The sequence below is a fragment of the Coregonus lavaretus genome, assembly GCF_964263955.1.
Source record: "Coregonus lavaretus genome assembly, contig: HAP1_SCAFFOLD_679, whole genome shotgun sequence".
Taxonomy (NCBI): domain Eukaryota; kingdom Metazoa; phylum Chordata; class Actinopteri; order Salmoniformes; family Salmonidae; genus Coregonus; species Coregonus lavaretus.
Genome location: NW_028158491.1, coordinates 13,777 through 157,955, shown reverse-complemented (window position 1 = coordinate 157,955; position 144,179 = coordinate 13,777). Strand labels below are relative to the sequence as shown.

At 44.1% G+C, this 144,179-nt stretch overlaps 5 protein-coding genes across 7 annotated transcripts; 1 reads left to right on the top strand and 4 right to left on the bottom strand.

The window, feature by feature from the left end:
• Positions 1-51,957: 51,957 nt before the first annotated feature.
• On the bottom strand, positions 51,958-54,214 carry adra2a (adrenoceptor alpha 2A). The gene is made up of 2 exons (XM_084198127.1): positions 54,170-54,214; positions 51,958-54,026 (listed from the first exon to the last, which is right to left on the bottom strand). Exon 2 carries the CDS (start codon positions 53,825-53,827, stop codon positions 52,514-52,516), a length of 1,314 nt encoding a protein of 437 aa, XP_084054253.1. The 5' UTR covers positions 53,828-54,026; positions 54,170-54,214; the 3' UTR covers positions 51,958-52,513.
• Positions 54,215-62,435: 8,221 nt separating this feature from the next.
• shoc2 (SHOC2 leucine rich repeat scaffold protein) lies at positions 62,436-84,127 on the bottom strand. The gene is made up of 10 exons (XM_084198132.1): positions 84,059-84,127; positions 77,135-77,845; positions 72,032-72,467; positions 69,883-70,020; positions 69,382-69,512; positions 69,090-69,278; positions 68,443-68,565; positions 68,056-68,193; positions 64,490-64,607; positions 62,436-63,424 (listed from the first exon to the last, which is right to left on the bottom strand). Exons 2-10 carry the CDS (start codon positions 77,408-77,410, stop codon positions 63,216-63,218), a joined length of 1,758 nt encoding a protein of 585 aa, XP_084054258.1. The 5' UTR covers positions 77,411-77,845; positions 84,059-84,127; the 3' UTR covers positions 62,436-63,215.
• A 7,531-nt stretch (positions 84,128-91,658) lies between these two features.
• On the top strand, positions 91,659-97,617 carry bbip1 (BBSome interacting protein 1). 3 transcript variants are annotated; one of them, XM_084198131.1, is made up of 4 exons: positions 91,722-91,767; positions 92,022-92,086; positions 92,883-93,076; positions 97,531-97,617. In XM_084198131.1, exons 2-3 carry the CDS (start codon positions 92,041-92,043, stop codon positions 93,035-93,037), a joined length of 201 nt encoding a protein of 66 aa, XP_084054257.1. In that variant the 5' UTR covers positions 91,722-91,767; positions 92,022-92,040; the 3' UTR covers positions 93,038-93,076; positions 97,531-97,617. The 3 variants fall into 3 exon arrangements, with proteins under 3 accessions (XP_084054256.1, XP_084054257.1, XP_084054255.1); XM_084198130.1 differs by lacking the exon at positions 97,531-97,617 and having other exon boundaries at positions 91,659-91,767; positions 92,026-92,086; positions 92,883-93,990; XM_084198129.1 differs by lacking the exon at positions 97,531-97,617 and having other exon boundaries at positions 92,883-95,578.
• Positions 96,026-113,583, bottom strand: LOC311123914 (programmed cell death protein 4-like). Its single transcript, XM_084198128.1, has 12 exons — positions 113,473-113,583; positions 112,810-112,916; positions 112,084-112,395; positions 107,310-107,404; positions 107,023-107,136; positions 106,524-106,745; positions 101,145-101,242; positions 100,185-100,299; positions 97,861-97,968; positions 97,511-97,621; positions 96,962-97,101; positions 96,026-96,873 (listed from the first exon to the last, which is right to left on the bottom strand). The coding sequence occupies exons 2-12, from the start codon at positions 112,850-112,852 to the stop codon at positions 96,813-96,815; spliced, it is 1,419 nt and encodes a 472-aa protein (XP_084054254.1). The 5' UTR covers positions 112,853-112,916; positions 113,473-113,583; the 3' UTR covers positions 96,026-96,812.
• A 3,692-nt stretch (positions 113,584-117,275) lies between these two features.
• LOC311123910 (RNA-binding protein 20-like) lies at positions 117,276-141,460 on the bottom strand (the record flags this gene model as incomplete). Its single annotated transcript, XM_084198125.1, has 14 exons — positions 117,276-117,344; positions 118,960-119,081; positions 120,069-120,176; positions 120,331-120,661; positions 120,734-121,381; positions 121,479-122,205; positions 122,384-122,463; positions 122,633-122,764; positions 123,973-124,119; positions 135,875-135,966; positions 136,634-136,746; positions 138,047-138,108; positions 139,871-140,800; positions 141,232-141,460. Coding segments are annotated over 14 exons (3,790 nt in total), but the record flags the coding sequence as incomplete, so codon positions are not given.
• Positions 141,461-144,179: the final 2,719 nt, after the last annotated feature.

The window sequence follows — 144,179 nt, the reverse complement described above, 5'->3', positions numbered from 1 at the left end:
CAAATGGCACCGTATTCCCTATATTGTGCACTTCTTTTGACCAGAGCCCCATGGGCCTGTATAGTGAATAGGGTGCCAATTGGGAGTCAGCCTCTTGCCTCCTAGCTCTCCAGTGTTTACCCAATCTGTTTAATCAGGAAGTGTCCACCCACGGATTGGGACTGGGGATGGGGACAGGAGTACAGGGTCATATTCATTTGGCACACTGTAGCAAAACGTTTTGCAACCAGAAACTAAAACGAGAGATTGTTATTGGACAAGTTCAGGTAAAGACCTTCCATTTAAGGCCGTTTTTTTCATTTTATTTTTTTACATTTCATGCCTAATGAACCGGACCCAGAAGTACAGGAGTACAGAGTACCTTATATGTGGGGGGAGGGTGTGTGTGTGTGTGTACGACGTGTACTAGACGTACTAGAGCTGCCAAATGAGCCAGCAGAATCAGGCTAATCTATATGAGCTGTGTTAACAACGCTACCTGGGGGGGTAGCGTCTCTCTTGCTATATTTTCCCTGTATCGCCGCTCTCTCTCTCTCTCTCTCTCTCTCTCTCTCTCTTTCTCTACCCATCTCTCTCTTTCTCTACCCCAGTCTCTCTCTTATCCTCCTTCCCCATCCATCCATCTCTCTATTTTACCCCTTCTCTTCTTGTCTTTCAAATCTGCCGACAAGTGTCTCATGTCGCCCCCTTTACCATAGAACATTGCTGATTCCACCCCCCCTTTCAGGACAAGACAGGCCTACCTGTCTATCTGTCTGTTTGATGCAGCTAGGTGTAAAATCAGGCAACACAACTTGTAGAAAATGTCAGGAATTTACATTTACCGCCATTTCCCCACGAGTATTGACAATACCTCTCCCTTTATTCAAATATCGCTTTTATGTTGGGCTTTGTCCCAAATGGACACCTATTCACAATATTGTGCACTAGGGTCCATAGGATTCTGGTCAAAGGTAGTGCACTATATAGGGAATAGGATGCCATTTGTGATGCAGCCTCTGTAAATTGAGTGGGGCAAGGGAGGGAGGGAGGGAGGGAGGGAGGGAGGGAGGGAGGGAGGGAGGGAAAATTGTATAAAAAGTGAATGCTCAAACCACATGAATGATAATTATGTTTCTGTGGGTTGCTTGGTTACCGTTCACATGAAATTGGTGGTTGTGGAGGATTGTGATTCCGCTGTGGGTTTCGTTGTGCTGCTGTGCATGGGCGGACGCAAACACACTCCAGGAAATAGCACCATCACTTTGATATAATTTTTTTAAACAGTTTATGGGAGAAAGAGAGTTTGCAGAGAGACACAGAATAGGCTGCATGATCTGTCTGTGCAGACAGAGCAGATATTTTTCAACTGTTGTTTAGTCATTTCATGGAGAAAGCAGGCGTGCCAAAACTTGGATTATAGTTTCAGTAACATAAAAACACATGGATATTTATGCTAATATATTATGTTCTCTTTTATGTCAGTCCAGAGACAAACTAAAGCACTGAATGTACCATCCATACAATGCATGTTCTATTGACATTGACACACACACACACACACACACACACACACACACACACACACACACACACACCTTCTGTTAATGACTGGCATCCTTTAACTAAGTACGACTCGCATCCCACCTCATTTGCATATTCTAACCTTCACCCATAGAACCAATACATCTCCCACCTCAGTATTGGTGCCAGAAAGATCAATAATTTAGGAGAGGAGGTTGAGGATAGGAGAGCAGAGGCGAGGTGGGTGAGATAAAGGAGGAGAGGAGAGTGGAGGAGGAGAGCAGAGGAGAGGAGAGGGGAATGAGGAGAGGAGAGGAGAGGAGAGGAGAGGAGAGGAGAGGAGAGGAGAGGAGAGGAGAGGAGAGGAGAGGAGAGGAGAGGAGAGGAGAGGAGAGGAGAGGAGAGGAGAGGAGAGGAGAGGAGAGGAGAGGAGAGGAGAGGAGAGGAGAGGAGAGGAGAGGGGAATGAGGAGAGGAGAGGAGAGGAGAGGGGAATGAGGAGAGGAGAGGAGGTGAAAGGGGAAGAGAGGAGAGAAGAGGGGGGGATAAAGGGAGGAGAGAAGAGGGGAGGAGGAGAAGAGTAAAGGAAAGGAAATGTAACATTCTAAATGGTCTGTCTGGTACAATGATCTAATGACTAGTGGAATTTTCTAATTGGCACAATACAAATATTCCCCCCAAAAAATAATTTGCCTGTTTGAGGTCAAGTAGTCTATCTACCGAATGTCATGAAAATGTATGGTAATCATAATTAACTTAAGTTAATGAGAGAACTTCTTATTGACATACTCACATTCAGCATCCCTCATCTCTTTTGTCTAATTGTTTGCTGGTTTCTTATTCTTGAGGATGCATGTGTGTGTGTGAGTATATGCCTGCATGCCCGTGTTTGGGCATAAGACCAGTATTGCTGGATGATTGATTCCAATTGATGAGGCCAAGAGCCTTTGCAGCATAACATTACTGGGGATTCGGGGTGGTTTTGGTGGTGGGTAGATTCCAGTGGAGGCTGGTGGGTGGAGCTATAGGAGGACGGGCTCATTGTAATGGCTGGAATGGAATAAATGGAACGTTATCAAACAGATCAAACATATGGAAACCACATGTTTGACTCCATTCCATTTATTATATTCCAGCCATTACAATGAGCCTGTCTTCCTATAGCTCCTCCCACCAGCCTCCACTGGAATCTGGTGGTGCTGGTGGTGGTGGTAAGTAGATTCTGGACATAAGAATAGTAGTATTGGATGATGGATCCCAATTGATGAGGCAGCAAGAGCCTTTGTAGCACAGCTAGCATTACTTTGCCTCGGTTGTAATGGTGCTATGCAGATACTGGTCATAAGACTAGTATTGCTGGACCCCACTATATGGCTCTGGTCTTGGAGCATCACTTCTTCCTTTTGGACACCATCTTTCATGACTATCGGAGCTCTGGAACTCTGCTGCATGCATCATAATCAATTTCTTGAAAATATCTAAATGACAAAGTAGAGTTCTTGGAAATAGTGAGAAGATACGCTATGTGAATCTAAAAAACGATGTCCAAATGCAACCTGCCAGCCCATATGGAGAAGAGAATTTAACAAGATTCTTATATGTTCTACCTGGAACTTGGACATATGGCAGCAAATACACTTACAGGATTCATAGAATATTCTTGTACTATTTACTAATATGAGGGGTTAAAATGTAGGCATTACAGAAATGTTGCATGTATTATATAAAAACATACAAGAGATATGTAAGCTAAGCCTTCTAAGGTCTCACATACATTGGACATACACATTTCAAAGCACTTACATGCCACTGTCTGAAGTCATTGATGCACACAACGTCACACTTATTGAAGAAAGAAGCAAAATCTGCCGTAAGGAGAAGCAGGAGGAGGAGGAGAAGCAGGAGGAGGAGGAGGAGCAGGGGGAGGAGGAGCAGGAGGAGGAGGAGGAGGAGGAGGAGGAGGAGGAGGAGGAGGAGGAGGAGGAGGAGGAGCAGGGGGAGGAGGAGCAGGAGGAGGAAGGGGGAAAGTAGGAGGAGGAGAGGAGAGGAGGGGGAGGAAGAAGAGGAGGAATGACTTTGATAGCAGTGGTGAATCTATTTCTATTTAGTGGAGATCTCTCAACAATCATTCTCATTATAGCACATTGGTAGTAGTCAATGGCAATGACAAATATCAAAGCTAAGCAGGGCTGGGCTAGGTTAAAACCCTGGATGGGAGACCAAAGATAAGTAGATACATTAACTGTCAAGTAGGAGGTGCTGCACAGCCTTAACCATGGAAACTCATGCCTGAAAATGTACACTGAGTGTACAAAATATGCTCTTTCCATGACATAGACTGACCAGGTGAATCCAGGTGAAAGCTATGATCCCGTATTGATGTCACTTGTTAGATCCACTTCAGTCAGTATAGATGAAGGGGAGGAGACAGGTTAAAGAAGGATTGTTAAGCCTTGAGACAATTGAGACAGGGATTGTGTATGTGCCATTCAGAGGGTGAATGGGCAAGACAAAATATGTAAGTGCCTTTGAACGGGGTATGGTAGTAGGTGCCAGGCGCACTGGATTGAGTGTATCAAGAACTGCAACGCTGCTGGGTTTTTCACACTCAACTGTTCCAGTGTGTATCAAGAACGGTCCACCACCCAAAAGACATCCAGCCAACTTGACACAACTGTGGGAAGCATTGGAGTCAACATGGGCCAGCATCCCTGAGGAATGCTTTCGACACCTTGTAGAGTCCATGCCCCGATGAATTTAGGCTATTCTGAGGGCAAACTCAATGTGTTCCTAATGTTTAGTACAGTCAGTGTATATACAAATATTGCATTATTCTTATAGTTTTTTTATATGTTAACTTATCAAATCAAATCAAATTATCAGACTGCCCATCTTAATCTTTTCTTTTTATTGGCCAGTCTGAGATATGGCTTTTTCTTTGCAACTCTGCCTAGAAGGTCAACATCCTGGAGTCGCCTCTTCACTGTTGACATTGAGACTGGTGTTTTGCGGGTACTATTTAATGAAGCTGCCAGTTGAGGACCTGTGAGGCGTCTGTTTTTCAAACTAGACACTCTAATGTATTTGTCCTCTTGCTCCGTTGTGCACCGGGGCCTCCCACTCCTCTTTCTATTCTGGTTAGAGCCAGTTTGCGCTGTTCTGTGAAGGGAGTAGTACACAGCATTGTACGAGATCTTCAGTTTCTTGGCAATTTCTCGCATGGACTAGCCTTCATTTCTCAGAACAAGAATAGACAGACTGTTTCTGGCCATTTTGAGCCTGTAATTGAACCCACAATCGCTGATGCGCCAGATACTCAACTAGTCTCAAGAAGGCCAGTTTTATTGCTTCTTTAATCAGCACAACAGTTTTCAGCTGTGCTAACATAATTGCAAAAGGGTTTTTGAATGATCAATTAGCCTTTTAAAATGATAAACTTGGATTAGCAAACACAACGTGCCATTGGAACACAGGACTGATGGTTGCTGATAATGGGCCTCTGTACGCCTATGTACACATTCCATTAAAAATCAGGCGTTTCCAGCTACAATAACCATTTACAACATGAACAATGTCTACACTGTATTTCTGATCAATTCTATGTTATTTTAATGGACAACATATTTAATTTTTTTTCGAAAACAATGACATTTCTAAGTGACCCCAAACTTTTTGTCACGGTTTCGGCCGAGACTGCTCCTCCTCCTAGTTCGGGCAGGCTTCGGCGTTCGCCGTCCCCGGAGTACTAGCTGCCACCGCTCTATGTTTCGTCATTTGTTTGCTTTTGTCTGTCTGTTACACCTGTGTCCATTTGTGTGTTGATTACGTGTCTTATAAGTTCCTTGTTTTGCACTAGAATGATTGTGTGTTGTTATGACTGCCACAGTGTCGGAGCTACGTGTTTGCACCCTGTTTGTTTTGTGTTTAGTGTTTACGCGTGTGCGTAATTTTCCCTCGCCTCTTGGTGTATTTTGAGGTCGGGGTTTTTCTCGTTAACATTAGACTATTAAAGTCTGTTGGACTTAACCTCTGTGTCCTGCGCCTGACTCCTCCACCACATCCACATCGGTTTTAGTGACAGAACAACACACCAACATGGAGTCAGCAGGAACAGCGGCGGCACCCGAATCCCTGGAAGACCGGATCAACTACCAGGACACCATGATCCGGCAACTCGGGGCCGCCATGGACGAGGTGTCCAACACTCTGCGCCGATTGGTGAATCGAGAGGTGCCCACGCACTCTTACAACATCCCATCACCAACGGCCAGTCCTCCTCTCTCAGCACCGGAACCCAGTGGCATTCGGCTCTCGCTCCCGAGGGCATATGACGGTTCTGCAGCCGGGTGTCAGGGATTCCTCCTGCAGGTGGAACTTTACCTTGCCACCATACACCCGGCGCCCTCGGGATACGAGAGCGTCTCCGCCCTCATCTCCTGTCTATCCGGCAAGGCGTTGGAGTGGGCCAACGCCGAATGGAGGGGAATAGACGCCGCAACCATCACCTACGCGGAGTTCTCCCGCCGCTTCAGGGCTGTCTTCGATCATCCACCTGAGGGGAAAGCGGCGGGAGAGCGTCTATTCCACCTCCGACAGGGGAAGAGGAGCGCACAGGAGTTCGCACTGGAGTTCCGGACACTAGCGGCGGATGCGGGGTGGAATGAGAGGGCCCTCATCGACCACTACCGGTGTAGCCTACGAGAGGACGTTCGTCGTGAGCTGGCCTGCAGGGACACCAACCTGTCGTTCGACCAGTTGGTGGACATTTCCATCCGTCTAGACACCCTGCTGGCTACCCGCGGATGTCCCGAGTGGGGGTCGTCCATTCCACCCTCCAGCACCTCCGAGCCGATTCCCATGGAGCTCGGGGGTGCTGGCGCTAGAGAGAGGAGGAGAGGGAACCCGAGGGGGGCCATCCCCTGCACCACCTGTGGTCGTGGAGGACACACCGCGGCCAGGTGCTGGGGAGGGTCTCCTGGGAGAGGTGACAACAGGCCACGCACTGGGGAGTCATTTCAGGTGAGTAGGCGCACCACTTACCCAGAGCTTTCTGTTGGTCACATGAGTATTCCTGTGAGATTTCCACAGGTGGCACCTCATTCCCAGCATAAGGCGCTAGTAGATTCAGGCGCAGCTGGGAACTTTATTGATCGGGCATTTTGTTGTAGGTTAGGAATTCCCCTTCGGCCGGTAGAAGCTCCATTTCCTGTCCACGCATTAGACAGCCGGCCGTTGGGGTCGGGCCTGATCAGGGAGGTCACAGCACCACTGACGATGACGACGCAGGGGGGTCATGAGGAGATCATTCAGTTTTATCTGATTGACTCTCCTGCGTACCCCGTGGTGTTGGGCCTTCCCTGGTTAAGCACCCATGATCCTACCATAGCGTGGCAACAGAGGGCTCTTATGGAGTGGTCTGCCCAGTGTGTAGGGAGATGTCTAGGTGTTTCCGTAGGGGCGACCTCGGTAGAGAGTCCGAACCAAGTGCCCGCACTGCGCATTCCCCCTGAGTATGAGGATTTAGTACTCGTGTTTAGCAAATCGAGGGCAACACGGCTACCTCCTCATAGACAAGGGGACTGTGCGATAAATCTCCAGACAGGAGCGGCTCTTCCACGGAGTCGTGTGTATCCCCTGTCTCAAGAGGAAACAGCGGCTATGGAGACTTACATAGCCGAGTCCTTGGCACAGGGATACATACGGTCCTCCACTTCCCCGGTCTCCTCGAGTTTCTTCTTTGTGAAGAAGAAGGACGGGGGATTGCGCCCGTGTATTGATTACCGTAGTCTCAATCAGATCACAGTTAAATACAGTTACCCACTTCCACTGATTGCGACGATGACGGAATCATTACGCGGAGCGCGGTTCTTCACAAAGTTGGATCTCAGGAGCGCGTACAATCTGGTGCGCATTAGGGAGGGGGACGAATGGAAAACAGCATTTAGCACCACCTCGGGTCATTACGAGTATCTCGTCATGCCATACGGGTTAATGAATGCTCCTTCAGTCTTCCAATCCTTTGTTGACGAGATTTTCCGGGACATGCATGGGCAGGGTGTAGTAGTTTACATCGACGACATCCTAGTGTATTCTTCTACACGAGCCGAGCATGTAGCCCAGGTGCGCCGAGTGTTGAGAAGATTGTTGGAGCATGACTTGTATGTCAAGGCAGAGAAATGCCTGTTCTTCCAGGAGTCCGTCTCCTTTTTGGGTTATCGGTTGTCCGCGTCTGGTGTGGAGATAGAGGTAGACCGTGTGTCGGCCGTGCGTAATTGGCAAACTCCAACCACTGTAAAAGAGGTGCAGCAGTTCTTGGGTTTTGCTAATTACTACCGGAGGTTTATTCGGGGTTTTGGACAGGTTGCAGCTCCCATTACGTCCCTGCTAAAGGGGGGTCCGGTTCGTTTGCAGTGGTCGGCTGAGGCGGACAGGGCATTTGTCAAACTAAAGAACCTGTTCACCTCGGCTCCTGTGCTGGCGCATCCGGATCCCTCTTTACCATTCCAAGTAGAGGTAGACGCGTCCGAGACCGGTATTGGGGCAGTTCTGTCACAACGGTCCGGCACGCCACCTAAACTCCGCCCCTGTGCGTTCTACTCCAAGAAGCTCAGCTCGGCGGAGCGCAACTATGATGTTGGGGACAGGGAGCTGTTAGCCGTAGTCCAGGCCCTAAAGGTGTGGAGGCATTGGCTTGAGGGGGCTCAACACCCTTTCCTCATTCTGACTGATCACCGTAACCTGGAGTACATCCGGGCAGCTAGGAGATTGAACCCTCGTCAGGCTAGGTGGAACATGTTCCTAACCCGGTTTGTTTTTAAGATCACATACATCCCTGGGTCCCAGAATGGTAAGGCAGACGCCCTGTCCCAGCGGTATGACACAGAGGAGAGGTCCAACGAGCCTACTTCCATATTGCCAGAGTCTTGTTTGGTGGCTCCGGTGGTATGGGAGGTCGATGCGGAAATCGAGCGGGCACTGCGTACCGACCCTACTCCCCCCGAGTGTCCTGTGGGGCGGACGTACGTTCCGCTCGAGATTCGTGATCGACTTATTTATTGGGCTCATACATCACCCTCCTCTGGACATCCAGGTATTGGCCGGACAGTGCACTGTCTTAGCATGAAATACTGGTGGCCAACGTTAGCTAGGGATGTGAGGGTTTATGTCTCCTCCTGCTCGGTGTGTGCCCAGTGTAAGGCGCCTAGACATTTGCCCAGGGGTAAGCTACATCCCCTGCCCGTTCCACAACGACCATGGTCCCACCTATCGGTGGATTTCGTAACCGACCTACCCCCCTCCCAGGGGAATACCACCATTTTGGTCGTTGTGGATCGGTTTTCTAAGGCCTGTCGTCTCCTTCCCATGCCGGGTCTCCCTACTGCCCTACAAACCGCTGAGGCCCTATTTACCCATGTGTTCCGGCACTATGGGGTCCCCGAGGATATAGTGTCTGACCGAGGTCCCCAGTTCACCTCCAGAGTTTGGGGGGCGTTCATGGAACGGTTGGGGGTCTCGGTAAGCCTTACCTCGGGGTACCACCCAGAGAGCAATGGGCAGGTGGAACGTGTCAACCAGGATGTGGGTAGGTTTTTGAGGTCCTATTGCCGGGACCGGCCGGAGGAGTGGTCTAGGTTCATCCCCTGGGCAGAGATGGCCCAGAACTCTCTCCGCCACTCCTCCACCAATTTAACACCTTTCCAGTGTGTTTTAGGTTATCAGCCGGTCCTGGCACCATGGCACGAGAGCCAGATCGAGGCCCCTGCGGTGGACGAGTGGATTCGGCGCTCGGAGGAGACGTGGGACGCTGCCCATGTCCATCTGCAGCGTGCCATCCGTCAACAAAAGGCGAGCGCCGATCGCCACCGCAGTGAGGGACCGGTGTACGCACCGGGAGATCGAGTCTGGCTCTCGACTCGAAACCTGCCCCTCCGCCTGCCCTGCCGGAAGCTGGGTCGGCGGTTTGTGGGGCCCTTCAAAGTCCTGAGAAGATTGAACGAGGTGTGTTACAGGTTACAACTGCCTATAGAGTATAAAAATATTAACCCCTCGTTCCATGTGTCTCTTCTCAGGCCGGTGGTAGCTGGCCCACTCCAAGAAGATGAGATAGGAGAGACCCCTCCGCCCCCTTTGGACATCGAGGGGGCCCCGGCGTACAGGGTCCGGACCATCTTGGACTCGAGGCGCCGGATGAGTGGTCTCCAGTATCTCGTGGAGTGGGAGGGGTACGGTCCGGAGGAACGGTGCTGGGTGCCCAGGAGGGACATACTCGATCCATCCCTCCTGACTGAGTTTCACCATGGGCATCCCACGCGCCCGGGTCCGCGTCCTCCTGGCCGTCCCCGAGGCCGGGGTCGGCGCACGGCTGGAGCCGCGCGTCAAGGGGGGGGGTACTATCACGGTTTCGGCCGAGACTGCTCCTCCTCCTAGTTCGGGCAGGCTTCGGCGTTCGCCGTCCCCTGAGTACTAGCTGCCACTGCTCTATGTTTCGTCATTTGTTTGCTTTTGTCTGTCTGTTACACCTGTGTCTATTTGTGTGTTGATTACGTGTCTTATAAGTTCCTTGTTTTGCACTAGAATGATTGTGTGTTGTTATGACTGCCACAGTGTCGGAGCTACGTGTTTGCACCCTGTTTGTTTTGTGTTTAGTGTTTACGCGTGTGCGTAATTTTCCCTCGCCTCTTGGTGTATTTTGAGGTCGGGGTTTTTCTCGTTAACATTAGACTATTAAAGTCTGTTGGACTTAACCTCTGTGTCCTGCGCCTGACTCCTCCACCACATCCACATCGGTTTTAGTGACACTTTTGAACGGTAGTGTATATAAACTCAGCAAAAAAAGAAACGTCCTCTCACTGTCAACTGCATTTATTTTCAGCAAACTTAACATGTGTAAATATTTGTATGAACATAACAAGATTCAACAACTGAGACATAAACTGTACAAGTTCCACAGACATGTGACTAACAGAAATATAATAATGTGTCCCCGAACAAAGGGGGGGGGGGGGGGTAGTAACAGTCACTATCTGGTGTGGCCACCAGCTGCATTAAGTACTGCTGTGCATTTCCTCCTCATGGATTGCACCAGATTTTCCAGTTCTTGCTGTGAGATGTTACCCCACTCTTCCACCAAGGCACCTGCAAGTTCCCGGATATTTCTGGGGGGAATGGCCCTAGCCCTCACCAACAGGTCCCAGATGTGCTCAATGGGATTGAGATCCGGGCTCTTCGCTGGCCATGGCAGAACACTGACATTCCTGTCTTGCAGGAAATCACGCACAGAACGAGCAGTATGGCTGGTGGCATTGTCATGCTGGAGGGTCATGTCAGGATGAGCCTGCAGGAAGGGTACCACATGAGGGAGGAGGATGTTTTCCCTGTAACGCACAGTGTTGAGATTGCCTGCAATGACAACAAGCTCAGTCCGATGATGCTGTGACACACCGCCCCAGACCATGACGGACCCTCGACCTCCAAATCGATCCCGCTCCAGTGTACAGGCCTCGGTGTAACGCTCATTCCTTCGACGATAAATGCGAATCCGACCATTACCCCTGGTGAGACAAAACCGTGACTCGTCAGTGAAGAGCACTTTTTGCCAGTCCTGTCTGGTACAGCGACGGTGGGTTTGTGCCCATAGGCGACGTTGTTGCCGGTGATGTCTGGTGAGGACCTGCCTTACAACAGGCCTACAAGCCCTCAGTCCAGTCTCTCTCAGCCTATTGCGGACAGTCTGAGCACTGATGGAGGGATTGTGCGTTCCTGGTGTAACTCAGGCAGTTGTTGTTGCCATCCTGTACCTGTCCCGCAGGTGTGATGTTCGGATGTACCAATCCTGTGCAGGTGTTGTTACACGTGGTCTGCCACTGCGAGGACGATCAGCTGTCCGTCCTGTCTCCCTGTAGCGCTGTCTTAGGCGTCTCACAGTACGGACATTGCAATTTATTGCCCTGGCCACATCTGCAGTCCTCATGCCTCCTTGCAGCATGCCTAAGGCACGTTCACACGGATGAGCAGGGACCCTGGGCATCTTTCTTTTGGTGTTTTTCAGAGTCAGTATAAAGGCCTCTTTAGTGTCTTAAGTTTTCATAACTGTGACCTTAATTGCCTACCGTCTGTAAGCTGTTAGTGTCTTAACGACCGTTCCACAGGTGCATGTTCATTAATTGTTTATGGTTCATTGAACAAGCATGGGAAACAGTGTTTAAACCCTTTACAATGAAGATCTGTGAAGCCAACACTACCAGCTAGCAGTACTGTAGCAACTAAATACAATATCATTTTAGCCAGCTACATTCGTTCGCAGCGACGCCGTTTTTCAAACAAAGTCAACACCGCAGCCATTGCTAGCTAGCCAACACTACCAGCTAGCAGTACTGAATACAGCAGTACATCATTTTGTAACGTAAAGCTTCACTTTCTGAACATTCGAGATGTGTAGTCCACTTGTGTAGCTAGCATAACTGACTTTGTGCTAGCTAGCCAACGTTTAATTATTTCTGCGTTATGAAAGGAACTAGACACGGACACGAATGATCTGTTTAGTGTGTTAACACACTATTGGTAGTTTGTTGTAACCAACTATTGGTGCTAAACCGTGTGTTATTGGATGCTAGCATGCTAGTTAGCTATGGCGTCATAGGATATGGTGCCCTGGGTGGTTTTCACGGAAGAATACTGTACCAAGTTAGCTAGCTCAATAAACTAAGTTAGAGTCTGTTCCTAGAAAACATTGAACCGCTGTAGTTTACAACAATTATAATTTCTAAAGTGGAAGTTGGGAGAGTTATATTTGAGTGTTTCAGTGAAAGGTAAGTGAGGGAGGCCCCGCTCTCTCGCTTCCCCAGATGTTTAGTTAATTTTATTCCGATCTCTTTTGCATTATTGTAGCCTTTTCTGTAGCCTGTCAACTATGTGTCTGTCTATCCCTGTTCTCTCCTCTCTGCACAGGCCATACAAATGTTTCACACTGCGTGGCTGCTGCCACTCTAATCTGGTGGTCCCTGCGCACACGACCCACATGGAGTTCCAGGTCTCCGGCAGCCTCTGGAACTGCCGTTCTGCGGCCAACAAGGCAGAGTTCATCTCAGCCTATGCTACCCTCCAGTCCCTCGACTTCTTGGCGCTGACGGAAACATGGATTACCACAGAAAACACTGCTACTCCTACTGCTCTTTCCTCGTCTGATCATTTGTTCTCGCATACCCCGAGAGCATCTGGTCAGCGTGACGGTGGCACAGGAATCCTCATCTCTCCCAAGTGGACATTCTCTCTATCTCCTCATTTGAATTCCATGCTGTCACAGTCACTAGCCCACTCAAGCTTAACATCCTTATCATTTATCGCCCTCCAGGTTCCATTGGAGAGTTCATCAATGAGCTTGACGCCTTGATAAGTTCCTTTCCTGAGGATGGCTCACCCCTCACAGCTCTGGGTGACTTTAACCTCCCTACGTCTGCCTTTGACTCATTTCTCTCTGCCTCCCCTCCTGCTCTGTGGCTTGACGACTCATTGCGAGCTCACAGAACAGGGCTCCGGGCATCTTTTCACTCCATCCTCTCTACATTTTCTTCCTCTGTTTCTGCTGCTAAAGCCACTTTCTACCACTCTAAATGTCAAGCCTCTGCCTCTAACCCTAGGAAGCTATTTGCCACCTTCTCCTCCCTGCTAAATCCTCCTCATCCTCCCCCTCCCTCCTCCCTCTCTGTGGATGACTTTGTCAACCATTTTGAAAAGAAGGTTGACGACATCCGATCCTCATTTATTAAGTCAAATGACACCACTGGTCCTGCTCACACTACCCTACCCTATGCTATGACTTCTTTCTCCCCTCTTTCTCCAGATGAAATCTTGCGACTTGTGACGGCCGGCCGCCCAACAACCTGCCCGCTTTACCCTATCCCCTCCTCTCTTCTCCAGACCATTTCCGGAGACCTTCTCCCTTACCTCACCTCGCTCATCAACTCATCCTTGACCGCTGGCTATGTCCCTTCTGTCTTCAAGAGAGCGAGAGTTGCACCCCTCCTCAAAAAACCTACACTAGATCCCTCCGATGTCAAGAACTACAGACCAGTCTCCCTTCTTTCTTTTCTCTCCAAAACTCTTGAGCGTGCCGTCTCTAGCCAACTCTCCTGCTATCTCTCTCAGAATGACCTTCTTGATCCAAACCAGTCAGGTTTCAAGACTGGTCATTCAACTGAGACTGCTCTTCTCTGTGTCACGTAGGCTCTCCGCACTGCTAAAGCTAACACTCTCTCCTCTGCTTTATCCTTCTAGACCTATCTGCTGCCTTTGATACTGTGAACCATCAGATCCTCCTCTCCACCCTCTCCAGATTGGGCATCACCGGCGCTGCTCACTCTTGGATTGCGTCCTACCTGACAGGTCGCTCCTACCAGGTGGCGTGTCGAGAATCTGTCTCCGCACCACGTGCTCTCACCACTGGTGTCCCCAGTGCTCAGTTCTAGGCCCTCCCCTATTCTCTCTGTACACCAAGTCACTTGGCTCTGTCATATCCTCATATGGTCTCTCCTATAATTGCTACGCAGACGACACACAATTAATTTTCTTCTGATAACCAGGTGGCGAATCAAATCTCTGCATGTCTGGCGGACATATCAGTGTGGATGTCGGATCACCACCTCAAGCTGAACCTCGGCAAGACAGAGCTGCACTTCCTCCCGGGGATGGACTGCCCGCTCCATGATCTCGCCATCACGGTTGACAACTCCATTGTGTCCTCCTCCCAGAGTGCAAGGAACCTTGGCGTGACCCTGGAAAACACCCTGTCGTTCTCCGCCTACATCAAAGCGGTGACCCGATCCTGCAGGTTCATGCTCTACAACATTCGCAGAGTACGACCCTACCTTACACAGAAAGTGGCACAGGTCCTAATCCAGGCACTTGTCATCTCCCGTCTGGATTATTGCAACTCGCTGTTGGCTGGGCTCCCTGCCTGTGCCATTAAACCACTACAACTTATCCAGAACGCTGCAGCCATTCTGGTGTTCAACCTTCCCAAGTTATCTCATGTCACCCCGCTCCTCCGCACTCTCCACTGGCTTCCAGTTGAAGCTCGCATCTACTACAAAGCTGTGAGTGGAACGGCACCTCCTTACCTTCAGGGTCTGATTAGACCCTACACCCAAACGAGGGCACTACGTTCATCCACCTCTGGCCTGCTAGCCCCCCTACCTCTACGGAAGAACAGTTCCCGCTCAGCCCAGTCAAAGCTATTCGCTGCTCTGGCACCCCAATGGTGGAACAAGCTCCCTCACAACGCCAGGACAGCAGAGTCACTGACCACCTTCCGGAGACACTTGAAACCCTACCTCTTTAAGGAATACCTGGAATAGTATAACAGTAATCCTTCTACCCCAGTGGTGCGCGTCGTCAGCCCGGTCCGGCCCGTTCCTGCTCCCCGCACCAAGCCAGTGGTGCGCGTCGTCAGCCCGGTCCGGCCCGTTCCTGCTCCCCGCACCAAGCCAGTGGTGCGCGTTGTCAGCCCGGTCCGGCCCGTACCTGCTCCCCGCACCAAGTCAGTGGTGCGCGTCGTCAGCCCGGTCCGGCCCGTGCCTGCTCCCCGCACCAAGTCAATGGTGCGCGTCGTCAGCCCGGTCCAGCCCGTTCCTGCTCCCCGCACCAAGCCAGTGGTGCGCGTCGCCAGCCCGGTCCGGCCTGTTACTGCTCCCCGCACCAAGCCAGTGGTGTGCGTCGTCAGCCCGGTCCGGCCCGTTCCTGCTCCCCCCACCAAGCCAGTGGTGCGCTTCGTCAGCCCGGTCCGGCCCATTCCTGCTCCCCGCACCAAGCCAGTGGTGCGCGTAGTCAGCCCGGTCCGGCCCGTACCTGTTCCCCGCACCAAGTCAGTGGTGCGCGTCGTCAGCCCGGTCCGTTCCGTGCCTGCTCCCCGCACCAAGCCAGTGGTGCGCGTCGTCAGCCCGGTCCAGCCCGTTCCTGCTCCCCGCACCAAGCCAGTGGTGCGTGTGTCCAGTCCGGTACGGCCCGTGCCTGTTCCACCGGTGCCTTGTCCGGCACCGGTCAGCTGCTCCACTCCGGAGCCAGAGCAATCCGCTCCACCGGTGTCCAGTCCAGCTCCGGCCAGCAGGGCCAGACCAGATCAGGGGCGCAACGGGGGGGGGGGTGGAGAGAGAGTGGTGGTCACGCCCGGAGCCGGATCCGCCTCCGAGGCGGAATGCCCACCCGGCCCCTACCCTCTTGTGTTTGTGTGGCGCGGTCGCAGTCCGCGCCTTTGGAGGGGGGTACTGACACGCCCTGGCTCCAGGGTGTGGATTTTCTATGTTTAGTTTTCGATGTTTTTTGTTCTAGATCGTTTAGTTCTATGTTGGCCAGGGTGGTTCCCAATCAGAGGCAGCTGTAGCTCGTTGTCTCTGATTGGGGACCATACTTAGGCAGCCTATGTTGCATTAGTATTTGTGGGATCTTGTTCCGTAAGGTTTTGTGTATAACCTAGGACTTCACGTATCGTTTGTTTATTGTTTTGATCGGTTGTTAAGTACAATAAAGAATGTACGCTTATTAGTGGAGGAGGATGATAAAGGTGGATGAAGTCCAAAAGTCTAACAATGGTCCACTGCAAATCAGCCGCTGATGTCGGAATCATCTGTCACCTCTCCTTATAATGTACCTCACCCTTCCCTGTACTGAACATAATAGCTGGAAGGCTTAGCTGAACATAACACAACTACTACACACACACTGTCATCTCATATCTCAAGTATGGAACATACTGTACGAGAGAGAGAGAGAGAGAGAGAGAGAGAGTGAGATGGAGAGAGAGAGAGAGAGAGAGAGAGAGAGAGAGAGAGAGAGAGAGAGAGGTGTACATGCCCGCGTGTGTGTTCGCGCACGTGTTCTGTATGCGCGGTACTAGCGAACCTAATGGAGGTCGTGGCACCTGGGTGATTACACCCCTCCAAGTATCCCTCTCATGGGTAATTTGGAGCTGCGTGTTCTAGAACACGCTGACAGACAGGAAATGTAACCACGACAAATAAGGCATTTCTCCAAGTTGTAATGTGGGGATAATGGGCCAGCTACAGGTCCACTCCATTATGGCTGGTTGGTTGGTTCTCCCCCTCAGTGTTGTGTGTTGGTATGAATCATCATAATGGCTGTTGTTTTAGACTGATGAATTAGACTTGATGTTTAATGGATTATGTACAAGTTCAGTGAGTGTATGTGTGTTTGGTTGTCAGGCTGAATTTAAGATTAAAATGAGTATTTTGTGTCCTGTAGAGTGAAGGACTTGTATAAGTCATTGTAATAGCTGTTGTTTTCAACAAGATGTATGTGTTTGTCACGTAACTGAGACTGAAATTCCTATTATTTAATTTTATTGTATAGTTGTATGAAGCACTGTTATGAATGACTATTGTTTTGGATTCAACCAACATTCGACGAATTATGTTCACTAACTTTACAGTCATCACAAGTTGAGAATGAAATCCCTAGTACTGTATGTCTTTGTAGAGTTCAGTGACTGTATGTTTGTCACATACATTTTCCAAATTCCTGTCACATACACAAAGAACATAGTACGTCAAGCCTGTGTTAGAATCAAAGAGTTCCTTCATCTTGGAGCTATGGGGCATCTTACACATTTGAAATAATGATGCAACAATGTAACGTAGAGAGTATGCAAATATAATGTATCCACTGAGTAAAATGTGTCAAATTTATACTCCATTAGCACACTCATTACCATGTTGTCATGAAGTTCAGAGTAAGCTGGCATGTACCACTAATACGTATTAAGCCCTTTACTTTACACACACACACACACACACACACACACACACACACACACACACACACACACACACACACACACATGGGTCCGGGTTGTGGTGTGGGTCTGGCTTGCTATTGGTCTGGAGATGGCTGAATAGGCCAATCAGTGACCTGCAGATGTTGTCTCAGTGGGGGCAGGGATGGTTCATCCTGTAGACAGGGCTTATTGTTACAGGCACTGTCGGTCCTTTGCAGCGTGCTCTTTTCCCGTTAAACCCCCTAGAGTCTAAGGGCCCGGGGATGGGTTTCTAATAAGCTAACATGGAATTGTTTTAAGATGGTCATACCAAGGAATTGTTTGAATTTTAGGACCCCTGTAGGTATCCCAAATAAATATTTTGTAATAATTTGACGAAACATTACATTTGGCCTTACTGCTATTAGCCCATAGCAACACATTGAATAACAGATAGTCAAACAATTAATCAAAAGGAAGTACAGTACCAGTCAAAAGTTTGGACACCTACTCATTCAAGGGTTTTTCTTTATTTTACTATTTTCTACATTGTAGAATAATAGTGAAGACATCAAAACTATGAAATAACACATATGGAATCATGTACTAACCAAAAATATATTTTATATTTGAGATTCTTCAAATAGACACCCTTTGCCTTGATGACAGCTTTGCACACTCTTGGCATTCTCTCAACCAGCTTCATCTGGAATGCTTTTCCAACAGTCTTGAAGGAGTTCCCACATATGCTTAGCACTTGTTGGCTACTTTTCCTTCACTCTGCCATCCGACTCATCCCAAACCTTCTCAATTGGGTTGAGGTCGGGGGATTGTGGAGGTCAGGTCATCTGATGCATCTGATGCAGCACTCCATCACTCTCCTTCTAAAATAGCCCTTATACAGCCTGGAGGTGTGTTGGGTCAATGTCCTGTTGAAAAACAAATGATAGTCCCACTAAGCCCAAACCGTATCGCTGCAGAATGCTGTAGTAGCCATGCTGGTTAAGTGTGCCTTGAATTCTAAATAAATCACAGATGGTGTCACCAGCAAAGCACCCCCACACCATAACACCTCCTCCTCTATGCTTTAACGTGGGAAATACACATGCAGAGATCATCCGTTCACCCACACCGCGTCTCACAAAGCCACGGTGGTTGGAACCAAAAATCTCACATTTGGACTCCAGACCAAATAACACATTTCCACCGGTCTAATGTCTATTGCTCTTGTTTCTTGGCCCAAGCAGGTCTCTTCTCCTTATTGGTGTCCTTTAGTAGTGGTTGCTTTGCAGCAATTCAACCATGAAAGCCTGATTCACACAGTCCCCTCTCAACAGTTGATGTTGAGATGTGTCTGTGACTTGAACTCTGTGAAGCCTTTATTTGGGCTGCAATTTCTGAGGCTGGTAACTCTAATGAACTTATCCTCTGCAGTAGAGGTAACTCTGGGTTTTCCATTCCTGTGGTGGTCCTCATGAGAGCCAGTTTCATCATAGCGCTTGAAGGTTTTTGCGACTGCACTTGAAGAAACGTTCAAAGTTCTTGAAATTTTCCGGATTGACTGACCTTCATGTCTTAAAGTAATGATGGACTGTCATTTCTCTTTGCTTATTTGAGCTGTTCTTGCCATAATATGGACTTGGTCTTTTACCAAATAGGGCTATCTTCTGTATAGCCCCCCTACCACCTACAACACAACTGATTGGCTCAAACGCATTAAGAAGGAAAGAAATTCCACAAATTAACTTTTAAGAAGGCACACCTATTAATTGAAATTAATTCCAGGTGACTACCTCATGAAGCTGGTTGAGAGAATGCCAAGAGTGTGCAAAGCTGTCATCAAGGCAAAGGTGCCTATTTGAAGAATCTCAAATATAAAATATATTTTGATTCGTTTAACACTTTTTTGGTTACTACATGATTCCATATGTGTTATTTCATAGTTTTGATTTCTTCACTATTATCCTACAATGTAGAAAATAGTAAAAATTAAAGAAAAACCCTTGAATGAGTAGGCGTGTCCAAACTTTTGACTGGTAGTGTATGTTTTGAAGTGTCTGTCCTATATCTGAGAGATACAATGCATTCAGAAAGTTTTCAGACCCCTTGACTTTTTCCACATTTTGTTACATTACAGCCTTATTCTAAAATGGATTACATCGTTTTTTCCCTCATCAATCTACACACAATACCCCATAATGACAAAGCAAAAACATGTTTTAGAACTTTTTGCAAATGTATTTAAAACAAACAACAAAAAAATCACATTTACATAAGTATTCAGACCCTTTACTCAGTACTTTGCAGGGATTACAGCCTTGAGTCTTCTTTGGTTTGACACTACAAGCTTGTCAAACCTGTATTTGGGGAGTTTCTCCCATTCTTCTCTGCAGATCCTCTCAAGCTCTGTCAGGTTGGATGGGGAGCGTTGCTGCACAGCTATTTTCAGGTCTCTCCAGAGATGTTCAATCGGGTTCAATTCCGGGCTCTGGCTGGGCCACTCAAGGACATTCAGAGACTTGCCCCGAAGCCACTCCTCCGTTGTCTTGGCTATGTACTTAGGGTCGTTGTCCTGTTGGAAGGTGAACCTTCACCCCAGTCAGAAGTCCTGAGCGCTCTGGAGTAGGTTTTCATCAAGGATCTCTCTGTGGTTTGCTCCGTTAATCTTTCCCTCGATCCTAACTAGTCTCCCAGTCCCTGCCACTGAAAAACATCCCCACAGCATGACGCTGCCACCACCATGCTTCACCGTAGGGATGGTGCCAGGTTTCCTCCAGACGTGACACTTGGCATTCAGGCCAAAGAGTTCAATCTTGGTTTCATCAGACTAGAGAATCTTGTTTCTCATGGTCTGAGAGTCTTTAGGTGCCTTTTGGCAAACTCCAAGTGGTCTTTCATGTGCCTTTTACTGAGGAGTGGCTTCCATCTGGCCACTCTACCATAAAGGCCTGATTGGTGGAGTGCTGCAGAAATGGTTGTCCTTCTGGAAGGTTCTCCCATCTCCACAGAGGAACTCAGGAGTTCTGTCAGAGTGACCATCGGGTTCTTCAAATTGAGCAATCGGGCCCTTCTCCCCCGATTGCTCAATTTGGCCTTGGGGGTTCTTCTTCCATTTAAGAATGATGAAGGCCACTGTGTTCTTGGGGACCTTCAATGCGGCAGAGTTTTTTTTGGTACACTTCCCCAGATCTGTGCCTCGACACAATCCTTTCTCGGAGCTCTATGGACCATTCCTTCGACTTCAAGGCTTGGTTTTTGGTCTGACATGCACTGTCAAATGTGGGACCTTATATAGACAGGTGTGTGCCTTTCCAAATCATGTCCAATCAATTGAATTTACGATGGGTGGACACCAATCAAGTTGTAGAAACATCTCAAGGACGATCAATGGAAACAGGATGCACCTGAGCTCCATTTCGAGTCTCATAGCAAAGGGTCTTAATACTTATTTACATAATGTATTTCTAAAAAACTGTTTTCGCTTTGTCATTATGGGGTATTATGTGTAGATTAATGAGGGGGGAAAATACTTTTAGAGTAAGGCTGTAACATAATAAAATGTGGAAAAAGTAAAGGGGTCTGAATACTTTCCGAATGCACTGTATAAGAAAGCTCAGGAAATTATTATATATATTTTGTACCCATATTTAACTCTTTTTTGGAACAAAGTATCTCCATACTTCTATTCATTTTTTAAACAGATGAATCTTGTGAAGCTTGTGGGCGTCATAGAGCGAAAACTCGACATGTACATGTTCGTGAGAATCTCCTCTTTCTACAGTGGCGTCATATTATTTTGTAGCGCAAAAATGTTTGGTCGCTACAGATGTTTTCGTGAGAAGACTGATTTTCGGGATGTCTCCTTGTGTAGCTCTACCAGCTTCCACCGCAGATGCGGAAGTCCGACAATCTGTGGACAGTAGCCCATTTAAAAAATAGATATCTATATCTTAAACGGATGGATTTTGATTAGGATTGTTTTTATTATGCTAATTAGATTGATGCACAGGCATGTCAATCAACTCTAGGGGGTAGTTCTCTTCTTTCGGCCTCAAAGAGTTGAGTTCCATTAGTGATTGTAGTCCTCCATTCGTGATTTTGGTCCTCCACACGCACACCACACACACCACACACAAACACACACACACACACACACACAGCCCCCCCTGTCCTCATATGACACATACATAGTTGATAAGGATGGCGTGATTAAGCAATAAGGCACGAGGGGGTGTGTATATGGCCAATATACCACGGCTAAGGGCTGTTCTTAAGCACGACGCATCACGGAGTGCCTGGACACAGCCCTTAGCCGTGGTATATTGGCCATATACCACAAACCCCCGAGGTGCCTTATTGCTATTGTAAACTGGTTACCAATGTAATTAGAGCAGTAAAAATAAATGTTTTGTCATACCCGTGGTATACGGTCTGATATACCACGGCTGTCAGCCAATCAGCATTCAGGGCTCGAACCACGCAGTTTATAATAAACTCTAAACCTATCCGGATATAGAGCAGGATCTGTAGCACATTGTGATGGTTAAGTTGACTGAGCAAACGGTATAAATCAACACATACACAACTGTGTGAACACTGCCCATGGTTGGCTTATAGAGGTTTATGAAGCGTGACCATATAACACACGTATACACACACACGTAAACACACACACACACACACAGTGTTGGCAAATAGTGTGAAGTGTGGCTGTCTTACGTTAGAATAGGAGTAGGGAAGGGAAGGGAAACAGGACACTTGGTCAGTTGCACAACTGAATGCATTCAACCGAAATGTGTCTTCATTTACTTAACTGACTAATTCTGTAGTTTTTTCACTGTACTAAGAGGTCTTGCATGTGTCAACAGTGAATGCAATGTTAAATATTGAATATGTGTGTGTGTGTGTGCGTGTGTGTGTGTGTGTGAGTGTGTGTGCGTGTGTGTGTGTGTGTTATTGGGAAACAGCAAGCAGAACAATACAAAAAAATGAATACATACTTTTTTATTTAACTTTATTTGACCAGGTTAGTCTCATTGAGATTAAACATATATTTTCCAAGAGAGACCTGGCCAAAAAAGCAACACAAAGCACTGGAGTTTAAAACATCAGTTTACACATTGAATAGGCACATTTGTTTTGGGAGGAGGGGTTCAAATATTGACAGCCCGCTAAATAATTTTCCACAATAGATTTTACCCTAGCTGTAAAATACACTATATGACCAAAAGTATGTGGACACCTGCTTGTCAAACATCTCATTCCAAAATCATGGGCATTAATATGGAGTTGGTCCCCCCTTTGCTGCTATAACAGCCTCCACTCTTCTGGGAAGGCTTTCCACTAGATGTTGGAACATTGCTGTGGGGACTTGCTTCAATTCAGCCACAAGATCGTTAGTGAAGTTGAGCACTGATGTTGGGCAATTAGGCCTGGCTCGCAGTCGGCGTTCCAATTCATCCCAAAGGTGTTCGATGGGGCTGAAGTCAGGGCTCTGTGCAGGCCTGTCAAGTTCTTCCACACCGATCTCGACAAACCATTTCTGTATGGACCTCGCTTTGTGCACGGCGGCATTGTCATGCTGAAACAGGAAAAGGCCTTCCCCAAACTGTTGCCACAAAGTTGGAAGCACAGAATCGTCTAGAATGTAATTGTATGCTGTAGTGTTAAGATTTCCCTTCACTGAAACTAAGGGGCCTAGCCCGAACCATGAAAAACAGCCCCAGACCATTATTCCTCCTCCACCAAACTTTACAGTTGGCACTATGCATTGGGGCAGATAGCGTTCTCCTGGTATCCGCCAAACCCAGATTAATCCGTCGGACTGCCAGATGGTGAAGCGTGATTCATCACTCAAGAGAACGCATTTCCAATGCTCCAGAGTCCAATGGCGGCGAGCTTTACACCACTCCAGCCAACGTTTGTTATTGCGCATGGTGATCATGGTGTGCGGCTGCTCGGCCATGGAAACCCATTTCATGAAGCTCCCGACGAACAGTTCTTGTGCATGACGTTGCTTCCAGAGGCATTTTGGAACTCGGTAGTGAGTGTTGCAACCGAGGACAGACAATTTTTACAGTGAGGGAAAAAAGTATTTGATCCCCTGCTGATTTTGTACGTTTGCCCACTGACAAAGACATGATCAGTCTATAATTTTAATGGTAGGTTTATTTGAACAGTGAGAGACAGAAAAACAACCAAAAAATCCAGAAAAACGCATGTCAAAAATGTTGTAAATTGATTTGCATTTTAATGAGGGAAATAAGTATTTGACCCCTCTGCAAAACATGACTTAGTACTTGGTGGCAAAACCCTTGTTGGCAATCAGAGGTCAGACGTTTCTTGTAGTTGGCCACCAGCTTTGCACACATCTCAGGAGGGATTTTGTTCCATTCCTCTTTGCAGATCTTCTCCAAGTCATTAAGGTTTCGAGGCTGACGTTTGGCAACTCAAACCTTGAGCTCCCTCCACAGATCTTCTATGGGATTAAGGTCTGGAGACTGGCTAGGCCACTCCAGGACCTTAATGTGCTTCTTCTTGAGCCACTCCTTTGTTGCCTTGGCCGTGTGTTTTGGGTCATTGTCATGCTGGAATACCCATCCACGACCCATTTTCAATGCTCTGGCTGTGGGAAGGAGGTTCTCACCCAAGATTTGACGGTACATGGCCCCGTCCATCATCCCTTTGATGCGGTGAAGTTGTCCTGTCCCCTTAGCAGAAAAACACCCCCAAAGCATAACGTTTCCACCTCCATGTTTGACGGTGGGGATGGTGTTCTTGGGGTCATAGGCAGCATTCCTCCTCCTCCAAACACGGCTAGTTGAGTTGATGCCAAAGAGCTCCATTTTGGTCTTATCTGACCACAACACTTTCACCCAGTTCTCCTCTGAATCATTCAGATGTTCATTGGCAAACTTCAGACGGGCCTGTATATGTGCTTTCTTGAGCAGTGGGACCTTGCGGGCGCTGCAGGATTTCAGTCCTTCACGGCGTAGTGTGTTACCAATTGTTTTCTTGGTGACTATGGTCCCAGCTGTCTTGAGATCATTGACAAGATCCTCCCGTGTAGTTCTGGGCTGATTCCTCACCGTTCTCATGATCATTGCAACTCCACGAGGTGAGATCTTACATGGAGCCCCAGGCCGAGGGAGATTGATAGTTATTTTGTGATTCTTCCATTTGCGAATAATCGCACCAACTGTTGTCACCTTCTCACCAAGCTGCTTGGCGATGGTCTTGTAGCCCATTCCAGCCTTGTGTAGGTCTACAATCTTGTCCCTGACATCCTTGGAGAGCTCTTTGGTCTTGGCCCTGGTGGAGAGTTTGGAATCTGATTGATTGATTGCTTCTGTGGACAGGTGTCTTTTATACAGGTAACAAACTGAGATTAGGAGCACTCCCTTTAAGAGTGTGCTCCTAATCTCAGCTCGTTACCTGTATAAAAGACACCTGGGAGCCAGAAATCTTTCTGATTGAGAGGGGTCAAATACTTATTTCCCTCATTAAAATGCAAATCAATTTACAACATTTCTGACATGTGTTTTTCTGGATTTTTTTGTTGTTATTCTGTCTCTCACTGTTCAAATAAACCTACCATTAAAATTATAGACTGATAATTTCTTTGTCATTGGACAAACGTACAAAATCAGCAGGGGATCAAATACTTTTTTCCCTCACTGTACGTGCTACGCACTTCAACACTCGGTTGTCCCGTTCTGTGAGCTTGTATGGCCTACCACTTCACGGCTGAGCTGTTGTTGCTCCTAGACATTTCCTCTTCACAATAACAGAACTTACAGTTGACTGGGGCAGCTCTAGCAGGGCAGATAATTTGACGAACTGACTTGTTGGAAAGGTGGCATCCTATGACGGTGCCACACTGAAAGTCACTGAGCTCTTCAGTAAGGCCATTCTACTGCCAATGTTTGTCTATGGAGATTGCATGGCTTTGTGCTCGATTTTATACACCTGTCAGCAACAGGTGTGGCTGAAATAGCCAAATCCACAAATTTGAAGGGGTTTCCACATACTTTTTTATAGATAGTGTAATTTAAGGAGAGAAGCTCCTGTAGTTTCAAGTCCTTTTGTAGCTTGTTCCAATAAGAGGGGGCAGAGTAGACTACAGGAACGCTTTTTTACCAAGCTCTGTACGGGTCTTAGATACAGTCCTGTGAGAGTAGGAGATAATTGCCATTAGTCTGCTGGACAATGTAGGTCCACAGGTACATGGGAGCTGTCTCAGTTTGGCCTTATAAATATAAACCTACCAATGACTTAGTCTCTGTCTCTCTGAAGAGCTAAGGAAGGTTTTGGAGTTTGTAACAAACCTCAGTGCCCCATGATACACAGTGTCCAGCATACGTAATGACGCCATACATGTACAAGGTATCACCATAGTCGGTTACAAGCAAGAAGGTAGAGGAAACTAGTCTCTTTCTCGCTTCAAACGAAAAACATGACTTATTTCGAAAATAAAAACGTCTTATATTATTTTATTAGTACCAGCTAAATGTTCAAAGTGACCATCAGACTCTTAAAATTCACTATTTCTCATTAGCATTACAAATGGTTCCCCTTCCTTTCTGACAGCAGCACACACACACACACACACACACACACACACACAGTGTTGGCAAATAGTGGGAAGCTTGGCTGTCTTATGTGAGAATAGGAGTAGGGAAGGGAAGGGAAACAGGACACTTGGTCAATTGCACAACTGAATGTATTCAACCGAAATGTGTCTTCATTTACTTAACTGACTAATTCTGTTGTTTTTTCACTGTACTAAGAGTTTTGCATGTGTCAACAGTGAGTGCAATGTTAAATATTGATTGTGTGTGTGTGTGTGTGTGTGTGTGTGTGTGTGTGTGTGTGTGTGTGTGTGTGTGTGTGTGTGTGTGTGTGTGTGTGTGTGTGTGTGTGTGTGTGTGTGTGTGTGTGTGTTATTGGGAAAGAGCAAGCAGAACAATACAAAAAAATTATATATAAAATGTTTTATTTTACCTTTATTTTACCAGGTTAGTCTCATTGAGATTAAACATATATTTTCCAAGAGAGACCTGGCCAAAAAACAGCACACAAAGTTTCAATAATTTACAACATAAAACACAAAACATCAGTTTACACATTGAATAGGCACATTCGGTTTGGAAGGAGTGGTTCAAATAGAGGTCAAAACATTGACGGCCCGCTAAATCATTTTCCACAATAGATTTTACCCTAGGTTTAAAATAATTTGAGGAGAGAAGCTCCTGTAGTTTCAAGTCCTTTTGTAGCTCGTTCCAATAAGAGGGGGCAGAGTAGGCTACAGGAACACTTCTTTACCAAGCTCTGTACGGGTCTTAGATACAGTCCTGTGAGAGTAGGAGATAATTGCCATTAGTCTGCTGGACAATGTAGGTCCACAGGTACATGGGAGCTGTTTCAGTTTGGCCTTATAAATATAAACCTACCAATGACTTAGTCTCTGTCTCTCTGAAGAGCTAAGGAAGGTTTTGGAGTTTGTAACAAACCTCAGTGCCCCATGATACACAGTGTCCAGCATACGTAATGACGCCATACATGTACAAGGTATCACCATAGTCGGTTACAAGCAAGAAGGTAGAGGAAACTAGTCTCTTTCTCGCTTCAAACGAAAAACACGACTTATTTTGAAAATTAGTTGGTAGAGCATGGCGCTTGCAACGCCAGGGTTGTGGGTTCGTTTCCCACGGGGGGCCAGTATGAAAAATGTATGCACTCACTAACTGTAAGTCGCTCTGGATAAGAGCGTCTGCTAAATGACTAAAATGTCAAATCTAAATAAAAATGTCTTATATTATTTTATTAGTACCAGCTAAATGTTCAAAGTGACCATCAGACTCTTAAAATTCACTATTTCTCATTAGCATTACAAATGTTTCCCCTTCCTTTCTGACAGCAGCACACACACACACACACACAAATCCCTGCCCTTCTGACAACTCACGTAGTGTGAAAGTGCTTGCTGTGATCGTTCTAATGGCTTATGGAGTGTTACGTTTAGTGTAAATTACGTTGGAATGTTGGTAGGAGTGTATGACCTTTATAAAAGCGAGAACAAAAACTTCTGTGGCCAACGATAATGTCTGCATCACAAACAGCACCGTAGTCCCTATATTGTGCCTGGAGGCCCTATGGGCCCTGGTCAAATGTAGGGTACTAAAAAGAGAACAGGGTGCCATTTGGGACGTAGATAATGTGTTTTCATGCTCAAATACCAGTGTGGGTTTTCAACAAGTGTAACAACAAAAACTGTAAAATCCTCCAACGTTGGTTCTGGTCGACCAACCAAATGGCTTAAGAGTAATTACATCGACAATGTGATGGTTATTTCTTTTCCAAAAGGAACATTTATTTTTCCAAAAAGGAACATTGCATGCATCCCAAATTGCAACCTTTCCCCTATATAGTGCACTACTTTTGACCAGCCATTGAAATGCAATGCAGCTAATTAAAACAGACCGTTATGAACGACCCCGACTCCCCCAGTGTGCTTCCCTGTATTACGTGTCACAATCTCTCTCCACCTATGAATGAGGAGACTGATGACGCTCAGACAGTCACACAAAGGAACATTGAAATGAAACAGAGTTAATTACAACAGATCTTTATGAACGACCCCCATGTGCTTCACTGTTATACGTGCCATCACTGTCCACCTATGGTGTCATCAATGCCAATCAGTGCTCAGTACACGCACAAGCGGCACGCACACACACCACACACACACATCCACACACATCCTATCATACATACATATCATATATACTGTAAGGTCAGTCACCCTGATTAAAACGTCACTCTGAATAAAACAGATAAGAGCCTTGTGATGATGACTGTAACATTATTACTCACTGACAGTGTGTGTGTGTGTGTGTGTGTGTCTGGTGTGTGTATGTGTGTAGTGTGTGTGTGTGTGTGTGTGTGTGTGTGTGTGTGTGTGTGTGTGTGTGTGTGTGTGTGTGTGTGTGTGTGTGTGTGTGTGTGTGTGTGTGTGTGTGTGTGTGTGTGTGTGTGTGTGTGTGTGTGTGTGTGTGTGTGTGTGCGTGCGGACCATCCTCCTCAGTGAATTTCATAAAAACAGCGAAATAGAGAATTATCCTTTTTAGATAAAACTATACTAAATATATTCATGTCTTACACAGTAATTATGACAACTTCCGGAGGACGTCCTCCAACCTATCAGAACTCTTGCAGCATAGCATGAACTGACATGTTGTCCACCCAATCAAAGAATCAGAGAATTAATCAAGTACTCAAAGCATAAGCTACAGCTAGCTAGCACTGCAGTGCATAAAATGTGGTGAGTAGTTGACTCAAAGAGAGAGAAATACAATAGTTGAACAGTTTTTAACAAATGATTTGATTTAAAAATGAAGGAGAAGCAAGAGAGAGAGAGAGCTAGCTATATGTCATTGTATTTTTTTCACTTTCACTTAGCTAGTGAATACAGCTAGATAGTTTAGCCTACTCAAACACCCGGCTCAAACAAAAAGGGATGCTATGTTAGCTAGCTGGCTTTGACTATCCAACACTGGAACTCTTCCAAGTCAAGGTAAGCTTTTGGTTTTATTAATTTATTGCCACTGGGGCCCGCCGATGTAACTGCTAAACTGCTTGCTGACTACACTGTACTGCATGATGGTAGTGGGTTTACTAATGTGTTAGTTCTAGTAGCTATGTTGACTATGACGTTAACTAATACGGCAACAACAATGTAGGCTGTGTGTAGCGGTTAGCAGCTATAATATGAAGGTTTGGCTTGGAAATATTTTTTCACCTGGTCACAGACAGCTGATGTCCACAAGCGAAGGGAAAGGGTGAGAGGAGGAGAGCGCGTAGATGTGAGAAGGAATTCTACAACGTGCAAAGTGATCATGCTGTTTATATGTGGCTGCTATGAAAGTGAACTGTGTTTGTGTGTGATCAGGGGTATATTCATTCCGCCGATTCTGTTGAAAAACATTTATTAAACGGAAACAAAAGGAATGAAACAGGGATAAACATACCTGAATTTCTCCAATAGAAACTCTCGTTTGGGACTGTTGGACTAATGATTACACCCTAGATCAGCTAGATGCATGCAAGCGTGTGCAAGGTGATATTGAATGTGTCACTGTCTGTCACTTTGATTATTCAAGTTTTTCTCTCGACCTGTGCCCCTACGTTATAAACTTTAATTCATAAGCTAGGTTTTAGCAACATCATGGTATAGGGAAAATATGAGTATCATGTAGTAGCCTCAAACTATCAATGTTACATTGAGGTGGGTGAATGGAATATGAATGACAGTCATCCAATATGCTGTAATAGAAATAAGGCCATGCTCATAAAGACAATTATCTTCGGCACCGACCGTTTAAGATGTATGTGTGTGTGTGTGTGTGTGTGTGTACTGTTGCTAAAGAGTTATTAATTTAGCCACCCCCTCATGGGACAATGGGAATGGAGTTTAATAGAAAAACATCCAACCAATGCATTTCAGCATCATTTAAGCTTCGTGTTATAGTATTCATCAAGTTCCCTTACAGAAAAAACATTATTTCACATGTGAAAATGTGTATTTGGAACACTTCACATGTGATCACATGTTTTAACACATATAGTTATAGAAGACAGAGAGAGAGAGAGGAAGACAGAAAGAGAGGAAGACAGAGAGAGAGAGAGGAAGACAGAGAGAGAGAGAGAGAGGAAGACAGAGAGAGAGTGAGGAAGACAGAGAGAGAGAGAGAGGAAGACAGCGAGAGAGAGAGAGAGAGAGAGGAAGACAGAGAGAGAGAGGAAGACAGAGAGTGAGTGAGGAAGACAGCGAGAGAGAGAGAGGAAAACAGCAAGAGAGAGAGGAAGAGAGAGAGAGAGAGAGAGAGAGAGAGAGAGAGAGAGAGAGAGAGAGAGAGAGAGAGAGAGAGAGAGAGAGAGAGACAGAGAGATTGTGTGTGTCTCTCTCTCTCTCTCTCTCTCTCTCTGTGTTTATACTGTAAGTTTATTTGATCAGGAGAATGGGTGGCATAGGTTCAGTTGGACCATGGTACAGTACTTTGATCAATCTTTAGATCGAATTAACAATGACAGTTGGCTGCTGTTTAATAGGACCTAATCCACATCAAATAACAAATAAATTGTCATAAATAGGAGATTATCATATACTCTAAGATAGTTGATCCACAGTAACTATATAGTTTATTGACTTAACTCTAGGCCTACTAGACAACCAGAATAAAACAATCTCTCTCTTACACTTTTATTTCTAAACCATGGGCTTTTTTCTATTATTCAAACATACTTCTTCACAGCTAGCGCAATTTTATTATTCTATTCCACTTGATAGCCCAACTTTTTTTCAAAACCTATCCATTATTCAAATACAGCTGACAGCTAGTGGGAAAGTGTATTCCATCCCACTTGTGAGCCCATGTATCTATTTACTATTTGGGAAGATGCTTTTAAACTATGCCAATGAATTGATAGCATGGCAGCGCAGCAAAGGTCAGAGTAAAGAGAAGCTCTTGTAGAGAGTCTGCAGGGAGTCACTTTGTTTGTAGCGCTCTTTGAGCAACACATTGTTAATCAATACAGTTTTATGTCCGCTTCTATGTGTGTGTGTGTGTGTGTTTGTGTGAGAAAAACAGAGAGGGCATTTTAGAAATAAGCCTTGGGCCCTGAAGCAACTCCACGCTCTCTCTCTCCTGTCCTCTACCCCTCCAACCACATCTGCCCTCCCTCCCCTCATCCCTCTATCCTCTCACCCCTCCCTCAATCCCTTCCCACAGGGACAGACTAGTTAGGTTTTTAAATATATCTTCTACGTCAACAAACGCTGAGAAAAAGGCAGAAATATGCCTAATGTTTTTGGTTTACAAAGAAGCCTTATATCCTTAGAGCTTATGGTTAGTGGGTGGAAGGATGGGTGGAAAGATGGGAGGAAGGAAGGAGAGGTGGATGGAAGGAGGGGGTGGATGGATGGATGGAAGGAGGGGTGGATGGAAGGATGGAAGGATGGAAGGAGGGGTGGATGGAAGGATGGAAGGATGGAAGGAGGGGTGGATGGGTGGATGGAAGGATGGAAGGATGGAAGGAGAGGTGGATGGGTGGATGGAAGGATGGAAGGAGGGGTGGATGGAAGGATGGAAGGATGGAAGGATGGAAGGAGGGGTGGATGGAAGGATGGAAGGATGGAAGGAGGGGTGGATGGGTGGATGGAAGGATGGAAGGGGGGGTGGATGGAAGGATGGAAGGATGGAAGAATGGAAGGAGGGGTGGATGGAAGGAGGGAAGGATGGAAGGAGGGGTGGATGGGTGGATGGAAAGATGGAAGGAGGGGTGGATGGAAGGATGGAAGGATGGAAGAAGGGGTGGATGTGGGGGAGAGAAAGACAAGACACAAAGCAGGTCAAATCATAATCATAAGTTATTTGACACAACGTTTGTGTTACATTTACATTTACATCATTTAGCAGACGCTCTTATCCAGAGCGACTTACAAATTGGTACATTCAACTTATGATAGGCAGTGGGACAACCACTTTTTTAAAATAATAGATACAAATTATATACTACCTAATGATATACTTCTGCCAGGTAAGCCTACTTTGCAGTTAACATTTAATTGAGAAGGTTTTGCGGAAAGTATTTCTGTCAACCCACAAGACGGTCATCACATCAACTGGCTTCACATGGAGTGAGGAGTGATTGACAAACGCCTGCACTACACAGACAGACTGGGGCAATATTGCTGGAAATGAATTGGTAGATATTGTGTTAGGTTTGGCTTTTTAAACCAATAGTGGCTAACCAGGGGTGGGATAATATCAATGTTGCGTTAGTAGCCTAGCTGGGAGCTTGCGGTGTCTGATACTTCTGAGATTTGTTAATGACAGTTTGTGGTGGAACACGTGAAAGTTGCATATTCTTCCAGAATAGTTTGGCTTGCTACTCATAGGTGGTCTTTGAACTACTTGGATTGTAGTTACAACTGGTATTGTTGTGGGACAACGGAGAGCTTGACTGCACAAAAACGATTACACAACCATTGTGCGGATTCTTGACAACCTTTGTATAAAAAAATATAATCTCTCTCTCTCTCTGCCCACATTTTTTGGATTGTTTGGTTTGTTTCATGGGGAATTACTCAGACCGTGGGGGAATTACTCAGACCGTGGGGGAATTACTCAGACCGTGGGGGAATTACTCAGACCGTGGTGGAATTACTCAGACCGTGGGGGAATTACTCAGACCGTGGGGGAATTACTCAGACCGTGGGGGAATTACTCAGACCGTGTGGGAATTACTCAGACCGTGGGGGAATTACTCAGACCGTGGGGGAATTACTCAGACCGTGGGGGAATTACTCAGACCGTGGGGGAATTACTCAGACCGTGGGGGAATTACTCAGACCATGGTGGAATTACTCAGACCGTGTGGGAATTACTCAGACCGTGGGGGAATTACTCAGACCGTGGGGGAATTACTCAGACCGTGGGGGAATTACTCAGACCGTGGGGGAATTACTCAGCAAAATAGTGAGATCAAATCTTTCACGAAATGAACAAAGACCCAAAAAAGCAGCAGATAGCCTGTGGTATTCCATTTTTCATGAACTACTATGTGACTAGGTGACCCGATCCTGCAGGTTCATGCTCTACAACATTCGGAGAGTACGACCCTGCCTTACACAGGAAGCGGCACAGGTCCTAATCCAGGCACTTGTCATCTCCCGTCTGGACTATTGCAACTCGCTGTTGGCTGGCCTCCCTGCCTGTGCCATTAAACCCCTACAACTCATCCAGAATGCCGCAGCCCGTCTGGTGTTCAACCTTCCCAAGTTCTCTCACGTCACCCCCCTCCTTCGCACACTCCACTGGCTTCCAGTTGAAGCTCGCATCCGCTACAAGACCATGGTGCTTGCCTATGGAGCAGTGAGGGGAACGGCACCTCTGTACCTTCAGGCTCTGATCAGTCCCTACACCCAAACGAGGGCATTGCGTTCATCCACCTCTGGCCTGCTGGCTCCCCTTCCTCTGCGGAAGCATAGTTCCCGCTCAGCCCAGGCAAAACTGTTCGCTGCTCTGGCACCCCAATGGTGGAACAAGCTCCCTCACGACGCCAGGACAGCGGAGTCACTCACCACCTTCCGGAGACATTTGAAACCCCACCTCTTTAAGGAATACCTGGGATAGGATAAAGTAATCCTTCTAACCCCCCCCCCCCCCCCCCCCCCCCCCAATTGTAAAGTGGTTATCCCACTGGCTATAGGGTAAACGCACCAATTTGTGAGTCGCTCTGGCTAAGAGCGTCTGCTAAATGACGTTAATGTGCCCTTGAGCAAGGCACTTAACCCTAATTGCTCCTGTAAGTCGCTCTGGATAAGAGCGTCTGCTAAATGACTAAAATGTAAAAAATTTAAATGTAAATGATATGATCGGAATGATGTCCAGTCAGAGACCTCATTTAAACATTCACACACTTTTAGTTCTCTTGTAACTGGAGTATTTTCTCATGGGTCTGGAAAAATGCTGATCCCATTGAAATATATATAAACAGAAACATTACCCCATAGCCCACTTTAAGGATGTGACCCTAGAGAGAGGAGCGTTTTTATGTATGTGTCATCCCCCAGTGATTGGTCCAGAGTGTGTGTGTGTGTGTGTGTGTGTGTGTGTGTGTGTGTGTGTGTGTGTGTGTGTGTGTGTGTGTGTGTATGAGTGTGTGTCATCCCTCTGACCCACTCAGCATGGAGCCAGATGGATCCTGTCCAGAGTTCCACAGTAGTCTATCCTCAGGGCCCTGGGGGGCTAGCATGACAAACAGACAGCTTATTCTGCTCCCTCTTACTAACATACCCTTCTCCCTTCTTCTCCCCTCTTCTCCCCTCTTCTCCCCTACCCCCCTCTTCTCCCCTCTTCTCCCCTACCCCCCTCTTCTCCCCTCTTCTCCCCTACCCCCCTCTTCTCCCCTCTTCTCCCCTACCCCCCTCTTCTCCCCTCTTCTCCCCTACCCCCCTCGGTCGTTCTCAAGCTCTACCATCCCTCCATCCATTGCTCTCACATCTGGGGACCTCTCCTCCCCCCGGCTAAGTGGCTAAGTGGGAACTCTCAGCTGAAATATGAAAACAACATAAGTAAAGTAAGTAGCCTCGCCCGAGAACAGCTCATAGGGCAGGAGCCAGAACGGCTCATAGGGCAGGAGCCAGAACGGCACATAGGGCAGGAGCCAGAACGGCCCATAGGGCAGGAGCCAGAACGGCCCATAGGGCAGGAACCAGAACGGCCCATAGGGCAGGAGCCAGAACGGCTCATAGGGCAGGAGCCAGAACGGCTCATAGGGCAGGAGCCAGAACGGCCAATAGGGCAGGAGCCAGAACGGCCCATAGGGCAGGAGCCAGAACAGCTCATAGGTAGAGGAGCCAGAACGGCCCATAGGGCAGGAGCCAGAACAGCTCATAGGCAGAGGAGCCAGAACGGCCCATAGGGCAGGAGCCAGAACAGCTCATAGGTAGAGGAGCCAGAACGGCCCATAGGGCAGGAGCCAGAACAGCTCATAGGTAGACGAGCCAGAACGGCCCATAGGGCAGGAGCTTATCTCTTGTTGTAAATTGAGGCAATTTGATGTACACTGCTCAAAAAAATAAAGGGAACACTTAAACAACACAATGTAACTCCAAGTCAATCACACTTCTGTGAAATCAAACTGTCCACTTAGGAAGCAACACTGACTGACAATACATTTCACATGCTGTTGTGCAAATGGAATAGACAACAGGTGGAAATTATAGGCAATTAGCAAGACACCCCCAATAAAGGACAGGTTTTGCAGGTGGTGACCACAGACCACTTCCCAGTTCCTATGCTTCCTGGCTGATGCTTCCTGGCGGTGCTTTCACTCTAGTGGTAGCATGAGACGGAGTCTACAACCCACACAAGTGGCTCAGGTAGTGCAGCTCATCCAGGATGGCACATCAATGCGAGCTGTGGCAAGAAGGTTTGCTATGTCTGTCAGCGTAGTGTCCAGAGCATGGAGGCGCTACCAGGAGACAGGCCAGTACATCAGGAGACGTGGAGGAGGCCGTAGGAGGGCAACAACCCAGCAGCAGGACTGCTACCTCCGCCTTTGTGCAAGGAGGAGCAGGAGGAGCACTGCCAGAGCCCTACAAAATGACCTCCAGCAGGCCACAAATGTGCATGTTTCTGCTCAAACGGTCAGAAACAGACTCCATGAGGGTGGTATGAGGGCCCAACATCCACAGGTGGGGGTTGTGCTTACAGCCCAACACCGTGCAGGACGTTTGGCATTTGTCAGAGAACACCAAGATTGCCAAATTCACCACTGGCGCCCTGTGCTCTTCACAGATGAAAGCAGGTTCACACTGAACACGTGACAGACGTGACAGAGTCTGGAGACGCCATGGAGAACGTTCTGCTGCCTGCAACATCCTCCGGCATGACCGGTTTGGCGGTAGGTCAGTCATGGTGTGGGGTGGCATTTCTTCGCACAGCCCTCCATGTGCTCGCCAGAGGTAGCCTGACTGCCATTAGGTACCGAGATGAGATCCTCAGACCCCTTGTGAGACCAGATGCTGGTGCGGTTGGCCCTGGGTTCCTCCTAATGCAAGACAATGCTAGACCTCATGTGGCTGGAGTGTGTCAGCAGTTCCTGCTAGAGGAAGGCATTGATGCTATGGACCGCCCGTTCCCCAGACCTGAATCCAATTGAGCACATCTGGGACATCATGTCTCGCTCCATCCACCAATGCCACGTTGCACCACAGACTGTCCAGGAGTTGGCGGATGCTTTAGTCCAGGTCTGGGAGGAGATCCCTCAGGAGACCATCCGCCACCTCATCAGGAGCATGCCCAGGCGTTGTAGGGAGGTCATACAGGCACGTGGAGGCCACACACACTACTGAGCCTCATTTTGACTTGTTTTAAGGACATTACATAAAAGTTGGATCAGCCTGTAGTGTGGTTTTCCACTTTAATTTTGAGGGTGACTCCAAATCCAGACCTCCATGGGTTGATACATTTGATTTCCATTGATAATTTTTGTGTGATTTTGTTGTCAGCACATTCAACTATGTAAAGAAAAAAGTATTTAATAAGATTATTTCATTCATTCAGATCTAGGATGTGTTATTTTAGTGTTCCCTTAATTTTTTTAAGCAGTGTATAAGTACACCCCCTGGACAGGAGGCTGATTGGCCTGAGTTGGCATGGGTTCAAACCCTACGCACTCCCCTTCTGTCTCGCACTTCATACCTTTCCTGTCTTCTTTTCACTGCCCTATCCATTCAATAAAACCACAAAAACATGGAAGAGAGAGTGGGACGCAAGGCTGTACTGTAGGCTATGCAGGCCTGCCACCGTCGTCACCGGCTGGTGTCGGCGCGGCAGCGCTTGAGGAGATAAGCGATAACGAGTATCTGTTCTTTCAGAAGCTCCTCATCCTTGGAGACAGACACACGCACAACCACCCCACCCCACCCCTCACCCCCACACACACACACACTCCGAAGGTAATGCAGCAGGAAATGATTACAGATATGCTTCAAATGGTTGAAATTAGAGGCAGTCAGGCAACTGACAGAGGTTCAATTGCCGGCATCCTTCTTAGGTTTGCAGAGCCTCCCGGAGGAGGATGTCTCAGAGCGCCAACATTACATCAGGGTTATTGCAAGGTGTGGAATGGGATTGTTATGATCATCACCACCCTGTCATTGAGATTCATTGAACCAATAAGGAGAAGCCTAGACAGTGATAATTGTTGTTTTGTTCTAATCTCCAACATAGATGGTCTACGAGATGTTTGTAATGTGTGATTGCTTGGACTAACAATAAAAAGTTTAGTAGAGTTTATCGAAGAACAGACAAACAGCTCTTTCTACAATGACAGCCAGAAAATACAAATAAAAGAGTCTGAGAAATCATCAATATCACGATTGTTGTTTTGTCCTCATCTCCTACATAGATGGTAGAACATTACATGATGTTATGTTTGGTAGTGGCTGATTACTTGGACACATAGTGATAAACAGATTATCAATGAACAACCGAACAGCTCTTTCCCACATTGACAGCCAGGAGAAAAAGAGTGGAAAAAACAGACCAATTTATTGGATTGTTTTGTTGTGTTGTGATGTGTTATGGCAGCAGCAGGTAGAGAGACCAGACAGACTCAGTTATTTGCTATTTTCTGTAAAAACCCAAACAGACCAATAAAGGTGGGGAGTGGGGACTGCCTGGCAGCATGGCATCTTCAGGACTGTGAGTTATCTGATCTGGATTAGGCCCTGTGGCCATGTTTGATTGAGCAGAGATTACTGTGTTTACTCTGGGGGATGTTGAGTGTGTGTGTGTGTGTGTGTGTGTGTGTGTGTGTGTGCATGCGTGGGCTCTCTGGATGGTCTGCCAGTCATAAAACAGTGGTAATTGAATGAGTGAGAGACTGGAGCCCCCCTTCAGACAGATGAGTGGTAAATCCCAGGATGTGACAGGAAGGCTATCCTCTAGTATCCTCCTCCTGTTGTACTGTGAACAGAACCATGAAGACATTACATTTACGTCATTTAGCAGACGCTCTTTTCCAGAGCGACTTACAGTTAGTGAATACATATTTTTTTTTATACTGGCCCCCCATGGGAATCAAACCCACAACCCTGGCGTTGCAAACGCCATGCTCTATCAACTGAGCTACATCCCTGCCGGCCATTCCCTCCCCTACCCTGGACGACGCTGGGCCAATTGTGCGCCGCCCATGAGTCTCCCGGTCGCGGCCGGCTGCGACAGAGCCTGGATTCGAACCAGGATCTCTAGTGGCACAGTTAGCACTGCGATGCAGTGCCTTAGACCACTGCGCCACTCAGGAGCTCGACATCTCTGACAGGCTAGGGCCCAACCTGCACTGTTGTACTGTGAACAGAACCATGAAGACATCTCTGACAGGCTAGGGCCCAACCTGCACTGAAGGCACTATCCCAACTGACATACAGTTAGTAAGTCGGACTATGACAGTAAGGCTATCTTCCTCCTACTGTATATTGATCTAGACTAGGGGCCTGAATTGCATTCGAGGAAGCACCCCAAATAACACCCTGTTCCCTATATAATGCACCCTATTCCCCATAACGTGCACAAAAAATACGGTGTCAGTTCAAATAGAACAAGTTTTAAACTAGTAAACCTTTTTTAACCAAAGATGAGTGAAAATATCTAATTTGTCGAAAAATACATTCATCATGACACGCTTGGCCCTCTCCAATGTCTGTTTGCCTCTCCAATATCTGTTTGCCACTTCACAATATCTGTTTCATTCATCTCATCCCATTAAGAGCTCTCTGCTCCTGGCTGATGGTTGTTCGTCACACACATTAACACACACATCCCTCCCTCCCTCAGGGTTCCGGCTACAACGAGATACTAATAGAAAAATGCAGTTGTGTTAAAAAAGCTGCATTTATGAATCACCGGCATGATTTTTTCTAGAAATGTACAAATGTATAAAACTTCTAATGACGCATTGCGATGACAGAGGGGAGTGGTGTGTGTGTGTGTGTGTATGTGTCCCCCCCCCCACTACTTTCCACAGGCCATTGGGTTCTAATAGAATAAGAAGGCATTCCATTAATTTCTAGCATTCTCGTTTAGCAGCTACCAGTAATGAAAAACCCCACAGAGACTGCGGAGAGAGAATGACAGGAGAGATTTGTATAATATCATCTAATATAATGCTGCATGGGCTGGAGACCAGGGACAGACTAGGACCAGAAATAGGCCTGGGCATTTCTAACACACCGGCCCATTGTGTTCCTTGAGGCCGCAACACCGGCCCATTGTTTTCTTCAAGGCCCCCAGTTTTAGCCAAATAATGACAAGTCTGCTCAAGAAAAAACTATTTAGACAGGCCCACTCGGCTAACAATGGACCAGCCCATCTGGCATTTGCCGAACTGCCCTACGGCCAGTCTGTTTCTGCTGGAGACTGGAGCGCTACTGGTGTATAGTCTCATTATGAGCCAACGGACAGAGAGGAAGGGTTACCGTGGTAAATCTGCCGACTGTGTCTGAATAGGACAGAGACGGACTGTGTCACCGGACAGGAGTGTTCAGCTATACGTCAGGAAATGCGACATTACAATGAGTAATACGTCACTGTGTGTGTGTGTGTGTGTGTGTGTGTGTGTGTGTGTGTGTGTGTGTGTGTGTGTGTGTGTGTGTGTGTGTGTGAAACAGGAGATTGCCATGAGTTATGATCACATTGCATCTCATTAGGAAGTACAAGAGCTGTATCTTTGATAAGAAACCGTCCTCTCACAACATAACCGATACAGAATCAAGGTGTCAGGTTCCAATATGAAAGATAACACCACTACATTTAACCCCAATAAAATTACACAGCGATGCTTCCTGGTGGTATCTGTCCCAGCCAGGTAGCCCGCGATACAAGTCAGTATTCGACGTCCATCCATGCCTAAGGACGTCGGGAGATTACATGGAAATCGGCCACTAGGGGCAACAGTGAGCGGTAAGTTTTAATTTTGCTAGGGCGTTGTGGACAGGGATAGCCAGGAATTTCAATGCAAGCACATGTACGCACACACACACACACACACACACATACACACCTGTTGGCTGTGAACCTAAACCTCTTTGGGTCTAGTTTGAATTATGTGAAGGAACTCTGATTTTTTGGGCAAAACAATTTCAGCCTGAGAGTTTACAGTTCTCTCCCTTTCCTGTTGTCTCACTTTCCCTCTCTCTTTCCCATTCTCTCTCTCTCTCTCTCTCTCTCTCTCTCTCTCTCTCTCTCTCTCTCTCTCTCTCTCTCTCTCTCTCTCTCTCTCTCTCTCTCTCTCTCTCTCTCTCTCTCTCTCTCTCTCTCTCTCTCTCTCTATATATATATATATATATATATATATATATATATATATATATATATATATATATATATATATATACATCCTTCAAACTCAACTCTGGACCTGGAAGCCAGTTCCACTGCCTTTTTTCATTGGTCCCCTCTAATCAGGGACTGATTTAGACCTGGGACACCAGGTGTGTGCAATAAATTATTAGGTAGAACAGAAAACCAGCAGGCTCCGGACCTCGTAGGTTATAAGAATTGCTCTATATCACGTGTCAAAGTCATTCCACGGAGGGCCGAGTGTCTGCGGGTTTTCGCTCCATCCTTGCACTTGATTGATGAATTAAGGTCACTAATTAGTAAGGAACTCCCCTCACCTGGTTGTCTAGGTCTTAATTGAAAGGAAAAACCAAAAAAACACAGACACTCAGCCCTCCTTGGAATGAGTTGGACACCCCTGCTCTATATGGTGTTAAGAATTAACTAAAATGTAGGCAAGAGGACCAGACTTGAATGGAACACTTTAACTAGTTGCCTTGAACGCAGCTCCCTAGCAACTCAACAAGCAACAGCTGCTACTAATTGCCAATCAGCCTCCACGCCTGTTTGCATCACTTTAACTAGTTGCCTTGAACGTGGCTCCTCAACAAGCATCAGCTGTAACTCATGTCTAATCAGCCTCCACACTTGTCCTCACTCTCCTTAATCACCACTGCCACCCTACTTAAACCTTACCAAACTAACATTCCTCCTCTTGGTCTGCAGTGCATGTTGCGTTGCATGACATTGCGCGTTACAAGCCTGATTAAGGTTTTGCTTCTAGCTAGTATCTCTAAGGTTCTTCCGAGGATGTCTTGGGGGATTTCCATCACCACAGCAGCCTAACTACCACGGCCTGACGGTGATGTCTACCTGAGACTCCGAGCCAAACTCTACAGCAGGGTTCTTCAATTCCGGTCCTGGAGGGCCGAAACACCTCTGTTTTTCATCCTCTCCTTCTAATCAGGGGCTATTTCAGACCTGGGACACCAGGTGAGTGCAATTAACTACCAGGTAGAAATAAAAAACAGAAGTGTTTCGGCCCTCCAGGACTGGAATTGAAGAACCCTGCTCTACAGAGTCAACCCTCTGGATCCTTCATCTGCAGCCCTCTGCTTCATCCATCCCATTCTCATTCCCTTCCTGAATCCTCATTATCACATCCATTCCATTTCCTCAATAGATATTCTAAACTGGTCCTTTAACTAGTGAATTGTCATTCATTTCCTTTCTCCTTGTCTCTCTAACTCTGCCACCAGCCCTCAGCCTTATCATAAACTGTCAGCTGCTGTCTTCATTTCCCACCATACTAGATGGCTGACACATATAATAGTCTGCCTATTGGGATTCATATTTGGCAACACTGCTTCCTGTCAATGTATTTGCTCAGGTTATTGCTAATCAGAGAGCCTTTACCCCCTACTGTTCACCACCTCTGTGTTCATCATAAGACGACCATAGCAGTGGAGCTACAAGAGAGACCAGGGCCTGTATCCACAGTGTCTCAGAGTAGGAGTGCTGATCTAGGATCAGTTTAGCCTTTTAGGTCATAATGAATAATATTACAGTGCATTCGGAAAGTATTCAGACCCCCTTGACTTTTTCCACATTTTGTTACGTTACAGCCTTATTCTAAAATGGATTAAATGAAAATTTTCCCTCATCAATCTACCCACAATCCCCCGTAATGACAACACGAAAACAGGTTCGTAGAAATTTCTGCACATTTATAAAAAATAAAACAAAGAAATACCTTATTTACATAAGTATTCAAACCCTTTGCTATGAGACTGGAAATTGAGCTCAGTTGCATCCTGTTTCCATTGATCATCCGTGAGATGTTTCTACAACTTGATTGGAGTACACCTGTGGTAAATTCAATTGATTGGACATGATTTGGAAAGGCACACACCTGTCTATATGAGGTCCCACAGTTGACAGTGCATGTCAGAGCAAAAACCAAGCCATGAGGTCGAAGGAGCGCTGAGACACGATTGTGTCGAGGCACAGATCTGGGGAAGGGTACCAAAAAAGGTCTGCAACATGAAGGTCCCCAAGAACACAGTGGCCTCCATCATTCTTAAATGGAAGAAGTTTGGAACCACCAAGACTCTTCCTAGCGCTGGCCGCCTGGCCAAACAGAGCAATCGGGGGAGAAGGGCCTTGGTCAGGGAGGTGTCCGAGAACCTGATGGTCACTCTGACAGAGCTCCAGAGTTCCTCTGTGGAGATGGGAGAACCTTCCAGAAGGACAACCATCTCTGCAGCACTCCACCAATCAGGCCTTTATGGTAGAGTGGCCAGACGGAAGCCACTCCTCAGTAAAAGGCACATGACTGCCTGCTTGGAGTTTGCCAAAAGGCACCTAAAGGACTCTCAGACCATGAGAAACAAGATTCTCTGGTCTGATGAAACCAAGATTGAACTCTTTAGCCTGAATGCCAAGAGTCACGTCTGGTGGAAACCTGGCACCATCCCTACGGTGAAGTATGGTGGTGGCAGCATCATGCTGTGGGGATGTTTTTAAGCGGCATGGACTGTGAGACTAGTCAGGATCGAGGGAAAGATGAACGGAGCAAAGTACAGAGAGATCCTTGATGAAAACCTGCTCCAGAGTGCTCAGGACCTCAGGCTGGGACGAAGGTTCACCTTCCAACAGGACAACAACCCTAAGCACACAGCCAAGACAACCAGGAGTGGCTTCAGGACAAGTCTCCGAATGTCCTTGAGTGGCCCAGCCAGAGCCCGGACTTGAACCCGATCTAACATCTCTAGAGAGACTGGAAAATAGCTGTGCAGCAACGCTCCCCATCCAACCTGACAGAGCTTGAGAGGATCTTCAGAGAAGAATGGGAGAAACTCCCCAAATACAGGTGTGCCAAGCTTGTAGCATCCTACCCAAGAAGACTCCAGGCTGTAATCGCTGCAAAAGGTGCTTCAACAAAGTACTTATGTAAATGTGTAATATTTCCGTTTTTTATGGGCAAACAATTCTAAAAACCTGTTTTTGCTTTGTAAATACGTGGTATTGTATGTAGATTGATGAAGGGGGAAAAACTATGTGATCCATTTTAGAATAAGGCTGTAACGTAACAAACTATGGAAAAAGTCAAGGGGTCTGAATACTATCCGAATGCACTGTATATGGACAGATCCTAGATCAGCATTCCTATTCTGAGATGCTTTGTGGATACGGGCCTGCTCCAGTTTCTGTGGATGGAGGCATATTGGGCTCTTTTCAGCCAGACGGACACTGATCCTTACTCTGATTTTTACTACAAACATATTAGAGATGCTTTCATAGAAAATACCCAAAACACTTTTGTACACGACTATGACATCACACTGCTACTTTCAAAATGGCCATTTATACCATCAAGCTATCACAGACTGCTCATTCAAGACTTCAAGGACATGGGCTTACTTGTATTAAACCATCACGCCCTGCTTTCATAAAAACGTTTTTATAGAGAACACCCAAACTCTACTCTATCACTACTTGAATCAAGTTTGAAAATCTAAAAGTCTTCTTTGTACAAGACTATGAGGATATGGGTTTACGGCTAACAAAATGTCAGTTTATGTTCAAGGCCATTACAGACTGCCAAACAGCAGAGTACTTAGGTCTAATCTCCTTCACACACCCACAAGCTGTCCATCACCACCCACAGGATAGAAGATTAGAGACACTAGAAACAGCCCACTCCAGCTCTCTACTGTGTGTGTATGTGAGAGAGAGAGAGAGAGAGAGAGAGAGAGAGAGAGAGAGAGAGAGAGAGAGAGAGAGAGAGAGAGAGAGAGCAAGTGGGGTAGAGAGAGATGAAAAGAGAGAGAGAGAGAGAGAGAGAGTGTTTGTGCATGCACACTTGCCTGTCTTGATTATGGTGAAGCTCAGTCCCTCCTGATATCAAGTTACAGGGAGTATGGGTTACCATGGTTGTGTTAAGAATAAACATCTCTCAATGGCCATTGTTCTGGTTTCTGAACTCTTTTAGGAAGGTCAACTCTGTGAGACGACAGCATCACAATATTATGCGTGGTCACACACACACACACACACACACACACACACACACACACACACACACACACACACACACACACACACTCCTATACACACACACACACACACACACACACACACACACACACTCCTATACACACACACACACACACACACACACACACACACACACACAGCAGTGTTACTTCAGATTAACATAATAATAACATCTCAAATTCACGTTTAGGGAGAGAACACAATGAAACTCTGTCTCTCCTGTACAACAGTCTTTATACTGTCTGCCCTCATACAGTGAGAAATGAACGTCGGAACACACAGAACACTGGGTCAGAGAGCACCATTAGGAATGGGTCTTAATATAACTGTTATAATCATCTATCATTACTATATCAGTATTACACACTATTACATAATATACTCTAGACTGTGTGTGTGTGTGTGTGTGTGTGTGTGTGTGTGTGTGTGTGTGTGTGTGTGTGTCTTTGCTGTCTTCTGTTAAAGCCTCATTAATGCGACTGTGAGCGACCGAAAACATAAATTGTGTGTCTTGTATCAGAGTGAACAGTAAACCTTGTGGTTTCCATCGATGGTACAGAGGGAGAGAGAGAGAATGAGAGATAGAGAGAGAGAGGAGAGAAAAAAGAGAGAGAAAATGAGAGAGAGCCTGACACGGTTGAGTGTGTGTGTGTATGTGTGTGTCTGTTTAGAGTTTGTGTCTGTGTGTATGCATGCGTGCATGTGCGCCTTTGTGTGTTTCAGAATGGCAGGAAGGTTCAATAATCAAATCCCCAAATGTCCTCTATTTGTCTGTGAGAGGATGAGAGATAATTGCGTTCGGTCATAATGAGCTCTGGAAAATAGATTGTCTACCCAAATTGTTTTCGGGGAAATCTGTTTTTAGGGAATTTGTCATCCTGGTATACAATACACCCAGCCTAATACAGTACTATCCATAGAAATAGACAGATCTATTCATTTAAAATATTTCTATAGTACTATCATATACAGGTAACTGCCAAAATAAAGGAAACACCAACATGAAGTGTATTAAGGGCGTTGGGCCACCACGACCCGCCAGAACAGCTTCAATGCACCTTGGCATAGATTCTACAAGTGTCTGGAACTCTATTGGAGGGATGCAACACCATTCTTCCATGAGAAATTCCATCGTTTGGTATTTTGTTGATGGTGGTGGAAAACGCTGTCTCAGGCAACATTCCAGAATCTTCCATAAGTGTTAAATTGGGTTGAGATCTGGTGACTGAGACACACACACACACTTTAAACCTCCTACGCTCCTTTGAGACCCCTCTTTCAAAGTCACTGAGATTTCTTCTTCTAACCATGGTAGCCAAAATAATTGGCATTTTTATACATGACCCTAAGCATGATGGGATGTTAATTGATCAATTAACTCAGAAAACCACACCTGTGTGGAAGCACCTGCTTTCAATATACTTTGTATCCCTCATTTACTCACGTGTTTCCTTTATTTTGGCATTTACCTGTATTTATCAAAGAGATTATTAAGATTATTATTAAGGTTATCCATAAACTGGTGTTGGCATACAGTTGAAGTTGGAAGTTTACATCCACCTTAGCCAAATACATTTAAACTCAGTTTTTCACAATTCCTGACATTTAATCCTAGTAAAAATTCCCTGTCTTAGGTCAGTTAGGATCACCACTTTATTTTAAGAATGTAAAATGTCAGAATAATAGTAGAGATAATTATTTATTTCAGCTTTTATTTCTTTCATCACATTCCCAGTGGGTCAGAAGTTTACATACACTCAATTAGTATTTGGTAGCATTGCCTTTAAATTGTGTCAAACGTTTCAGGTAGCCTTCCACAAGCTTCCCACAATAAGTTGGGTGAATGTTGGCCCATTCCTCCTGACAGAGCTGGTGTAAATGAGTCAGGATTGTAGGCCTCCTTGCTCGCACACGCTTTTTCAGTTCTGCCCACAAATTTTCTATAGGATTGAGGTCAGGGCTTTGTGATGGCCACTCCAACATCTTGACTTTGTTGTCCTTAAGCCATTTTGCCACAACTTTGGAAGTATGCTTGGGGTCATTGTCCATTTGGAAGACCCATTTGCGACCAAGCTTTAACTTCCTGACTGATGTCTTGAGATGTTGCTTCAATATATCCACATAATTTTCCTTCCTCATCATGCCATCTATTTTGTGAAGTGCACCAGTCCCTCCTGCAGCAAAGCAGCCCCACAGCATGATGCTGCCACCCCTGTGCTTCACGGTTGGGATGGTGTTCTTCGGCTTGCAAGCAACCCCCTTTTTCCTCCAAACATAACGATGGTCATTATGGCCAAACAGTTCTATTTTTATTTCATCAGACCAGAGGACATTTCTCAAAAAAGTACGATCTTTGTCCCCATGTGTAGTTGCAAACCGAAGTCTGGCTTTTTTATGGCGGTTTTGGAGCAGTGGCTTTTTCCTTGCTGAGCGACCTTTCAGGTTATGTCGATATATACTCATTTTACTGTGGAAATAGATACTTTTGTACCTGTTTCCTCCAGCATCTTCACAAGGTCCTTTGCTGTTGTTCTGGGATTGATTTGCACTTTTCGCACCAAAGTACGTTAATCTCTAGGAGACAGAACACGTCTCCTTCCTGAGCGGTATGACGGCTGCGTGGTCCCATGGTGTTTATACTTGCGTACTATTGTTTGTACATATGAACGTGGTACCTTCAGGCGTTTGGAAATTGCTCCCAAGGATGAACCAGACTTGTGGAGGTCTACAATTATTTGGCTGATTTCTTTTGATTTTCCGATGATGTCAGGCAAGGTAGGCCTTGAAATACTTCCACAGGTACACCTCCAATTGACTCAAATGATGTAAATTAGCCTATCAGAAGCTTCTAAAGCCATGACATAATTTTCTGGAATTTTCCAAGCTGTTTAAAGGCACAGTCAACTTAGTGTATGTAAACGTCTGACCCACTGGAATTGTGATACAGTGACTTATAAGTGAAATAATCTGTCTGTAAACAATTGTTGGAAAAATTACTTGTGTCATGCACAAAGTAGATGTCCTAACCGACTTGCCAAAACTATAGTTTGTTAACAAGAAATTTGTGGAGTGGTTGAAAAACGGCTTTTAATGAGTCTAACCTAAGTGTATGTAAACTTCCGACTTCAACTGCATGTCCATCATGTGTTGGACATACAGTCTGTGTACTAGTTATCAAATAGATTATTCTAGTTATAGTTAATAATAGTTTTATGTGTTCACCCAGCCTAGTATACAGTAGCTTCCGTCATTGTAAATAATAATTTGTTATTAACTGACTTGCCTAGTTAAATAAAGGCTAAATATATATATATTTTTTTTTTATTATCATGTAGTTGTCATGGAGATTATTATTAAGGTTAATCATGAACTATTGCTGGTATGTCCAACCTCTAGGCTACAATCTCAGTGTACTAACAGCACTAATAGCAAATATGTCACGGTTTCGGCCGAGGCTGCCTCTCTCCCTTGTTCGGGCAGGCTTCGGCGTTCGTTGTCTCCGGAATACTAGCTGCCACCGTTGTATGTTTCATGTTCGTTTGGTTTTGTCTGTTTGTTGTCACACCTGTTCTCGTTTAGCCTAATTAGTGTTCTATAAGTTTCTCGTTGTGTTTGTCTAGTGTTGTGTGTTATTGATTTTGGTCAGTCGTGTGTAGGGCTTAATTCTTGTATTTCGCTCGGTTGAGCTTCCCTCCACTGCGTTGGAGTATTACGCACCTGTTTTGTGCGCTTTTGTTTTGTGCGCCTACGTGCGTATTTCGCCTTCGGGCAAGAGTTGTCCTATTTCCGTGTTTGGCGATTACTAAAGTCTGTTGGACTATCCGTCGGTGTCCTGCGTTTGATTCCACCACTGCACCCACCTACAGCACGCGTTGACAAAATAGATTTTTGCAGTTATTAAGCTAACATATTTAATAATAGCTATTAAGTTGATGTCATTTTAACCAGTTAGGCCCACTAGGAGTGTCACGCCCTGGCTCTGGGGACACTTGTATGTTGAGCCAGGGTGTGCATTTCATTTGTTTATCTGGTATGTGTATTTCTATGTTGGCCTGAGTGGCTCCCAGTCAGAGGCAACGAGTGTCAGCTGTCGTTGGTTGTCTCTGATTGGGAGCCATATTTAAACTGTCTGTTTCCCATTTGTGTTTGTGGGATCTTGTTTCAAGTCTGTTTATGTTAGACCGTGAACTGTCACGTATCGTTTATTGTTTTGATCGTGTCTCTAATTAAAGAGTATGTTTGCCTGCAACGCTGCGCCTTGGTCCTCCTCTCTGGTAGACGATCGTGACAGAAGAAACCACCAAGATTTGACCAAGCAGCGTGTCCAGGAGCCATCGCCAGGGAGATCTCTAGCAGATCTCCTTCGCCTCCTCGACTGGGTCAAGCCGGGTGAGGAAGAGAAGGGCTTGACATTGTGGCAGAAGGGCGAAAGGCTGGCGAGGGACATGGAGACCTGGTCCACGGGTAGGAGAGACGCCCAGAAAATTTTTAGGGGGGGGCTAACGCCGTGGACGACGGGCCAGCAGGAGACCGCGGCAGAGCGGCCCAGCGGGTTGGCAGAGGAGGCCGCCAGGTTACGGGGGCCACTGGTCGAAGAGGGGGTGGAAGGTGTAGAGGCACGGCGAGAGGTACTGGGGTGTGTTACCAGTCCGGTCCGGCCCATTCCAGATCCCGGCGTAGGACCAGTGGTGTGTGTCCCCAGTACGGTCCGGCCTGTTCCTGCTCCCCGCACCAGGTCAGTGGGGCGCTTCGTCAGCCCGGCTCGGCCCGTTCCTGCTCCCCGCACCAAGTCAGTGGTGCGCTTCGTCAGCCCGGCTCGGCCCGTTCCTGCTCCCCGCACCAAGTCAGTGGTGCGCTTCGTCAGCCCGGCTCGGCCCGTTCCTGCTCCCCGCACCAAGTCAGTGGTGCGCTTCGTCAGCCCGGCTCGGACCGCTCCTGCTCCCCACACCAAGCCAGTGGTGTGCGTCGTCAGCCCGGCTCGGCCCGTTCCTGCTCCCCGCACCAAGTCAGTGGTGCGCTTCGTCAGCCCGGCTCGGCCCGTTCCTGCTCCCCGCATCAAGTCAGTGGTGCGTTTCGTCAGCCCGGCGCGGCCCGCTCCTGCTCCCCGCACCAAGTCAGTGGTGTGCGTCGTCAGTCCGGCACGGCCCGTGCCTGTTCCACCGGTGGCTGGTCCGGCACCGGTCAGATGCTTCACGCCGGAGCTAGAGCAATCCGCTCCACCAGTGTGCAGTCCAGCTCCGGCCAGCGGGGCCAGACCGGACCAGGGGTACTTTGGGGGGTTGGAGAGGGAGCGGGGATCAGGCCCGGAGCCGGATCCGCCGCCTAAGCGGAGTGCCCACCCGGTCCCTCCCCTGTGGTGTTTGGTGGGCGCGGTCGGAGTCCGCGCCTTTAGGGGGGGGGGTACTGTCACGCCCTGGCTCTGGGGACACTTGTATGTTGAGCCAGGGTGTGCATTTCATTTGTTTATCTGGTATGTGTATTTCTATGTTGGCCTGAGTGGCTCCCAGTCAGAGGCAACGAGTGTCAGCTGTCGTTGGTTGTCTCTGATTGGGAGCCATATTTAAACTGTATGTTTCCCATTTGTGTTTGTGGGATCTTGTTTCAAGTCTGTTTATGTTAGACCGTGAACTGTCACGTATCGTTTATTGTTTTGATCGTGTCTCTAATTAAAGAGTATGTTTGCCTGCAACGCTGCGCCTTGGTCCTCTGTTCCCGACGATCGTGACAAGGAGTGGATAACAGGTATTAAGTAAGATTAATCATCAACTATATTTTTGGCATTCTACCAATACATAGACTACAATCTCAGTGTGGAAAACATAGGTAGCCAAATACAATACAATACTGTATCTCTTTCTCTCTCTGTTTTTAGTTTTTTTTAACCAAGAAGAGTAATGCGTCACCACACCTTTCACAATGCCCATAATCATATTGCCCTATTCTGCCACGATGATATTGTTGGGTATGGTTGGGTAGGCCACTTGAAAAAGCGGATGTTTTTTCCTGAAAGTGCACTGGGGGTCAGAATAATACATGGGTGTGTTGGATTCATCACCATTTCCCTCCTCCCCTATATGGTTTTATGATATCAACAGTGAGGCAGTCAGATCAAATGTGATTCCAGCTCGACAGCACCTCATCCTAACTTCAATTGATATGTCCGAGATGGCAGGAAAGTGGGTGACATGTATTCCTGTCTTTTGGTTGGTTGGGCCTTGGTGACAAATGAGCACTCAGGTCTGTTGATCTATTTCCATGAGGGATGTGTGTGAGTGTGTGTGCATGCGTGTGTGTGCGAGCACGTGCGTGCGTGTGTGCATGTATGTGTGTGTGTGTGAAGGGAGGGCTGTAGACTTACCAGCTGACCTGTTAGTTGAGCTGATTCATATGAGGTTCTTGTTATGTGGCCCAAGTGAACGCACACAGAGCTTGGTGGTTTGTTTTGAATAAAAAATCTACAAATAAAGTCTATGGTCTTTTTCACGGCCTGAAAATGAGGGCAGGTAGACAATATCTTCACACAGACGATGTTGGCATTTAAAAACCATGCTGTGCTCCTCTATGAGCTAGGTCTAACCTAACATTTATAACTAGGTCCAACCTAACATTTATGACTAGGTCTAACCTAACATTTATGACTAGGTCTAACCTAACATTTATAACTAGGTCTAACCTAACATTTATGACTAGGTCTAACCTAACATTTATGACTAGGTCTAACCTAACATTTATAACTAGGTCTAACCTCATGATACTAACTGTAAGTCGCTCTGGATAAGAGCGTCTGCTAAATGACTCAAATGTAAATGTAAATGTAACCTAACATTTATAACTAGATCTAACCTAACATTTATAACTAGGTCTAACCTAACATTTATAACTAAGGCTAGACTAACATTTGTAGCTAGGATTAGATTAACATTCATAGCTAGGGTTAGACTAACATGTATAACTAGGTCTAGACTAACATTCATAGCTAGGGCTAGATTAATGAATAGCTAGGGCTAAACTAACATTTATAACTAGGGCTAGACTAACATTCATAGCTAGGGTAAGACTTACTATCATTTGATGTCTTCTTTAGATGTGAGCTCAGTAGTTAGAGAGAGAGAGAGAGAGAGAGAGAGAGAGAGAGAGAGAGTGTGTGTGTGTGTTTGTGAGTGTGTGTGTGTGTTCTACCCATGACCAGTCTATCAGGTTCTGGTTTGATGAGCCAGCTAGCTCCACGTCCTGGGTTTAATGATGCGTGAGGCGGCAGTACGTGGAACTCTAAATGAACCGTTACTCTGCAACACGAATGAGACCTGCTCTCATAACTGCCTAACTACCGGTGGATGTGTGTGTGCCAGGCTGAACAGACTGGGAATTAACATTCTGCCTTTGATTACAGCTGCTAGGCTATGTTCAAAATGGAACTATATTCCTTATACAGTGCACTACTTCTGAAATGACAACCCATATTCCCTGGCCTCACAGTGAAGCACAGTGTCTGAAGCACATTCATGAACAATGATCTATCTCACTTCTTTCTCCCTTTCCTATTGTCTGTGTTCTCTCCCTAGACATGAATTTGAGACATTATTATTATTTTCATCAGAAGTAACACTGCTGTGTGTGTGTGTATGTGGGTGTGTGTGTGTGTATGTGTGACCACGCATAATATTGTGATGCTGTCATCTCACAGAGTTGACCTTCCTAAAAGAGTTCAGAAACCAGAACAATGGCCATTGAGAGATGTTTATTCTTACCATAACTATGGTAACCCATATTCCCAGTTGTAACTTGATACCATATAAAATGGCAGTGTGTTTCAATAACGATGAAATAGAATACACGAGGTGGCTCAGAAAGACACAATTATTTCAACATCATATCAACATAACATCAGAAAATACTACATATATTATCATATTCCTGACCACGTTTATCCAATGTTGTGATTCAAACATTCACAAAACTGTAGAAAAACATTGGTTGAATGTTGGATGAACGGGGCTGGAATGGTTGAGCTTTTTTAAAAGTCTGTATTCACAGGATAGTTTGTTTCCAAGCTGTGGTGTGGCGTAGTGTGGCCGACCTTTTGAAAAACCACATTTCAATGCTTTTACTGCACGTACTGTAGTAGGTTTTAGTCTTTCCCCCAAAAGCCTTTGCAACATAATACATTTAGATGTTTTGCCACAGGTAGGTACATTATTTGTTTAAAGCCACGGATCCGACCATGCACAATAACTATTTATTTAAAAAAACATGTAAACAACTAAAAGTCCCAAGTCCAATCATACCAATCTTCGGTTATCCCTGCATAGGATCTTTTTAAAAGACCTTCGGAAGTCATTGTTGAAGATTGTATAGATAATAGGGTTGGCTGAACTGTTACAGTAGCCGAACCAGAAGAAGAATTTAAACAGTGTGTCAGGTATGTAACACGAGTCACAGAGCGCCTTCAGAGTGTAGGTAAAGAAGAAGGGGAACCAGCAAATGACAAAAACTCCAATGACCACAGCCAAGACGAAGGTGAACCGTTTCTCTCTGTTCTGTCTCCCCTTCCATCGACTCCCCTTAGAGCTCTGTCTCACCACCAGTTTGGGCAACGCTGGGTGGTCCACTCCTGGTTTGATCTGGCTCAGTTTGGTTTTAGCCGTGTGTTTCTTCTTCTTGATAGAACAGGGGTTGTTGACCTGGTGGTCAGAGGATGAGGAGTCCTCCATGTCCACGCCGTTTATCTCTCCTTCTTTCTCCTCCTCTCCTCTGTGTTCATCCCCCTCTCTTTGCTCTCCGTTGAGCTTTTCGTGACAAGCGTGTTGGTCACATCCGACCCCCCCAGCCCCGTTCTCCTTCTTGCCCGTCACAGGCGATGCTGCGGCCACCCTTTTGGGTTTCCGGTCGACCAGTGGCGCCCGCGTCCGTTTCTTAGCGATCTGATAGATCCGGATGTAAACGAGGATCATGATGACGCAGGGCACGAAGAACGAGCCGATACTGGACGAGATCATGTACCATTTGTCTTCGTTGATCTTACACACTGGCCCCTCCTCTTTATCGCTCTCCTTCTCCATGGTGATGAGGGGCGGGAACGAGATAACCGCGGCGATGACCCACACGATGACGATGATGCACTTGATCCTGCGCGGCGTCCGTTTCAGGTTGTACTCGATGGCCTGGGTGATTGACCAGTACCTGTCCAGACTAATGGCGCACAGGTGGGCGATGGACGCCGTACAGAAGAGAACGTCCAGTGCGAGGTAGATCTCGCACCAGACTTTACCAAAGTACCAGTAGCCCATGAGTTCGTTGGCCAGGGAGAAGGGCATGACCAGGGTTGCAACCAAAATGTCAGCCGACGCCAACGAAACCAGGAAGAGGTTCTGAGGGGCCTTCAGGGCCCGGCTAGTAAACACAGCGATGACCACTAAGACGTTGCCGAAGACTGTCAATAGGATGAGTATCCCGACCAGGATCGTTAGGGGCAATGAGATCTGGAGGCTATAGGGCGGACCCCCAAGGATGGTCTCATTGGTCATGTTGCTCATGATGGTCGCGCTTGTAAGAGTCTCATTGTTCATGTTCGTCATGTTATCCCACCCCGCCATTGGTTCTCCTTAGATCCTCAGGGATCCAATCATGTGAGGTCAGCAAATGTCGTCCGGGTAACCGTGTAGTTTGCAGCTGGAAGACTGGAAAGGGAGGGTGTGGGACTCTTCACTGTTATTTGTGTATTTATTTTTCGCTCCATTGCATGTTGGTCGACCAAGTACAGTTTAGGTTGAATATGGCTGACTGTCACTTCATCTGAAAAATAGGAGGCGCAGAAGTAAGAATTTTTAAAAGAACAAACTGGAGATGTTTTAACTGTCAATTTACACACATACAACATAACTCTCTAGTTATACTTTCCAAGAATATAGCAGGCACACACTAAAAATAACTCTTACCTCAAGCATCGTACTGTGTCACTTGGGTCCTTTTGAGTGCCCGACAATAGAATGGACAGCGAGTAACTTCTTTATGCAGGTCAGTTACTCGGGAATCAGCTGGCTTCTCGCGCATCGCTTCTGTGTTCCATGGATGAGCGCGAGCTAAGGTTTCACAGTCAGTTTTCCTCTCCACAGAATTATCCTCACTAGCAGAGCGCTAATAGAGCCGTAATCACGTTATCCTGTGGTTGCTGCTGCTGCTGCTGCCGTCGGCTCTGTGAGTGGAGACTATCGCCCTACTATGCTACTGCTGGCCACTCCAAGCACCGCTGCGCCACGCCCTCTATTTACAACCCCAACCTACCAGTACTGCGTTGCTATAGCAGCACCCGGAGCCCACACCACGTGGAAATTAAACCGGCTTTTTTTTTTATTAGTTGGCGCGCGCTAACTCCATTCCATTCACGAGCCCACCCCCTTTAAGCACCATTTATTTTCACACAAACCATTCTAAAACTGTTACAATGTTACAGAAAAAAACTGAAGGGGCTGGGGGTCATAGTCAATGGTAAGAGAATTATAGGCTAGGCCTACTAAGCAGTAAACTATTGACCAGTCAACATTGGCTGTAGCCTAAGCTTAATAGTTAGCCTATGGGGTAAAATAACCAATGTCAAGCCATGTGATGCCTAATAGGCTCATTGATGGATCACTATTTATTAAGCATTTGCAAAGGCTCGTGCATAGAACATCACATGATTTAAATGGTCTAATACTTTCCTTAGTATGCACATAACATGTAAAAACATATGATTTGGACACCACTTAAAGTAGCCTATATCCTAATAATGGGAGTTTTATGTATCTCCATTGTTTAATGCTGCAATATGTAACTTTTTGGGCGACCTGTGAGTTATAGATCTGTCATTCTCATGGAAAGCAAGTCTAAGAAGTGATAGATAGATCTGTTCTTTGTATGCAATTTCTATGCTTCCTGTACTTAAGTTTAGTTTTTGTGTCTTTTATTTTCGGTTTTGTACACCAGCGTCAAACCGCTAAAAATACAATATTTGTGGTTATTGAAAATATATTTCATAGCGGTTTAGATGGTACAATTGCTTGTTTTGTCACATAAACTGATATTAGGCTAACTATTAGCATTTTAGCAACCAGGAAATGGCAGAGGCGGTTTCTGCATATTGCACTTTTAAAATATATTATTGAGACAGACTACATTGGATCAACTTGAAGAGTGATAACACAAAAGAGGTAGGCTATGCTCAATTTAGCCACTCTCCCATTTTGGAACATGTGCTTTCAATAACATAGCCTTCTACCATTAGAAAGCTTTTCTACCATATCATGTGTGGTTGGCAGAGGAATGGAGGAAGGTGTTGTTAGTGTGATATCATATGACACCGGACTTCTGTGTTTTGAGTAAACATCACTGCTAGGATCATGCATCTGCGCGCGGATGGAGCGCGAGGATACAGTGACACCTATCGTCTTCTGAAAAAGCTTCCGCGCCCACCGACCGTCTCTCTCTGGTTCGCTTTGGAAGAAATAGCCTGAGGCGCGCCATCACCACTGATGTTGTGACATTCAGGAGTGTAAAACCTACCGTTAAGTATCGAATAATACCCCATAGTACACTATGCTTTTACTGAAAACAATATTAACTATTAGGCGTTTTAACTTTAACCTTTTCTAATATGACCATAGGTGCTTCCAACTTCTGTTCTCCCATATAAAACATTTTTTTAATGCAAAAGTGTCACATATTTGACATTATTTAAATAGGTTAAGACAGGACTATCCTAGGTAAATCTTTAGGCAAGGTATTTAGTTAATGCAATAAATTGGAACGTACTCTGATGCAACATCATCATTAAGTGCTGAATGCAGTAAATTCCAAATTCAGACTGCCAGTCCAGATGACACATGAAGTATTGTGATACTTTACCAATGTCCAAACTCCTGTCTCTCCATTTTCTAGTGGTGGCTTCAACGGGAAACGACAAGACAGAAGAAGAAAAAAACGTACCTCACCTGTAATATGTCTAATGTAATGTATTCTGAAACCCCAGTCAAAATCCTCAATCTGACTATAATTCAAATAAATTTAGAAGTTGAAGGGTGAAAGTAATTGATGTTGACTGGAGTCGAGATGTGAGGGACCATGTTTTAAATTATCCAGTAGGGGGCGCTCTTGTATTGGGACAGGCAGAGCCGTACATTGGTCTCTCTGGGTACAGGTGCAATAGAATGGAAGTGTGTCGAGTTTGAGAAGTACAATTTCCAGTTGTATTACACAGACCATATCCATCTACTTATTCATAATGAATCAACCGTGATATTGAATCAAATTCAGACGTAGCCATCCATATAAATATAATGAGTAATTATTTATATATATCGTTAAATTGCACTTTATTTAGACAGGTTGGAAACAGAGTGGGAGGCATGCAAGCATCAGTACAGAAGAATGAGTGGATGCGAGATTGAACCGTGGGGAGTTGTACATGTGCCATGTGCCATGAGTGTTACCATTCGACAACAGCGCTACACAGAGTTAGTCATTCAGATATTCTATGTGCCTGTTATTGCTCTTCGATTGCTGTTTAGACCTTTCATTGGTCAGTTCGAGGTAACCTTACTGTATGTGTACGTCCCAAATGGCACGCTATTCCCTATATAGTGCACTACTTTAGACCATAACCCTAGGGACCCTGGTCAAAAGTAGTGCAGTGCACTGTATAGGGAATAGCGTGCCATTTGGGACAGACTCTGTCATGTGCCATAAGTGAAGTAAATAGGAAGACATTGAACTAATGGTTTCCCTACACAAATTAAACCTAATTGAGTTAGCTTTTAGTCCAGGACTAGGCTTAATCTTTGTCCGGGAAACTGCGCCACAGTCCCTGAAATAGTGGTCAGTTATATTCTCTCATTTGAAAGAAGAACACATCCATACAACATCATTTATAAATTCAAGACAGGGCAACCATTTTCTTTATATTGAAGAAGTAACATGAACTGCACATTACAATTAATTGGATTAAAAGTACATTTATAATTTTTTTTCAGAGCTCAAATTCCACAATTTGACAAAATAGTGGGAAAACCTCCAAAATATAAAATCAAAACCAAAGCATTGTGCAGGCATGACAGGAGTAATATACAAACATCAGAAAATTCTAAAATGGTAGTTTGTACACTCGAATGACATCAAATGACACAAAAATGACAAGTTTTTCTAGGTACAAAAGATAAATTTGAGAGAGAACAGCCCAGGTCTGAACTTATTAAAAAAGGCACAACACTACATTTCAACTGTTTTTGGGTGGGGGGTTAACTGACTAACAGGATTAGAGTCAATTACATGTTCAATTCAGTCAAGAAGTACAATAAAATAAAATAAAATCAGATTTCCCTCAATGCTCCTCTATGAGAATTTTAGCAAACATCAGGAATTTACCGAATTGAAATGGATCCCTGCTGACTAACACACAAGATACTGTTCAAAGGTCTCCAGCTGATACTGCTGTGTATAATAGGCAGAGAGGGAGATATCTTGAATGTACTTAGCAAAAGGGCCAGACAATATAGCTAGGGCTGGATAATGTAGCTAGTCAGGTGCTTCTAGAATCTACGTAGCCCAAAAACATTCTGGGCCCAGACAGTATCGCAACAATCCAAAGCCTATATGAGTTTAGTTTTTCATTTAGCTTCAGGCAACAAGTCTGGGCACCGTATCAAGTGTTCCAGAGTAGGTGGACTGCTGATCTAGGGTCAGTTTTGCCCTTTAGATCATACTGAATAAGATTACATGGACAGGTGGGACCCTGGGCCAGTGTTCAAAACTCATTTCACAGTAGGAGTGCTGATCTAAGATCAGGTCCCCACCTGTCCATAAAATCTTATTCATTATGATCTAAAAGGCGAAACTGATCCTACATCAGCACTCTTACTTTGAGACGCAGATATTTTTTCACAAATTGGTATTTTGACCAATCAGATTAGCTCTGAAAAAGAGCTGATGTGAAAAGATCTCATGTGATTGGTCAAAAGACCAATTAATATCAGAATTGGGCTGCCTGTGTAAACAGCCTAATTGCCATTCTCTTCTGTATGATTGGGATTTTTAAATTGTGCCCTCGCTGTGCTTGTGCAAATCATTGCTAAAAGGTCAAAGGTAAAACTGTACAGGACTCTTGGCTTAAATGCTGCTTCATGAGTTTTTAAAAGCAATACAAATTCAGTTACAGAGAAGGAAAAAAGCAACAAAGACAAAAATAGGAATTACTTGAGGACATAGGCAGCTCTGTTCTGCTCTCTAAATGTGACTGGCAACAACCAACCATGTTCATTTTGCAGTACTTTTTGGTGAAAGCACAAGAAAAAAAAAGTTACAAGATACTATATTTTTTCCACTTTTTTTTTCTTCAATTTGTAAATGTTTATAGGTTTATTAGTTCAAAATATGTACATGCAGAACGTCACCAAACATTGCAGTTTTCTCCCCATTTTGCAAAACTTAGGGGTCTGAATAATTCTTTACAATGGGTCGGCTTTGATTAATAATTGTGTAATTTACAACCAAGCAAACAAATCATTTTTCTCGTTTCATTTGCCAAGTAATACTTAGTAAAGGCATGTGTCTCAGTACTGAAAAGTATGATGTTAAGGTAAAATAAATTTGTCATGTCATCATGTCTCATGTCAAAATGTCAGAGAAACCATTTTTCCAATCCCTACCACCACAACTTTAAGAACAATTATCTTATATACTCCTCAACTTGTACAATGGTGGCCACCGTAGTCAGCAATGCAGACTCACGTCTAGGTAGTCACGTCTGCATATACTGTACTCATATATTGGTTTAGACAGAAAAGAGAACCTTCAGTTCTGGAACATAGGTGCGCTAGATTATGGTTGGCGCGAAAGCCTACAGGATGGTGGCGCTCCAAGAACAGGGTTGGAGAGCACTGGTATAGGGATTGTTTGGGGTAGCTAGCCTGGAACCCGAACTGAATTGTGTTGTTTCACTATTGATCACTAACAAAGTGTTCCAGAATAATGAAACTGAACACAGAATTCAGTTTGGAGAGTGCTTATGTGAACTGTCAATTAATCATCACGTCAGGTTAAAATATACATGTACAGAGCTAGAAAGGAAGAGAGAACAGAAAGTGAAAGTTACCTACTACAGTCACAGACCATAGACACAAAGAAGGGTAAATAACAAAAAGGTTTTTAACAGTTAAGGCTGCTTGATAAAGAATATGTAGCTAAAGCATCGCTGGCTACACAATGTTTCAGATACTGTGAAATGTACAAAAAAAATCTACAGGAAACATCTTTGCAGATACCAAATAGTAGCAACATTATCTGGTGTTACTTATACAACGAATCGCTGCCCCCAACGTAGTTCCGACCCAGACAAAAAACCATGTCAAATTATTTTTCAACATGCTTGGTTTCCTATACAACATAGCCAGGCAAGAAAAAGGATTGAGACACACAAGACATTTTTCTACAATAATTAAAAAAAGACGATAAAAGGAACAAAATGCCCATGATTATTACACACTTTCTATGAACTGAAATCAGACAATTGAAAAATCATTAGAATGCATCAGAACAATACCTCTTCATCGTCATCAACCTCAGATATAAGAGTCCAAAATATGACCACCCCCGAACCTAGACTAAGTTATAATTTTTTTCTTCAAAAAGCATGTTTTTACTTACATTCCTTGTTTTTGATAAATGCTTTTCTGAACGATAATGATTATGTCTCAGGTTCTCTACACATACATCAGTAATTCACCCCTCAATCGCAAATGGCACATAGATTAAAATGTATGAACAAAAACAAAGACTCAACATTATACAGGATAACAGCCTTTCTCTCGCTGCATACCCTAATGCACATCTCACTTTTAACTACTCACTGAAGGCATTTTCACATAATGATTCCATTTTGTTTATAGCTAAAACGTAAATACACAACCATTCCCCCCAAAAAGTACATTTGTTTTTTTATTTTTCATTTCTTCCGAAGCTTTAAAAAATATATAAAACCAGGAATGCAATGCCTCTGTTGGTATTCTTTGAGCGTGAACGAGAAGAAAGCCCTTTTTACATTTTTTGGTCTTTCCAAAAAAAGTTGTGTTGTAACTGCGTCGTTATAGGCTCAAATATGCACCTTAGTTTTTCCTTGTTGTACGTCGGTCCAAACAATTTGATCTGTTTGAAAACCACCAGATCTCATGTGACTCCAAACTCAGAGGTCAATGAATTTTCCCAGCCAAGCTACTGTACAAGTCTTCTGTATCGAGTCTGTATCGATGTTGTTGTTTTTGTTTAGGATAGATCTCACTCCCCCTTCATCAATTGTTTACAGCATATTTTTCAAGCAGCAACAGGTTCTGCTGGTAGGATTAGAAGCAGCAATACATTTTGTCCGGGTGTGTGCTCTGCCCAGGCCTAGTTTTTTTCTTACCAGTCCACAACCCACATCAAAACCTTAATCGTAAACTGCTGCCAAAAAACTAGACCCACACTTGATTAAAAATAAATACTAAAAGATGATTGAGTACAAAGCTTGGACGCAACACGTTTGTTTCCAAAACCAAAAAAGCTTTTGGTTTGATTTACCTTAGTTGGGATTTTAATGTACAGTCACGTGATATAATACTAACCCAATACAGTGTCATAAAAAAAAAAAAGTAGTAACAGAAAATGATTTACATTTTACAATGTGGATCTCAATGAATTGCAATAATTTGACAAAACATTTAGCTTGTAGTACATATGAGCAAGATATGGGGTACTTCAATACATCTTTAAACATATCAACAGGCCCTTATTGGACATATACAGTTCAAGCTAATATTTTCCATCAAGATTGAAAGAACAAAAGCCAAAACGTCTGAATTTGACGCTCCACATACTTACTAGTTTAGATTTCTTTTGAGCTTGTTATCCCATCCTTAATATTCATTTGACACTATTATAAAATGTACATGATAAACTGTTCAAAGAGATAAAATACTTATTCACTGTGAAACAAAAATGCCCCAGTTCAACGTAACCATGGAGATAAGGATATTGTCATTGTTAAAAGAGGATGATGCCAATGTCATTTAGAAAGTGCATAAGAACAGCATCATTGCTGGGACAGTGTGGGACAAAAAAAAGAAAGAAGCTGAGCAATACTTCAACTTTCAGATCTCGTGAAGAAGCGTACTAAAAAGCAGTCAAAGAAACTGGATGTAAAATGACAATTATGGGGTTTGATTCATGTTTTTGGCATACCTTAATGACCGTAACCATGGCAACGTTAGTCATTAGTTATATTGACACCTTTCCTTCAACGTTCCTGATATGTTGTTGTTGGTCGATCGTTTCCACGTTGTATGACAGTAACGGAGCCCCAACACTGAAGATATAGCAAAAACGTTAACATTACAATGACTCAATTGCACTCAAGGCAACAATCAGTATTTATAGAATATAAAAAAATCACTACAGATCACTTATGTCTTTTTACAGTTTTCAATACTTTTTCAAAAAATAAAAAATAATAAGTTGAATATCTTAAACATGAGGGCAACATTACTGCCCATTTTGGAAAGGTTTGAGTCAAACTTGCTAAGTCCTTTTTTTAAGCATTAAAGATTTCGCATTTATTTTATATATTACTAGCTTACTGTTTAAAGATTACTGCTTATTTTTTATTTTAAAACCTCCGAAAGCCATTGATTCGAATTTATACTGTATCTTTATCGCTTTCTTTTATAAAATCATTGTCATCCAACAATGATAGAACTAATATAAAATAAATGTAAAAACATTTATTTTTAAACAAATCATAATTCTAGGAAGAAAATTAGTTAAAATAAATTATACCTTTGTATAATATTCATGGTCAATTGTGTTTAGAGCGTCGGAAAACCAGTGGACCATCCTGGACATATAGGCACTATTTTTTTACATATTAATGTGAAATTAAAAACATCAACATTAGACCTTTGTTCTTTAACCTCAAACCTCACGATAACACAAATCTTTAGTCGAGTGGTAAAAAAAAAAGTATATATATATATATATATATATATATATATATATATATATATATATATATATATATATATATATATATATATATATATATATATATATATATATATATCAAAAAGAAAAAGACATGACAAAATGAACATTGATAATGGCAGCAGCAGTAAAAATTAAAGTTTCAAATATTATTTTGTTTTTGCATACAATAGTTGTATCCTAAGCTCTCCTAATATACATATACCTAATTACTGTAAATGCGTTCGCATTGGGAATATGGTTTATATGTTAAAAGAATCATAGCCACTTTAGCGCACTGTTACTCAATATACATGATCCGTTTTGGCAAAAGAGTGGTAGAGATATATTAAAGGGGAATTCCACCACTTTTTAACCTCCTATTCATTACCTCCAGTGCTATACCAGTGTCTTCATATGTATGCAAACAGATGATGTATTGTATTGTGCTGGAGTTAATGAATGTAAAAAAGTGGTGTAATGACCCTTTAAGTTTTGTCTTCTTACATGATTCGGGAATAAAATATTGGGGAAGTTGGCCTTCTAAATGGCTATGATTCCTCAACAGAAACGCTGGAGCACAGTCTCAATATAAATGTACTTGTTTGTTTAGTTTTTTCCTCATATAGATAGATAATGTATGAACCGAAAATGTTTTCCTACTCCTCTCTTTTTGTACATTTAGTTTGTTTTTGTTGTTGTTATGATGTTGTTGTTTTTTTTTACAGTGTACGACACACGTAGTTGGATAGGTAAGGGATTGGGTGGGGTGTCTGAGTGGGTGGGCGTCGGCCTTCAGAACATTGGCGTGGCCTATCCGATTACGGGCGTGGTCTGTTGTCAGATCATGGGCCTTGCGTGGGCCTTTAACACCATGGACCTGGTCATTCAGCCATCATATCAGCTCTCAGACCATGGCCTCCCTCCGGGCCCTCAGACCAAAATCTTGGACTCCGGGCCCTATCAGACCATGGCACGGTAGGGCCCCTGCATTTTGAGGAACTGGATAATGAAGGAGGGGCCCCCGGCCACGATCTGCGGGGGCAGGTGGCTGAGGGGACAGTTCTCGATGCTCATGATGGACAGCTTGCTGCACAGGGCCAGCTCAAACGGGAGGCTGTGCAGGTTGGGGTTGTCGTTGAGGTACAGCTCCTCCAGGTTCTCCAGTGTACCTAGGATCGAAAGGAGGGAGGGAGGAAAGGGTGGAGAGAGGGATGGAGGGAGATAGTAGGGGTAGAGGATACAGGAGTGTTAGGTTCTGCCTGGAGGCACTGAGACAGATACATAATAATAATAATAATAATAATAATAATAATAATAATAATAATAATAAGCCATTTAGCAGACGCTTTTTATCCAAAGCGACTTACAGTCATGTGTGCATAACATTTTTTACGTATGGATGGTCCCGGGGATCGAACCCACTACCCTGGCGTTACAAGCGCCATAGCGCCATGGTCTACCAACTGACCTACAAAGGACCACATGTAGTTTTCTCTCTATTCTGACAAGTTTAAATATCCATTTGAAAGCTTGTGACCTCCTCCAATAAGATCCTTGTTTCTCAATGACATTTGGAGTTGGGGTGAGGATGGAAGGAATCAAGGAAGGACTTTTGAGATGCACTCCTAATCTGAGTTGTATTTGTATTTATTAGGGATCCCCATTAGCTGCTGCTAAGGCAGCATCTACTCTTCCTGGGGTCCAAACATATTAAAGCACTTACATTACATATAAAACAAAAGATAAAACAGTACATCATATTACATTATTACACCTCTACAATACAAAATGTTTAAAAACCACCATACAACAATATCACAATGTGTACGTATGCATGTGTCTGTACCTTTGTGTACGTCTCTTCACAGTACCCGTTGTTCCATAAGGTGTATTTTTACCTGTTTTTTAAAAATCTGTTTCTACTGCTTGCATCCGTTACCTGATGTGGAATAGAGTTCCATGTAGTCATGGCTCTATATAGTACTGTGCGCCTCCCATAGTGTGTTCTGGACTTGGGGACTGTGAAGAGACCTCTGGTAGCATGTCTTGTGGGGTATGCATGGGTGTCCGAGCTGTGTGCTAGTATTTTAAATAGACAGCTCGGTACATTCAGCATGTAGCCTGGGTACCAGTCTTTTTCTGTATGTTTGGCAAATGACACAGAGTACAAGGAGTGGTCTTAGCAGAAACAGACCGGTACCCAGGCTGAGTGGTATGAGGTAAAATGTATTTACCAATCTCCTCCGGCAGGTGCTGCAGCAGGTTCTCTCCCAGACCCAGGTGGGTGAGGTTGGTGAGGTGACCGATCCCACGGGGCAACGTGGTCAGCTGATTATTGGTCAACACTAATTTCTGATAGGATACAAGCAAAAATGGAATGTCGATATCACACCATGGAAACCCTGATGAAGACACCTTAGCTGTCGAAACGTTGTTAATAAATTATTGTTCAAAACATCCTGGAGATATAAAAATAGTTTATTTAAAAAGGTCCAATGCAGCCGTTCAATATCAAATTGTTTCTGATTATTTTTTATCATTTTAATTCAAAACAAACAAAAATAGATTCTTAGCCAAGAGTGTCTGGGAGTGGTCTGAGTGGGGAGGGGAAAAGCTCTTATTGGTTTGGAACTCTTTCTTATTGGTCTATTAACTAATTTACCACTTGGTGATGTCACCAGGCAGGCCAAAACTCCAATCCACCAAAACAGGCTGAAATTTCAGGCGGTCTTTTCAAACAGCATTATCATAATTTTCACAATTTCACAGCATTATTCCAACTTTATAGTGTGGAAATACACTAAATGACCAAAAGTATGTGGACACCTGCTCGTCGAACATCTCATTCCAACATCATGGGCATTAATATGGAGTTGGTCCCCCCTTTGCTGCTATGACAGCCTCCACTCTTCTGGGAAGGCTTTCCACTAGATGTTGGAACATTGCTGTGGGGACTTGCTTCCATTCAGCCACAAGAGCATTAGTGAGGTCGGGCACTGATGTTGGGCGATTAGGCCTGGCTCACAGTTGGCATTCCAATTCATCCCAAAGGTATTTGATGGGGACTGCCAGATGGTGAAGCGTGATTCATCACTCCAGAGAATGCGTTTCCACTGCTCCAGAGTCCAATGGCGGCAAGCTTTACACCACTCCAGCCGACGCTTGGCATTGTGATCCTAGGCTTGTGTGCGGCTGCTTGGCCACGGAAACCCATTTCATGAAGCTCCCGACCAACAGTTCTTCTGCTGACGTTGATTCCAGAGGCCGTTTGGAACTCGGTAGTGAGTGTTGCAACCGAGGACAGATTATTTTTACGCTCTACACGCTTCAGTACTCAACGGTCCCGTTCTGTAAGCTTGTGTGGCCTACCACTTCGCGGCTGAGCCGTTGTTGCTCCTAGACGTTTCCACTTCACAATAACAGTTGACCGAAGCAGCTCTAGCAGGGCAGAAATGTTACGAACTGACTTGTTGTAAAGGTGGCATCTTATAATGGTACCATGTTGAAAGTCACTGAGCTCTGCAGTAAGGCCATTCTACTGCCAATGTTTGTCTATGGAGATTGCATGGCGGTGTGCTCGATTTTATACACCCGTCAGCAACGGGTGTGGCTGAAATAGCCGAATCTACTAATTTGAAGGGGTGTCCACATACTTTTGCATATACAGTGCCATCGGAAAGTATTCAGACCCCTTGACTTTTTCCACATTTTGTTAGGTTACAGCCTTATTCTAAAATTGATTAAATTGTTTTTTCCCCTCATCAATCTACACACAATACCCTATAATGACAAAGTAAAAGCAGGTTTTTATATTTTTTTGCAAATGTATTAAAAATAAAAACGGAAATATCACATTTACATAAGTATTCAGACCCTTTACTCAGTACTTTGTTGAAGCACATTTGGCAGAGTCTTCTTGGGTATGACGCTACAAGCTTGGCACACCTGTATTTGGAGGGTTTCTCCCATTCTTCTCTGCAGATCCTCTCCAGCTCTGTCAGGTTGGATGGGGAGCGTTGCTGCACAGCTATTTTCAGGTCTCTCCAGAGATGTTCGATCGGGTTCAATTCCGGGCTCTGGCTGGGCTACTAAAGGACATTCAGAGACTTGTCCCAAAGCCACACCTGCTTGGTCTTGGCTGTGTGCTTAGGGTTGTTGTCCGGTTGGAAGGTGAACCTTCGCCCCAGTCTGAGGTCTTGAGAGCTCTGGAGCAGGTTTTCATCAAGGATCTCTGTACTTTGCTCCATTTATCTTTGCCTTGATCCTGACTAGTTTCCCAGTCCCTGCCACTGAAAAACATCCCCACAGCATGATGCTGCCACCACATGCTTCACCGTAGGGATGGTGCCAGGTTTCCTCCAGATGTGACGCTTGGCATTCAGGCCAAAGAGTTCAATCTTGGTTTCATCAGACCAGAGAATCTTGTTTCTCATGGTCTGAGAGAGTCTTTAGGTGCCTTTTGGAAAACTCCAAGCAGGCTGCGCCTTTTACTGAGGAGTGGCTTCCGTCTGGCCACTCTACCATAAAGGCGTGAATGGTGGAGTGCTGCAGAGATGGTTGTCCTTCTGGAAGGTTCTCCCATCTCCACAGAGGAACTCTGGAGGTCTGTCAGAGTGACCATCGGGTTCTTGGTCACCTCCCTGACCAAGGCCCTTCTCCCCTGATTGCTCAGTTTGGCCTGGCGGCCAGCTCTAGGAAGAGTCTTGGTGGTTCCAAACATCTTCCATTTAAGAATGGAGGCCACTGTGTTCTTGGGGACCTTCAATGGTGCAGAATTTTTTGCCACCCTTCCCCAGATCTGTGCCTCGACACAATCCTGTCTCGGAGCTCTATGGCAATTCCTTCGACCTCGTGGCTTGTTTTTTGCTCTGACATGCACTGTCAACTGTGGGACCTTATATAGACAGGTGTGTGCCTTTCCAAATCATGTCCAATTTTACATTTACATTTACGTCATTTAGCAGACGCTCTTATCCAGAGCGACTTACAAATTGGTGCATTCACCCTATAGCCAGTGGGATAACCACTTTACATTTTTTTTTTTTTTTAGGGGGGGGGGGGGGGGGGGGGGGGTAGAAGGATTACTTTATCCTATCCCAGGTATTCCTTAAAGAGGTGGGGTTTCAAATGTCTCCGGAAGGTGGTGAGTGACTCCGCTGTCCTGGCGTCGTGAGGGAGCTTGTTCCACCATTGGGGTGCCAGAGCAGCGAACAGTTTTGACTGGGCTGAGCGGGAACTATGCTTCCGCAGAGGAAGGGGAGCCAGCAGGCCAGAGGTGGATGAACGCAATGCCCTCGTTTGAATTTACCACAGGTGGACTCCAATCAAGTTGTAGAAACATCTCAAGGATGATCAATGAAACAGGATGCACCTGAGCTCAATTTCGAGTCTCAGAGCAAAGGTCTGAATACTTATGTAATTAAGGTATTTGTTTTTTATTTTAAATAAATGTGCAACATTTTCTAAAAACCTGTTTTTGCTTTGTCATTGTGGGGTAGTGTGTATATTGATTGACTTTATTTCTTTTTTTGAGGGGAAAACACAATTTAATCCATTTTAGAATAAGGCTGTAACGTAACAAAATGTGGAGAAAGTCAAGGAAAATCACATTTTTGAATGCATTGGGCCTTTAAAAGTAGAAGAAAGATTACTTATGTCAATGAAATTCCTCATCACAGCACTACAGTATCACTACATTTGGTAGTGGTCTTTGAATGGTTTATAACTCAACACATTTTAGTTAAAGGTAGGCCTAAATGCTTAGGTGACAGTGTAGGGAATTAGCATAATAGTATCAAACCTGTAAATCTTTCAGGTAAGCAATTTCATTCGGGAGCGATTCCAACTTGTTCTCCTCCAAGTCGAGCTCCCGTAGTTTCCTCAGGTTGCCAATACCATGTGGCAACTTCTTGAGAAGATTGTTGGACAATATCAAGACCTGTGAACAAAACAACAGAGATGTTTCAGAACACTGAACGGAACATTAAAACACTGAAGCGAACCGTCACAACCTGTAGCTTGTGTTAGACTTTAAAATAACTAAATAGTTGATAAACTATGTTGAAAAGGGAGTGATAATCATTTAGATTTTCGGGTCAGTTTGAATAATGTAGGAACTGAAGATGGCATCAGAAAAGCAGTAAGTCAATTTTTCAGGAAAGATCCCAGAATTCTATTTAGGCCACACCTCGAGCGAAACGAGTCCGCAGATGTCCTCGGGGATCTTTGTCAGCTGATTAGTGGCCAGGTTGAGCTCCACCATACTGGTCCACGTGCCAAAGTCTAGCGGCAGAGACGTCAACTGGTTGTCCTGAAATACAACAACGATATTGACAATCCACAACGGACAACGATTCCAGAACCAGAGCAGAAGGAAGACTTTGTTCAATAAGGTTAAGTGGATAATGTTGCTCACGTCAGCTATTTACCTAAGCAAGCACCATCACCAACCATTGTAAACCTTAAAGGGAAAGTTCGGGATTTTGGCAATGAGTCCCTTTATCTACTTCTTCAGAGTCAGATGAAATCATGGATACCATTTTTATGTCCCTGTAGAGTTCCAGTCATTGCGCTAACGCTAGTTAGCATTGGCTCGAGAAACTACCTCTAACTTCCTTCATACTGGACGCAGATACATACAAATGGTATTCACGACCGTTGGGAAGTAGATAAAGGGCTTTATTGCCAAAATCTCCAACTATCCCTTTAACATCAGAAGAAAGAGCCACATTGACCTGCCTACATAATGTCTGGGACTATTGTCTTGGTCCCCTTACTAGAAGTCATCAAAAAAGAGGGAAGGAGACGACAACAAGTAGCAATGGACAGCATTACCTTCATGTTGAGTTTGCTGAGGACTTTGGCCCTGGAGAAGATTCCGAAGGGGATCTTGTTAATGCGGTTGTGCTCCATGTTGAGAGAGTAGATGGTGGAGAACTGGGAGGGCCCTCCCACCGGGTAGGACTGGAAACAGTTCCTCGCCAGGGTTAGACTGGTCAGATTCACCAGACTAGACAGGAGACCCTGGGATAGAGAGAAGGAGGAGGTGGTAGACAGATAGATAGATAGATATGCTTTATCTCTAACAATTCCATTAAATTCAATAATCAATAAAAGCACCACTCACTTCTGGCAACACGGAGATGTTGTTGTTTTCTAGGTTGAGCTCTTCCAGTTCTCTGCACTTAGCTAGCGACCTGGGGATGGCTGACAACCGGTTGTACCGCAGACCCAAGCGGTTTATGCTTGACAAGTTACCTGCAACGAGAAAAGGTTAAGTACAAAAATGACAATAAACAAAGTCAGATGTTAGATATCATGTTAAGCGTTTCAAATGTATGTAATGTATGTATTGGCTGGTGCAATCAAATTTCCCCTCTGGGGGATCAATAAAGTACTATCTTAAATACCAGCACTTGCAGTTCCTAAAACTGTAGATTATACCATTTCTGAGAATGTTCAAAAGTTTTATCCTAAAAACTACACCTAGTCATCACAATGTACAGTTAAGAATGTGCACTGTACAGCTGTGTCAGTATTGGTATCATGTAGGCTAAGTATAGGCAGATTATTGCCCAAATTGCATTGAGAGAACATTGCTGACTGCTGAGGTCCCAGTCAGTCTCACCTATAGTTTCTGGTAGGTCCAGTAGCTCGTTGTGCTGTAGGTCGAGGTTGGTGATCTGTGTGCAGTTGCCGATCTCCTTGGGTAGGTGTTCCAGCTGGTTATGGGCTACGTCTAGGGTGATGAGGTTACAGAGCTCCCCTGCAGAGAGGCAGGGCCAATACAACCGAGTCAACACACGAACGTGACTCATCTGGACAAGAACCGCAATCAGAGTTATCAAAAGACTGGTTTAGTTTACAGCTTCCGCTTCTTCACAACACTGCAGCAATGTCTTCTGTAATGCCGGGTTTACACTACAAGACTTTCAAAATCCTAACATCGCTGAGCCTCTCACATTTAACGACCGTCTTTCCTGTAGTTTTTTGTCTTGCCAACGTCGTGGTGCGCACACTAAACGACGTGGCACAGACGGGGTTCACACTTTACAACAGGGTTCTTCAATTCCGGTCCTGGAGGGCCGAAACACCTCTGTTTTTCATCCTCTCCTTCTAATCAGGGGCTAATTCAGACCTGGGACACCAGGTGAGTGCAATTAACTACCAGGTAGAAATAAAAAAACTGAAGTGTTTCGGCCCTCCAGGACCGGAATTGAAGAACCCTGCTTTACAAGATACTTCACTTGGTCGTGAGGATTCTCTATACCACGCTGTCTCTCCAAAACAATGATGCGTTTAGATAGTTAACGTAGCTACAACAAGCTGTGGCTGAAACAAGCCTCAAACGTTTTCAGTCAGACATTCACGCTTGCCATACAGAGTTGAAATATCTAGCCAATACATTTTGAATGGAATAACATTGGTAGTGAACTTCAGAGCTGTAACGATTTGATACTTTGGCTTTGGTTAAAGGCATGTACAAACGCATACTAGTAGTAGTTATCACTCCTGATGGAGAGTCTACACATTCTTGGTGATGTGATGCAACATCATCATCATCTCACTGGCGAGCTCTCATTGGCTAGTGCTGATCACCATTCCCAAAACGTGTCATTGCACAACTCACACTACAAGAGCATTGCAGATTTTGTGCTGATAAAATCAAACACGTTAAAAAATATCGGGACGTCTGGGATGGCCCAAAGACGGGATCGGTAGCACTCAGATTGCATCTCTGACCTCGCTCACATTAAACGAGCGTCGGTGACGGCTGCGCGCCCCAAGTACGCAAAGCATGGGGATTTGTCTCCGATCTCAAAAACTGATCTGGGACAGCTACAATCAGGGCCAAAATAGTGTGGTGTACCTCCCGGCTTAAGGTGGGCAAAAATTACAGATACATCGTCATTGTCATCAAGAACCCAATATGCCAGCCTCGATCCCTCCCTCCCTCCCTCCTCCTCCCCCCCACTCACATCTCCCTCCCTCCCTCCTCCTTCCCCCCACTCACATCTCCTTCCATCCTCCTTCCCCCCACTCACATCTCCCTCCCTCCTCCCCCCCACTCACATCTCCCTCCCTCCCTCCTCACATCTCCCTCCCTCCCCCCCACGCAGCCATCTCCCGCTCTCCTTTTTCTCCCCCACTCACCCATCTCCCTCCCTCCTTCCCCCCTACTCACATCTCCCCCCCACTCACATCTCCCTCCCTCCCCCCACTCACATCTCCCTCCCTCCCTCCCTCCCCCCACTCACATCTCCCTCTTCCTTCCCCCCACTCACATCTCCCTCTTCCTTCCCCCCACTCACATCTCCCTCCCTCCCTCCCTCCCTCCTCCTTTCCCCACTCACAGCTCCCTCCCTCCCTCCTTTCCCCACTCACATCTCTTTTCCCCTCCCCTCCCCCCACTCACATCTCCTTTTCCTCCCCCACTCCCCCATATCCCTCCCTCCTTCTCCCCATTCACCTTTCTCCCCCCACGCAACCTTCTCCCTCTTTCCTTTTCCTCCCCCACTCACCCATCTCCCTCCCTCCCCCCACTCACATCTCCCTTCCTCCTCCTTCCCCTTCTCACATCTCCCTCCCCCCTCCCACTCACATCGCCCTCCCTCTTCCCTCACTCACATCTCCCTCCCTCCTCCTTCCCCCCACTCACATCTCCCTCTCTCCTTTTCCTCCCCCACTCACCCATATCCCTCCCTCCTCCTCCCCCCACGCAACCATCTCCCTCCACTAACCCATCTCCCTCCTCCTCCCCCATCTCCCTCATTCACCTATCTCGGCGGGCAGCTGTTTGATCTTGTTCTCACGGATGCTGAGCATGGTCAACTTCGCCAGGTTCCGGATGTCCCTCTCCACCGCCGTGATCCGGTTGAACCTCAGGTACAGCGTGGTCAGCGACGTCACCCGGTAAACCACCGCCGGTATCTCCCTCAGTTTGTTATGCCGCAGGTCCAGCATCCTCAACTTCTTCAGGGAGTCCAAGGACTCTGGTAGGCTGGTTAGAGAGTTCTCACTCAGGGCTAAGGTGACCAGGCCAGACAGGCAGCCCACCTCTGAGGGGAGGCTCTGGAGCTTGTTGCTGTACAGGTAGAGCTCAGCCAGCTGGGTGAGTTCCTTTATGGAGGTGGGTAATATGTGGATGGAACGCTTGGACAGGTCCAGACGCATGGAGTTCTCCTCACGGCACTTGTTGAGCTCTTTGATCACCTGGGATTGGGAAAGTTATAATATGTCCATGTTACTGAATACACGTTATGTCAGTGTTTCCCAAACTCAGTCCTGAGGACCCACGGTTAGTTTTTTTGCCCTAGCACTACACAGCTGATCAACAAGCTAAGATTATTTGAATGAACGGTGTAGTGCTAAAGCAAAAAACTAAATGTGCCCCCCTTGGGGTCCCCAGGACCGAGTTTGAGAAATGCTGTGTTGTGTGACAAATGTAGAATAATAATAAATTAGACAGAGTTTTTTCTGGATCAAAATTGGGCTTAGGTGGTGTGCGTGGCGGAGGCGTAGCCATGGTGTGGACGCCAACCCAATTTTTTTGACATATCTACACATTTTGCCATGTAGCGGAGATGAAACTTTGCAATTTTAAAGCTAATTTCCTGCAATTCTACACATTTTGCCATGGCTTATGCTACCGGAGTGACACAAACATCATAACAAAATCAATAGGAGCCCCATACCATGACACAAACAATCCTGTATGCATCATTTTGGGAATTTGACAGATTTTTTGTTCTCAGAGATGATCTTATTGAAAAGTATATCGGTCCATTATCTTTTATACATACTTTACATCTGTATCTGAAAGTTATTTCCCCACTCCCCCCTCCTGAAGAAAAAGGAATTGTCCGTAGAGCGCCGAGACAGGATTGTGTCGAGGCACAGATCTGGGGAAGGGTACCAAAACATTTCCGCAGCATTGAAGGTCCCCAAGAACACAGTGGCCTCCATCATTCTTAAATGGAAGAAGTTTGGAACCACCAAGACTCTTCCTAGAGCTGGCCGCCCGGCCAAACTGAGCAATCAGGGGAGAAGGTCCTTGGTCAGGGAGGTGACCAAGAACCCGATGGTCACTCTGACAGAGCTCCTTACGGACAATTCCTTCGACCTCATGGCTTGGTTTTTGCTGACATGCACTGTCAACTGTGGGACCTCAGGTGTGTGCTTTTCCAAATCCTGTCCACAGGTGGACTCCAATTAAGTTGTAGAAACATCTCAAGGATGATCAATGGAAATAGGATGCACCTAAGGTCAACTTCGAGTCTCATAGCAAAGGGTCTGAATACTTATGTAAATAAGGTATCTGTTTTGTTTTCTTCAATCAATTTGGAAACATTTCTAACAACCTGTTTTCGCTTTGTCATTAAGGGGTATTGTGTGTAGATTGCTGACAAAAAATGTTTTATTTAATCAATTTTAGAATAAGGCTGTAACGTAACAAAATGTGGAAAAAGTTAAGGGGTCTGAATACTTTCCGAAGGCACTGTATAAATATATATATCACACACACAAACTGAACAAAAATATAAATGCAACAATTTCAAAGATTTTACTGAGTTACAGTTCATAAAGAAATCAGTCAATTTAAATAAATTCATTAGGCCCTAATCTATGGATTCCACATGACTGGGAATACAGATATGCATCTGTTGGTCACAAATACCTTTAAAAAAAGTAGGGGCGTGGATCAGAAAACCAGTCAATATCTAGTGTGACCACCATTTGCCTCATGCAGCGCGACACATCTCCTTCGCATAGAGTTGATCAGGCTGTTGATTGTGGCCTGTGGAATGTTTTCCCACTCGTCTTCAATGGCTGTGCGAAGTTGCTGGGTATTGGCGGGAACTGGAACACGCTGTCATACACGTTGATCCAGAGCATCCCACACATGCTCAATGGGTGACGTCTGATGAGTATGCAGGCCATAGAAGAACTGGGCCATTTCCAGCTTCCAGGAATTGTGTACAGATCCTTGTGACATGTGGCCGTGCATTATCATGCTGAAACATGAGGTGATGGCGACGGATCAATGGTAGACAATGGGCCTCAGGATCTCATCACGGTATCCCTGTGCATTAAAATTGCCATTGATCAAATGCAATCGTGTTCGTTGTCCGTAGCTTATGCCTGCCCATACCATAACCCCACCGCCATCATGAGGCAACGCCATACACATGGTCTGCGGTTCTGAGGCCGGTTGGACGTACTGCCAAATTCTCTAAAATGGCTTATGGTAGAGAAATTAACATTTAATTATCTGGCAACAGCTCTGGTGGACATTCCTGCAGTCAGCATGCCAATTGCAAGCTCCCTCAAAACTTGAGACATCTGTGGCATTGTGTTGTGACAAAACTGCACATTTTAGAGTGGCCTTTTATTGTCCCCAGCACAAGGTGCACCTGTGTAATGACCATGCTGTTTAATCAGCTTCTTGATATGCCACACCTGTGAGGTGGATGGATTTTCTTGGCAAAGGGAAATGCTCACTAACAGGGATGTAAACAAATTTGTGCACAACATTTGAGAGAAATAAGCTTTTGGTGCTGTGGAACACTTCTGGGATCTTTTATTTAAGCTGATGAAACATGGGACCAACACTTTACATGTTGCGTTTATATTTTTGTTTAAGTATATATAGTTGAAGTCGGAAGTTTACATCCACCTTAGCCAAATACATTTAAACTCTGTTTTTCACAATTCCTGACATTTAATCCTAGTAAAAATTCCCTGTCTTAGGTCAGTTAGGATCACCACTTTATTTTAAGAATGTGAAATGTCCAAATAATAGTAGAGAGAATTATTTATTTCAGCTTTTATTTCTTTCATCACATTCCCAGTGGGTCAGAAGTTTACATACACTCAATTAGTATTTGGTAGCATTGCCTTTAAATTGTTTAACTTGGGTCAAACTTTTCGGGTCACCTTCCACAAGCTTCCCACAATACGTTGGGTGAATTTTGGCCCATTCCTCCTGACAGAGCTGGTGTAACTGAGTCAGGTTTGTAGGCCTCCTTGCTCGCACACACTTTTTCAGTTCTGCCCACACATTTTCTATAGGATTGAGGTCAGGGCTTTGTGATGGCCACTCCAATACCTTGACTTTGTTGTCCTTAAGCCATTTTGCCACAACTTTGGAAGTATGCTTGGGGTCATTGTCCATTTGGAAGACCCATTTGTGACCAAGCTTTAACTTCCTGACTGATGTCTTGAGATGTTGCTTCAATATATCCACATAACTTTCCTTCCTCATGATGCCATCTATTTTGTGAAGTGCACCAGTCCCTCCTGCAGCAAAGCACCCCCACAGCATGATGCTACCACCGCCGTGCTTCACGGTTGGGATGGTGTTCTTCGGCTTGCAAGCAGCCCCCTTTTTCCTCCAAACATAACGATGGTCAATATGACCAAACAGTTCTATTTTTGTTTCATCAGACCAGAGGACATTTCAAAAAGTACGATCTTCGTCCCCATGTGCAGTTGCAAACCGTAGTCTGGCTTTTTTATGGTGGTTTTGGAGCAGTGGCTTCTTCCTTGCTGAGCGGCCTTTCAGGTTATGTCGATATAGGACTCGTTTTATTGTGGATATAGATACTTTTGAACCTGTTTCCTCCAGCATCTTCACAAGGTCCTTTGCTGTTGTTCTGGGATTGATTTGCACTTTTCGCACCAAAGTACATTCATCTCTAGGAGACAGAACGCGTCTCCTTCCTGAGCGGTATGACGGCTGCGTGGTCCCATGGTGTTTATACTTGCGTACTATTGTTTGTACAGATGAACATGGTACCTTCAGGCGTTTTGGAAATTGCTACCAAGGATGAACCAGACTTGTGGAGGTCTACAATTAATTTTCTGAGGTCTTGGCTGATGTCTTTTGATTTTCCCATGATGTCAAGCAAAGAGGCACTGAGTTTGAAGGTAGGCCTTGAAATACATCCACAGGTACACCTCCAATTGACTCAAATTATGTAAATTAGCCTATCAGAAGCTTCGAAAGCCATGACATCATTTTCTGGAATTTTCCATGCTGTTTAAAGGCACAGTGAACTTAGTGTATGTAAACTTCTGACCCACTGGAATTGTGATACAGTGAATTATAAGTGAAATAATCTGTCTGTAAACAATTGTTGGAAAAATTACTTGTGTCATGCACAAAGTAGATGTCCTAACCGACTTGCCAAAACTATAGTTTGTTAGCAAGAAATTTGTGGAGTGGTCGCAAGCTCCCTCAAAACTTGAGACATCTGTGGCATTGTGTTGTGACAAAACTGCACATTTTAGAGTGGCCTTTTATTGTCCCCCAGGTTGAAAAACAAGTTTTAAATGACTCCAACCTAAGTGTATGTAAACTTCCGACTTCAACTGTGTGTATATCTATCTATCTATCTATCTATATATATATATATATATATATATTTTTCTTTGCTGTTTTGACATGGGCAGCCGAAAAAACACTTAGGTGGCCCGCCCAGGACTTTTCTTTGCAGAAAAAACCCTGTAATATATGCCATTTAGAAGACACTTTTTTTTTCTTCCGTATTGCATGTATTATAGTGTATTGTTTTTGTGTATATGTCTGCCAACTTCACAAAATGAATTTCCATGTAAATGGACAATAAAGTATATCGTATTGTGCATTCATTTTCTTATGGGTGGCCCCTGCAGGAATCAAACCCCTTGACCCTATTGATGCAAGCGCCATGCTCTACCAACTGCCACATAGGACCCCAATCAGGACCACAATCACAAATAATGTGTCTTATTGATGTGTTTTGTAAAATAACATTCACCCACAATCACAAATAATGTGTATGTTATGATATGTTAGGCTATGTGTTTTGTAATAAAGTATCTTCATCTCATCTCACCTCGGCATTGCTGGACTTCTTACGCGTCCCTGGCGCCGGGTTGGGTCTCTTTATTGTGTTGTCCACGGAGAAGGCGACGGCGGGCGACGCGGAACCGGCATCCTTCTTTCCTTCTTTGGCGTCTTTCCCTTTGGCCTTGGGCTCCTTGCCGCCATCTTTGCCGCCTAAGCCAGCCAGAGCCTTGGCCTCTTTTTCCCTTTCTTTCCCTCCTGTCGGACCTCCTTTCAGGTCCTTCTCTTTCCAGTCTTTGTCTTTGTTACCTAAAGTACTACTCATGGCGTGGACGTGGTTGTCGGTCCCCCTGCGGAGTCTCTCATGGGACCGCAACGCCCCAACTGTCACTCTCCCTGGTTTGTTTGGAGTTTTCCCTCAAAAAAGCGGTCAACCGACAAGTAGGTGTGGAGAGGGATAAGAGTAGGAGACGGCCTTTATAAACACACCCGTTGATACATACCTGTGTAGGCCTATACATTTACAAGTATTTTACTTCACAAATAAATCACTGTGATCCAAGCGGTTTCTTTTCTCTTTTTCGTTTCTCAGAACACCATAGGGGAGTAAATCCTTTGAAGTTGTGACTTGACAGGAGTGGTGGTGGCAGCCATGGGCCACCTAGTTGTTTGAACAGTAGACGATTCCCCTCAGTCTGGTTTGAAGCCAGTTCAGACTAGAAAGGTCATCGAGGTTCTCATCCTTTGGGCTTTTTGAATGCTGTTGAATAAAACATAGACAATGATGAGTCAAAAGGATGTTCAACGTGATCACATTTGAAATTAGTCAAAATCACATTTGATATCTTAGTGAATAGTGGTGGGGATAAAAATTAAAAATATTGTAAAAAATAATTCTACAAAAATGTAACGATATATTTATTGATGATATATCGTATTTAGAGATCGACTGATACAGATTTTTTAGGGGCGATGTCGATAATAAATGTTGGGGGTCAAGGAGGCCGATGGATGATATTTTAGGCCGATATTCAATATCATTAAAAGGGGCAATCAGCAGTTGCTACATTCATTTTTGGACTTAGATATTAATTATATGTACCCATTGATTCTTGAGGAATATAACTTATAAATGCCTCATGAGCTTAGTTCAACTGTTGTACCCCATCAGAACCCAAAATATAAGTTTGTTTTACTCCAATGTTTGTAAACAAACACTATTTAGCCTCAAAACATGATTAAAACTATAATGTTGATATCATGGATGGTCAATCCTTGCATCCATAGCTCTGTCTATGAATTTGAGAGTGATGAAATGTCTCCAGCCCCATCCCTCAGCTGTTTACCGAACCAGGGCTGGGGAGTCTGCTTTACTATTGTTTCTACTACTCTTGATACACTGTGTAAATTAAGATGTAGCCTAGGCCTACTCACAATACAGGGGAATGCATATTCAATAGGAATGTGTGCATATATTGAGTTATTGAGCTTGTTGAGTCTATGGTGCTACAGATTACAAAATCTGTTTGCCTTCCATTTGGGAGTTATATTAGCTTACTGATCAACAACATTTGCATAGAGGCATCACTCCAGCATGTAGGCACTGCTGTTAGTTTGAGAATATAAAATAACATCTATTCATTGCAAATGGGTCCAACGTAACGTCATGATTTGTGATCACGGATGCTTATGAAACTAGTATTTTTTTTGTCATTTTCTGTTATCTAAACAACTCAACTGCCAGGACAAAATTCAAAACAACTCTCTCCATCGCTCATATCACTTGGTGCGGTTTACTGCTACTATGACAACTAGCTCAATGGCGATGGCATTTGCTAGTCACAGTCACTCGCTGTCATTATTTATTTTTTTAAACAGCGCAACAAATCTGAGCCCAGCACAATCAAATCAATCGCAGTCTGACTCCCTCTAGTCATTTGTGTGTCTTAATTATTTCATCAAACAGTGTGCTTAAAGCATCAGACAAGCTCAGTGCATATATTTGAATACATAGAATTGTGAGAATTGCAATAAATATCGTATCGACACCTAAGTATCGTGATATCATATCGTGAGGTCCCTGGCAATTCCCAGCCCTAATAGTGAATAAGCTAGGCCATAGGCAACTTCAACAGGTTGAGTGAGATGACATTGTAAGCCAATTAATGTACTACAATAGCTGCTAGTGATGTTGAGCAAACCTGGTAAGTATGTTGGCCTGACATAACCTAAAAGACTAATTGACAACAAGTGTCAAGAGCTTCAACATCAAAATTATTGATATGAAACCAAGGTCTTGGTTCCTGTCTTTGTTCTGTCCATAGAAATAGATAATCTAGAAAGGGTTTGGAACCTTTAACACTCAGTCTAGTTCTGTGGTTCCATCTCAGAGGCTGTAGTACAGTAGCATCATTTGTTATTTCTTTGTAGTAATAGGCTACAGTATGAAGCCTAATAAAGTCATTGTCTGTTATGCTCTAGGTGTGTGTGTGTGTGTTTGTGTAGTGTAGAAAAAGTGCAGGCGTGGCTACAGATCAGAGCTAAGGGAAAGGTTAGCACTGCCGCTGAGAGAAGTGTGTGTGTGTGTGTGTGTGTGTGTGTGTAATCTTTGGGAGGGAGCGGTCTTCAAAGCACAAGACTCATAAAACTTTTAAGGGTAAAAAGGGGTCCTGTCGATCCCCTTAATGACAAAGAGACAAGCTTAAAGGCCCAATGAAGCAGTTGTTATATCAAATCATTTCTGTAACATTCTCCATTAAAATGGTCAAAAATAAAGAAAATGGCTTCATTAGCAAAAAATAAACTCAAACAAGAATTTGTCTAGGATTGTCTGGGAGTGGTCTGAGTGGGGAAGGGAAATCTGGAAACTAGCTTTTATTGGCATAGGTTTGTAACTCTTTTTGTTATTGATCTATTAACTACTTTTCCCCTGGTGATGTCATCAGGCAAGCTGAATCTCCACCCATGCAAAACCTACTGATTAGAAGGTATTGTATAGATTGTATTTTCAACCAGCAACTATTTTTACAGTGTTAGTTTCATCAGCTGTTGTACAATATGATACAAAACACAGGAAAAACTGAATGTTGACTGCACTGGGCCTTTAATTTATATTTTTTATTTTACCTTTATTTAACTAGGCAAGTCAGTTAAGAACAAATTCTTATTTACAATGACGGCCTACACCGGCCAAACCCGGACGACGCTGGGCCAATTGTGCGCCGCCCTATGGGACTCCCAATCACGGCCGGTTGTGATACAGCCTGGAATCGAACCAGGGGGTCTGTAGTGACGCCTCAAGCACTGAGATGCAGTGCCTTAGACCACTGCGCCACTCGGGAGCCCATAATATTGCTCTGTAGGTACATTTTGTACTGTTCTTCTCAGTAACAGTTATGTTTACTCAACAGCACTGACATATGATAACTGTCAACTCTATTAGGCTACTAATAAAATGAGAGAAAATAGATGGTGAATATAAAAATTACATCAATAAAAATGTGACAGACTGTATACTGTGAACTAGGCCTACAGCAAAGCATCAATCATCGAATGACCTTTGACTCAACCCAGAACTATTATAATGAAATGAGAGAAAGGGGATGGATGTTTAATATCAAAATACATTACTGTATAAAATAATAGTTGGTTGTATCAAAGCAGGCAGCTTCTTTGTGTTTTCTTTTGGGAATGGTCCCTCAAATAGGGTCGTCACTAGTTACCACAGCCACAAAGTCATAAACCCTGCTTATTTTTTCAATTTCTCTTCTTAAAATGTGATTTTAAACCTAACCTTATCCACACTGCTTTTATTTATTTTTATTTCACCTTTATTTAACCAGGTAAGCCAGTTGAGAACAAGTTCTCATTTACAACTGCGACCTGGCCAAGATAAAGCAAGATAACATAAGACCAAAACACTCATTTTTGTTTTCATGTATTTTTACAATATAGACAAATTTGACTGTGGGTGTGGTAACTAGTGGAAACCCCTAAAATAGGGTATTAAGTAGGCTATCAATCATGTCTTGGATAAAGGCAACAATGCAACACAGCACTGGGGTCTGGGGTTGCCTGGCGCCTCATACCTAATTTAATTTTGCTGCTCTACCTATCGGCATGTACATTCAGTCAGACTGCCATCGTAGAAGTCCTTTCTGCTGACGTCAAAGTGAGGGGCGTTGTACAAAACAAGTCATCAGCGATTGGATCATCTCTAACCAATCAGAGTATCAAAGGCAATGGCTATTTCTGAAATGAAGCTTTACCCGCATGCGTTCAGGCTCTGGACCAACCCATCGGTTACTGGGACCAATCAGAACGGTTTGACTGTGTTCGCATTCGAGAAGTCCTCAGGCAGGAGATCAAATCCAGACTCATGGTGGAGAAGAAATGTGAGTGGTCGTGGCCGGAGCGATGTGGATTGGTCGCCAGGCAAAATTTGGGGTGCATCAAGTGTCAGAATCCCAACTATAAACATGGTCACAGAAAGGAGAGGACTAAACTACTGGCCCGCAGTGGGTGTGATGTCATTGTTTGTTTATTCTTTAAAATTCCTCTTCAAAATCATACATGTAGCCAAAGATTTGAAACAAACATGAGCTAGTTAATAATATGCAGGTGACCGAACCGAAGGAGCACTCTCTCTCTCCAACTCCAGAAAAATAACTTGTGGGCGAATTCATGCTGTAGAAAAAGCACATAAGGTCAAGGGTCACGCAGCGCAGCAACTTTCCAGTTATTTTTCATCACTGACTGACACTATAAATGTATCATTCCAGATTCCACTCCATGGAACGGAAACCAGAAAGGAGATGAACCAAGGAGAGGAACCAAGTTTGGGATGAATGACAGGCAGTGCAACAGATGATATACAGAAAATGAGAAGGCTGGACACCATTTTCCTCTGATTATCATGAGGATCCAGCAGCACCCCCATATTTTGGAAATAAATATTTTACATTTTAGTCATTTAGCAGACGCTCTTATCCAGAGCGACTTACAATTATTGAGTGCATACATTTTTCATACTGGCCCCCCATGGGAAATGAACCCACAACCCTTGCGTTGCAAGCGCCATGCTCTACCAACTGAGCTACAGGAGGGCCAATTTTGCTGTGAGCATGGGCATGGGTGAGTGAGCCCATCAACATACCTGTTTTTTCAGTGCACTAGACAATGAAAGAGGCTAATGAAACAGGCTAATGAAAGATAGTTCTGGAACAAAACCTAGGCCCAACTCCATCTGTCAATATTTAAATCCTATAACCTAATCCGTCATCATTGATTTCCTCCACCACCACCACCACCATCATCATCATCACTGTAGCTTTCCTCAATTCACATGCCAATTGTTAAGCCTCTACTGGTATAATGTAGCCTATAGCCACAGTCAGTGGACATCTTGAGCAAAGCAAGCAGTCACTACTACCAATCCTGCCAAGTCTTCCCATGTTGTTGCGTCATATTTGCTCAAGACTGGCCAATTTTCTTCATCTCTGTCCTCTCCTTTTGAGGATTGCATAAGCATACGCATCTTACACCATAGGAATAGAGGGAATAATATATAGGCTTTGATATGATACAATCACCACAATTGTGCAAATACATTTAGCTGCCATATTTGTGCTTGATTGGGGGTTAAGGACTTTGGAACAATCTCCCCATGTTCACTCCTGAATCAATACATGAATGAATGACATACAGTCACAGTTTATTTCTGCTCTCTTTCCCTTGCATATGTTTTTTTATATTACAAAGCATTTAGCTAACTATGTAGGCTTAGCAACTATCTCAAAAATTAGTACAACCAATAGGCCTAATACTACGCAGCTCCTGTAATTTTTCTCTACATTTGACAGTTATGGTAAGAGATGCACTGGTGAGGTGGCAGGCAGCTAGCTACATAACCAGCCAACAGCACAAGCAGGATGTAACCGTGCCAATAACAAATCCGTGGAAAGAGAGATTATCGATAAAACCGGTGCCACAGTTCGTGGAAGTCAAGTTACGTTCCAAGATCACGATTGATTTGCGTAAGAACGAGACACAAGCCAACCTGTGTGTGTCTGATACAGCAGCAAACGGTGGGGTGGTCCTGCTGTTCTTGTCAAAGCCACATAGTTAGCTAGCCAGCCTACGAACTGGCTAACATAAACTAGCTAGTTGGCTATTAAGGGAAAAGTAGCCACAAATAGCTAGCTATTTTTAATGTAGTGTCGCCCTTGTCGTGCTAACAAAACCTGTAAGCAAGCTAGCTAAATCATTTCAACTGGTCATGATATCAAAACACGAAACGTCAACACAGCAAGCTAACGCAGAAGCTAGGCTGGCAAACATTTTTTGCAGCCATTCAGTCAAATCAAGGAGCAAACAACTATGACAACGTCATATGTAGGTAAAATTCTGGTAGTGGAAACAATTATCAGTCTCAGTTGCTAGATGGCCTTTTTATTTATACAAAAAAAACAAGAACACCCGAGCGTTCTGACTGTGCGGTTCCCGTAGGCCCCACCAAAGCAGCTGTCAGACTTGGAACACCGTCCCGACCATTGCGAACTTATCACGGGAAACAAGCTGCAGCAAGGACGCAACCCCACTATCGCGCTGCTCAATACAGTACCTACCGTCTTCAACTGTACTGACACCCAAATAAGGACTATTATGTTAAAATCGTTCTTTAGTTTACATATTGACACTTGGGCATTCGAGGCCGTCTTCTAGCCTAACATTTTCGCAGCGCCCTTTTCTCGCTCTCGTAGTGAAATTAGAAAAAATAAAACACATTCTCAAAACAGCGGCCATTCCGAACGAAGCTTGAACAAAAGAGTGCGTTCTCAGCCTACGGAAAGGCAGTACTGCGTCATCAACCAAGCTAAGCGGATGACAAAGGGGACATTTAAGAACCCTACTATAAAAACATAAGCTTGATTTAAGGGTATATTGAAAGGTTGAAATAATATAACTGTTTTACCTTCAGAGGTGTGACTCGGCCATCCCTGCTTCCTCCTCTTTCCTACTGCTGTTGCTTGGATCCCCTCCCTACGACCAAATTGCGTCACACGCACGCATTACCAATGTATCACGAGACTTGAACAGAAAAAGGTGTTTGGGTGAGCGCAAGGAGTAAGTGAAAGTGGTAAAAAATGTGTAATTAGCTACCTGACATATTTATTGTCATCATTAAAGTGTCAAAGTCAGAAACCCCGGAATATTACAATACCACCTCCAGTATAAATACCTCCACTCCAAGCTTTTTCCTGGGAGTGAAAATGCATGTTTGAAGCAAGCATATATTGCTAGTAGGTTTAGTATAAATTCGTGTATATTCGTATTCAAACAGTTAGTTAGAATAATAATGCACATCCAAAAAGGTTGGATTAGGTCTGCTCCATGAGCATCTATTTTAGCCACTACCAGAGCTGCCAACTCTCATGCATTGGCGGTGAGACACGCATTTGACTATTTTCTCATGCTCTCATGGCACACCTTTTATATCACACGCATTGAAAAGTACTGATTTTATTTGTCTAATTAGTCCATTGTATAGTCAGCGCGTTCACTTTTCAACTGTGCTCCAAATCGTTTTGAAATCGTAGCATCTGCGCCTGCAATTTAACATCACGAGCGGAACCTCTATCGTTGTCTTGTTTTGTCACAGCACTGTGAACCGTGGCAAATTGAAGCATATGATTGGTCTAGTTATGTAAGGCATCAAGGGGATTGGATGCATGTTTTAAAGAAACGCCCCTCAAGATTAGAGTGGAGCTGAATAGAGAGAGAGAACGTTATCCGCTGAGTTGATAAAACTGTAAAAAGAGCACCACCGTAGCGCTGTTTTATGTACAAAGTTGTCAACAAAATTAGGTTGCTGTTACTCCCGTCCTTATTGCAGAATGCAGCCTTTAGACAGCATGTACTAAAATCGATGTAATCCACGTTTGCATTAGTCCCCTCATTTGGTGATTGGCATTTTAGTCTGTGACAACGAACAGGTAGCAGACAGACCCACACAGTTTTAGCAGGAAGTTTGCTAGGGTGACCTGATTTGTAACTATAAAAAATAATTTTGTCAAACAGATTGCCAACCTAATAGTGTAGATTGCCCCTACACGCAAATTATTTGCTTTGCGTGTAGGGGCAGATTTATGTCGTCTTCGGGAGATTTTATTATCTATCTCATTCTTAACAATTTGATCAAATATAGGGTAATTACTGTGGTTGTCAGCAAGACAACTGTTATTCCCCACACTTATTTTATTATTCTGCTTCTTCCCAATTTTGCCAGTGTAATCAAATATTTTAAATCTGATAGGCCTACTTGTGTCCTTGAAAATGAATTATATGAGGCTATGTATTTTTTCAGGCAATCATGGACAGTTTTGAATTTGTCATACAAATAAGCATTGGATATTAAATGCTCTAGGAATCAAATATAATTGTTGACATTTTAGTATTGTGCGCATGCTAGGCAGAGATGGTAGGGGGACTCACAACTCATAAACGTATCATGTCAAATTAGTTTATGCCTACTAGTTGAAGATCCAAAATTGTCTATGTAGAGTAAGATGATGCCAAGGATATTCAACTAGTAGGTATAAACCACCTGAATATTGATATTCATTCGATTTTTCTTGAAGGTTGGGTGATTTTGAGAAATTAATTGTTATAACAAGAACATTTTCAAACATATAGCACTTGGAAAATATACAGGGTCAGGGGTGGCCAACCTCCTTGGAGAGCAAACAGGATTTTCTTCCAGACCAATTTTAAAGAGATAGTTCACCCAAATTACAAAATACACAATGTTTGTGTCCTCACCTTGAAAGCAGTCTATGGACAAGGAGACTGCAATCTATAATTTGGTTACCCACTGCCATGAACCATTAATATTAACATTTCCTGTGGAGAGCCTTGGTGTAGTGGTACTTGTCCTTGGCACATGTCACACACAACTTTCCACCTGAGAACAGGGATCAATCCCTACTTCAAGTCAAATCAAATCAAATTGTATTTGCCACATGCGCCGAATAAAACAGGTGTAGACATTATCGTGAAATATTTACTTACAGCCCTTAACCAACAATGCATTTATTTCTTAATAAAAAAGTAAAATAAAACAACAACAAAAAAAAGTGTTGAGAAAAAAAGAGCAGAAGTAAAATAAAATAACAGTAGGGAGGCTATATATACAGGGGGGTACCGGTGCAGAGTCAATGTGCGGGGGCACCGGCTAGTTGAGGTAGTTGAGGTAACATGTACAGTGAGGGAAAAAAGTATTTGATCTCCTGCTGATTTTGTACGTTTGCCCACTGACAAAGAAATGATCAGTCTATAATTTTAATGGTAGGTTTATTTGAACAGTGAGAGACAGAATAACATAAACATAAATCCAGAAAAACGCATGTCAAAAATGTTATAAATTGATTTGCATTTTAATGAGGGAAATAAGTATTTGACCCCTCTGCAATACATGACTTAGTACTTGATGGCAAAACCCTTGTTGGCAATCACAGAGGTCAGACGTTTCTTGTAGTTGGCCACCAGGTTTGCACACATCTCAGGAGGGATTTTGTCCCACTCCTCTTTGCAGATTTTCTCCAAGTCATTAAGGTTTCGAGCCTGACGTTTGGCAACTCGAACCTTCAGCTCCCTCCACAGATTTTCTATGGGATTAAGGTCTGGAGACTGGCTTGGCCACTCCAGGACCTTAATATGCTTCTTCTTGAGCCACTCCTTTGGAGCCTTGGCTGTGTGTTTTGGGTCATTGTCATGCTGGAATACCCATCCACAACCCATTTTCAATTCCCTGGCTGAGGGAAGTAGGTTCTCACCCAAGATTTGACTGTACATGGCCCTGTCCATCGTCCCTTTGATGCGGTGAAGTTGTCCTGTCCCCTTAGCAGAAAAACACCCCCAAAGCATAATGTTTCCACCTCCATGTTTGACGGTGTCACAGTCACTAGCCCATTTAAGCTTAATATCCTTGTCATCTATCGCCCTCCAGGTTCCCTTGGAGAGTTCATCAATGAGCTTGACGCCTTGATAAGTTCCTTTCCTGAGGATGGCTCACCCTTCACAGTTTTGGGGGATTTCAACCTCCCCGCGTCTACATTTGACTCATTTCTCTCTGCCTCCTTCTTTCCACTCCTCTCCTCTTTTGACCTCACCCTCTCACCATCCCCCCCCACTCACAAGGCAGGCAATACGCTTGACTTCATCTTTACTAGATGTTGCTCTTCTACTAATCTCACTGCAACTCCCCTCCATGTCTCCGACCACTACTTTGTATCCTTTTCTCTCTCGCTCTCCTCCAACACTACTCACTCTGCCCCTACACAGATGGTAACGCGCCGCCGCAACCTTCGCTCTCTCTCTCCCACTACTCTCTCCTCTTCCATCCTATCATCTCTTCCCTCTGCTCAATCCTTCTCCCTCCAATCTCCTGATTCTGCCTCCTCAACCCTCCTCTCCTCCCTTTCTGCATCCTTTGACTCCCTGTGTCCCCTATCCTCCCGGCCGGCTCGGTCCTCCCCTCCAGCTCTGTGGCTTGATGACTCATTGCGAGCTCACAGAACAGAGCTCCGGGCAGCTGAGCGGAAATGGAAGAAAACTAAACTCCCTGCCGACCTGGCATCTTTTCACTCCCTCCTCTCTACATTTTCTTCATCTGTTTCTGCTGCTAAGGCCACTTTCTACCACTCTAAATTCCAAGCATCTGCCTCTAACCCTAGGAAGCTCTTTGCCACATTCTCCTCACTGCTGAATCCCCCCCCCCCCCTCCTCCCTCTCTGTGGATGACTTTGTCAACCACTTTGAAAAGAAGGTTGACGACATCCGATCCTCGTTTGTTAAGTCTAATGACACTGCTGGTCCTGCTCACACTGCCCTACCCTATGCTTTGACTTCTTTCTCCCCTCTCTCTCCAGATAAAATCTTGCGACTAGTGACTGCAGGCCGCCCAACAACCTGCCCGCTTGACCCCATCCCCTCCTCTCTTCTCCAGACCATCTCCGGTGACCTTCTCCCCTACCTCACCTCGCTGATCAACTCATCCTTGACCGCTGGCCATGTCCCTTCCGTCTTCAAGAGAGCGAGAGTTGCACCCCTTCTCAAAAAACCAACACTCGATCCCACTGATGTCAACAACTACAGACCAGTATCCCTTCTTTCTTTTCTTTCCAAAACTATTGAGTGTGCCGTCTTTAGCCAACTCTCTTGCTATCTCTCTCAGAATGACCTTCTTGATCCAAACCAGTCAGGTTTCAGGACTGGTCATTCAACTGAGACTGCTCTTCTCTGTGTCACGGAGGCTCTCCGCACTGCTAAAGCTAACTCTCTCTCCTCTGCTCTTGTCCTTCTAGACCTGTCTGCTGCCTTTGATACAGTGAACCATCAGATCCTCCTCTCCACCCTCTCCGAGCTGGGCATCTCCGGCGCGGCTCACTCCTGGATTGCGTCCTACCTGACCGGTCGCTCCTACCAAGTGGCGTGGCGAGAAGCTGTCTCCGCACCACGTGCTCTCACCACTGGTGTCCCCCAGGGCTCAGTTCTAGGCCCTCTCCTTTTCTCCCTATACACCAAGTCACTTGGCTCTGTCATATCCTCACATGGCCTCTCCTATCATTGCTACGCTGACGATACACAACTAATCTTCTCCTTTCCCCCTTCTGATAACCAGGTGGCGAATCGCATCTCTGCATGTCTGGCCGACATATCAGTATGGATGACGGATCACCACCTCAAGCTGAACCCTGGCAAGACGGAGCTGCTCTTCCTCCCGGGGAAGGACTGCCCGTTCCATGATCTCGCCATCACGGTTGACAACTCCGTTGTGTCCTCCTCCCAGAGTGCGAAGAGCCTTGGCGTGACCCTGGACCACACCCTGTCGTTCTCCGCCAACATCAAGGCGGTGACCCGATCCTGCAGGTTCATGCTCTACAACATTCGGAGAGTACGACCCTGCCTTACACAGGAAGCGGCACAGGTCCTAATCCAGGCACTTGTCATCTCCCGTCTGGATTACTGCAACTCGCTGTTGGCTGGGCTCCCTGCCTGTGCCATTAAACCCCTACAACTCATCCAGAATGCCGCAGCCCGTCTGGTGTTCAACCTTCCCAAGTTCTCTCACGTCACCCCCCTCCTCCGCACACTTCACTGGCTTCCAGTTGAAGCTCGCATCCGTTACAAGACCATGGTGCTTGCCTATGGAGCAGTGAGGGGAACGGCACCTCCGTACCTTCAGGCTCTGATCAGTCCCTACACCCAGGCGAGGGCATTGCGTTCATCCACCTCTGGCCTGCTGGCTCCCCTTCCTCTGCGGAAGCATAGTTCCCGCTCAGCCCAGTCAAAGCTGTTCGCTGCTCTGGCACCCCAATGGTGGAACAAGCTCCCTCACGACGCCAGGACAGCGGAGTCACTCACCACCTTCCGGAGACATTTGAAACCCCACCTCTTTAAGGAACACCTGGGATAGGATAAAGTAATCCTTCTATCCCCCCCCCCCCCCCCCAAAAAAAAAAAAAAAAAAAAAAAAAAAAAATTATAATTGTAAAGTGGTTATCCCACTGGCTATAGGGTGAATGCACCAATTTGTAGTCACTCTGGATAAGAGCGTCTGCTAAATGACGTAAATGTGCCCTTGAGCAAGGCACTCAACCCTAATTGCTCCTGTAAGTCGCTCTGGATAAGAGCGTCTGCTAAATGACTAAAATGTAAATGTAAATGTAAATGACGGTGGGGATGGTGTTCTTGGGGTCATAGGCAGCATTCCTCCTCCTCCAAACACGGCGAGTTGAGTTGATGCCAAAGAGCTCAATTTTGGTCTCATCTGACCACAACACTTTCACCCAGTTCTCCTCTGAATCATTCAGATGTTCATTGCAAACTTCAGACGGGCCTGTATATGTGCTTTCTTGAGCAGGGGGACCTTGCGGGTGCTGCAGGATTTCAGTCCTTCACGGCGTAGTGTGTTACCAATTGTTTTCTTGGTGACTATGGTCCCAGCTGCCTTGAGATCATTGACAAGATCCTCCCGTGTAGTTCTGGGCTGATTCCTCACCGTTCTCATGATCATTGCAACTCCACGAGGTGAGATCTTGCATGGAGCCCCAGGCCGAGGGAGATTGACAGATCTTTTGTGTTTCTTCCATTTGTGAATAATCGCACCAAATGTTGTCACCTTCTCACCAAGCTGCTTGGCGATGTCTTGTAGCCCATTCCAGCCTTGTGTAGGTCTACAATCTTGTCCCTGACATCCTTGGAGAGCTCTTTGGTCTTGGCCATGGTGGAGAGTTTGGAATCTGATTGATTGATTGCTTCTGTGGACAGGTGTCTTTTATACAGGTAACAAACTGAGATTAGGAGCACTCCCTAAAGAGTGTGCTCATAATCTCAACTCGTTACCTGTATAAAAGACACCTGGGAGCCAGAAATCTTTCTGATTGAGAGGGGTCAAATACTTATTTCCCTCATTAAAATGCAAATCAATTTATGACATTTTTGACATGCGTTTTTCTGGATTTTTGTTGTTGTTATTCTGTCTCTCACTGTTCAAATAAACCTACCATTAAAATTATAGACTGATCATTTCTTTGTCAGTGGGCAAACATACAAAATCAGCAGGGTATCAAATACTTTTTTCCCTCACTGTACATGTGGGTAGAGTTACTTCAAACCTTCCCACTGTTTCTAGCATTTGCATGTCTCCCTATCTCATTTCATTATTGTATGAATAAAGTGTCAAACGACTTAAAAAAGATGTTAACAAAAATATTAGCATACTTTCAATTTCAAAGTAACATAGTCGTTCAACTTTGAGTGTTCATTTAATGTTCAATGCCTCCTGAATACACCTGACCTGTGTTATTATTATTATTTTACCCTGGTCATATGTTTAAATTAAATTATGTAAAGAAAATACGTGACTTATCTCTTTATCACATTAACATGATGTGTAGTGTTTGGAGATTTTATAAACTCAATATAAACTTCCTACTGTGCCCACTAGATGGCTGTAATGTGATGCACTGTATCTAAACCGGTTCGTAATACCATAGAAGAAGAAAACGCTAGCTAACAATCCTGGAAGTTGACATAAATTGTTTGGTTTGGCTTGGCAACCTGAACTACACAGCCAGTTGAATAATACAGTAAATGTGATAGGAAAGCATCCAACAGGAAAGTGTGATTGTTGTCAGGAAACAGAGACGGTGGAGCATGTATTGCTACAGTGTGGGCAGTATCAGAGGGAAAGAGAGAGGATGAGATCTAGTATGAGGGAGAAGGGGATACAGGAAATTAGTTTAAATAGTATATTTTTACAATTAAGTCATTTAGCAGACGCTCTTATCCAGAGCGACTTACAGTTAGTGAGTGCATACATTTTTCATACTGGCCCCCGTGGGAAACGAACCCACAGCAATGGCGTTGCAAGCGCCATTCTCTACCAACTGAGCTACATATATTGAGTGGAACGTCATTAGATATAGTGTAAAATATTTTGTTATCTTTTTTTAAGAGCAACGGGCCTGGCATGTAGGATTTACTTCCTCCCTGTCTCTGGCCCACACTCCAGTACAGTTAGTGGCAGTAATGCACCATAACGTTGGATGCCAACCGCCGATAAACCCCACTGAAGAAGAAGAAGCAGAAGAAGGCAGCAACCTGAACCTGTCAATTGAGGTAATGGTATGGTTATAAATCAATTTCGTGACGTTTTCGTGTAGATAACATCACGTACCTATATGAGATTGATGGATAAATATGTTTTTAATCATCAGTGACATAAATCGTGTGTGTGCAGGAATGGCTGTTCTTGTGATGCAAAGTTAGCTAGTAGTAGCTAACTAAGCTCATTAGCTACAGTAACTAGCCATATTATCGTGCCGTAATCTTTTGTCAGATGTCAACTATAATTATTCATGCTTTTATTTCAGCTAGACCTAACAAGACATAATGCCTGAAGTCAAGTCGATGTTCAGAGAAGTGTTGCCCAAACAAGGTGAGTAACGACCATTATCAATAAAGACTGTGTGGGCGTCAGGTAGCTTAGTGGTTAAGAGCGTTGTGCCAGTAACCGAAAGGTCGCTGGTTGTAATCCCCAAGCCGACTAGGTGAAAAATCTGTCGATGTGCCCTTGAGCAAGGCACTTAACCATAATTGCTCCTGTAAATCGCTCTGGATAAGAGCGTCTGCTAAATGACTAAAATGTAAATGTAAATGGTATAAATGAGCAATTTCGTCTATCTATCATGCAACCCAATACAGACACCCCATTCACTGCACTGCTGCAGTAACGTTAGGTGCTCTAAAATACTGTAAACAAATTCCTTTCAGTAGAAGGAACATTTCGAAACACTGCCAAGTGTGTGCCAACTGCCAACCGATGTTCTGTTCCTTCAGGTTTTTACTCCTACAGAAAATACCTCTCTGCCATCTACTGTTGAAACCGGTCACTGACCCCAAAAGATCCACCTACACATAGCCCACCAGCTTTTTTCTCTTTACCTGAAAACGTAGCTACAGTATGTTCAGTGGAAAACTGCACAGTACTACACAATAGAGTATATATACCATGTTGATATAGTGTGATGAATTATGCAGATTTTATTGATCATAGTAATGAGTCTATTCTATAAAGACAGTCTTGTAAAGTGTAAGAGTTGGTTAATTCCTATTATTGTGGCACACAGGAAACCTGGGTTCCTGTCTGTGTTATCATTTATTTTCTTTATGCATTCTGATAACTAGAAGACAAGCCTGTAATTTCTCACTCTTGGTTTTGCTACCATTCAAAGGGCAGTTGTCCATGGAGGACGTCCCCACCATGGTGCTGTGTAAGCCCAAGCTGCTGCCTCTGAAATCAGTGACCCTGGAGAAACTGGAGAAGATGCAACTGGAGGCCCAGGAGGCCATCAAGCAACAGGATCTGGCACTGAAAGCGCAGCAGTAGCCACAGTAGACACGCAATGGCAGCTCAAGGAGTAGTAGGGTCAGTAGACACAAAATGGACGATAGCCGGAGTAGTTTATTATCAAGCAACAGGAACTGGCACTGAATGAGCAGCAGGAGCCACAGTAGACACACAATGGAGGACTCTAGCTACACCAGTAGACACAAAATGAACGATAAGCCGGAGTAGTTTATTATCAAGCAACAGGAACTGGCACTGAATGAGCAGCAGGAGCCACAGTAGACACACAATGGAGGACTCTAGCTACACCAGTAGACACAAAATGAACGATAGCCAGAAGTTTCAAGATGGATACGATGGAGGGCAGAGGTTCACACTAGTCACAACTAGGGCTGTTGCGGTGACCGTATTACCGCCACACCGGCGGTCACGAGTCACGAGCTCCTGAGTGGCGCAGTGGTCTAAGGCACTGCATCGCAGTGCTAACTGTTCCACTAGAGATCCTGGTTCGAATCCAGGCTCTGTCGCAGCCGGCCGCGACCAGGAGACTCATGGGCGGCGCACAATTGGCCCAGCGTCGTCCAGGGTAGGGGAGGGAATGGCCGGCAGGGATGTAGCTCAGTTGATAGAGCAAGGCGTTTGCAACGCCAGGGTTGTGGGTTTGATTCCCACGGGGGCCAGTATAAAAAAAATAAAAAATAAAAATATGTATTCACTAACTGTAAGTCGCTCTGGATAAGAGCGTCTGCTAAATGACTAAAATGTAATGTAAAATGAAGGCAGTCAAATTCCACATGACTCATGGTAAATAGGCTTTTCCAAGCTCTGATGCTGCTGCTGGTCATTAGTAGCCTACCAAACTTGTTTCCCGCTGTCCCTGTTTTGATACATGTGCATGATAATGGTCCATTCTAAATCAAAACAAATGTCACACATATATTATTTAGTATATGTAAAGACAAGATTAAATCAATAATAGTCTGATGGGTGACAATATTAGCCTATCACTTGTGAATTATATATTATCACTTGTGAATGATGCCCAGCATAAGAAACATTGCCTTTTTTTTGCGACTTGTTCGAATCATAGTCGCACACCTCATGTAGCCTAGCCCATAGGCCTATATGTTTTAAAAAGGTTTGTATCACAACTAAAGTGGCCAAATAACTTCTTAAAATTAAGCACATTAATCCGCTTTACAAGGGGTGTAGAGCCTAACTGGAATATATAAGCAGCGCGTGAGTTTCAAGTTTGAGGAAGATAATTTTCACCATAAAAATGCACCTTTATAATAAAATAATTTCATTTGCGGTTACTTTTGATAATGCTGTTTTCTGCTAATGGAACATTTGCGCTTATAGTCTACTACCATGTGCGCATTGCTGCGCTTATAATGTGAAGAAATAGCCAAATAGTTTATCAACATTTTAAGCTAAATGTTCTGATCTGTTGCATCAATATGCACCTCAGAATTGGATAAGGACGCGCGCAGTTGGGTCCCGGATGTGTCGGTCTTAACTTGTAGCCTGTGAGAAAGACCCGATCACGTGACGGAGAGCCGTGTGAATGACAGACGCTTCGGATTGCGCAGCACACTCAGGGAGAAGGGCACTACACAGCACACTCAGGGAGAAGGGCACTACACAGCACTCCGGGCCGCAAAAGGCATGGAGTTTTTTAGGGTGCATTACGGCCACAAAGGGGATGCCGCCGTGAAATTCAAGGCATTATCAAGTGCTTGTCAAATTGTGAATGAGAGATTATTGGAGTGTGTACAGCCTGCGCAAAAAAACAAAGCAGAGCTCATGCCTTTCAAGTGACTTTTTTCAAATCATCATTAGTCTCATCATGCAGCCTTACAATGTATTAAAAATCTAAACATATAGCCCAACGTTTGTAGAACAACTAAAGTTACATTGATAACCTCCCGAGTGGCGCAGTGGTCTAAGGCACTGCATCGCAGTGCTAGCTGTGCCACTAGAGATCCTGGTTCGAATCCAGGCTCTGTCGTAGCCGGCCGCGACCGGGAGACCCATGGGGCGGCGCACAATTGGCCCAGCGTCGTCCAGGGTAGGGGAGGGAATGGCTGGCAGGGATGTAGCTCAGTTGGTAGAGCATGGCGTTTGCAACGCCAAGGTTGTGGGTTCGATTCCCATGGGGGGCCAGTAAGAAAAAATTATGTATACACTCACTAACTGTAAGTCGCTCTGGATAAGAGTGTCTGCTAAATGACTAAAATGTAATGTACATTTAAGCATATAGGAGTACCTATTTCTTTGTTAACTGCTCAACACAGAATAGCTGCATGTGTGCACTCCCTCATCGTTTGGAGAAAATATTTCTATTTTATTCAGCTTTGTTCAATTGTATTCTTCATACTATAAAATAATTCCACGGAATTATAAGCAAATCTTGTCTGCTAAATGAACTAGTGTAGCCCACAACCATTTGGCATAGCCACATCAGGACCTAACATAAGGACAATTCGGAGTATGCTATTATTTTCTTCTGAAAAATACTATCTTTTCTTCATATCATGCTTCTTTAGAACTGTCTAAAATAAATAATGGATTTATTGTGAAGGTGTAGGCTATATTACATGGATTTATTAGACTTTTAAAAATGTCTTGTAGGCTGTCTGTGGAAGCCAGGAGATGCTAAATGTGTTTGTTAATTAACAGTCAATTACCGTGTTATTTGCTTGACAATCACCGGCTGACAATTTCGTGACCGCCACAGCCCTAGTCACAACCTAATATTGCAACATATCACTGTTGGCATCAATCTCTCATAATAGATTATTTTGATTGCTGAGAATGTATACTAGCCTTGTAAATGTTATTTCTGAGAGGAAAGTTGAATTGGAGTCTAGGTAAATGTAACATTTCTCTTGATGTTAGTTGTGAATAAGTTCTACAAATGAAACAACTATATTTATTTCCCCTTTATGACGGTACTAGATTTAGATCACACCATGATTCTCAAGTCCTCTTTCATCCACCCACACAGATACATTGACAATAGCATACATTTTGTATAGCAATTTATTGAACTTCAGACAAACCGGGAGCAATTAGACTTGGTACATTACTTCACAACAGTATTCCCCAAATATAAAAATAAACATTCTGGACACCATTTTGTTGTGAAATGATCGCAACCAGATCCCAATCTCTTAGCTTTAAACTAATTGAATGTGTTTTATTAATTGCCTTGAGTAATGACATCTGTCAGTAATTTAAAGGGGAAAAGAAAAAAACTCAAGCACAGCATAGAAATAGACTAGCCTGGTACCCAGATCTGTTTGTGCCATCTTGCACAAATTCCTATGGTAGAAGTTGTGTAAAACAGCACAAACAGATCTTGAAACCAGGCTAGAAACAGACAGCAGCTGGTGAGGGAAGGTATTGCTTTGAACCAACGATCTGCCCCCTTTTCATTATAAAGCTTTATGCACAAACCATTTTAATTCCTGTACAAATACTGCTTTTAATCTAGAACACAAGACAAAGGAGTGGCAGTGAAATAAATCAAGAGAAAATATAAAAACAACATGGAATGACTCGTTGAGGTTTGGCACTTTCTGGGTTTTAGCTTATACATGTATACTCAAACACCTTAGTGGTGTATCGTCTTAACTTTTCTTTAACTAAAGAACAAAGCGCCATTTTACGATTTTTTTTTTTTTTTTTTTTACATTCTTTCACTTAAGGAAAACAATAACAGTTTTGTACCCAACCATTATGACAAAATATGGATCATAGTAAAAAGTAGCTTCAGTTTTGCAGAACATCTCTGGCACAAAATGGCTCCTTAGTAGCTTTCCAGTTTGAAGCGACCGCCGTCCCCCTCGCTCACAAACCTCTTCCGGCCCCTGTGAAAATAGACAAAATCAGTACATCCACATCAATCAAAAACATGGATTTGTGTGTGTATGTAATAGCAAATGAAAAGATACTTACCGGCAAGGACAACGATCCCTCAGCTTTTCACCGATGACACCCGCACTGAAACTCTTGTCGACAAACTGCTCCAAGATGAAGTACGCACGGGGGACGTCGATGTTGATTTCAGCTATGTCCATGTAAACTCTTTCATATCCCTGCAAATAAGATAATTATCACGTCATTTTCAATGTACTTCCAATGAAAAAACAAAGTGTGGAACATTTTATAGATCAAATCAATGGTAAACAAAAATGCAGTGGATTGATAAATTGATTGGTTGATTTTTTAGGTACAAAGTAGTCCCCTGTAGCTGAGTTGGTAGAGCATGGCGCTTGCAACGCCAGGGTTGTGGGTTCGCTTCCCACGGGGGTCCAGTATGAAAAATGTATGCACTCACTAACTGTAAGTCGCTCTGGATAAGAGCGTCTGCTAAATGACTAAAATGTAAATGTAAGTATTATACAACACATTGGTCCTCAAACCACAGTACATCGTTTCAACACCAGGTGGCGCCATTGGCACTGCAGTAGTATAATGTGACCACTAGGTTGTGCCCAAGCTCACCCTTCTCATTTGGTCCACAGTGATGACGGAGGACACCCACAGAAACTTCAGCAGCTGCAGAACCATTTGGAACGTTCTCTCTCCTTTGGATTCCAGGACCATGACTATGGCCTATTGATAATAGGAAGAAAAGATGAATAACTTTTGTTACAATCAACTAAGGAAAATTCAGTATGTTTGTCAATTTATTTGATATTCTCAAGCAATACAACCCTCCATGGTAAATTGAACAGTGAGTACATTTCCAATGCACCTACAGGTAATACGTTCATATAAGATAATAATTACAGTTAACAAGTGAACATGAAAACTGTGGAAAGAAAAACAAGATAGCGGATGCCGTAAGTTACCTCATAGACAAACTCATGGTGGAAGTGTGGTACCTCCAGTTCTCTCAGACACCTCTCTGCTTCCTTGTTGTCTCCAGACAGGAGATACTCCTTCAGCAACAGGGTCATCTGATACAGAAAAGGGGATATCCAAAGTCAATGTATGCCCATTGTACACCTGAGGTTCATAGATAACAACAAAAGGCCTGCTCACAGATAGGGAATAGGAAGAATACATGAAACTAAGCCATAGTTCAGTAATGGCTGAGATGTTCAGGTGAAGGGTGGCTTGACCATTACGGCTACTCTGATGTATATGTGTCGATATCGTGATCACTGGAGACATCAGTGAAACTCTAAAGCGGGTCTTGATGACATCACCCTTCCACAGTGTAAGCTCAATTAAATTACATTAACTTACATTTGGAGAACAGACATGATTTAAATAGCTGTCATACATAGAGGACAGAGCATACAGAACACACACTTGAAAAACAGCTTTCAATCTACAGTGGGGAGAACAAGTATTTGATACACTGCCGATTTTGCAGGTTTTCCTACTTACAAAGTATGTAGAGGTCTGTAATTTTTATCATAGGTACACTTCAATTGTGAGAGACGGAATCTAAAACAAAAATCCAGAAAATCACATTGTATGATTTTTAAGTAATTAATTTGCATTTTATTGCATGACATAAGTATTTGATCACCTACCAACCAGTAAGAATTCCGGCTCTCACAGACCTGTTAGTTTTTCTTTAAGAAGCCCTCCTGTTCTCCACTCATTACCTGTATTAACTGCACCTGTTTGAACTCGTTACCTGTATAAAAGACACCTGTCCACACACACTCAATCAAACAGACTAACCTCTCCACAATGGCCAAGACCAGAGCGCTGTGTAAGGACATCAGGGTTAAAATTGTAGACCTGCACAAGGCTGGGATGGGCTACAGGACAATAGGCAAGCAGCTTGGTTTAAAGTAATTAATTTGCTTTTTATTGCATGACATAAGTATTTGATACAGCAGAAAAGAAGAACTTAATATTTGGTACAGAAACCTTTGTTTGCAATTACAGAGATCATACATTTCCTGTAGGTCTTGACCAGGTTTGCACACACTGCAGCAGGGATTTTGGCCCACTCCTCCATACAGACCTTCTCCAGATCCTTCAGGTTTCGGGGCTGTCGCTGGGCAATACGGACTTTCAGCTCCCTCCAAAGATTTTCTATTGGGTTCAGGTCTGGAGACTGGCTAGGCCACTCCAGGACCTTGAGATGCTTCTTATGGAGCCACTCCTTAGTTGCCCTGGCTGTGTGTTTCGGGTCGTTGTCATGCTGGAAGACCCAGCCACGACCCATCTTCAATGCTCTTACTGAGGGAAGGAGGTTGTTGGCCAAGATCTCGCGATACATGGCCCCTTCCATCCTCCCCTCAATACGGTGCAGTCGTCCTGTCCCCTTTGCAGAAAAGCATCCCCAAAGAATGATTTTTCCACCTCCATGCTTCACGGTTGGGATGGTGTTCTTGGGGTTGTACTCATCCTTCTTCTTCCTCCAAACACGGCGAGTGGAGTTTAGACCAAAAAGCAATATTTTTGTCTCATCAGACCACATGACCTTCTCCCATTCCTCCTCTGGATCATCCAGATGGTCATTGGCAAACTTCAGACGGGCCTGGACATGCGCTGGCTTGAGCAGGGGGACCTTGCGTGCGCTGCAGGATTTTAATCCATGATGGCGTAGTGTGTTACTAATGGGTTTCTTTGAGACTGTGGTCCCAGCTCTCTTCAGGTCATTGACCAGGTCCTGCCGTGTAGTTCTGGGCTGATCCCTCACCTTCCTCATGATTATTGATGCCCCACGAGGTGAGATCTTGCATGGAGCCCCAGACCGAGAGTGATTAACCGTCATCTTGAACTTCTTCCATTTTCTAATAATTGCGCCAACAGTTGTTGCCTTCTCACTAAGCTGCTTGCCTATTGTCCTGTAGCCCATCCCAGCCTTGTGCAGGTCTACAATTTTAACCCTGATATCCTTACACAGCGCTCTGGTCTTGGCCATTGTGGAGAGGTTGGAGTCTGTTTGATTGAGTGTGTGTGGACAGATGTCTTTTATACAGGTAACGAGTTCAAACAGGTGCAGTTAATACAGGTAATGAGTGGAGAACAGGAGGGCTTCTTAAAGAAAAACTAACAGGTCTGTGAGAACTTCCGTCTCTCACAGTTGAAGTGTACCTATGATAAAAATTACAGACCTCTACATGCTTTGTAAGTAGGAAAACCTGCAAAATCGGCAGTGTATCAAATACTTGTTCTCCCCACTGTATAAACGAGCAGGTCTCACCTCTCTGACGAGCTGGGTGACAGGTCTCTGACCCCCACCTGTTCCCCAGAGGTTGTGGATGCGCAGGCCGCCCATACCCATCTTCAACAGCACTGCCGCTCGCTCCAAGGCCGCCCTATATGGAAAAACACCCACTCCAGGAGTTAGTATGGACACACTCTTCTGTCATAATTCATTCAATCATCCATCTCTACCGCCCTCTTTCATGGAATGATCCTTCCCTTAGTCATTCATTCTTCTGCCCGTTTATACCCTCTCTCCCTCATTCCAAACTCCCATAAACCATCTCTCAAGGGATGTATAGTTCTCTCAATGCATTCATAGAATGGAGTATTTCATTACATAAACTCTGCCTAGCAACAAGCCAACTCAACTATTCTGTAAACCATGTATGACACTCCCCCAAAAGCTTCACTCATTGTTCTCTGTGAATACACCCACGAAATTACAAGCTGAAACACTAACGTAACAATCCAGGGGTTCCCAAACTTTTTGGGGCCGGGGACCCCTTTTGTGATAGCAAATTCATCAGGTACACCCTCAATATCAGAACATCACTCCAACTTAGTTGGAGTGCGATAAAAAATTGCATACAGGGAGTTGTACTATGATTGCTGCATCGCATGCCAAGTCTCAGGCCCTGGAAAATAACATTTTAAAGGCCACCCTCTGCATCGGAGAGAACATTTTGCTGTTTTAAAGCTAATTTCCAGCAACTCTACACATTTTGCCATGGGGCAAACAATTTTGCAGTTGAGTTGAAAAACTGGTATTGAGTTGAAAACTGGATCATTGATGGAGTATTGTGTATCCCTGTGAGCCTCCCAGGCCCTGTTGTGCATATATATATATATATATATATATAGATAGTAAACCAACTCGACAACATTTCCATGACCATACCACATAGAAATGCGAGAAGGAGTTTCGTGTTTAACAAATAATGACGCCAACACATACCTTGCATGTACACAGTCGACTCTCCCCTTGTAGCCGTCTAAGTAGCTCTTGGAGAGGATCTTGTCTTTGACAGCCCGGGCAATAAATTGGCCGACGAGCTGAAAGACAAAATAAAACACTTAACACACACACACACTGAAGGGCACTGGTCTCGAAACACAGTTATTATCATTGGAACCTCTGTGGTCCACCCAAACCTACAGAACAGGAAGTTAGCTCTGCAAACAAAGAAATCTAAATAAAAAGAGGGCAGACTGAACTGTTGCCAAATAGCATGCCCATGGGCCTGAAATATCTTGACTGCAGCATGGAGTTCAATGTCATCTATTTGGAAATGAAGTATCACAAACACATGTAGGCGTAACTGCATAGCCATAAACCATTTATTACAGTACAATACACATTTTATAACCTAATTTGATAATGAGTTACTGCATAAGCAAATATAGACAATAAATCGCCTACATTTAGCATCAAAGTAGGCCAATGGAGAGACCAGAGGCTGGATGGATGAGTAAAAACGTGTGTTGTTTGGGATGAGGTGACAGTGGCAGTGTTTGTTGACATGACTCAGAGAGATGAGAGAGATAGAGAAAGTGACGGGGGGGGGGAAAAGAGCCAGAGAAAAAGAGCTGGCCTTGCTGTTCTGGACTGGACAAAGCCTGTTGCTAACAAGCCATTGTGTCTGTGCAGACAACAGAGCTCTAAACTCATCTGACCAGAACCAGTCTGGAAAGAGAGAGAGGGATGAGAGAGAGACTACACAGCCAGGGGGAAGAACAGAGAGAGAGACAGCACAGCCAGGGGGAAGAACAGAGAGAGAGACAGCACAGCCAGGGGGAAGAACAGAGGGAGAGAGACTACACAGCCAGGGGGAAGAACAGAGAGAGAGACAGCACAGCCAGGGGGAAGAACAGAGGGAGAGAGACTACACAGCCAGGGGGAAGAACAGAGAGAGAGACTGCACAGCCAGGGGGAAGAACAGAGGGAGAGAGACTACACAGCCAGGGGGAAGAACAGAGAGAGAGACAGCACAGCCAGGGGGAAGAACAGAGGGAGAGACAGCACAGCCAGGGGGAAGAACAGAGAGAGAGACAGCACAGCCAGGGGGAAGAACAGAGAGAGAGACAGCACAGCCAGGGGGAAGAACAGAGGGAGAGACAGCACAGCCAGGGGGAAGAACAGAGAGAGAGAGACAGCACAGCCAGGGGGAAGAACAGAGAGAGAGACAGCACAGCCAGGGGGAAGAACAGAGAGAGAGAGACAGCACAGCCAGGGGGAAGAACAGAGAGAGAGACAGCACAGCCAGGGGGAAGAACAGAGAGAGAGAGACAGCACAGCCAGGGGGAAGAACAGAGAGAGAGACAGCACAGCCAGGGGGAAGAACAGAGAGAGAGACAGCACAGCCAGGGGGAAGAACAGAGAGAGAGAGACAGCACAGCCAGGGGGAAGAACAGAGAGAGAGAGAGAGAGCACAGCCAGGGGGGAGAACAGAGAGAGAGAGAGAGAGCACAGCCAGGGGGAAGAACAGAGAGAGAGAGAGAGAGCACAGCCAGGGGGAAGAACAGAGAGAGAGACAGCACAGCCAGGGGGAAGAACAGAGAGAGAGAGACAGCACAGCCAGGGGGAAGAACAGAGAGAGAGACTGCACAGCCAGGGGGAAGAACAGAGAGAGAGAGACAGCACAGCCAGGGGGAAGAACAGAGAGAGAGAGACAGCACAGCCAAGGGGAAGAACAGAGAGAGACAGCACAGCCAGGGGGAAGAACAGAGAGAGAGAGACAGCACAGCCAGGGGGAAGAACAGAGAGAGAGAGACAGCACAGCCAGGGGGAAGAACAGAGAGAGAGAGACAGCACAGCCAGGGGGAAGAACAGAGAGAGAGACAGCACAACCAGGGGGATGAACAGAGAGAGAGAGAGACAGCACAGCACAGCCAGGGGGAAGAACAGAGAGAGAGCGTGGCTTTGTGGGGAAGTGAGAGAGAGAGTAGGAGGACAGACAAATGAGAGAGAGAGAAAGTGAGAGAGAGGGAGGGATGATGAATAACCCTTTTAGCAGCCTCCTACGCTGAGCTAGCATTTTGTGCCTGGCGCTGCGGAGACAATGAGGCGAGAGATCGCATGTCTGCTCTGTGTGGACGGGAAGAAAAGAGCTGAAACTCCCCATCTCTCTCTCTCTCTCACAGATTGAACCACAGACAGTCATCTACAGTAAACAGTACCACAGTGTTATTCAGTTGTGTAAATTACTTAAGTAAAATACTTTAAAGCACTACTTAAGTAGTTTTTGGGGTATCTTTACTTTACTATTTATATATATTTACTTCACTACATTCCTAAAGAACATAATGTACTTTTAACTCCATACATTTTCCCACCCAAAAGTACTCGTTACATTTTGAATGCTTAGCAGGACAGGAAAATGGTCCAATTCACACACTTATCAAGAGAACATCCCTGGTCATCAATACTGCCTCTGATCTGGTGGACTCACTAAACACAAATGCTTAATTTGTAAATTATGTCTGAGTGTTGGAGTGTGCCCCTGGCTATCAGTAAATAAATGTATATATTTTTTTATGGTGCCGTCGGGTTTGCTTACTAAACAAATTTACTTTTGATACTTAAGTATATTTAAAACCAAATACTTTTAGACTTCTACTCAAGTAGTATTTTACTGGGTGACTTTCACTTTTACAAGAGTCACTTTCTATTAAGGTATCTTTACTTTTACGCATGTCTGAAAATTGGGTACTTTTTCCACCACTGGTGTTATTCCCATCTGTCTGTTTCACCACAGCTAGTATCAGACCTGGGTTCAAAGACTATTTGAAATATTTTGAAATACTTCAACTGGGCTTGATTGAGCTTGCCTGGCGCAGTGGAACGGAACACACAGAAAGTGCAACCCCTGTCCACCTGGCACTCTAGGCAGTCTAAAGCAAATGTATTTGAAAGTATTTCAAATACTGTTTGAACCCAGCTCTGTTATGCACACAGGGTGCAGTACATCAACATCCATCCCACACAGTAGTGACACTGTATTTGGGACAAATCATTCACTAAACCCTAAACCTCAACTAAATCTTGTAATGAAAAATGTGGAAATGTAGCAAGTTGAGGTGCTTTGAGTAACCCTGGATTGTAAACTGTCATGGTAAAAACATATTGATACAACAGTAGCTAAAATGGGAAGAAGTCTGTCCATAATAAAGCACTGCTCTGCCTTCTTAACAACACTATCAACAAGGCAGGTGCCACAAAGAGGGCCTTAGGAAAATTACAATTGGCTCAGAACAGGGCAGCACGGCTGGCCCTTAAAAGTACACGGGAGCTAACATTAATGATATGCATGTCAATCTCTCATGGCTCAAAGTGGAAGAGAGATTGACTTCATCACTACTTGTTTTTGTAAGAAGTGTTGACAAGCTGAATGTACCGAGCTGTCTGTTTAAACTACCAGCACACAGCTCAGACACCCATGCATACCCCACAAGACATGCCACCAGAGGTCTCTTCACAATTCCCAAGTCCAGAACAGACTATGGGAGGCGCACAGTACTACATAGAGCCATGACTACATGGAACTCTATTCCACATCAGGTAACTGATGCAAGCAGTAGAATCAGATTTTAAAAAACAGGTAAAAATACAACTTATGGAACAGCGGGGACTGTGAAGAGATACACAGGTACAGACACGCATACGCACACAAGCGCTAGCACACACACACATTGTAATATTGTTGTATGGTGGTATTATACATTTTGTATTGTAGATATGTAGTGGTGTAATAATGTTTTATCTTTTGTTTTTTATGTAATGTAAGTGCCTTAATGTGTTTGGACCCCAAGAAGAGTAGCTGCTGCCTTGGCAACAGCTATTGGGGATCCCTAATAAATACCAAAAAATCCCATTTTTGAACAGTGCGTGTGACGGTTTACAGTCGCGATAGGAACTGTCAGATGGCTAAAGTAACTGTGAATCTCTTTTACTTCTTTTATGACACGCATATGGAATTTCAGAACAAAACATATGCGTTCCGTTCTGAGATACACTGCTCCGGTTTGCATGCAGAACAGAACACAGAACATACAGTGCCTTCGACAAGTATTCAGACTCCCAGACTTTTTCCACATTTTGTTAGGTTACAGCCTTATTCTAAAATTGATAAAAGAAAAATGTTTCCCTCATCAATCTACACACAATACCCCATAATGACAAAGCAAAAACGCGTTTTTCGATTTTCTTTGTGCAAATGTATGAAAATAAAAAACATAACGGAAATAAGACATTTACATAAGTATTCAGACCCTTTACTCAGTACTTTGTTGAAGCACCTTTGGGAGCAATTACAGCCTTGAGTCTTCTTGGGTATGACGCTACAAGCTTGGCACACCTGTATTTGGGGAGTTTCTCCCATTCTTCTCTGCAGATCCTCTCAAGCTCTGTCAGGTTGGATGGGGAGCGTTGCTGCCCAGCTATTTTCAGGTCTCTCCAGAGATGTTCGATCAGGTTTAAGTCTGGGCTCTGGCTGGGCCACTCAAGGACATTCAGAGACTTGTCCCAAAGCCACTCCTGTGTTGTCTTGACTGTTTGCTTAGGGTTGTTGTCCTGTTGGAAGGTGAACCTTCGCCCCAGTCTGTGGTCCTGAGAGCTGTGGAGCAGGTTTTCATCAAGGATCTCTCTGTACTTTGCCTCGATCCTGACTAGTCTCCCAGTCCCTGCCGCTGAAAAACATCCCCACCGCATGATTATGCCACCACCATGCTTCACTGTAGGGATGGTGCCAGGTTTCCTCCAGATGTGGCATTCAGGCCAAAGAGTTCAATCTTGGTTTCATCAGACTAGAGAATCTTGTTTCTCATGGTCTGAGAGTCTTTAGGTGCCTTTTGGCAAACTCCAAGCGGGCTGTCATGTGCCTTTTACTGAGGAGTGGCTTCTGTCTGTCCACTCTACCATAAAGGCCTGATTGGTGGAGTGCTGCAGAGATGGTTGTCCTTCTGGAAGGTTCTCCCATCTCCACAGAGGAACTCTAGAGCTCTGTCAGAGTGACCATCGGGTTCTTGGTCACCTCCCTGACCAAGGCCCTTCTCCCCCGATTGCTCAGTTTGCGCATTGTCATTATGGGGTATTGTTTGTAGATTGCTGAGGATTTTGTTTTAGTTAATCCATTTTAGAATAAGGCCTTAATGTAACAAAATGTGGGGTCTGAATACTTTCCGAAGGTACTGTATACACACTGCAGTGTGCCTGCTAAGTCACTCAAACATTCACAAGGACACAGTCCTACACATTGGCCTCCACGGTCGGTTAGACATTTTCACAGATACATCCACACACTTCTATTCTTAGACGGTGCGATATCACACACACTACCTGAGGGGCTCCAGGTGTGTCCAACACCAGGTCAGGCAGCTCCCTGAGTAACTTGTCAAAGGAGCTCTCCACGTCTTTACGGCTCAGCACGCGGCCACACAGGTCCGTCAACAGCCTGGACGTCAGCTCTCTGTGGCTGGCCTTAGCCTCCAGGGCCAGGCTCACAGCCAGCATGGGCACCCCGCTAGACATGGAGCCCAGGTTGAGTTCACCCAGGAGCTCCTATGGAGGGGAGAGAGGGGGATGGGTGTTGGTCAGATGGAATACAGAGTTGGTCATGGGGAGAGAGAGGGTATTGGCCAAGAAGAGGGCGTGGGCTCATAGGTCATAGGGTCAAATCATCAGAGAAGAAGAACATAGCTACATCCTTCAGAATTAACTCAGACTACAGTCAGATCAAATAAAAGGCAGAAGCAGGTCCACCAGTGATTAGGAAATGGAAAGCGCCCTAAACACAGAACACTACAGCCAACTCAAATAACCGTTGAAATGAACCTACCGCTACTTCATTGGTGTCGCCGTGTTCAAAGTACTCCTGCACGATGGGAGTGAGCGTCTTCTCAAAGTCACCTTCCTCCAGCGGCGGGACCACCGTCTCATACACACAGTTCTCCTGTAGAGGACACAACAGAAAGCAGAACAATGAAGCCGATCAAGATTGGATACCAGAAAACGTGTATAGTGTACTTAAGTGCTGAGTTGTTTCATGAGCAGGTAAAACTCAGCATCCTAACCGTACTGTACCTAACTCAGAGGGTCAGAGGTCCAATATAAATGGTCCAATACCTGAGCTTCGTCATAGTTGGGGTCTTTGACGTCGACCTCATCCAGGTCATACACTTCTCCAGGTGGGCCCCACACCCCTTTGCCCCCCGCGCCACCTGACCAACAGACAAAGAACAAGGTCAATGCCAGTGATGTTTTCAAAACAGAAACAACATTTTCATGGTGCAAAATAGTTTAAATCTGTGGAAAAACAACGTACAAATAATAATCTGGCAGTGTGATTTAAAGATGTATAAAAAAAAAAAATTGTTCACTAACTGTAAGTCGCACTGGATAAGAGCGTCTGCTAAATGGCTAAAATTTAAGATGCAATATGCAGAAATCGCTCCGCCATTTCCTGGTTGCTAAAATTCTAAATAAATAGTTTGCTTAATTTCAGTTTATGTGACAAAACAAGCAATTATAGTGTAGAGACTCATTGTACCATCTAAACCGCTGTGAAGTATATTTTCCATAACCAAAAATATTGTATTTTCAACTGTTTGAAGCTGGTGTACAAAACGCAAAAACAAAACTTAAGAACAGGAACCATAGAAATATCCACATATACTGAACAAAAATATAAACACAACATGTAAAGTGTTGGTCCCATGTTTCATGAGCTGAAAAAAAAAATCCCAGAAATGTTTCATACGCACAAAAAAGCATATTTCTCTCAAAAATTTGTACAAATTTGCTTACATCCTGTTAGTGAGCATTTGTCCCATGCCAATATAATCCATCCACCTGACAGGTGTTGCATATCAAGAAGCTGATTTAAGCAGCATGATCATTACACAGGTGCACCTTGTACTGGGGACAATAAAAGGCCACTCTAAAATGTGCAGTTTTGTCACATAACACAATGCCACAGACGTCTCAAGTTGAGGGAACGTGCAATTAGCAAGCTGACTGCACGAATGTCCACCAGAGCTGTTGCCAGAGAATTGAATGTAAACATAAACTGCCTCCAACGTTGTTTTAGAGAATTTGGCAGTACGTCCAACAGGCCTCACAACCGCAGACCACGTGTAACCACGCCAGCCCAGGACCTCCACATCCGGCTTCTTCACCTGCGGGATCGTCTTGAGACCAGCCACCCGGATTGCTGATGAAACTGAGGAGTATTTCTGTCTGTAATAAAGCCCTTTTGTGGGGAAAAACTCATTCTGATTGGTTGGGCCTGGCCCTCCCAGGCCCACCTATGGCTGCACCCCTGCCCAGTCATGTAAAATCCATAGATTAGGGCCTAATTAATTTATTTCAATTGACTGATTTCCTTATATGAACTGTAACTCAGTACAATTGTTGAAATGTTTGTTTATATTTTTGTTCAGTATAGAAATAGCCACATAGAATGCTCCTTTCTTCAGCAATGTGCATTATAAAAATGCCACTATTGAGGTATTGCTCAGATTAGGGTGAAGTTGTCCCTACACATTGGTCTCAGGCCAGTTTTGCATTTCCCCCACTAAGGGTTAAGGTTAGGATTTAGGGAAGGCAAGCTGATCCTAGATCTGCATCACCCCAGAGCTTTCAAAACATACTACTAACCAGTAGCCTATATGTGGTCACCTATAGCTGGAGTGGGTTTACATCACAATGCAGCCTACATTGGAACAGCACACAAACACTGTACTGACAAAGGAAAGAAGGAAGGTCAACAGTACCCTATGTACAATATACAGGAAGGCACACACACACACGGTCTGTGATTTTGACAGGATGTCTCCAATACAACTGAAGTGAAACACTGAAAAGCACCTTCAGTTCAAAAGGCTTTTCTCCAGGAAGACACAGAGAGCATATGACGTCATAGACAGAGCTCATCATGGAAATGATACTACTGATTGCGGAAACCAATATGAAACATTACAACAAACAGGAACTGGCCTAACTATAGAGGGGAATAGATCAATTATATATAAACAAATCAGATTTCCTACAGACCTTTTATTTATCCATACCACTATGGTGGGCCTATAACTAGACAGGAAAAAGTGGTGAGCACAAAAATACCTATAGTGTGTGTTGGACTGTATAGCACGTCCTATAGAGGGTGTTGGACTGTATAGCACGTCCTATAGAGGGTGTTGGACTGTATAGCACGTCCTATAGAGGGTGTTAACTTTAAAGGCTCAACTGCTGACATAAACCACATATTTTAAAAGGGTAATTCCTCATTAGTAAGTGTTACACAAAGCCACATCTGTTGGTGCTCTGTAGAAACAGATTGCCAGTCTATTTATGAAGAGACCCATTTCCAAAGCAGCTCAGCTTGTCTAGGCCTACATGTTTTAACCCCCCTCCCTTATAAGTCCCACCCAATGTGTGTGTGTTATGTGGAGGCTATGTGTGTGTTATATTCCTCCTGTATATAGCTCTGCCCCTTTAGAATGTTGTCTGTGCCATGGCTGATTCTGGAACATCATGTACCTACTACCCTTGTTGCCCTGCGAGACTCCACCCATAGAATAGTTTCTGTTATGCTTCCAAAACGTTACACAACTTGAACTTTTACAGGAGCCCCTAAACCACAGCGGGACATAGACTGTGTTCCAAATGGCACCCTATTCCCTTTAATATAGTGAATAGGGTGCCATTTGGGACAAAAGTCCAGGCATTTACATTGACATCATGGCCCAGTTCTTTGGTTACATAACTCAAATACATCTGTGCCAAGATACTATGGTTCATTTCTATCAGAAAATAACTAACTGTACTGTGCTTCTGCAAGATGTTATGTTGGCAGTGGGGACTGACATCATCAAACAAGGCCAAGAAAGATACTGCGGTTTCTTTTTATCAGATAAGAACCGAACTAACCAGGGCCTGACCTGTATTCAAAAAGTGTCCCAGAGTATGAGTGCTGATCTAGGATCTGATTCCCACCTTTCCACATAATCATATTCATTATGATCTAAAAAGGCTAAACTGATCCTTTATCAGCACTCCTACTCTGAACGTCACTGTCAATATGGGCCCAGAGGACAAATAGCTGGGGGTACGGCAAGGTGCTCTGACTACATCTCCCTATATAGTGTAATACTTTGACCAGGGCCCATAGGGATCTGTGTACTATATAGAGAATAGGGTGTAATTTGGGACACATGCTTTGACTCTGCTGAGAAGCAGCTTCCTCTCCCGTTCTACATGAATGACGCTTCAGCAGTCTGCTAAATGACGTAAATGTAAATTTATAAGGTGATTAAAGAGTAGTAAATAGCTTATCACGAGGAAGATTAATATGCATGCAACTATAAGATTCAAAGGAGTCACTCGTGTTATTGGTAAACAAGCTAGGCTAGTTGGAGATGTTGGCCAAGGGGTCATGGGAAGGTGAGGTGATGTTATCTACAACAAACCGCCAATGCTCTTGCTATCTAGTTTACTTTATTGCTTAGTTTGCATGTCTTTGGACAAATGCTCAATCTTGTTTCAGTTATCCAAGTCTGTTAGACCAAGAGCCATTGGTTAGATATTATAATGGCTGAATTATGGAGCCCCTATAAGCAATAAGATGTAATCTTATTTTCTTTATTTTTGACTCCAGGGAGGATCACACATAACCCTTAAATCATCTACAAAGCCAGTCACCTTCAAGGTCATAGGCCTAGTGGAAACTTCTAGAAAAAAAAAAGCCTTCAGCGGATGGATACCAAAAGGAGATAAGAGGGGTGTTAATATAAGTGAGTGTGATCGGATCAGGCTCACCTTGCCATTTGTTTACATAATTGGTTTACTACTGGGCTGGCAGTTGGAAAGGCAGGGACAGGGAGAGATCTCTCGGGGACTAGGTCACGTATAGGCTTGATTCCAGCCAACAAGAATATGGTGTGATCTCTGGTCACGCAAGACTAGGACACACCATATTGTAACTCCGTAGGCAATGATAGGCTATTCCTTGAAGCATGTTTTTGCTCAAAACACAAATAGACCAACTTGTTGCTTATCAATTAATGCAGCAACAGTATTACGCCTGTTTGGTATTACATTATTCTAGCAATGTTAACACCTTATTACATAACGTCCCATTACTAGTCTTCGGTAGACTTCTATGGTCTTCCCTTCCCTCGCCGTGACTTCACGTGACCACAAGTAGGCCTATGTTAACAACACGTTATTACATAACCACATAAATAGTCCCTCCCCATACCTTTCTCTGGTAGTCCTCTTCCCTTCCTTTAACATATGTTATTAACATCTACATATCTCCCCATACCTTTCTCTGGTAGTCCTCTTCCCTTCCCTTTAACATGATATGTTATTAACATCTACATATCTCCCCATACCTTTCTCTGGTAGTCCTCTTCCCTTCCCTTTAACATGATATGTTATTAACATCTACATATCTCCCCATACCTTTCTCTGGTAGTCCTCTTCCCTTCCTTTTAACATGATATGTTATTAACATCTACATATCTCCCCATACCTTTCTCTGGTAGTCCTCTTCCCTTCCCTTTAACATGATATGTTATTAACATCTACATATCTCCCCATACCTTTCTCTGGTAGTCCTCTTCCCTTTCCTTTAACATAATATGTTATTAACATCTACATAACTCCCCATATCTTTCTCTGGTAGTCCTCTTCCCTTCCCTTTAACATTTACATTTTAGTCATTTAGCAGACGCTCTTATCCAGAGCGACTTACAGTTAGTGAGTGCATATATTTTTCATACTGCCCCCCCGTGGGAAACGAACCCACAACCCTGTCATTGCAAGCGCCATGCTCTACCAACTGAGCTACACGGGGCCCATTATATATTATTAACATCTACATTTCTCCCCATACCTTTCTTTGGTAGTCCTCTTCCCTTCCCTGCCCGTGACTTCCTGTCCAGCAGTTTGCTCTTGGGGCTGGTGGGGGGTACGGTGCCGTTGGTGCCCCGGGAGGGGTCCCCATTATCACTAAACGAGTCCCCTCTCCCCGAGTCTCTAGAAGAAGTCTTCCTCAGCCTCCTCTTCGCTTTGGCTTTGAGACGGGCCTCGTGGATACTGTTAGGTGCCGAAATCCAGTTGCCATTTATTTCGTTCTTGATGTTTTTGGTGATAATGCCATTCTCCTCTTCGCCCGAAAGGAAGGAGTCGCTCAGATCGTCTGCATCTGTTGGTGGGGGATGAAGGAGGTGGTGAGAGACAAGGTAAGATGGCAGTTTGACCAGAACAAACTCTATTGGCAGTTTGACTGATTGACCAGAACAAACTCTATTTGCAGATGTTCTATTTCATAACAGAGGTTATGGGTAACTATAAGGTAATTTGATGTTCGCAATGCATTATGAATTGAATAGGGTTTAGATCCCAAGTTTTGTAGTATGAATGCATCATTCCATTTATAATTGAACCATAAACTATTTGTTATGCTTGACCATATAAAATGTAAGGCCAGCAGAATAAAAATCATGATCAGTGGTTACAGAAAAAGCAGCAGTCACTGCAAGTTATAATCACCAGTAATCACTGAGCTACTTCCGCATCAAAAGTCCAGACAGACTACAGACTGGTAAAGATAACTTACCAAGGGGGTTAGCGTTTAGCCATGCCTCGCAGTCAGTTGCCATTGTTTTAGAACGGGGATTTGGAGCAGCGGAAATGCGTTCAAATTTGTAAAAATTCTGCAGACACCTGAAATTATAAAATAACGTTTCAATTAATTTTGATGTGCATTCATTTCATTGGCACAACATCAACATGTCCAGACAAGCCCCCTCACATCCCTCCCCCCTGACCTAATTCATGCATTGATAACCGATAATCGTTAATCTCCAGACTAAATACAAATCTGTCAACAAATGTTTTTGGACAGCAGCATAGCAAATCACTTTTTGCAAGCTCCTGCTGCTACGACGCACCACAACTACGCAGGCAAAACAATGACCGCATCGTTGTGCTGAAATCATTGACGATAAATTACACGGTAAAAGAAAAAAGGTAAGTATTGAAACAATAAGAGGTAAATACTGCTTAAAGTTGATGTACTCTATATATAATTCATATTTCGGTGATAATTTGTATCTCCGTTATTAGTTTAGCCGTTATCACAAAGTTGAAGGCTGCCTCGCTCGGTTGTTGTCACTTTGCAGCCCAAGCGACGGGAAAATGCACGACAACAACAAAGCCAGCTATCATTTATCGTCGATTTAGAAAAACAGTTCCATGATATCATGCATTAGCTGTCTACCTCTTGAGTGTCAAAAGTCCAAAGGAAAATGACTGAACGTGTCTGCCGTTCAAGCTGTAAATTGATGTGGGTTTAAATGCTGTTGTTTTTGTGTTGTATACCCAGCAACACTTTGGCATAGAATTGTGTTTGAGATATCCGATTGGCTGAACTAGCAGACGTGTTGTAAAAAGGTCACCAATCAAAATCCCGGATGAGACCTGGCTTCTCGTATTTTCTGTAGGGTCGAGTTCCTAATGATCTAGTGCTGCCCCTATCGTTGGAGTTGCAGAGTAGCAACAAAACGTTTGTGTAAAACACTATTACTGTATTAACGACTTATAATAAGCCTGTTTGTGTTGGAAAAAGGGTAAAATAACTCTCATTGTTGTATTTGACACCCAACAAAAATAGGCTAAGTCCCAAATTGTGCAATTTTAGACCCGAAACTAGCTAGAACATTTTGTTCACTATAGTGTAGGCCAGGGGTTCTCAAACGTTTTGGGGCCTGGGACCCCTTGTGATAGCAAATTCATCAGGGACCCCCTCATAATCAGAACACAACTCGAGTGAGATAAAAAAAAAATAATAGCATACAAGGAGTTCTACTATGACTGGCAGTGCATGGCCAGACGAACCAAGTCTCGGCACTGGGAAGGAACATTTTAAAGGCCCATCTATTGGCATCGGAGAGGACATTTAGCAGTTTTCAAGCAAATTTCCTGCAATTCTGCACATTTTGTCATGGGGCAGAGAGATTTTTTTGTTTTGCAGCTTTAAAGCTAATATCCTGCAATTCTACACATTTCGCCAAGAGGCCAAGATAAAACTTTGCAGTTTTGAAGTTTAAATTACAGTGCATTTATGTAAAAAATACACGGCCCCCACATTAAGAACCCCTGGTTTAGGCTACTGTATTGTACATCCTATACATGGACAACATGTACAGTACAATATGCATGTTTGAGTCAGTACACGTAATGTACAGCCAGTGCAATCAACTATACATCTATCCTCACCCCACCCAAATAGTTTTTTTCAACGTCTCATATTCACATACTGAAACACTTCTAATGTTACTTGTATGTAACCAGTTGTTACATACCAGTCCTGTGAAACTGTCCCAATATAGATATTTTAGTAATACACAGTTTACCTTGTATCTACTTACAGAGTAGAGACAGACTACTTTTCCCCATTTCAAAACTTATAGCAATGTGTTCTGTAAATGAAAAAAGTCGAATTGATTATACATAACAATTTGTTACTGGGAAACTGTCCAAAGATAGATCGTTTATTGTATAATTTTTCCTATTTGACTGTAATGTGTATTGTCAATGATAAAGTCCAAGAGTGCAATTGACTTGACAAAGTCTGTGCTATCGAAAGGAATAATCATTATACAATTAGTTTGTCATCTGTAGCTCAATTGGTAGAGCATGGCGCTTGTAACGCCAGGGTAGTGGGTTCGATCCCCGGGACCACCCATACGTAAAAATGTATGCACACATGACTGTAAGTCGCTTTGGATAAAAGCATCTGCTAAATGGCATATTATTATTATTATTATTATTATTATTATTATTATTATCATTATTATTATTATTATTATTATAGTTTGGTCTGACAAGTGTAATATCCTACCTTAACACCTGGGGGCGCTCCCCTCAAACAGTAGAAAGTCACAACGCCCCATGCACATGAAAGTAGCCGTTTTTCTCATCCTCAAGGATTTTATTTATGCACGTTGTCTTATACTGTGTTTTGCTTCTCCAAATTGTCTAATAACCTAAACTAATTATTTTGCATCCCATTATTCAATGGGAGAAAATAGAGAAAATAGCTAAATTGGTGCCTAACTGCAACACAAGTTTGCATAGCTTCAATAACACATACACCACAGGTGGTTGGTGACACCTTAATTGGGGAGGACAGGCTTGTGGTAATGGCTGGAGCGGAATCAGTGGAATGGTATCATATACATCAAACACATGGTTTTCATGTGTTTGATGTCATTCCATTTGCTCCATTCCAGCCATTATTATGAGTCGTCCTCTCCTTAGCTGCCCCCACTGATACACTAACAGCTTTCTCTCTTAAAATGTTTATTCAAATGTTTGCATCAGGAAATAACCATAAGAAAAGTTCAACAAAATCTTAAACACAATCTTAAAACAATCTTAAAACTTGGAGCAACATTCACAGTGTAGAAAACAGAGAGAGAGAGCAAGTTTCAAACCCTGCCTCAACAATATATTATACTGACTTAAAATCACACTTAATTTAACTCTTAACACTTAATTTAACTCTTAAATAACACACATGGTCCAGTTCAAGTTTCTATACAGTTTAAAGGCACTGTATAAATTATTTAGACATTTGCAAAATATTGAACCTGATGTGACAAATTTCACAATTCTCAAATTTGTCAAAGTATTTTTAAATGAAATCAAATACAGGACAAAAAATTGAAGAAACCCTGAAGAAAACATATGGCGATTCTTTGGTAAAACTGCACCTCAATTTAAAGGAAAATTCCACACAATAAATATATTTTGGTATTTGTTTCATTAGTCGATTGTTGTTCCAAAAAGTTTCTACTTGTCAGCACTCAAGTTTTCAAGATATGTAACTTAAAAAATACAGAAATCATCCCCGTATGATGCATTTGGCATCATATGATGCAAAAAGCAGCATCATATGATTCAAAATGCATCATATGGGGATGATATATTTAATGCAAAATGCATCATACGGGGATGATTTTGAAAGTTACATATCTTTCAGACTGATATGTTTTTGTCCATGTCTGTCTGGAACCGTATTCCATTTTGTCTCAATGAACAGACACAGTAGGTATAACAAGTGTAGGCCTTTATATCCTGCAGTTATACACAAAAACACTGTGTAATGAAATACACATTCAAAATGTAACGTCCAAATTAAATCAACCTGAGGATTACTTCTAAACTACTAAATCTACCAATGACAGATATGTTCCAAGGCACTTTGCATCTAAAATCGCATTATGTAATATCCCTAACACTTTACAGACAAAAATGTAAAGTTAAATCAAATGATTTGAATTGTATGTGGAGAACAGCTACATAGAACAACATGTAACCAGAACCATGACAAATACTAATATGGATGAGTTTCAATTCATTATATCACAGTCTGATTTCAACAATAATTACTAGAAAGAAGGCTGTGTTTATTCCTGTGATGAATAACAAAACACATTTCTTCTCTACTGCCAACAAATCAAAGTGTGAAAGATAGATAAATATCTTTTAACACAAATCTTTGGTGACCGGTTTTCATTTAGGCAAATGTAGTACTGCAATATCCTACACAATATCTGAACACTGGAACCTTTCTAAACTCACAGTATTTTTTAACTATGTACAAAATCAAACGTTTTGCTATATTGTATATAGCCTCCTTATTGTTATTTTATTGTGTTACTATTTTCTTAAGCAAATATTTTTCTTACTTTTTAACTGTGCATTGTTGGGAATGGGCTCGTAAGTAAGCATTTCACGGTAAAGTCTACATCTGTTGTATTCGGCGCATGTGACCAATAACATTTGATTTGATTTGGTATTCAGCAATGAGTTGTTGTCCAAGCAATTCCCAGAGAATGGCTCTTCTCTCCGGGTCCAGTTCATTTTACCGTGTGACCTCCATCCGATATGTCATTTATTCATGGCTCCTTCGTTGAGTAGTCCTCGGCAAGCTCCGATCACTCAGTCTGTAGCACACACGCAACGCTGTACGCCCCACCAACTTGACGGTACTGTGTGATGAGTATAGGTCAGAGGTCACTCTGTAGCTGAGGGGTCAGTGAGTGCACCAAGTAGACTGTCCTCTGCCAGTTGAGACAGGTACTTCTGTGAAGAGAGGAAAGAATAAAGTTAGCTTTGTGTACGTACTTGTAGAGAGCTCCCCTTTAAGTGGGATATTAAACTGCATTCAAATACTTAGCTTATAACACGGCTCTCCACGTTTCACCTTTATTTCGCTTTCCACTATCATACACTACAACTCCATCCGACTTCCTGTGAATTTTAAAATAAGGAGACCTGATTTATCTATATTGAGTTTCTTATGCATATTCCCCTGTATAAACTCCTCAGCCAGAGCTACTGCTGTTTGACACAATAGTCAAGGAGAGAGACTGAAACCTAAGAGAGTGGAATGTGCTGAGAGAGAGGCAGGTGCTTCCTGAACAGACATGAACCTGTCTAGTGTCTACATTCACAGCAAGTCCTGTTAAAGGCAAAAACCATCATCACCAACCAGCTCTCGGCTAAGCGGGTAGCAGCAGGGAGCCCACACACACACACACACACACACACACACACACACACACACACACACACACACACACACACACACAAAACCCCTCAGCTTTTGACGGACAGCGCATCTGTTCTTGAGGTTTTTTACCCTCGCAATGTTATCCATCAAATGTGAAGGAATCTTTTCCCCTTCTGGCTGCTTCCAGCTGTGCAGCTTTGCGTGTGTGTGTGGGGTGTTTGCGTGTGTGTGTGCCTGCTCGCATACGTGTGGGTTGAGGTCTCCGTCCTGGATGGGCATTGAGCACTAATAGGTAACCTAATACAACTCCCAGTACTCAACACTGTGAGGGGGCCTTCCTGTGGTATAGGGCTGCCCCTTCCACTGCCTGTTCACAGCCGCACAGAAGGACCCTGGCCAGCTGAACCAAGAGCCTATTGGGAATGAACTGAAGAGCACAATGGGTCTAACAAGTGTAGGGCTTTCTAACCGCCAGTTAGTCACATTGCTTGTATACAAAGTAGGTCCCCAGGAAGGACTAGAGCAGCTGGGCCCATTGGAAGGGAGCCTTTAGGAAGTAAAGTAATTGATAGACTCCCATGGAGGCCACACTAACACCCTCTACTCCACTCACTCATCCAAAGTCTCCTTTTCTGACACCCCACTGTAGGACTCCCCCCCCCCCCCTCCCCCCTCTCTACCACCCACGGTGGAGAGGGAAAAAAGCTTTGGATTGTGCTGCCAGTTTTGACGTGTGTGTGTGTATGTGTGTGTGTGTGTGTGTGTGTGTGTGTGTGTGTGTGTGTGTGTGTGTGTGTAGGGATAGTGAGTGACTGATCTCTGTATGTATCTTGTGCTTCGTCTCAAACTGTAACTCAACTCTAAAGACATTTTTCTGAACTTTGGTCTCACAATGATGTCACTGAGTGATAAGCTTACAATGTTTCCCTGTAATAACTTATAAATATGTTCATAACACTTCTGCAAGGGGTAGTGTCCTCCCCTCTTCCTCCTCCCCTCTTCCTCCTCCTCCTCCTCCTCTTCATCCTCCCCTCCTCCTCCCCTCCTCTTCCTCCTCCTCATCCTTCTCCTCTTCATCCTCCTCCCCTCTTCCTCCTCCTCCTCCTCCTCCTCCTCCTCCCCCCTCTTCCTCCTCCTCATAACCAATCATAATGACCTATGGTAATAGTAAATGTGTTACTGTACCTGAAGGTTCCTGTAGTGGACAGCACTGCGACAGTGAGAGGCCTTGGCTGTCTCCTCGCTGGTGTAGAACAGGCCACACAGTTTGCAGTAGAACCCCGTACTGGGCACGATGAACTCCACCCCTAGAACGGCAACACACTAATCAGAAAACCGCTAAAACTCCTTTAGAACAGCGACATACCAATCAGAGAACAGAACATGTACCCCTAGAACAGCCGCAGACCAATTAGAGAAGAGAACCCCCCGACCATAGAACAGCATCAGACCAATCAGAACACAGCCCATGTAGCTCTAGAACTGTTAATAAAAGTTGTTACAAATGTGATTACAGTGTTACTACACAGGTACTAGAGTAACGTAATGTAGTGTTACCAATGGAACTGATTGGCTGGAGAGGTCACACAGGGCTAAATCCCAGGTCTGAAACAGACCCATTTTCAAAGGCAGCTAGGATGAAAGTCAGCAGGTGCATGGCCCCTCCACCCCTCATCAGTTGCCTTGTTGTCAGTGTGACAGAGGGGAAGTTATCAGCTGTACTGTCACTGTCTCTCTCATGGGAGAACACAACACCAGAAGCTAGACACTACTCAATTGTGAATCTATCTCAGCCATGCTATCAATGACTGCAGCATTTGGCTATGAAACACACACACACACACACACATACACACACTAACACACTCAAAGGCCATCATAGTGCACTCATGTGATAGAAATAGCACAATAGCCCATGGTGAAAGCAGCTACAGTATTGAGTCTATACAGTGTTTTAGCGTTGACCAACACTTATGCAAGGCACAGTAGTCCATGTGTTGCATGTGCCTATGTCATTCCAGGCCTAAATACACACATCTCAGGGGTGCGTTTAACACCTTGCTCTCAACAAGTGGCCAGCTGAAGCTACCACATGCGCTCTTTCACTCCAGGCAAAGATAGCATCGGTATAACAGGTTGTTGATTCATAATCATATTATATTCAATAAGCTTTATGTGTCCCCAAGGCCAAGGGGCAATTGTTACTCGGCTTAAAGTCACATTGCAGATAGCATACAACAACAACAAACAACAACAACAATACTTTATGTAAATAAAAGTAATTTGGTCCATACCCAGAGGGATGCTGTGTTCACTGATAGCCTTCTGCCCTCTAGAAGGTGAGGGAGCCCCTATGTCTATCAGGTTTATAGGACATGGGACATGTGTTGAATTCTGGATTACTGTGAAAGAGAAGTGAACATTAGTTACCTATAAAATCTGTACAATAGTAAACAGGAAACATGGATGACGATTCAGAATCCCGATACTGGCTTATTTTAGCAGGAAGTAAAATACTGGACATATTATTTTATAGTGAGAGCAAATGTTCTGTACCTCTAGGAGTCTCAGCCTTGTGCTGCTGTATGTCTGGCTCCATGACCGGTACTTCCCTCCCCACGTCCTCCATCTTGTGTATTACATCCTGGGTCTTGCTGCTTTCACACGCACCAACGTGATTGGTCAGCGTCAGCTCCTGCTTCGGCTCTCCTCTCTTCAGTACTTCAGCTTCCAAGTTCGAGCACGTCTCTTCCAGGGCTGCCTTGAACTCCGGGTTGGGGAAATCATTCAGGTCTGAACTGAGCTGTTCTGAGGCTACTGGGATGGGTAGCTGTGACTGTGGCTGTGACTGTGGCTGTGACTGTGGCTGTGGCTGTGACTGTGACTGTGGCTGTGACTGTCGCTGTGACTGTGGCTGTGGCTGCGACTGTGACTGTGACTGTGGGTGTGACTGTGGCTGTGACTGTGGCTGTGACTGTGGCTGTGACTGTGGCTGCGACTGTGACTGTGACTGTGGCTGTGACTGTGGCTGTGGCTGTGACTGTGACTGTGACTGTGGCTGTGGCTGTGGCTGTGACTGTGGCTGTGACTGTGGCTGTGACTGTGGCAGTGACTGTGGCTGTGACTGTGGCTGTGACTGTGGCAGTGAATGGTCTGTGGGGCTGGGGTTTGTGCTAATCTCCCCATCTTTCTCCTCTGTAGGAATAGGATCCACCACCCTACCTACCCCACCTCCTCTGCCCGACTGGGTATCGTCTCTCTGGGCTAACTCCTTCTCAGCGCAGGGCCTGGGACTGGGGGTGGAGGTTGATCGTGGAGCCTCCCCCACGTCCTCCTCCTCCTCTGTAGGATCGTTGTGGAGGTCTGAGGCTGACACGTCCTCGTGCTCCTGCAGTTCAGGGAGGTCCGGTTCGATGATGGAGTCGTCCTCTCCTACCTCGTCGACTGTGACCAGGTCCTCCATGTTCTTGGGGTACCAGCCCTCACCCTCCGCGTCGTCTCCACTCTCCCACTCCTCCGCCTCGCTGTCTTTTTCTCTCTCATGCTTGCCACTTCCTTGAGGAGAAACAGACTTCTCTTTGGATTGCTGATACTCAGCGGTTTCTCCCTGTAATGAAATGGCATTTGTTTGTAAATAAGATATACTGTCCAACTTCAAATTTATATATAAATCTTACTTGTGTACAATAAATCCTCTCACTTACATTATTTTCAGTAGTCTCTCTTTCCGGTTTCTCCGTCCCGTGTCTCCTGGTGGGTTTCTTGCTCCTTCCCTGTGTCGGGGACCCTTCTGTCTGCCTCCTGTCTTCTCCTGTCCTGGTGGGTAGAAACTCCTCTCCCAGCTCTGACTCTGAGTGTCTGGATCCGTGGTAGTCCGCTCCATCCCTCCTCTTCGACTTGAGTCTCCCCTCCTCATGTCTTTGGTACTGTTGCCTCAGGGGCTTCTCTGACTTATACATTTGTTCTTTTTTGTAGAAGACCTCATCCATGTTCCTGTACGAAGGGAAGGGGGGCATGCCCTGAGGGCTACCCCGCGGGTGGGGGTACCAGTCTCCCCCCCTGTTTCCCCCCCTCATCCCCTCCCCTCCTCCTCCTCCTCTTTCCTCCGCTGATCTGGGACTGATCCGGTCTCGGTCGGAGGGTTTCAGGTACGGCTTATTCCGTCGATCCTGCATCCTCCCGTTCAGCCTGTCGTCATCCATTGTACCTCCGTTCCTCCATGGCACCTCCTCCCTTTCCCTCTCTCGTTCTCTGACCTCCTCCCCCCTTCTCATGTGTTGGGTGGTCCAGGAGCCCCGTTCCTGGCCTCCTCGGCAGGGTGCCCCCTGGGGGCTGTGGGCTGAACTACAGGAGGTAAAGCTGGGGCTGTGGGAGCGAGGGCTCAGAGAGCGGCTGATGGGACTACGGGACCGCGCTCTCTCTGGCATGTAGCTGAAAGGAAATAATATCATTAATATGCAGTTTGTAGTCAGGAAGTAGTGTTGGATAATTTCATCCAGTTTTTGTCGTTTTCTACAGGGGATCGATCATGCAAAGACAATCGCATATTACAAAAAAAAAAACGCCACTCAGAAAATGTAAAAGGAAAGAAAGAAAAAAGTTGCCTTACTGATCAATCTCCTGCATCTCGTCCCTTTCCCTCTGAGAGTTGATATCCTGTATGATTGAATCAACGTCTTTACCTGGTTTCTGTATGAACAGAGCAGAAGAGAAACTCAAATGAGCATTTTACACCATAATATGATACTGTACAGTAGATACAGTATACAGTTGGTGTGAGCTAAATAAAAACGCAAATGAACATTTCAACACCACAATGTGAACACAATACAACTGTCGGTCGGTGTGAGCTACTCACCTTGAGCTGAAGCTCCATGTATCTCTTGGACATCCTGATCAGTAGTTTCTGATCGTTGATCGTGGCTGGAGTCAGCTGGTAGTATTGAACCATAGCCTGAGCCGCCTCAATGTACGCCATCTCCACAAATGCCTGTGGAGTAAAGAAGAAGAAGAAGAATACTTTATTGATCCATTTTCCCTTACAGTGTCTTACTTTATCCCAACCCCTTCTAAAGACATACAAACACACACAGGTTGGGGATGTTGGAGAAGAGGGTATTCACAGTGCAGGCTGCAATGCCCCATGCAGATTTTAGCGCTTAAGTGACTTGCTCAAGGGCACAACTGCAGTTGAGTGGAATGAGAGAAAGACACCAATGTTAGACAATTGTTTCTGACAGTTTAATGTCCTTTTTTCAAATAACATTTTTGCAATAACATATGTCAATCAAGGTCCGAGCAAATCTTCTAAAATCACAGCCAGGTTATCATATTTCATTGGCATCATAAATCAAAAAGACAGTTACAATCTGCTCAAATTAATTTGTAGGTAACGAACACCCATGATTTTAGTATCGTCGATCCCCTTGAATGTGATCTGGGTGACATTAATGAGTCAATTTAATACAGTATCTGATAAATGAAATTCTAGAGACTTGAGTGAGACATCATGTTCTGTGATAAAATAGTTGGATGGACCGTAGGAAAAAATACATCATTATCACATTACAATATAAAATGGTCCATGAAACCGTCAGAGAAAAAGGCATCTTATCGTATTACAAGATAATATGAAGGGGAAACAATCCATCTGGTCCATAGCAATACAGGGGTATTTCAAGACATTAGGGAACTGCTCCAGTTGTCAAGGGCAATGACTTTTTTCTCCCAAAAAAGATCTGTGACCAATATTGTGACTAGACTCCACAGTAGAGCTGTAGACATTTGTGAGGGGGGAAATGGTGTATCTGGTCCATAGCAACCGAGGGTTATTTCAAGACGTTACAAAGGGCCACACGTCCTTTGGTTTCCATTTCTCCATGTCAGTTAATTGAAGTGTGAGTTGACTCCTTAGTGGAGCTGTATACATTAGTGAGTATTTGTTCTGCAGTGATATCCCACAGGGCTAATGGCAGTAGCTGTGAGGGTAAAGCGAAACCACAGGTTTGTTCTTTGAGGCATTTCCAATGACTAGGGCTCACTGTGAGGAGTCTGTCGGGATAGGTCTCAGTCGTTAAGTTAATCGTTTAATTCATCTTTTAATAATCATCAGGTAAGACCAAAAACAAGCTCACATTTTGGCCCTTCTGAGACTAGAGTTGTGCACCCATGTTTAAAGAGAATAACATTGTACTGTACCTGGTGGGTAGAGCGCATGAGGATGTAGTTGGTAACTTTGCCGAAGGGCAGTCCCAGGTTGATGACATCATTCTCTGTGCAGCTGCCCTCGGGGAGGTTGCAGATGTGGACGACCCGTCCTGTGATCGATTTCCTGGGTGGAAATGGCTAAAATAAAGAGAAATAAGAAAAATGCATCAGTATGTTTATTACTGTTAAAACATCATAGGATTCGTGTAATATTTCATTGTATTTCATGTATTATTTACACTAGTAAAAGTCTGATTGAAAGAATAAATTACAGGTATGCTCTTATCTATAATCCCAAATATGACAGTAAAGCTTAGACAAAGTTTACGGTCAAAAACATGTCCGCTTTTAAGAAAAGAGCACAATGATCTGAGAAATGGTCATACAGAAATGCAGTCCATTCCAGGGTGTTGCTGTCTTCTTCCCTCTTTTTGGAAGACTTTTAAGGTCAGTGAAAATATTTGACCCTACTTCAGCCACAGACTGTAGACCTAGACTAGACTGTGGGGAACTATTTCCTCCCTAATGTCAAAGCACTTCAGCATTATCACTCACACTCAGCTACAGAATGTGATGTATCCCTCCACTCTTAGAGCGTATCCCTCCAGCTCAGTGGCTCTGATATAAATAGTTCCCTGGTGAAGCGACATGGTCGCCGTGACAGCATGACGTTGATAGTGAGAGCTTTCTCGTTTGGATTTGGGAACATTTCAGCTGACCAGGTACAGACATCCATAGCGCACACACACACACACACACACACACAAAGACCCAGACATCCCAGTCATCTTTGTCACTAATACCTCTGGATTGCCAAGTATAGCAACCCCCGCTGCTCCTCTCCCCCCTACCTCCCCCCTCTCTCTCCCCCTCAGAGTGGTTTTAATTTACACCCAGGGGCAGCTCTCAGCTCTGAGGTAAAAACCATTGGCCTCTCATCTGACTGAATAATGGCCAACAAAGTAAGTGAATGAAGAGGGCGTCAACACTTTTCCCTAATAGCTACGACACCAGATGTAATGGGAATCATCATCATGGGTCAACCTATGGAATATATCAACCACTGTGTTGTTCAGTTGATACAGCACTGGATATACAATAACATATGCTACTGTACACTACTACTCAGACATATACCGTTCACTTAGGGGAGAACATCCAACATATCTTTATTTTTGTATTTTATTTTTAGCTCTGCATCGTTGGAAAAGGACCCGTAATTAAGCATTTCACTGTTAGACTACACCTGTTGTTTACGAATCCTGTGACAAATAACATTTGATTTGATTTTGATTAGAAAATTCCAAGAAATTCCAGGCCAAACCGGGATCGTTCCTAACCCTAACTTTCACCTTCAGATCACTTCAAAGCAAAATGTGATTATGTGTCACATAAAACAGCACTGACAGACAGTCCCTGACAGCCGGGGGTTTGGGTGACCATGATATCACCCAGGGCGGTCATAAATCCCTCCCTCCCATCCCTCCAGGTTCTCCCCTAACCTCTGCCCTCTCTACTGTCAAATATGTCAGTTAGTGCTGGATTTCTTCAGATCAGATTGATAAGAACAACAACACTGCAGCCTGACAGACCTGAGCTGTCCTTAACCATGACATTACCCCTGAGACGGGCCCAGCTAGCCTGACAGACCTGAGCTGTCCTTAACCATGACATTACCCCTGAGACGGGCCCAGCTAGCCTGACAGACCTGAGCTGTCCTTAACCATGACATTACCCCTGAGACGGGCCCAGCTAGCCTGACAGACCTGAGCTGTCCTTAACCATGACATTACCCCTGAGACGGGCCCAGCTAGCCTGACAGACCTGAGCTGTCCTTAACCATGACATTACCCCTGAGACGGGCCCAGCTAGCCTGACAGACCTGAGCTGTCCTTAACCATGACATTACCCCTGAGACGGGCCCAGCTAGCCTGACAGACCTGAGCTGTCCTTAACCATGACATTACCCCTGAGACGGGCCGCCCAGCTAGCCTGACAGACCTGAGCTGTCCTTAACCATGACATTACCCCTGAGACGGGCCCAGCTAGCCTGACAGACCTGAGCTGTCCTTAACCATGACATTACCCCTGAGACGGGCCCAGCTAGCCTGACAGACCTGAGCTGTCCTTAACCATGACATTACCCCTGAGACGGGCCCAGCTAGCCTGACAGACCTGAGCTGTCCTTAACCATGACATTACCCCTGAGACGGGCCCAGCTAGCCTGACAGACCTGAGCTGTCCTTAACCATGACATTACCCCTGAGACGGGCCGCCCAGCTAGCCTGACAGACCTGAGCTGTCCTTAACCATGACATTACCCCTGAGACGGGCCGCCCAGCTAGCCTGACAGACCTGAGCTGTCCTTAACCATGACATTACCCCTGAGACGGGCCCAGCTAGCCTGACAGACCTGAGCTGTCCTTAACCCTGACATTACCCCTGAGACGGGCCCAGCTAGCCTGACAGACCTGAGCTGTCCTTAACCATGACATTACCCCTGAGACGGGCCCAGCTAGCCTGACAGACCTGAGCTGTCCTTAACCATGACATTACCCCTGAGACGGGCCGCCCAGCTAGCCTGACAGACCTGAGCTGTCCTTAACCATGACATTACCCCTGAGACGGGCCGCCCAGCTAGCCTGACAGACCTGAGCTGTCCTTAACCATGACATTACCCCTGAGACGGGCCGCCCAGCTAGCCTGACAGACCTGAGCTGTCCTTAACCATGACATTACCCCTGAGACGGGCCCAGCTAGCCTGACAGACCTGAGCTGTCCTTAACCATGACATTACCCCTGAGACGGGCCCAGCTAGCCTGACAGACCTGAGCTGTCCTTAACCATGACATTACCCCTGAGACGGGCCCAGCTAGCCTGACAGACCTGAGCTGTCCTTAACCATGACATTACCCCTGAGACGGGCCCAGCTAGCCTGACAGACCTGAGCTGTCCTTAACCATGACATTACCCCTGAGACGGGCCCAGCTAGCCTGACAGACCTGAGCTGTCCTTAACCATGACATTACCCCTGAGACGGGCCCAGCTAGCCTGACAGACCTGAGCTGTCCTTAACCATGACATTACCCCTGAGACGGGCCGCCCAGCTAGCCTGACAGACAGTTCCCCCCTTTACCTCTACCCTTTGTCCTCTCTGCCTTCTGTAAAATGTCCGGTAGTGCTGGATTTCCTCCAAAGAAAATCCCTATACATGTAAGAACAACACTGTAGCCTGACTAGGGTTGCAAAGGGAGGGTATATTACTGGTAACTTTTGAAGTTTACCAGTACACTACCAGAATTCTGGTAACTTTCAAGGAATTTATGGAATTTTATCAAATTACATCTAGGGGCCTTTTTGGGTTCTCTGGCCCTCTGTGTGGCGTTATCACATGTAAAATATATAAAATAATAAAATAAGATGATTTTAAAATAGAGAAATAGAATGACAAAGCTGTAAAACATTATGCTAAATATAAACCATCAATTTAGTGAATACCATTGGTGTTTAAAATGAGCGTTTCAGCATGAAATATCCTTTATTTATTTTTACACACAGTTATTTATTTTACTATGCCAATATGTCTTTATTGTAAATGTTCTGCCGCTAAACTAGAAGTCAATAGTTGGAAGAGTTGCAGAGTTAATTGAAAATAATGCCATTGTTGATTAGATGCTTTTTTCATTAATTAGACTATTTTCTCTTGGACCGTAGGGTCTGTCCACTAGAAACTCATGGACAATATGGACACAGATATAAAACGTGAATACTTTATATGAATACTTTCAAGTATAAATTACCAAAGTTACCATAAATTGCCATAGATTACCTGTTAATTACCTAAATTACTGAACGTTCTGGTAACTTTGGTAAATTACCGGTAGTTTTGCAACCCTAAACCTGATGTGCCTGAACTGTCCTTAACCATGGTACTACCCAGATAACCATGGTACTACCCAGGGATGGGCCACCCAGCCTGCCTGACAGACAGGTCCACATGTGGGACAGTCTGGGGTCGGATTCTCCTGTTTTTATGTTAGTTTGAGTAATGCCCAACGATCTTGTGTAAACTAACTTGACTGTCTTGTAATGTTAAGAAAATAAACTTGCATTGTGCTTGACGCCACAATGGTCCCCATACACCAGGTCACAGGCTAAAATGGGGGAACTCTTACCAGCGTATCTGTATAGCTAACTATTTCCAATAAGGAACACTGCTACATTTGATAGTAGACAGAAGACTAGACTATACTAGTAGATGTGATGAATTGGGAAAGTTATGTCAAAAGAACATTGCTACTGTGCTGCTACCCTATAATCCTCCCCTAAACCCAAGATTAGAACCAAGATGTTGCACCCCAAGATTAGAACTAAAATGTTACACCCCAAGATTAGAACTAAAATGTTACACCCCAAGATTAGAACCAAGATGTTACACCCCCAAGATTAGAACCAAGATGTTACACCCCCAAGATTAGAACCAAGATGTTACACCCCCAAGATTAGAACCAAGATGTTACACCCCAAGATTAGAACCAATATGTTACACCCCAAGATTAGAACCAAGATGTTACATCCCCAAGATTAGAACCAAGATGTTACACCCCAAGATTAGAACCAAGATGTTACACCCCAAGATTAGAACCAAGATGTTACACCCCCAAGATTAGAACCAAGATGTTACACCCCCAAGATTAGAACCAAGATGTTACAACCAGTTTGTAAAAATAACATTGTTACTGTGCTGCTACCCTAGACTCATCCCATAAAACCCAAGATTAGAAATAAGATGTTACACCCCAATATTAATAGGTAGTTGATGTGAAGAATATTGCTACTGTGCTGCTACCCTAGACTAATCCTCTAGCCCCAATGTTAATCTATCCAAAGCCCTGATTGCCTACAGGGTTTAATAACTCTCTGGCACGCCACCTGACTTTAACGGTTTCAGATGCGAGAGTGATAATTCTATTAGCAGCTCTGTGCCAACTACCACTAGGCTAAACTAGCTCTCACGCGCGCATATATATATATATATATATATACACACACACACACACACACACACACACACACACACACACACACACAAACACACACACACACACACACACGCACGCACGCACGCACACACAATAAAGGTCGCAGCAGCCCGGTCAGTAAACAGCTACAGAAATAGACAGCAACAGGCTGTTAATGTCCTTGAGGTGAAAGAGGGAACAAGAGCCTTGCCACCGGGCCGGTCGGTCATCGGTAGAGTGTTGCATCAGTCAGAGTGTTTGCCTTGTAAATATGTGGTCCAGCGATCTGGACACTTGTTCATGCTTTTACATCCTTTGGATCCATAAGTTGAGGGTCATACAGTGTCGATGTTTCTGGGCTTGGGGAAGATGTTGACGCTTCTAAATCACCGATCTTGGATTAGATTGCCCTAGTCTTAAACCATTAGGAGGATGAAAAACCTCTGACCTTGAATCAGTGGTTAGAGACTTGTTCATACTTTTATACAGCCAGAGCCTTACCCCTGACTTGAGGGTCATACGGTGTAGATGTTCTTGGGCTGTGGAAAGATGTTGACTCTTCTTAACCACAGCTCTAGGATGACATTACCCCTTGCTTCAATTTTAATCATTAGAAGGGTGTAAAAAAGCCAGACCTTGTATCAGTGGTTAGAGACAATTTCTGTACATTACTATACATCTATGTACTGTTGTGTATAAAAAAATATTATTTCAAGTCATAATCCTAAAAATGACCAAAAGAAAGCACTGGTCCTTACATTGACATTGGACATTGCCAGTGTTGGATGTTATTAGGTTAGCTGATCTACAACAGCTGTGGATGGACTAAAGTGTTGCTGTTGATTAGTGTGTGGAGGCTGACAATGGCAGATGATGGACACATCTGGTATACATAATTGGGTTTACTGGTGTACGGGGTGCTGCGTTTCTGTTGGGAGATTGTATCACAATCACACACTGCCTGACCTACAGCTGGGTTCAAATGCTATTTCTAATACTTTATCTGGGCTTACTTGAGCTTCGCCTAGCGCAATGGAACCAATAGAATAGTTGTAAAAGTGCAATCCCCGCCCATCTGGCACTCAAGGCAGACTAGAGCAAACTCTCTAAGTATTTGAAAGATTTCAAATAGTGTTTGAACCGTGGTCTGGTGACCTATTCATCAGGAACTGAAGTGAAGTTACAATTATAATACATGAGGCAGTTAGTTAAGTTACCAAAGGCCCTGCCTGGCAAATGTCATCACGGCTTGTAAACACATTTGAAACCTGTGATTGGAATGACATGGCCTGATGTTTATCACATGGTTTATGATGTCAGGGTTCAATTGATATTGCAATCAATTACAAGAAAGACAGATGAAAAAAAAGAGAGAGAGAAAAAGAGAGAGAGAAAGAGAGAGAGATGTTTTCGTGCACCAGTGAATGTTTTGATACTGCTACCTAGAGTCAACCAAACATGCTTGCAAATTCCCACTTTCACTCACAGCAGTCTCAGCGGTAGATCTGCCCCATAGACAAACCACTGATAAAGAACGTAGCCCTTTACACCCGTACCTGTACCCGGGTTGAAAATTGCAGATTTGGACACTAATAAGCTTCTAAATTGGTACGCAGTGGCTGTACAGTAACATGCTATACATGACGTCAGAGCTCAGGCTTTGCGCTTCACAGCTCTGTATGGGTTTTGACTGACAACCATTCTGAACATGAGCACCGTGTGCGACAAGAAGTTGCCCCCACCCCCACTCTAATTGGGCAACTTTTAGCACATTTTGGGTTGTCTGAGTGAGGTAAATTCTGTAAATTACGAGGACTCTATGTATTTTGAAAGATGAGACGATGAGAATTATAATAAATACCTCTTCGATGTCATACAAGCAAGCCAAACACCTGTCAGTCCAAATGTGCACTTCACATGTCCATATCATGTTTGATGTACAGTTCCAAGATGACATGGTGTTATACCCTGGGTTGTCCTGAACAGAATGGGTCTGTGTTTGTTGTACTGTGAAGAAGGACCACGCATCTGAATGCACTCATGACGCTATTCTACGCGCACCAAATTTACGATCTGCTTCTCTGAATTGCCTTGTGAATGCCTTACACTGTAAGATCGTATTTTATCATTTAGCTAGTCATGTTGGCAATAGAACAAGCTTTCAAATGATGCCTTGACTGACCCAGACTGCGATTTATAATGGATAGTTTTGGGATTGCGTAAACAACAACAGTCATTGTGTGATGGTGGGGATGCAGGGTTGTGTTCCAAACAAAACAACTACAAGTGTGCTTGCTCTAGTTCCTCAATGGCACAGCTAGGAGAGCTAAAAAAAATACTTTATAGTTGAAGACTTCTTTGAGTCATAAAAGTGCATTGAAATTACTTAGGAACTGTGCACACTTTGGTGAGGTGTGTGGCCACTTGGAGACACCAGTTAGACCTCACTCATTTTTTTGTCTTATGTTGCACCTACCCCAAATCATGTTACTTACACTGAGTGCACAATCCATAGTATTTTTCGATTTCGTTATCAAGAAATGCGGCGAAAAGTAAGGTAAATGTAAAATGCACATCAAATCAACAGTGTCATGTTTGGATTCAGTCTTGTGTCAGGTGAACTGTTGTGTCCTCACCTTTAGACTAATAATTTCCCCATAATCTCCAAACTGTTCCCTTTTAATTGCTACCATAGTTATGCATATGCTTTTCATATTTCTTCTGTAAGAAACATTTCAATTTAGCCCTATCCATATAGGCCAATTCCCATTAGTGTAAGGGGTTAAAACGCACACTTCAATGGCAGTGGTGTGAGTTGATAGAGGGGTGAGATGCGTTCTACAAGAGGAAGGTTTAGAGCAGTAACAGGAGTCTCACTCTCTCATCGCTCAATGCTCTGACAAAGGATTTGAGACCCAAAACTATTTATACTCTTCAAGTGCACTCTCAACCAAACATTTGACTGAATTATACTTTATACACTCTCAAGAGGCTCAAAGCGTAGGAAAAATATAACAAGTTATGCTAAGTGCTGTGTGCAGGAGCTTATTTTACACCCTCCCTCTCAACCAAACATTTAATTTTCAACTGTACACTTTACACTCTCAACCAAACGTTATGACTAGCAGCGTGCTGTGTCCCTCGAGAGACATTCCTGTTTGTTTATCCAACGTTGGATGAACGTTAGATCCTCGTCTGAGTGGCCGAGCCCTCCCGGTTTTCCTAACACAGAGGACCCCGCCACCCCGCGGGATCGCCTTACGGTTCCCGTCGAGTCCGCTTGGTTTGAAACTCAACCCCCCTGCACCGCCAGGCCCTCCTGTGGATCTGTGTGTGTGCTGGAGGTCGCAATTCTGTTTCTGTTATTTCGTTTGACCGTTAAATGTAAGCCACTGTGTATTTCTGTTTGCGTACTGTTGTCATGTAAACTGCATTGTAGTTAAGCCCTATATTTAATTTGACTCTGCATATCAATACTACTACTAAAGATAAATGAAGATGTCAGCAGTGCTTGTATCAGGAGTGAGTTGCTGCGGTATAGACCTAGGCTATGAATGCAAATTATTATGTTATAATAATTTTGAACTTGATATTCAAGTGTACTATAAAAAAATCACAAAAGTCTCAAACCATACCGTAGACTAGTTGACAGAGTTTAGCTGACAGAGTGTCTGTTGACTATTATATATTTCTAAACAGACCACCAAAGTCACATTACTATAGGCAGCCCTGCAAGGCTTGCATTTTGCTGGGGAAAATAAAACCTCCATCTGTTGGGTTGCTGGTAGTTGGGACAGCTGTAGAGTTTATAGGGGCTAACATTAGCACATGTATACAAGGTTTTCCACTGACATGATAAAAGGCATCGTAAATAAAACAGTGTCAAATGGATCCATAGGTTTCTGTGGAAGCCTATCTAGCCTGGTCCCACATCTGTTTGTGCTTGCCAACTTGGTAAGACAGAACAGACACATCGGGAACCAGGCTAGTTTTTTGTAGGAGTTCCACAATTCACATCAAATGCTTTTAAATCTCCAATAAAAGTTATTGCCTAACAACAGTTGACAATGATAAAAGTTGTTGCCTAACAACAGTTGACAATGGTGACATGTTTGTTGGTGCAATAGGCATCAGTGTGTTGTTCAAAGGAAGAAATGTGAACATGTTTATAGTGGAAAGGGACGTAGGCCTATTCCAAGTTGTCAGTTTGAATCAAAATATTGATAAAGCACACAAGCAGACACGCAAAAGAAATAACATGATGGGACTTGAGCGCCATATTTTCTCACTATGGAAGGCTATCACTCGATCCAGTGACATAAAAATACTTAACCTCGGACATAAAATAGCTAAAAAGGTTTCCTCAATTAATTCCACAGATAGAATGGCCACCTATAAATGTCACTCTGAAATAGCCCGACAAGCCGTCGTGGCGATACTCTACACCTCAAGTAAACCCAAGTAAGACCTCACATCAAACAGTATGCTGCCAGACACACACACACACGGATGCGCACAGACACACACACACACACAGATGCACGCACACACATCACCCCTCTCCTCACTTCCTCTCCTGATGGAGAGGGCGTATTGGTACACCTTTTAAAGGACCCACGTGGCACGTTTACACCTCCAAGCCAAGGTGCCCTGTCATATGGTGTAACAGGGTGTAACAACTGTTTCTTACATGTACCACATGGCACAAATAATATAATATAACATAATAAAATAGAATGGATCTTTGGTGAAAAGGGATTAATAAAAACTTTTAAAAAGCTATACTGAAAATGAAGTAACATAAGAAAAATTATCTATTAATACTCCATATAAATGAATACCGAAAATTCAACAATTGCATGTATAAACCGTTATTATCTGTCCAGAGCCTACAGGGTTTTTGTAACTGTGTAACTACATATTCACGTACGGTTGCGATTTAATCCCCATTAGACCCGTTTTATCACTAAAGAGGAAGCAGAAATCTGGTCATTTAATTTCACGTGTTTACAAGCCAGGCATTTTAATTACATAGTTTGTAGGAGATATCAGTTTGAAATCAAATCAACACAAAAAAAATACTCAAAATGAATATACAAAAAGCAACAAAAACGAACAGTGATTATGAAAATATATATGTATATATGTATTTTTGTGCAGTTTTGCACTGAAGAGTCCTCGCATATGCTTGTGATAAAGTCCATTAGACCCGTTTTATCACTAAAGAGAAAGTTTAAATCTGTTAATTTCACACACATGTTTTCAAGCCAGGCATTTAATTACATAGTTTGCCGGAGATATCAGTTTCAATGGATTTAAGTTGTCAAGCAAAGACAAAAACTGCTGTCTGGATCCACAGCTGTCAACAAGGCCTTTCGCTGGTCCGTTCTTATTTACTGACACAACACACAACACCATCCGCCACCACAGCTTAGAGATAATAACAGCTGAAACACAGAGAGATATGGATGGAAGCCAGTGGTCAAACTATAATAATATGCTATTTAGCAGACGCTTTTATCCAAAGCCCCTTGCAGTCATGTGTGCATACATTTTTACGTATGGGTGGTCCCGGGGATCGAACCCACTACCCTGGCGTTACAAGCGCCATGCTCTACCAACTGAGCTACAGAGGATTAAAACAAGTGTGCACATCTCAGTCAATATGGTACATCTGATTTAGTTCTTGAAATAAAAAATATACTGTATTTAAAAATACATAAAAGAAGTAGAACTGACTGGAGAAACACTGCCTTACATCAAGAAAAATACACCTTGGCACCAATACATAGCCTATTCTGTGCCCCCACGATGGGCCCCCATGTTGTGCCCTTCCTCTGCCATGCTCTCTCTAGGCACAGAGGCAAGCCAGGGCAGAGGTGGAACAAGGTGACATGTCTAACCAGCTTTCTCACAGACACACAACACATCACAAACCACATAAACAATATGTTGATTAAATATGTAGGAATAGACATATTCAATTCAATTATATTAATAACTTTAAGAGCAGAGACTGTGCGCCAAAGATGGTGGATATATAAAAATACTTCACTCAGGCCATTTACCATTGAAAAAAACGGTCAGTTCCTGTCTACTTAATCTGTGATAGCAGCTGGGTCTACTTAGTTCATTGACTTCCATTGAAACAGAAAAGATTAGGGAGTGGGATGTCTCTCTTCCTCTTCCGTCTCTGCTGTGCGCAAAGTAGAGAATCCCGCACATGCGCAGAAGCTTCAGACCTTTAGAAAACATGGCTCTGCAGCCACTCCGTAACTTTAATTAATAAGCCATACTAAATACTTATTAGTGCTTTATAAATTATTGTAATGAATGTAATGCTTATAATTTGTAATGCTTATCAATGTTTATAAATGCACTATTAATATTAATTTATTGATAGTGTATCTACTACTTATAAATAGTTGATTCATGCTGACTAGTTAAATTAAAGTAATATACTTTATTAATAAGTTATTATAAAGTGTTACTATAAAATCAATCTGTCATTCTGCCCAAATTTACTATATGTATTTCACAAAAGCACGTATTTACTAATGTCGATATATACAAAAGCCAAAACATTGACCTTTAAATGGTTTAATCATGCTTACTAATGAAAGTTATTGTAAAGCGTTACCCAAAACTACAATCCTTATATCTCATTCAGTAGGGATTTACAGTATGTGTTTCACAGCAGCATTCTTACTAATCTTGATAAGCGAAAGCCAAACATTTGTCTGACCTTTTACAAGTTTAAGTACCCCAAACTGTACAATCTGTGGTTGTAGCCTACACGTATTTACATTCACACACAGCAGTAGCACATATCCCCTAATCTTAATAAGCGAAAGCCACAACATTTGTCTGACCTTTGACCCAGGTGGGAGTTGGGTAAATCCAGCCCCTGACATGGGATAGGTCCTCATGGCTGCAGCTGGTAGGTTAGCTCCGGATGATACATCTGGATAAATATGGAGGAAACAGGAACAACAGGACCATGAAACACATGGGATCGACTGAAGTTTATGTTGTGTTAATTCTTGACTGTGAAGAAACCAGAAAATCACAATTACCTATGTTTAAATGTTGTCATCTTATCCTACTTTTGCTTGCTATGTTTGTATCATGGCTGTTCTTGAAATTAAAGGACCAGTCTACTTCACAAGCTCACCTTAAAAAATAAATAAAAATACATCTTGGCTCTGATAAGAAAATACCAGATTTCTATTAAAAGAAGTTGTACTCTCAAAATATATTAATCTTTACTTAGAAAAAACTATAAACCCCAGACAAATAGTGTAAAAATACATCAACAAGTTGCACAATTATTAATAGTAATTTACATAAATATTAAACGTTTTATTGGTGTTTTATAAGTACTATATTGAGATGATATCAACACATGTACACTGAAGTTATCCCCATCTGCTCCCTACTCCCTAGATCGAAGTATCCAAAACGAGACCCATGCCATGCACCCTGCAGTCTAAAAATAGCATCAGTTCCACCCCCATCTACCACATATCTATCACATATTTCCCCTCTTAAAAACACCACAACATTGACCTCCAACCTCCAACCCGAGGTCTTTGAGACACACACACACACACACACACACTCCAACCTACCTTGATTGGCGGTGGAAGAGTAAGCCATGGAGTTATTCACTCCGACGTTGTTTAAGCATCCTTCAGACGACCCGGCAGGACCGTAGTGGACAGCTCCGGCTGTGATGATAGCACTGCAGACAGAACGGGACGCAACAAGAGGCTTGTTTTAGTTTCCTGACTAACTGACTGAGTGATCTGGCTACCTGCCCCTGTGCTGCTCTGTCCTTCCTGGCTAGTCTATCTGGCTGACTAACTAAACGTATGAAAGAAAATTCAATAAAGAATGTTGCACACTCTATATACAGTATATCCCAATGATTTAATGGGTATTAATTACACCAATGTTTCGGGCATAATGCACCTTCTGCAGGGACGCTACGGGAGACTAGTTTTAGATTTCTGACAGACTGACTGACTACCCTCCCCTCGACTGTCCGTGCCTGGCTGTTGCTATATCTTGTGACGGGGGAGTCTCATATTCATAAGCCATTAAGGCTGTATATGGAACATAAGTGTAAAATCAAATGCCTCGGCTGTCCGGGGATATTTACTTTGGGAATAGAATAGCTGTGTAGGACAGGTCAGCCATAATGGAGGAGATCAGATTAAGGTGAAGACATGACTTAATGGTCACAAGAATATGACGATTAAATGTACAAAACAAGGTCAGAAACTAATACATTTGGGCTGAGAAGCTGCCAAATAACGTATTAAACTTACACTGGAGCTTGTTACACAAACTTACAAAATAAGGTCAGAAACTAATTCATTAAGTAACTTATAAAGCATTTTATAAAACATGTATAAACACATATAATGGCTTAATCATAAGTTATTACAATTTTGTAGCCCATATCTGACTGAAAGGTACCCTAAGAACGTAGCAAACTTTCAGTGAAGAACATGCTACATGCTAAGAACATGCTACACAACCTTTGAAAACAAGATCAATATGTAAGACATTTAGGAAAAGTTTTTGATAATACGTTACAATAAGGTACACTTTCTAAAGCGTTTCTAATTATGTTATTAATGATTTATAATGCATTTACCAATGATTAAATAACCATTAATGATGTAGTTATAAACCCTTTAAAAACCCTATTGTAAAGTGTTACAGAGTTTTTTGCCTATCTGACTGAAAATACTTCTCAAACCCACAGTGGAGCACATGTTACACAAAATGTCAAAACAAGATCTAAACAGAACACCTTTAAGAAATAGTTTTAGCCTATACTGTATCTAACTGAAAGGCACCCTCAACACTGTATTTCGCAACCCACAGTATGAGAGGAACCCGTTACACATGACTCATTTGTTGTCAGTCCCTCCCTATTCCTAGACAAGAAGCAGCAAACCGTTTCTAGATCACACAGAAGCCTATCAACGTGCTGTCTAATCGATTTGACCTCACTATAACTCATAACTCACCCTTCAGAGTACAGCAAGCGGTTCTGCAGGTGTAGTTTACCTTTCACGTGCTGGTCCCAGTCCTGAAAACACACATCCAACCAGACCCAGTCAGATAGATAGACTCTGACTCACTGAACGCTAACCCCTACCTCAGTGCACCCCCATTGAGCACCACGACATGCCCCCTGTGTGTCTGGCCCTGATGATGGGTGGCTGGACTATAATTAAAGGGGCAACGACTTGGAGCGGTGAGCAACGGCTTCTGGAGCAGCTACAGTTAGCCTGGTCCCAGATCTGTTTATGCTGTATAGTCAACTTGTCGTGCCAATGGGATGTAGGAGTCCCAAAGGAGTAGGCTAGACTGCACAAACAGATCTGGGACCAGGCAAACTGTAGTTGGCTCTGTGGTATTGTATTATGACAGCCTGCATCCTACAGTAAAAAAAACATAGCATTTTCACACTATTATGGCAACATTAATGACCCATACTCACTATTGTGTTACTAAATACTCTTATTACCCTTTTCACTCTACCAGGCCAATCCAAGTCATACTGTGCCGAGCTGTACCTGTTTAAGCTTCCACCACATTTGCTGGAGGAACTGCGCTGGAAATGACAATGTGCAAAGAAAATATCCCAACCAGTACAGTATGGTTCAGGTTGGCATGGTAGTGTGAAAAGGGTAGTTGGCTTTGTGATGTAATGATGTTACAGCCTGCACACTACAGTAAAACGAAGCTGTTCCTCACACCCCCATTCGAAGAAGAGGCCATTCACAGTTCACTTCACACACACTAATGAACTAGTTGTTGAGCAAAGGATCTATTACAGAGCTTAACAGTAGAAAGAGCAAGATGCTAAAGGGATTGAGTTCAATATTCACACCATATAATTAGGAATTAGAATACTAGAATCGACTTGAACCTTCTTATGATAGGATAAAGGTCAGCCATTTTGGTCAGGAAGTTGATCAACCATGGTTTGCCAGTGCTGTGATAAGATATTATGTAAAATAATGAATTTGATGAATTTATCTGCACTGTATGTTTATTAGCAAGCTAGCCAGACAGCTTTAGAGGAATGATTCTAATATTTCATTTTTTTAATGAACTTCCAATATACCAACAAACAATGCAGTCAATCCACAGCCATACACTGGTTGAAATCAGTTGATGATAGGACTTAGACAAGTTGTAAATGCAACAAGAACTGATATTGTATCATATAACAGCTCTCACAGCTTTCCAAGAAAACTCAAATAAATATACATTTATGGTCTGTTTACATATATTTTAGAGGCTATTTATACAGACAATTGGTATAAAACCTGTATAAGCTGTCTTTATAATTATATGACAATATTTTAGGTTGACAATAATTATATTACACAATTTCTGATTTATCACATGCCTTACTTTTATTTTCCTGCATAATTAAAATCAGGATTACGCCTCTACTGCCATTAATTCCAATCAGACTGGTTTGGATTTCTCCCTGACCAATTTGGCTGCAATTTCCACCCCATTCTGGAACTTTTAGGGTTTATGACATAAACCCTCTAGTCATTTAATATGATCTCTATGGTTCAGACACAACAGTAAATGAAAATTGAAACGTATTAATGATGTATGTTCACTAGAGTAAAACCATATGTTATCCCACATCGTCTATGCCTGCATCTCAGTTTCATAGAGCAATACATTCTAATAGGAGTGTCACCAAGCTTGTTCAATGTAAGTAAGTGTTTCTCTAGTTTACAGGACGTTACATGTTTCTCCACAGGAAGTGACATACTGCCCACAGCAAATTACATAATCCCTGTCCAGTGAGCTCCACCCACCTTGAGGTTATAGACCTTCTTCTCACATATGGTGCACTGGTGGGGCAGGTGGGATGGCGTTACGGCGTGGTAGTCATTCAGCTGGTGAGGTTGGAGTGGTACGGAACCACCCGTAGACAGGGTCTCCTCTCCCCCCTGCAGGGGCTGCTTGTGGTATCCTACAAACCCCTGGATGCCGCCCATGCCTGCTCCAAACGAGGAAGTAACACCCCCACCGCCGGAATTGAACTTGGGGTCAGAGGTTGGCTCCTCTGGATTGTACAGTTCCTCTCTGGCACGGAATGGCTGCCCAGTCCCCATCCATACTGTGGCAGTATTGGAAACCATGTCTAACCCTTTTCCCGTGTGGCTCATGTTAGCTGGGCTTTTCCACTGCTGCTCCTTAAAAGCGTTCTTGTTCTGATCGTTTTGATTCCCAACACCGAACCCAGCCTGTTGTTGTTGCTGACTCTGATCGTTTTGTCCATAGAAGTCAATCTGAAAGCTTTGGTTTGTACTCTTGGCCTGAGTCATGATTGGCACGTACTTCCCTTGTCCCTCTCCGGCTTCACTCAACGCCACCGATGTCCCCCCTAGGAAGCCATACTGGAGACGCTTATCCGTATCTAAAGGGTATGTTGATCCGGCTTTCTTGCCGTAGTCTGATCCACCATGCTGGTTGGCCTGTTGCTGCTGCTGTTGGTTCCCTGAAAAACCCCCACCTCCGTAATGGTTCAGCCTCACATTACCATGATTCTGGTTGAACCCAGCCCCTACCATCGTCCCCAGGGCAGAGTTGGGGGGTGGCGGGGGTGGCGGCGGTGGTGGAGGCAGTTGGAAGGCTAGGGCACCGGAGTGGAAACCACCACCAACTGCTTGGGCATTACTGACCATGGCCGAGGCACGGAGCTGGTTGAAGAGGGGCTGGGACATGGCCACATTGGCGAGGACCTGATTGAGGGAGAAGATAGATGAAAAAACATTGGTCTCGAAAACAGCCTAGAGTTATTTGAAAAGTGTGTGAAAATAAAAGTTTGCATTTCAGAATAAAGGTCCCATATATGTAAATACAAGCAAACCAACCAACCCTGTTCCATTCCTTACTAGTTTTGTGTGTATTGGGTATATGTTGTGAAATTGTTAGATATTACTTGTTAGATATTACTGCACTGTCGGAGCTAGAAGCACAAGCATTTCGCTACACCCGCTATAACATCTGCTAAACACGTGTATGTGACAAATAAAATGTGATTTGATTTGTTACAGGCCTGATTGAGGAAACTGTATAACACTGTAAGTATGTCAAAATAAAAGCTTTCATTCCAAAATAAAAGTCCTATGTACCGATAAATACAGGCAAACCAATCAATTCTGTAACAGACCTGATTGAGGATGCTGGCTGCGTTTGCGGAGTTTGCGTTGCCCCCCACAGCACTCTGGGCCAGTTTAAGGCGGTGGAAGGTGAGCTGGGCCTGGAGCTGGGCTAGCTGAAGGCTGGCGGGTGTCAGGAGGAGCTGGGCGTTCTGGTGGTTCCCAGCCCCACCACTCAGCTGGCCCTGGCCACCGCCCACTGGCTGGGGCTTGTTATCATTGCCGTCGGACACGCTGGTGCTATAAACAAACAGAGAAAAGTTGGATGAGAAAACGTAAACAACAGTAGCTATAAAACACAGCTTTTAATCAGAGGTTTGGGACCCACTGTTTAAAATGAATAAATAAATACATTATATAGCCTTAATATTTAGCTTCTGTGCCTTCTGTGGAGGAACTACAATGCGTATCAGGATCATAGGCCATTGCATTATAGAGGAACCGGTAGCAGTAACAACTTGTTTCGCACCACGCATGGTTAAACGAGACCACAGAAGTTTTGTAATCAGCTGTAGACATTAACACTTATCCACATACCCACATAGCCACCACACAACCCCAGACCCTTCGCGGATGCGACCCCGTTTGACTGTGCCCTGTCCTTTCGTGTTCTGATGAATGTGCTCACATGCTGGCTAAACTTAGTATCTTGCACTATCAATCAAATCATCTATAGAACCCCATGACTTGACACAGCCCAACCCGACCAACCAACACCCCCGATCCAACACTCTAGAACTAGAAGGCAAGAGACCAATTGGATTAGGGGTGGGCAAGGTCCCAAGAGAAAGTTATTTTAGACATTGATGGACATGGCAGCCATGTTGTTTTCTCACATACATGAAGGTCTATAGCCCTGCATAAGGGATATTTTGTTTGTGACAAGTAACAACACAGCTTCTTCATAGGGTTAGTGTCTGCTGGGTTCAAATTGTGAAATATGGACAAGAGATAAATATAGATATTTAGATCGTTGTGTTTTTCTTCGGAACTTGGAGAAGCAACTAAATCTTTGTGAGGATTAGCACCCCTTGGTTTGTGTTGCTACTGGCTTGTAGAGTTGTCATATGGTCTTACGGAGAGGTACGTTTCCACATCATAAAGTCATCACGTCAGTGCTGTTGCTAAATTAGACATCAGTTATATTATAGACCACGGAGTGGATTTTGTTATTGAGATTTCACCATTTTAACAACCGATCACATTTTACTGATAGTATGCCATCATTATTCCATATATTATTCAAATAATGTTTTTCCATAGTATTAGGCTACTGTTTATTTTACAAAATAGTCTAACATCATACACACTTATAGTGCACCTGCAACTACATTTTTTAGAGATATTTTCTTGATATTAGCATACTATATTACACACTTCTGATAGTACACATGTCCCTCTGTGACCTAATTCAAACTTGGACAATTAAATGCTATGACTTAACGGTCACATGATGACCTCATATTGACATCATCATACAGTATTACTGTGTATATCATATATCATATCACAATGACTTTGGTCTTACGGTCACATGTTACTGTATTAATGTAGTAATATACGTAGCCATCATTAAAAGTCCTGATTTACGGCCTGCACACTGTAAAACCCCACAAACAACAACTGCCCCGGTTGCCCCTCGTCGTCCTTCTGTTAGCTGAGATTAAAGCGCCAGTAATGTCACAATGATACCCTGTGTCTCTGTCAGACCAGACCAGACGATAGGCCTAGCTGCCCAGATCAGACTATAGGCCTAGCAGACCAGACCAGACGATAGGCCTAGCTGCCCAGATCAGATGAAGCTGTTTATGTCATGTCACCCAATAAACTGATAAAGACAGTGAGTGTCACAGTAGAGGTGGATAAGTAGGTTGTCTTGTGCTAGAGCATAGGACAATATGTATAAATACGGCTTTATAAAGGAAGCAAGGAAGCAAAAAGATTGAACAACAAAATACTTTACAGCATATGGTTGTCTTTCCACAAGATGCTTTGAGCACCAATACCAATATGTACTTTATTTAAAAGCTACATAATAATAATATGCCATTTAGCAGACGCTTTTATCCGAAGCGATTTACAGTCATGCGTGCATAATATATATTTTTTTGTGTATGGGTGGTGTGGTCCTGGGGATCAAACCCACTACCTTCGCCATGCTCTACCAGCTGAGCTACAGAGGACCACATAAGTATGTGTTAAACTAGCTCTGTTGGACACTTGGCAGGGCGGTCAGCCCCCTGAGCTGCATGTTGTACACACTCTTATCAGTACAAGCACGCTGATGGATCATATAAACACCGCCGCAGCCGATGACTCGCTGCTAAAAATACTAGTCTCTCATCTGTTCTGACACACAGCCCTTAATAGACAAATATGGCCTCGGCTCTGACTGAGGCAGCTGGCTCTGTGTAGAGCAGACCTGGGTCCAAATAATATTTGTTTCCTTTCAAATACTTTAGTTGCTCTTGATTGAGCTGGCATAATGGGACCAATGGAATAGTCCCAAATGTTCAAACCCCACCCACCTGGCATTCAAGGCGTAGCTCAATCAAATGGCTAAAGTATTTTAAAAACAGCAAGTACTATTTGAACCTAGGTCTGGCTCGCTGAGTGCTGCTGGCCAGGCCACTTCAGACCTGTTCAGATCTTATAATACGAAACAGATTTCGTAGTAGAGTTATAGATCCATGGCTGCGTCTCAAATGGCACTCTATTTTCTATATACTACTACTTTTTACTATGAGCCCTCTTCAAAAGTAGTGCACTACATAGGGAATAGGGTGCCATTTAAAACACAACCCAGGTGTCAAGTCGTCCCAGACAGTCATTTATTAATTAAAATTAGGTGGTGGGATATTGGAGCGTGATCTGATAAGCCATCATTAGATGCCCCCTGAAGAATGTGTGTGTGTGTGTGTGTCTGTCATACAACCATTGATAAATTCAAACCAGGTGA

What these genes read in the sequence shown, in the direction of transcription:
- shoc2 (XM_084198132.1), bottom strand. Translation starts at nt 77,410, where the DNA reads ATGAGTAGTACTTTAGGTAACAAAGACAAAGACTGGAAAGAGAAGGAC. An exon ending in GGACCTACCAGAAACTATAG is followed by an intron (nt 69,513 to 69,882) that starts GTGAGACTGACT and finishes TTCTCGTTGCAG; the next exon opens with GTAACTTGTCAAGCATAAAC. An exon ending in GCACCTGCCGGAGGAGATTG is followed by an intron (nt 63,425 to 64,489) that starts GTAAATACATTT and finishes TTTCGATCCTAG; the next exon opens with GTACACTGGAGAACCTGGAG.
- adra2a (XM_084198127.1), bottom strand. Translation starts at nt 53,827, where the DNA reads ATGGCGGGGTGGGATAACATGACGAACATGAACAATGAGACTCTTACA.
- LOC311123914 (XM_084198128.1), bottom strand. Translation starts at nt 112,852, where the DNA reads ATGGCAACTGACTGCGAGGCATGGCTAAACGCTAACCCCCTTG. An exon ending in CCAACTATGACGAAGCTCAG is followed by an intron (nt 107,137 to 107,309) that starts GTATTGGACCAT and finishes TGTCCTCTACAG; the next exon opens with GAGAACTGTGTGTATGAGAC. An exon ending in ACACACCTGGAGCCCCTCAG is followed by an intron (nt 101,243 to 106,523) that starts GTAGTGTGTGTG and finishes TTTGTCTTTCAG; the next exon opens with CTCGTCGGCCAATTTATTGC.
- bbip1 (XM_084198131.1), top strand. Translation starts at nt 92,041, where the DNA reads ATGCCTGAAGTCAAGTCGATGTTCAGAGAAGTGTTGCCCAAACAAG. An exon ending in AGAAGTGTTGCCCAAACAAG is followed by an intron (nt 92,087 to 92,882) that starts GTGAGTAACGAC and finishes TACCATTCAAAG; the next exon opens with GGCAGTTGTCCATGGAGGAC.